Source organism: Rattus norvegicus, chromosome 17 (assembly GCF_036323735.1).
Source record: "Rattus norvegicus strain BN/NHsdMcwi chromosome 17, GRCr8, whole genome shotgun sequence".
In the NCBI taxonomy this organism is placed as follows: domain Eukaryota; kingdom Metazoa; phylum Chordata; class Mammalia; order Rodentia; family Muridae; genus Rattus; species Rattus norvegicus.
In genome coordinates this window covers 14596755-14739412 of record NC_086035.1, presented here as the reverse complement: position 1 = coordinate 14739412, position 142658 = coordinate 14596755, and the positions used below count along the sequence as shown (strand labels likewise).

The 142658-nt window shown below is 43.4% G+C and overlaps 4 protein-coding genes and 1 long non-coding RNA gene across 7 annotated transcripts; 1 reads left to right on the top strand and 4 right to left on the bottom strand.

Annotated features, from left to right (window-relative positions):
* Window positions 1-10359: 10359 nt before the first annotated feature.
* LOC134482689 (spermatogenesis-associated protein 31-like) lies at window positions 10360-15843 on the bottom strand. The gene is made up of 4 exons (XM_063276943.1): window positions 15612-15843; window positions 14371-14422; window positions 13774-13834; window positions 10360-13522 (listed from the first exon to the last, which is right to left on the bottom strand). Exons 1-4 carry the CDS (start codon window positions 15792-15794, stop codon window positions 13084-13086), a joined length of 735 nt encoding a protein of 244 aa, XP_063133013.1. The 5' UTR covers window positions 15795-15843; the 3' UTR covers window positions 10360-13083.
* Window positions 15844-42400: 26557 nt separating this feature from the next.
* Window positions 42401-48661, bottom strand: LOC134482688 (spermatogenesis-associated protein 31-like). Of its 2 annotated transcripts, none has more exons than XM_063276941.1 (4): window positions 47619-48661; window positions 46382-46433; window positions 45785-45845; window positions 42401-45535 (listed from the first exon to the last, which is right to left on the bottom strand). In XM_063276941.1, exons 1-4 carry the CDS (start codon window positions 47850-47852, stop codon window positions 44953-44955), a joined length of 930 nt encoding a protein of 309 aa, XP_063133011.1. In that variant the 5' UTR covers window positions 47853-48661; the 3' UTR covers window positions 42401-44952. The 2 variants fall into 2 exon arrangements, with proteins under 2 accessions (XP_063133011.1, XP_063133012.1); XM_063276942.1 differs by having other exon boundaries at window positions 46382-46513; window positions 47619-48659.
* A 19998-nt stretch (window positions 48662-68659) lies between these two features.
* LOC134482691 (uncharacterized) lies at window positions 68660-142361 on the top strand. Of its 2 annotated transcripts, XR_010059101.1 has the most exons (10): window positions 68660-70045; window positions 70945-75284; window positions 86595-86879; window positions 87212-99209; window positions 99292-99440; window positions 101327-101423; window positions 115126-115304; window positions 130175-130358; window positions 132417-134354; window positions 136390-142361. It is a non-coding gene; the product is annotated as an uncharacterized LOC134482691 (long non-coding RNA). The 2 variants fall into 2 exon arrangements; XR_010059102.1 differs by lacking the exons at window positions 68660-70045; window positions 70945-75284 and adding an exon at window positions 78479-85261.
* Window positions 71601-78250, bottom strand: Spata31c2l4 (SPATA31 subfamily C member 2 like 4). Its single transcript, XM_039096336.2, has 4 exons — window positions 76851-78250; window positions 75613-75664; window positions 75015-75075; window positions 71601-74764 (listed from the first exon to the last, which is right to left on the bottom strand). Exons 1-4 carry the CDS (start codon window positions 77082-77084, stop codon window positions 74182-74184), a joined length of 930 nt encoding a protein of 309 aa, XP_038952264.1. The 5' UTR covers window positions 77085-78250; the 3' UTR covers window positions 71601-74181.
* Spata31c2l3 (SPATA31 subfamily C member 2 like 3) lies at window positions 115854-121523 on the bottom strand. The gene is made up of 4 exons (XM_017600763.3): window positions 121291-121523; window positions 120052-120103; window positions 119454-119514; window positions 115854-119084 (listed from the first exon to the last, which is right to left on the bottom strand). Exons 1-4 carry the CDS (start codon window positions 121471-121473, stop codon window positions 115982-115984), a joined length of 3399 nt encoding a protein of 1132 aa, XP_017456252.3. The 5' UTR covers window positions 121474-121523; the 3' UTR covers window positions 115854-115981.
* Window positions 142362-142658: the final 297 nt, after the last annotated feature.

Below are 142658 nucleotides of genomic sequence, written 5' to 3'. Positions count from 1 at the left end.
CTTTCTAGGGAACGTGAGAGTAAAGTTTGTGCACAACAGGTCTTTGCTCCAAGTGTGTGAACCATGTATTTGCAAACCTTTGGGATGACCCCTTTGTTCCCAGCTCTTGGTGATGGTGGGTAATCCTTGAAGAATAGGATTAGTAGGAAAAGACTCCCCTGTTCACACACATCCCAGTTCTTATTGCTGTATCCACAGAGCTGGGGCTCATTCACGAATCTCTAACAATATTCATCAGAAGGAGAGAGTTCTCAATCTTCTGAATTGCAGTGCAGCTCTCAGGTAAGCTCAGTTTGACATGTGTCAGAAGAGCTGAGGGCATATAACACTGAGCCGGCCTCCTCATCACCAAGGGATCCTGGCAGTAGAGAGGTTGTCACAGCCCTTTTCCAGTCTGCAGCACAGCCAGCCCCTCCTGTATTCTTTTCCTGTTTGCTACTTCCAAATGCTGTTGCCAGATCGGTCAGAAATGCATTCTGTCCATGTTTTGTTCCTTCTTTCTGAGCCCCAGAACTTCTCTGTCTGCGCACTTATTTTTTGCAATATACTTTAATCCCGTTCAACCTTCCCTCTGGCTTACAACACACAAGAGGTAGTGGAAAAGCAAGGGTATTGGGATATGGGGAAGTGCGGAAGTGGACCTGTTCAGATACAGTTCTTTAGGTCAATTCCAGTTCTTGTTGTTCTCAGTCCATTCCTCTAGTGAACACCAAACATGAGCATGCAGCTGCGTCTGGAGCCCGGAGCAGACACCACACAGGAATCAGGAAGGGCAGTTCAAGCCAGAACAAACAAGGTCAACCAGTATTCTGTAAGGGTGAGTTGACATTAGAATGAAACATGCAAATGTTTCATGACTGGAACATGGATATATCCTCCTATCACCAAAGACAGGCAGTTCTTCACAAAGCAAAAAGGCCAAGGGATTCACGGACTCAGTGTCTGATTTTACAAAAAAAAATTAATGCAAATTCAAAAGGTTAGCCCGAGTGATCGATCACACACAGATAAACGCAGAGACTGGACAATGCATAGATGGAAGGACAGTACCGAAACTGGATAAACAGAGTCAGGGCAAAAACTGTTACTAGCAGCTTTTATTCAGACTAATCATTTCTTTGTGGGTTGTGGGGTTCTAACAACATACAATACAGAGATTACATAAACCCAGAGACTAGGCAATAAATGCTAGACCTAGTTTTTTTCAGACTAACAATTTTTTCCTCTTGGGGCTCAAGCAGGAATTCTTTGGCCCAATACAGAAGACTCGTCACAATCCCTTAAGTTGGCTGGGTAGTTTTAGTCACTGCATGTGTTATGGTTGTTATCATCTAGGGTTGTAGATGGTTTTGTTTGAATTTTTGTATATTAAGTGAAATTTAACATGTTTGATTTTTGTGTTCTATATTGAAAGAAATATGTTTTTTATTAAGTCATTCTATATTCTTTGAAATTTAAACTTGTTCTGTCAGCCTATTTTTGACTATTGTAATAAGGCCTTTATTGAAAATGTGGTGGTTTTTCAGTTGTATCTATTGTGAGTAAATAGTTAATGTCAGAGGAAAGGACAGTTCTTGAACAGAAAGGGGGACATGATGAGGAAGCTTAAGCATTCTTTGTAAAGTCATTTGCGTGGAATGGTGATTTGCTGGCGCGAAGACGTGAAGGAACATTTCCCTGAAGTAGATGAGGTGGAAAAGATGTTTTACCTAAGCAAGCTTGTGTGAGGGCACATGATGAATGACTCTTTGCTAACAACTCACATGTATTGATCCACCTTCCATACTTGAGGTTCATTTGTCAGGATGTCCTAGAGAGAAACTCACAATAAATTTTCTGCTGTGTACTTTGTTTCATGATATTTTTGAGATCTCAATCCAAAGGGCAGAGTGATGTCAGCTGAGGCAGGCTCACATCCCGAGGTAAGACACCTGGTGAGCTAAAACCCCGGGAGGTCATGTGATGTTTGGAGGGTGTATAAATAGGATTCAACAGCTGTGAGAAGAGATTGCATTGCTCGCACAGCTAACCTCTTCTTGGCCTTGTGTCTTCACTGATGTTCACTCAGTCCAGAGAGACACAGCTGCTCCTGGCATCCCCGCTGGTCCGAATACCTCCTGCTGCCTCGTGTTATTTCAAGTGAGGCCTAGTTATACCTCTAAGGTCTGTTACCACTGCTGCTATCCTGACAATACCAAACTGGTCTCCTCATGTATCCGTAAAGTGTTTTTGAGAGTCAGTCCAGTTTCCACTGCTGACCTGTGAACTGCTGATTTCCTGAGAAGGTAGATTGGATTTGCTCCCAAGAACCATTTCTACACAGTTCCACTTCCCCTGTATCATTTCTTTTCACTACCTCTGTTGTAGTGGGCTAAATGGTGATTAAAGCATTTATGATCATAATTAAAGTTAAGCTTTGAAAAAATTAAAGTTATGACTACTGATTTTCTGAGTTAATTTTGTCCACCCACTTTGTTGATGTGTTCGTTACATGCACTCTGCTGCAGGAGTTCTTGGGTAGAATTTTGTGGCCACTGATGTGTACTATCATATCATCTGCAAATAAGGGTACTTTGGCTTCTTCCTTTGCATTTTGTATCTCCTTCATCTCATTTAATTGTCTTATTGCTCTAGCTAGAACTTCAAGTAATATGTTGAGTAGATAGGGAGACTGGGCAACCTTGTCTCCGATATTAGTGGAATTGCTTACGTTCTCCTCCATTTAATTTGATGTTTGCCATTACCTTGCTATGTATTGACTTCATTATATTTAAGTATGCACTTTGTATCCTTGATGTCTCCATGACTTTTTAACATGAAGTGTTGCTGGATTTTGTCAAAGGATTCGTCAGCCTCAAATGATCCTGTGGGGTGTTTTTCCTTTCAGTGTTTTAGACGGTGGATTCCCATGGTGGAATTCCATTTAGTGAGTCATCCTTGCATCCCTGGGATCAAGTCTACTTGATCATGGTGGATGCTATCTAAGATACATAGTTAGATCGAGGTTGCATGTGTTTTCTGATTGTTTCTACATCAACGTTCATAAAGGTAATTCATCTGAAATTCTCTTTGTTGTGTCTTCTTATGGATTAGGTATCATTATGACTGTGGCCTCATAGAAGTTTGGCAGTGTTTCTTCTCTTTCTATTTTGTCAAGTAGTTTAAGGAGTCTTGGTATAAGTCTTCTTTTTAAAGTCTGGTGGAATTGTGTATGAAAATCATCTGACCTGAGTTTGTTTTGTTTGAGAGACTTTCGGTGACTTTCAATTTCTTCAGGGGTTTATAGGACTGTTTGAATTGTTTACCTGATATTGATTTACCTTTGGTAAATGGTGTCTATAGAAAACTGTCCATAACCTGCAGATTTTTTAATTTTGTGGCATTCAGGGTTTTGAAGTAAGACCTCATGACACTTTGTAGTTCTTCAGTGTCCTTTGCTCTAGCTTTCTTGTAATTTCTGATTTCCTTGATTTGAGTGTTCTCTTTCTGTCTCTATTTTGCTAAGGTTCTGTCTGTCTTCTTGATTTTCTGAAATAAACAGCCCTTGGTTACATTGGGTCTTGATGTGCTTCTCTTTCTATCTCGTTTGTTGACTTAAGGATTGAGTTTGATCATTTTTTATTGAGTGCTTGTTTCATTTTGCTTCTGTTTGTTGTAGAGCTTTCAGGCCTGCTTTGACATTGCTAGGAGGAAATCTCTCCAAACCCTTTGTGAAGGCATTTAGTGCTATGGACTTTCTTCTTAGCATTACTTTCATTATGCACTATGAATTTACTTGTGTTGGGCTTTCATTATTCTTGAATTCTTGAAAGTTCTAGAGACTTGTGCATATGGAGACTGCATGATTCCTATACCTTCTGCCCTGGTTTGCCTTCTGTAAAGAACATGATTTTTGTGAGTGGAATGTTGAAGTGACAGTATATTTACTAAAGGGTCATGGAAATTTTGATGAATATTTTCTATGATGCAATACATTATAACTAGGGAGTAATTTATATGTAGGAAATAAGGGTATGTGCATCTGATATATAGGTGAGATTGTGCATGTGCATAGAGAAGTGTGGGAACCATATTTACTACATTATGGTTTAAGATATGCTTAACTTTAAGTATCTGTGATATGGGAAGTGGATTCTATCACATATCTCTATATTAACAGTTGATTTTTATTGTATTTTATTTTTTTCCATCTTTATTAACTTGGGTATTTCTTATTTACATTTTGATTGTTATTCCCTTTCCGGGTATCCGGGCCAACATCCCCCTAACCCCCCTCCCCTTCTCAATGGGTGTTCCCCTGCCCATCCTCCCCCCATTACTGCCCTCTGTCCAACAATCAGGTTCATTAGGGGTTCAGTCTTGGCAGAACCAAGGGCTTCCCCTTCCACTGGTGCTCTTACTAGGATATTCATTGCTACCTATGAGGTCAGAGTCCAGGGTCAGTCCATGTATAGTCTTTGGGTAGTGGCTTAGTCCCTGGAAGCTCTGGTTGCTTGGCATTGTTGTACAAATGGGGTCTCAAGCCCCTTCGAGCTCTTCCAGTCCTTTCTCTGATTCCTTCAACAGGGGTCCCGATCTCAGTTCAGTGGTTTGCTGCTGGCATTCGCCTATGTATTTGCTGTATTCTGGGTGTGTCTCTCAGGAGACATCTACATCCAGTTCCTGTCAGCCTGCACTTCTTTGCTTCATCCATCTGATCTAGTTTCGTGGCTGTATATGTATGAGCCACATGTGGGGCAGGCTCTGAATGGGTGTTCCTTCTGCCTCTGTTCTAAACTTTCCCTCCCTATTCCCTCTGAAGGGTATTCATGTTCCCCTTTTAAAGAAAGAGTGAATCATTCCAATTTTGGTAATCCTTCTTGAGTTTCATGTGTTCTGTGCCTCTAGGAACATTCGAGCTTTTGGACTAATATCCAATTATTAATGAGTGCATACCATGTTTGTTTTTCTGTAATTGGGTTACCTCACTCAGGAGGATAGTTTCCAGTTCCCTCCATTTGCCTATGAATTTCATAAAGCCATTGTTTTTGATAGCTGAGTAGTATTCCATTGTGTAAATGCACCACATTTCTGTATCCATTCCTCTGTTGAATGGCATCTGGTTTCTTTCCAGCTTCTGGCTATTATAACTAAGGCTGCTAATGATCATAGTGGAACATGTGTCTTTGTTGTATTTTGGGGCATCTTTTAGGTATATGCCCAAGAGAGGTATAGCTGAATCCTCGGGTGGTTCAATGTCCAATTTTCTGAGGAACCTCCAGTCTGATTCCCAGAATGTTTGTACCCGTCTGCAATCCCACCAACAATGGAGGAGTTTTCTTCTTTCTCCATGTCCTCGCCAGCATTGGCTGTCACATGAGTTTTTGATCTTAGCAATCATGAATGGTGTGAGGTGGAATCTCAGGTTTGTTTTGATTTGCATTTCCCTTATGACTAAAGATGTTGAACATTTCTTTAGGTGCTTCTCTGTCATTCAGCATTCCTCAGCTGTGAATTCTTTGTTTAGCTCTGAACCCTATTTTTTATTAGGGCTATTTGTTTTCCTGCCATCTAAGTTCGTGAGTTCTTTGTGTATTTTGGATATGAGCCCTCTATCAGTTGTAGTATTGGTAAAGATCTTTTCCCAATCTGTTGGTTGCCATTTTGTCCTAACAGCAGTGTCCTTTGCCTTACAGAAGTTTGACAGTTTTATGAGATCCCATTTCTTTATTCTTGATCTTAGAGCCTAAGCCATTGGTATTTTGTTCAGGACATTTTCTCCAGTGCCCATGTGTTCGAGACTCTTCCCCACTTTTTCTTCTATTAGTTTGAGTGTATCTGGTTTGATGTGGAGTTCCTTGATTCACTTGTACTTTAGCTTTGTACAGGGTGCTAAGAATGGATCGATCTGCATTCTTCTACGTGCTGACCTCCAGTTGAACCAGCACCATTTCCTGAAAATGCTATCTTCTTTCCATTGGATGGTTTCCATTGGATGGCTCTGTAATACTGCTTGAGTTCAGGGATAGTGATTCCCCTTGAAGTCCTTTTATTGTTGAGGGTAGTTTGGTCTATCCTGGTTTTTTTGTTATTCCAGAGGAATTTGCAAATTGTTCTGTCTCTTTCTCTGAAAATTGGATTGGTATTTTCATGGAGATTGCATTGAATCTGTAGATCGCTTTTTGTAAAATGACCATTTTTACTATATTAATCCTGCCAATCCATGAGCGTGGATGATCTTTCCATCTTCTGAGATCTTCTTCAATTTCTTTCTTCAGAGGCTCGAAGTTCTTATAGTACAGATCTTTCACTTGCTTGGTTAGATTCACAACAATGTATTTTTATACTATTTGGGACTATTATGAAGTGTGTCGTTCCCCTAATTTCTTTCTTGGCTTGTTTTTCTCTCTTGTGTAGAGGAAGGCTACTGATTTATTGGAGTTAATTTTATACCCAGCCAGTTTGCTGATAGTGTTCCTCAGGTTTAGTAGTTCTCTGTTGGAACTTTAGGGATCACTTAAATATACTATCATATCATCTGCAAACAGTGATATTTTCACTTCTTCCTTTCCAATCTCTATCCCTTTGATTGCCTTTTTGTTTTCTGATTGCTTTGGCTAGAACTTTGAGAACTATATCGAATATGTAGGGAGTGAATGCACAGCCTTGTGTAGTCCCTGATTTTAGTGGAATTGCTTCAAGTTTCTCTCCATTTAGTTTAATATTAGCTACTGGTTTGCTGTATATGGCTTTTCCTATGCTTAGGTATGGGCCTTGAATTCCTATTCTTTCCAGGACTTTTATCATGAAGGGGTGTTGAATTTTGTCAAATGTTTTCTCAGCATCTAATGAAATTGATCATGTGGGTTTGATGTTTCAGTTTGTTTATAGAGTGGATTACATTGATGGTTTTCCGTATATTAAACCTTCCCTGCATGCCTGGGATGAAGCCTACTTGATCATGGTGGATGATTGTTTTGATGTGCTCTTGGATTCGGTTTGCAGAATTTTATTGAGTATTTTTGTGTCGATATTCATACGGGAAATTGGTGTGAAGTTCTCTTTCTTTTTTGTGTCCTTCCTTGTGTGGATTAGGTATAAGAGTAATTGTGGCTTCATAGAAGGAATTTGGTAGCACTCCATCAGCTTCAATTTTGTGGAAAAGTTTGGATAATATCGATATGAGCTCTTAAAGGTCTGATAGAATTCTGCACGGAACATATTTGGACCTGGTAAGCCCCATTTTTAAGGAACCCAGAGCCCCTGCATTGCATTTCTACTGATGTGGCTTTTCATTTAGTTCACAAACATCCAGGGACCAGGGGGAAGCTTAAAGCTTGCCAGACAGAACAAACGAGAACCATGTCCTGCGACAGCAAAGAGGACACTTAGGAGCACTTGGACACCTCTGTTTTCTGCAATCGTGGAAACCTCCATAGGAAGTGGCATGCATCGCCACTTTTGAGCAGGGCGGTGGCTTTGGCCAGGGGATCACTCCTGGCATCCCTCAGTGTTTCCTGCACGGCAAGAACTAGGCCATAAAGGGCAAAAGGGGATTCTGGGGCCATGCCCCGAATCCCTGCAAATAAAAAAGTTAGACCAAGTGTGAAGGCTAGCATGGGGAAAAATAAGACCTTTAATATTATTTTTTATAAAATTGTTCTTCTTGCCACGTCTTGGCTACATTGTACTTCCAGTTTCACTGAGTGGTATGGGCCACTTGTGGGTGTGTCGTCTGGGACATGCTTTCATGGTCTTTGTTGAAAAGTCTGGTGTAATTTTGATAGGTCTGCCTTAATATGTTACTTGACCTTTTTCCCTTATTGCTTTTAATGTTCTTTCTTTGTTTTCTGCATTTGATGTTTTCACTATTATGTGTCGGAAGGAATTTTTTTTTTCTGTTCTAATCTATCGAGTTCTATGGGCTTCTTGGGTGTTCATGGGCATCTCATTTTTTGTTGTTGTTGCTTTGTTTTAGTTTGAGGAAGTTTCCGCCTATAATTAGTTGAAGATATTTAAGTTGGGAATCTTCGCTATCTTATATACATATTATCCTTAAGGTTGGTCTTCTCACTGTGTCCCTGATTTCCTGGATGGTTTGGGTTAGGACCTTTTTTCACTTTGCATGTTCTTTGATTGTTGTGTCTATGTTTTCTATGGTATCTTCTGCTCCTGAGATTTTCCCTTGTATCTCTTGTATTCTATTGGCGATGCTTGCATCTATGATTCCTGATCTCTTTCCTAGGTGTTCTATCTTGAGGGCTCTTGTCTTTTGATATTTCTTTATTGTTTCTGTTTCGGTTTTTAAATCTAGGCTGTTTTTGTTCAATTCCTTTACCTGTTTGGTTGTATTTTCCTGTATTTCTTCAGGGGAGTTATGGTCTTCTCAAAGGACGCCATCATTATCTTGGGATATGATTTTACCTTCGAATCTTGCTTTATAGGTGTGATGGCAAGTCCAGAACTTACTGTAGGGGGAGAACTTGTTTCTGATGATAAGTAGCCTTGGTTTCTACGGCTTATGTTCTTCTGCTTGCCATTTGCCATCTGCTTTCCTCTAGTGCCTGCCTGACCTGTCTCTGACTGGAGCGTGTAATTCTTGTGATCTTGGTTGTGTCAGAACTCTCAGAGTCCAGGTGTCTTTCTGATCCTGGGATCCTACGTTTGCAAAGCTTCTGGAGGTCAAGTTGCCTCTGAGATACTGAACTCCTAGTGACCAAGCTCCTGAGTTTCTGTTTTGTCACAGCTCCTGTGATTCAAAATTTGTCTGCATGTTGAACAAGTGGATTGGAGGGAATTGAGAAGCCTGAGATTCCTTGGAGCATAGATAAAATCTGGGACAAACCTGGGCCTCTGTGTGGGTGGGGTTTTTGTTTTCCTGCTTTCTGTGTGGGTACCAGTTATGCTGTGTTTTGGGAAGGAAGTCGTTTCCTCAACTGTGACCTTGAGTGTGTCAGTTCTGCAGGGCTCCTGCCTGTGTCAATCTCCTGGTTGTTGAGCTTCCTCTGTGATCCTGTGTTCCTGAGATCCTGAGCATGTTCGAGAACCTGGGTGATGGGCTTCCTTTGGGTGTTGTGGGAATGGGTATGGGACCAGTGTCCAATGACTGCTCAGGGCACCAGTTCAGACCATAAGGTACCTCCAACAGATGGCTGGGCAAAGGATCCTGCATCCCTGGTTCCCAGGAGAGCCAGTCATTCCCAGTGTTGTAACAGATGTTGTGTCCTCCTCACCTGTGACCCTAGGTGTGTTACAGCACCTGGCTGAGGGTCTGGGTGTTGTGTATATTCTTTATTGTACACTAAAAACCAATAGCTGAAGAAAGTACAAAAGAAGGAGAGATGAGATCTGGTGAAACAGTGGGGGATGAAAATGGATCGTTTCATTCCGGGCTTGCAGGAGCGTTGCAGAATCAAAAAGACCATTATGGAAGGAGAGGGGAGAATGAACTATTGTAGAAAATAGATGCAGATGGGATCTTGGGTCTTGACAGATCCAGAAGTACCATAAACTACAAATGCAGGTTTCCAAATTCTTATACCAGGAATTCTTCTACCAGGAAACAATCTACAAGTGACAGACATTATCTACACCAGGTTGGCACTGGTGCAGCACCATATGACATGAATGTCCACATGTCAGCAAGGTGATGGCCTGGGCAGGATGATTCTAGGTCTCCAGGGAGGGCACTGAGGGGACTGACTGGGATGTCTCTGGTTTCTCTGCAGGTTTTCCTGTTTTGCTGGGCAGGCCTCTGTGACATGGCCATCAGTAACCACCTATGGTACAGACTGCACGTTCTACTATGGCTCTGGCTCTAGTCACAGAGGAAGGCAGACTGTGGACAGTTACTGACCTATTGAACAGGCTGTTATAAGTACTGATATGGGCTCAGCCTACATCAATGTGAGTAAGGTCTCCTGGGATAGGTATTCTCTATGTCTGTCCTGGGAATGTAGGGAGAGCTTTTACCTTTGTAGGAAGGAGGAAATGTTTGTGGTTACTGTATGTGCACATTGTGTGTACAGTGACACAATCATCAAGGTGAGAAAATGAAGGGAACACATTGGGACATAGACCTGGGTGGGGTCTTTACATGGTTGGCTCATCCTAAAAAATGTAGTGTTTTGTTATCTTTACAGTGACAGAAAATTATAACTGGCTGTAGAATGATGTATTGTGTGACAAAGACACCTCAAAGTGACTGTGCCTTCCCACCTGCCCTGTCTTCTCCATGAACTGCACTGAGGCAGAAAAATGCTGCTCCGTCACTATACGACAGAATCCACTGTGGTGAAAGGCAGGAGTGTTTACAAGGAAGCAGCTCCTATCTGGGAAGGAGCCATGAGTGCAGGAGGAAGAGCTCCGAAAAGAAAACCCTTTCTTTGCAGGGACAAAACCAAGTTTATTACCAGGAAGCATGGGGGACACAATGGATGGGCAGATGGGACATATTCTTGAAAAATGATGGCCAGAGCCTCCTCCTCCTTGCCCTGTCCTGATGAGGTCTACCTGGTGTGAGAGGCTTGCTGGGCAGCAACTGAAGTCTTTAAGCAGTCATTTCCCCCGTGCTTGATTGGAAATTTCTCTATGGGACTCAGAGAACGGCAACAGCCCGTTCCTTTCTTCGTAGTTTGATGTGGGAAAAGGGGTTTATGGACAATTTCTGGCTGGTGTTTGTTTCTGATTTCTCTATATCCGAAGGAATGGTTGTGCCCCATGAAGCTGCTATGTGGCCAGCAGACCATTCCAACATTTGTTGTGATTTTATTTGGGTCACAGAATCTCTGGTGAGCAAGACCTGACTCCTGCTTTTCTCCAATTCCCCTGTACTCAGAAGGAAAGTCACTTCCCTTGGGGACAGGGAGCTGGTCAAACCCGATATCTGTCTCACCTTGGTTCAGATCTTGATCACAGGCTCTCTGGGGTTCGATCCCTGACTGTAGTTGGACTTCAATATCCGTATATGTGAAGGGATATTTATTGATCTCAGGGCTGACATGGCCACAGCTCAATCTGTTTACTGTTCTGTTATGGATTGTTTCATGCAGAGTCATAGAAGAGTGGGATGATCGGTACTCTTCAGTGTTTTCTAGGATCTGGGCCAGAGCATTCACAAGTGATTATATTTCAGCTACTATATTGTAGAGGACCTTGTTTCTTGTTACCATCTCCTGTACTTGCTCCGTACCTGTTGTGGGGAGAACATTCTCTAAGGCATCACCTTGCCCTAAGTATTTTGTGCTGGAACCTCCATATTTTGAAGCATTCCTTGTGATTTTATTCCAAGAGCTCTTCGAAGTAACTTCCCCTTTCCCTGGTATCCAAGTCTTGGTTCTATCCCTGATCTGGGTGGAGCTTGGGATGGAAGGACTTGCTCCTCGAAGCCTTTCTCCCTGGCTTATGGCTCTAGATCTTATAGTAATCTGCTTCCCTTCATGGGGATGGGACCCCTTGAAATCTTTCACTTCGAGTTTTTCCTCTGGGACACATATCTCTCCAGTTTCTACCCTCTCATGTCTCCTCCTGGAGACATCACCTAAACCCAGGGTATTTACGGGGTTTTGGCATGTATTCTGGAAGCTATGCATCCAGGGTTTTGAAAGCAAGCTGACCTTGGCAGGGTGTACTGTACTAGGGACATCTGGATCGTGTCTCACAGGCCAATGCTGTGCCTGCTCCTTTGATTTCAGGTCTATCTTACTGTGTGATTGTGGATTTTGGACCGAGTCCTCTGAGGGCTGTAGGGTAGGTGTTTGCAGATGACCAGGATGTTTGTTGGGGTGTAAAGATCCAATGTCCCTGGCACTGATACCGATAGCTTGGCCATTGTGACTCTCACTGGGTCCCAGACTCACTGTCCATGCAGATGGCTCTTCTTTCACCTCCATTATGTTGCTTGGTTTGGCTGCTGAGGGTGGGACAGTTTCATCCTGACCAAGCACTATTACAGGACAGCAGGGATGAGCTGAGTCCTCATACTGAAATCTTCCTTGGTGGATGCTTGTCAATTTTTGTATTGGTATTTATTTGGAGACTGCATGTTTCACTTCATTCCACAGTTGTGCTCTGCTGGGTTTTTGCCTGGAGGTAAAAATCAAGTTGCTGAATACTCAGATATGTCTGAAATGGATCTGGTCAGACTTTTGAGGGCCAATGACTTGCATCAGGTTAAGGGCCTCTTTGGTTCTCCTGCACCTCTGCAGCTGAGTGCTTCCACAGAGGACTCTCTAGCCTGGCAGTTGAGGCACTTTCTACACTTGTCCCTCCTGGGTCCTGGTGATGCAAATGTTCCAGGATCATGGCAGCCTTGGAATAGTACTCCTCCTTGAAATCACAGATGGTTGAGGAGGGAAACACAACCTGGGGAAGGTTTGAGGCTGGAACTCCAGGTGTGGCGAGATCGCTTGCCTCAAGGAAATGCAGATATGGTTTCCTTCTGGGTTTGACTGGAAGTTCTATACAATTTGACTGTGGCTTCCTTTCATTTTTTGAATCGAGGCAGGTATGATCGTTAGCAGCCTTTACAAAAAAGCTGCTTTTCTGTCCTTAGTGTGGTATTCCTAAATTTCAGCCCCTTCTCAAGGTTGCTGATGGAAGGGCAAGGCAGGTGTTTGCCCCCTAAACCAGTGCCCTTCTTGATGGTGGTATATTTTTCATTCTTTTCTGTGACCTCCTGTAAGGGTACTCCCATGGGCACAGTCCCCTTCATTTTGTTCCACATGTAACTTTTGTGGTTGAGGATGGAGTGCTGGGCAGGTTGGGAGAGTTGAGCCCTGCTCTTGCAATAATTATCAGTTTTTGCTACAAAATTTCCCTGTAGCTGGGTCAACTTTCAGGATGAGAGGAATGTGATGGGGGTTCCTTGTTCTTGTCCCACATTAGTTTCCTTTCCTTCATTCTGTGGCCCCTCATTCTTATGGGCCATCTGCCAATGCTCCCAAGGGACGGAGCCTGACCTGACAGACTCATTGTTTAGGGTCAAGTTTTGAGTGGGTTTCGTAAAGACTGCCTGATGTTCTTGAATCACCTTTGGTGTGTTTCCAATACTGTCCATGTTGACAAGCATGGTTTTCCATTAATAGTGATACAGGTATACCTTTGTCAGTGGTAGGACGTATTTTTCCAAAGGCCTGTCTCTTGAAATAAGGAGGTGTTTTGATTGGTGTAGAGCTTGGGATGATTTGCATTAGTTGGGGCTTTGTCACAGCTTGGTGTCACAAGTTGTGCAGGCAATGGCTGTTCTTGGGAACACTCTGGAAGTCCTTGCTCCCTGGAAGGAACTTGGGCAGCAGGGCGACAGGCATCATGAAACCTGAGGGTTTTGTGTTGTGCTAAGGAAGGGTTTCTGAGGATGTTGGGAGCAGCCAAAACTGACTCAGAGAAAAGAGTGGATATGCCCCAGAAAATGTGACTAAATTCCTTGTGTATAAGATACTCCAAGCAATTGAGATGAGACAATGGCTGAAATATCAGAAGGTGTTCCATTTTCTGAAGACGGTTCAACCAGGGATGTGGTGTGGAGTCCTGGAGAAGTTGCTCGCTAGAAGTGCAAAAGATAGGACGCAAAAGCATCAGCCCCCATCAGAAGTACAAGAGGTCCACAACTCTGTGTATCTATGGCACAAATAGCCATATAGGGCCTCATCGCCTCCATAAGCCCCGTCTCTTAGTGTGATATCCAAGAGGCCTGTCTTCCCATCCCAACCTGCAATAGCATCTTCACTATGAGGATGCCCAGAACTTCCTCTCACATTTTGGCGTGAAAAATTCCACAGGACAAATATTTCTTACATTTTCATAGGTTGTGATGGAGTCCTGGTCTCTTCCACATTCTTTGCAGCATCTCTGCAACCTGGAGATGGTCATGTAAAAAATATGAGGAATGAGAACACCCAGGACTGAGGCGTCTCTCTCTTGACTCCCCATGCTAAGAATGGAATGCTCAACTCCCATAGTGCAAGGACAGAACACTGAGTGTGCACAAGGGGAATGGATGGAGTGTATCTATCCATTAAAAATTTCCTTCCCCCCTCCACTCCTGTCATTCCTCTTACAATAAGGTAAGGGTCACAGGTTCAGTTATCTGAAAGAGAATTGCAACTTAGAGAACTGAAGCTCCCTGCTTTCAGGCGGATATGTGATTCCCCCATAAGGGGCACAGAATCACTCCAGTGCCTTGAACAACATTCCCATGTGCAGCACCCATCCCAGGCCAACCACAGCTCCTTTCTATCACAAAACCTGGGTGTTTTCTGAATCTATGTTCCTTCCCTGCAGCCACTCTTCTGTGCTGCACGTCATGTCTTTGGGAGCATGTCTCTCATCATGACCCTGGTCACTCAGGGGCAGGTAGATTTAATATCTCAACCCTGAGAAACAGTAGCCTACCTTTTAGAGTAGCGATTTTCTTCCTGGTTTGTCTCTGCCTCATCTTCACATCCTGTCATTTATAAACCACACAAATTAACTGGGGTCCTTTCTTCCTCACTCCCATTAACAAGCTGCCTGCTGTCTTCAGTCCTTTTGTACATGAAATTTTAATTTCCCAGGGAGATCTCTCTCATCCCTACTTGCCTCTTCAACACTGTACATAAATCCATCTCCTTATTAGCCTGTTGCAAAGACAGGAAAAGGGGCTTCCTATGCCACAGTTACCACAGATGTCCTCAGTCAGGGTTCCTCAGACTATGCAGCTGGCTCTGGTCTGTCAGGTGATATCTGCTTCCTCAGAGGAGAGGAGACTCAAGCCCTGATCTGTGGCCGTGGTCTTATCACCTGCTTCACATCAGCTCAACACAATTGAAACCAAGCACCTGACTAGAGGACAGATTTCCTTGCGCTGAGCTTGTTCTGCTTCCTCAGCAACTCAGAAATGCAGTCTGCCCAAGTAGCAAGAGTCCTACTTAGTGACCTACTGCATCCTCTTACCAATGGTGTGAAAGCTTCAGGCAGAAACCTCAGAGCAACACTCAAGTATGTCCTTCCGCCTATCCCATTCAGAGTATTTCTGGAGATTTCCCTTTACCTGTCTGTTGCTAGATTTTAGCTAATTTGTTGATTCTTCTTACTTCCATCCTTCTCTAGCTTTTTTCTCCCACCCATTCTACCCCCTAACACTAGATAAATGAGAAGGAACGAGGGGTAAGGGGGAGACATTATTCTTAGACTATTTTCTGCTGATTATGGGGGATGATGTTCTTGGTGAAGGTTTGATCTTTACTGTCAGGATATCCAGGAAACCTTCTTCTTTCTTCTGTTTGCACAACTAGTAAGCAAACCACAACCACCAGAAAGGTATAGCAATGCCCAACAAACGAGTACCCCCAAGCCTCACAAGGATCTAGCTTTTATATACACTCCAAAAATTTCCCAGAATTCCAAAAGTCACAAGAACAATGAAACTATCTGCTGTTGACAAATTCATGCTCCTCCTTGATCATGTGACAATACTGTTACTGTGGACAATCTGAAGGAGCCCCTTAAAGCCCACCAGAATTTTAAAAATAAATTCTTATATTTATGTTTTTTAATACCAGAATTGTCACTACACCTCCATGTCTATGAAAACTTAGAGGAGCAGTTGTGACCAGACTGCCTTTCTATTCCATGTGAAAAAAGGTTCTCCTCACCTCTGTGATGTCCTTTTCACTTTCACATGGTGACACAGGGAGGTTTTTCAGGAAGGGAGTCAGTAGGAAAAAGAGCCCAGCTCCACACAGAATGGCAATGCTCATGTCCATTGCTGTGTCTATAGTGCTGGGGCTCACCCATGAGTAAATAATGCTATTCATCAGATTGAGAAATCTTTCCATCTTCTGAATCACAGTGCAGCTCACAGGCCACTGACCTGTGCTGTAATGCATGTGACTTTTCAAGGGGGCTCAGGCCACATCACACAGCTGTGGTCTCCATATCACAAAGGGCCCCTGTCAGGGGAGAGGGTGCCACTGCCCCTCCCCAGCCTTCATGCCAGGGTTACCTGCTGTGTCTTTTCCCTTTCCCTTCTTCCTAATCCTGTTGCTGTATCAGGCACAAATAGACCTCTGTCCATATTTTGTTCCTTCTTTCTGAGCACCAGTATTTCTCGGTGTAGGCATATATTTTGCTCAACCTACTTTTATAAGATTTCACCCTCCCCTCTGACCCTCCACCCACCAGTGAAAGAGGAATGTTATTAGGATATGGGGGACAGGGAGCTGATTGGAAATAGTGTTTTTGGGACATTTCAATCTTCCTTGTACTCAGTCCAGTTCCCTAGTAAACAACAAACATGTGTTAGCAGCTTCAGTCCCCTTTACTCACAGGTGCCACACATGAGTCAACAGGGTTAGTTCTATTCAGAAGAATCTGGGGGTATCACAAATGGGGTCCAAGTCAAATGACAGAGCAAGAATCCTCCAGGTTCTTTGGTGAGTCTTCTCAGAAGGATCCACAGGAGGAAATCAGCAATGCAATGTAAGGCAGACCAAAGTCAGAGATCCCATTGTCTCTAGGGTCATATTAATGTTCCTTCTAAACATCACGTGTCCTTTCATGGGTTTAGTATAGAAAAACAACCTTTTACCTGTGTTTGGTTTACCCAAATACTCTTTTATGTGTGTGCTGAAGCTAAGCATTCTTCATGGTCAGTCCCAGAAAACATTATCACCTTCCTGGGTCTCTGAAGAAACCACAAATTTACGCTTTACCTTTTCTTCTGGAAGGATATCTCCCTGAGTCCATCAGGTTCTTGGTTTTTGAGAAAATGCACTTCTGTGTGGAACTCGTGTTTTTCTCTTAGGGATTATTTTTGGGGTTCTGCTTTTCTGTAGACTAATATTTGTCCATTATGTGATCACAGCTCTACTCCTGTCAGACAGTAAACTTTCATTTTTCTCCTAGTTTTAGCTTTGTCATTTTTTAATATAATCACATACAATGTAGTTTGATTGTCTTCAGGAATAGAACGCTAAGGATAATAAAATTCATGTCCTAATCATTAGAATGCATGTGGGTATGAACAAAAATGCCAACGAACCAGAGCTTCCAGGGACTAAGCCTCTACCCAAAGACTATACCTGGACTGACCCTGGGCTCCAGCTCCATAGGTAGCAATGAATAGCCCAGTAAGAGCAGCAGTTGAAGGGGAAGTCCTTGGTCCTGCCGAGGCTGGACCCCCCAGTGAATGGGACTCTTGGGGGAAGGGCAGTAATGGGGGGAGTATAGGGAAGGGAACACCATATAGAAGGGGAGATGGAGGGCTTAGGGGGTTGTTGGCTGGAAACCGGGAAAGGGAATAACATTTGAAATGTAAATAATAAATATCGAATTTAATAAAGATGGGAACAAAGATTGAATGTGGGAAAATCAGAACTAAAATTTCTATCATAGGAGTGCCTAGTAATGTTTTGCTTCTTTTCTTTAAACGTGCAATCTTTTAAGTTAGCAAACTCTAATAGCACCTTTAATGGGTAATATTATGTATTTTAACTACCCAATTGTCTTGTTGTTGTTGGTAGAACCACAATCAACATGGATGTGCAGGTGTTTCCTTGTCAGGGTGTAGGTCACATCCTTTGAGTCCATTCTCAGAAACGGTATCCCCGAGCCTGTGGCACTTCTGATTTTAGGAACTTCTGTCATTGTAAAAATATAAAAATAAAAAAGTTTCGGTGTCTTTTATTCCGCTTGGTCCATACCGCGATGCCCCAAGATATATGCTAGATATCTTGGCATAAACACATCCCATCTCCTCGGCCACCAAGTGTCTTTTGCAGTCACACACTTTCCTACACTCAAACCGTCCCATAAAAGACAATAACCTTTGACCGAATGGTAACATATGATTGCCCACTTTAACATACAAAGCCCGGTACCATCCATCCCTTGAGAACATTAATAAGAACCTGTGAATCCACAGAGCGAGGGCTTCATATCAGCATCCATCGTCCTGCCACCACTTGTTTCTCTCTCTCCCTCCTGCCTCTTCCTTTCTGTTCTCGTCTCCTCCTCTTCCTCCAAACTTCTCTGCAGCCCATCTTTCCTTCTCCTCCAATGACAGGACTCCTTCTATCCTGTACCTGCCCCTCACATGTACTTTACAAATTCAATGGGGAGAAGGTTCTGGTGAAGTCACCTGATTCCTGAGTGTGTGACTAGGCAGCTGTCCTTGGGGCAGTGGAATTAGCATGAAAATACAGATAACTCAGGGCAAACCACAACAAACTTCTATACTGATTTCTCTCACCATTATTGTGTGAGGTTCAATGTGTATTTTGGTCAAGTTTCCTTTACAACAGTGGGTAAGCACATGGGCACACTCACCTGTAAGAGGTGCTGTGTGCCTGTACTGTGTTTGGAGATGGTGTAAGTGAGCAGCAGTAGCTCTGTCTTAGTACAAAAGCAAAATAACAGAGATGGGGCATAGAGAGTGAAGACTCTGTGTTTTGTTCAGGAAATTTTTTCCAGTGCCCATGTGTTCCAGATGCTTCCCTAGCTTTTCTTCTATTAGTTTGAGTGTGTCTGGTTTGATGTGGAGGTCCCTGATCCACGTGGACTTAAGCTTTGTTTAGGGTGATAAGCATGGATCGATCTGCATTCTTCTACATGTTGACGTCCAGTTGAACCAGCACCATTTGGTGAAAATGCTATCTTTTTTCCATTTGATGGTTTTGGCTCCTTTGTCAAAAATCAAGTGACCATAGGTGTGTGGGTTCATTTCTGGGTCTTCAATTCTGTTCCATTGGTCTATCTGTCTGTCTCTGTACCAATACCATGCAGTTTTTTATCGCTATTGCTCTGTAATACTGCTTGAGTTCAGGGATAGTGATTCCCCCTGAAGTGCTTTTATTGTTGAGGATAGTTTTAGCTATCCTCGGTTTTTTGTTATTCCAGATGAATTTGCAAATTGTTCTGTCTAACTCTTTGAAGAATTGGATTGGTATTTTGATGGGGATTGCATTGAAACTGTAGATCGCTTTTGGTAAAATGGCCATTTTTACTATATTAATCCTGCCAATCCATGAGCATGGGAGATCTTTCCATCTTCTGAGGTCTTCTTCAATTTCTTTCTTCAGTGTCTTGAAGTTCTTATTGTACAGATCTTTTACTTGCTTGGTTAAAGTCACACTGAGGTACTTTATATTATTTGGGTCTATTATGAAGGGTGTCGTTTCCCTAATTTCTTTCTCGGCTTGTTTCTCTTTTGTGTAGAGGAAGGCTACTGATTTATTTGAGTTAATTTTATACCCAGCCACTTTGCTGAAGTTGTTTATCAGCTTTAGTAGTTCTCTGGTAGAACTTTTGGGATCACTTAAATATACTATCATATCATCTGCAAATAGTGATATTTTCACTTCTTCTTTTCTGATCTGTATCCCCTTGACCTCCTTTTGTTGTCTGATTGCTCTGGCTAGAACTTCAAGAACTATATTGAATAAGTAGGGAGAGAGTGGGCAGCCTTGTCTAGTCCCTGATTTTAGTGGGATTGCTTCAAGTGTCTCTCCATTTAGTTTCATGTTAGCAACTGGTTTGCTGTATATGGCTTTTACTATGCTTAGGTATGGGCCTTGAATTCCTATTCTTTCCAGGACTTTTATCATGAAGGGCTGTTGAATTTTGTCAAATGCTTTCTCAGCGTCTAATGAAATGATCATGTGGTTTTGTTCTTTCAGTTTGTTTATATAATGGATCACGTTGATGGTTTTCCGTATATTAAACCATCCCTGCATGCCTGGGATGAAGCCTACTTGATCATGGTGGATGATTGTTTTGATGTGCTCTTGGAATTCGGTTTGCCAGAATTTTATTGAGTATTTTTGCGTCGATATTCATAAGGGAAATTGGTCTGAAGTTCTCTTTCTTTGTTGGGTCTTTGTGTAGTTTAGGTATAAGAGTAATTGTGGCTTCATAGAAGGAATTCAGTAGTGATCCATCTGTTTCAATTTTGTGGAATAGTTTGGATAATATTGGTATGGGGTCTTCTATGAAGGTCTGATAGAATTCTGCACTAAACCCGTTTGGACCTGGGCTCTTTTTGGTTGCGAGACCTTTAATGACTGCTTCTATTTCCTTAGGAGTTATGGGGTTGTTTAACTGGTTTATCTGTTCCTGATTTAACTTCGGTACCTGGTATCTGTCTAGGAAATTGTCCATTTCCTGCAGTTTTTCAAGTTTTGTTGAATACAGGCTTTTATAGTAAGATCTGATGATTTTTTGTATTTCCTCTGAATCTGTAGTTATGTCTCCCTTTTCATTTCTGATTTTGTTAATTTGGACGCACTCTCTGTGTCCTCTCATTAGTCTGGCTACTGGTTTATCTATCTTCTTGATTTTCTCAAAGAACCAACTTTTGGTTCTGTTGATTCTTTCTATGGTCCTTTTTGTTTCTACTTGGTTGATTTCAGCTCTGAGTTTGATTATTTCCTGCCTTCTACTCCTCCTGGGTGTCTTTGCTTCTTTTTGTTCTAGAGCTTTTAGGTGTGCTGTCAAGCTGCTGACATATGCTCTTTCCTGTTTGTTTCTGCAGGCACTCAGCGCTATGAGTTTTCCTCTCACCACAGCTTTCATTGTGTCCCATAAGTTTGTGTGTGTTGTACCTTCATTTTCATTAAATTCTAAAAAGTTTTTAATTTCTTTCTTTATTTCTTCCTTGTCCAGGTTATCATTGAGTAGAGCATTGTTCAATTTCCACGTATATGTCGGCATTCTTCCCTTATTGTTATTGAAGACCAGTTTTAGGCCGTGGTGGTCCCATAGCATGCATGGGATTATTTCTATCTTTCTGTACCTTTTGAGGCCCGTTTTTTGACCAATTATATGGTCAATTTTGGAGAAAGTACCATGAGGAGCTGAGAAGAAGGTATATCCTTTTGCTTTAGGATAGAATGTTCTATAAATATCTGTTAAGTCCATTTGGCTCATGACTTCTCTTAGTCTATCTCTGTTTAATTTCTGTTTCCATGATCTGTCCATTGATGAGAGTGGGGTGTTGAAATCTCCTACTATTATTGAGTGAGGTGGCAATGTGTGTTCTGAGCTTTAGTAAGGTTTCTTTTACGTATTTAGGTGCCCTTGTATTTGGGGCATAGATATTTAGAATTGAGAGTTCATCTTGGTGGATTTTTTCTTTGATGAATATGAAGTGTCCTTCCTTATCTTTTTTGATGACTTTTAGTTGAAAATTGATTTTATTTGATATTAGAATGGCTACTCCAGCTTGCTTCTTCTGACCATTTGCTTGGAAAGTTGTTTTCCAGCCTTTCACTCTGAGGTAGTGTCTGTCTTTGTCTCTGAGGTGTGTTTCCTGTAGGCAGCAGAATGCAGGGTCCTCGTTGCATATCCAGTTTGTTAATGTATGTCTTTTTATTGGGGAGTTGAGGCCATTGATGTTGAGAGATATTAAGGAATAGTGATTATTGCTTCCTGATATATTCATATTTGGATGTGAGGTTATGTTTGTGTGCTTTTCTTCTCTTTGTTTTGTTGCCAAGACGATTAGTTTCTTGCTTCTTCTAGGGTATAGCTTGCCTCCTTATGTTGGGCTTTACCATTTATTATCCTTTGTAGTGCTGGATTTGTAGAAAGATATTGTGTAAATTTGGTTTTGTCATGGAATATCTTGGTTTCTCCATCTATGTTAATTGAGAGTTTTGCAGGATACAGTAACCTGGGCTGGCATTTGTGTTCTCTTAGGGTCTGTATGACATCTGTCCAGGATCTTCTGGCCTTCATAGTTTCTGGCGAAAAGTCTGGTGTGATTCTGATAGGTCTGCCGTTATATGTTACTTGACCTTTTTCCCTTACTGCTTTTAATATTTCTTTATTTTGTGCGTTTGGTGTTTTGACTATTATGTGACGGGAGGTGTTTCTTTTCTGGTCCAATCTATTTGGAGTTCTGTAGGCTTCTTGTATGCCTATGGGTATCTCTTATTTTAGGTTAGGGAAGTTTTCTTTATGATTTTGTTGAAGATATTTACTGGTCCTTTGAGCTGGGAGTCTTCACTCTCTTCTATCCCTATTATCCTTAGGTTTGATCTTCTCATTGAGTCCTGGACTTCCTGTATGTTTTTCTGCTTTACATTATCTTTGACAGTTGAGTCAATGATTTCTATGGAATCTTCTGCTCCTGAGATTCTCTCTTCCATCTCTTGTATTCTGTTGGTGAAGCTTGTATCTACAGCTCCTTGTCTCTTCTTTTGGTTTTCTATATCCAGCGTTGTTTCCATGTGTTCTTTCTTGATTGCTTCTATTTCCATTTTTAATTCCTTCAACTGTTTGATTGTGTTTTCCTGGAATTCTTTCAGGGATTTTTGTGACTCTCTCTATGGGCTTCTACTTGTTTATTTATGGTTTCCTGGAATTCTTTAAGGGATTTTTGTGACTCTCTCTATGGGCTTCTACTTGTTTGTTTATGATTTCCTGGAATTCTTTCAGGGATTTTTGTGATTCCTCTATGTAGGCTTCTACTTGTTCTCTAAGAAAGTTCTGCAAGTCTTTCTTGAAGTCCTCCAGCATCATGATCAAATATGATTTTGAAACTAGATCTTGCTTTTCTCGTGTGTTGGGATATTCCGTGTTTGCTTTGGTGGGAGAATTGGGCTCCGATGATGCCATGTAGTCTTGGTTTCTGTTGCTTGGGTTCCTGCTCTTGCCTCTCGCCATCAGATTATCTCTAGTGTTACTTTGTACTGCTATTTCTGACAGTGGCTAGACTGTCCTATAAGCCTGTGTGTCAGGTGTGCTGTAGACGTGTTTTCCTGTTTTCTTTCAGCCAGTTATGGGGACAGAGTGTTCTGCTTTTGGGCGTGTAGTTTTTCCTATCTACAGGCCTTCAGCTATTCCTGTGGGCCTGTGTCTGGTGTTCACCAGGCAGGTCACTTGCAGCAGAAAAGTTGGTCTTACCTGTGGTCCCGAGGCTCAAGTTTGCTCGTGGGGTGCTGCCTCTGAGCTCTCCGTGGCGGCACCAACCAGAAAGATCTGCACCGCCGTTTCCGGGAGCCTCCGTGCACCAGGGTTCTAGATGGCGTTTGTTGTTTTCCTCTGGCCTCAGAGATGTGTGCAGAGTGCAGTCTCTTCTGGTTTCCCAGGCGTGTCTGCCTCTCTGTAGGTTTAGCTCTCCCTCCCACGGGATTTGGGTGCAGAGAACTGTTTATCTGGTCTGTCCCTTCAGGTTCCGGCGGTGTCTCAGGCCCAGGGGTCCTGCCGCTCCTGGGCCCTCCCCCACGGGAACCCAGAGGCCGTATACAGTTTCCTCTTGGGCCAGGGATGTGGGCAGGGGTGGGCAGTGTTGGTGGTCTCTTCCGCTCTGCAGCCTCAGTAGTGACCATCTGACCAGGCGTTGAGGTCTCTCTCCCACGGGATTTGGGAGCAGAGAGCTGCTGTGGGCCGGGATCCGCGGGTTTGGGACTCCCGGTAAACACTGGAAGTGCGCGGTCCTAGAGGAATTTTGCCTCTGTGTGTCCTGAGTTCACCAGGCAGGTCTCTTGCAGCAGAAAAGTTGGTCTTACCTGCGGTCCCGAGGCTCAAGTTTGCTCGTGGGGTGCTGCCTACGAGCTCTCCGTGGCGGCAGCAACCATGAATGAATCTTGGATCTTGAAATATGTGATGTGTGTGTTTTTTGCATGTGTGTGAATATGAATGTTCGTACATGTGAGTGTCTTTGTGGCTGTGTGTGTGTGTGTGTGTGTGTGTGTGTGTGTTTGTGTTTCTGTGCATGAGTGTGTGAGTGTGGAGCACTTTTGCTCCTCTCTAACACTCTTCTTAGAGAACAATGTATCTGCCATCTTCAGTGACCCTTGTGTTAAGGCGTTGTGGCCAGCTCTTTCCACAAAGTTTTGTTTTAATTTTGTCCTCTTATTCCTCCTCTTCTTTCTCCTCCTGTTCCCTCCTCCTCTTCCTCCCCTTCCTCGTCTTCTTCTTCCTTCTCCTGGTTTCTATGCATGCTAACCAGTGCTCTTCCACAATCCATAGTTCCCTATTTAGATATAAAATTAAAATTGCATGTGAAGTATGGAAGCCAGTGCTATATTTCCAGTTAGAAATGTGGCCAACTTATCACTATGATTATTAAATTTGCAGGGTTTACACACGCTCATTGTAAATGATAACCATTGCTTGATGATATCCTTTTAATAATAATATAAGTATATTTAATGGATATTGTATGCATGGTGTTGAGTCTACCCACAGCCATCACCATATGGAGGCTCCACTTTATGGGTTCCTATCCTCCCAGTGCTCTCTCTTAGACTTTGAAAAATCTAGGCTGACATGCCATGGGTGACAGGCAGGAGCTGTGCCACTGAGTCATCCTCTGTACCTCAAATAAGAGTGCTTAGTCATCGTCAGTGTTTTTATATGCTGGAACAAGGACATTTATTCAAAGATGGGGCTTCATGTGTATGGAAAGATGACCATAAAGTATCGGAAGATGACCTTGAAAACTTGGACGTTGGATCCTCCTGTCTCCTCTGCGAGCTGGGTTCACAGGCTTGTGCCACAAGCATGGCATGTGTGGTGCACAGAATGGAATACAGTGGCTCCAAACTCTCGCTTCATCCTGTTGAGGACTGTCAAAGCTTAGCTTTTTATCATCAATCACCAGCCTGCCGAGGTCCTCATCTCTGGAACAACTGAAAAACTCACATTTATTGGCCAGTGGTAGCTGTTGTTAATAGCTCTTGCCACTCTTGAATATCTGACCACATGAGAGGTGGAGGCAGGATGATCAGCAGTTCAAGGCCAGCTTCAGCCATATAGCAAAATAGAGGCAAGCTTGGTCTATATTAAATCCTTCTTGAACAAAACCATATAGACACCAAGGTGTAACCACCCTGAAAATCAGTATGGAGAACTCTCCGGAAGCAGAGAACACAGGCAGATGTGACAGAGCCATACCACCCACTGATTTACTCCCCCAAAGAATGGGCATCCTACTTCCCTGAGTCTTTCCCTGGCAGGTGCATTGTGCACTCCCCCCTCTCTTGTGGAATCACCCCAGAAAACAGGGAAGTACAAAGGGTGTTGGAGGTGGAGGGTAGTGGAGGAGGGGATAGTAAGATACAGTTGCCTAAAACGGGAAACAGCAAGAACTATGAAAAGGGATTGTGACAGTCTCTGAGGATGAGCGAGGGAGGGATAGAAACACCAAGAGAATGGCATCAAGGATGATAGGAAAAGCCAGAGGAACATTATTTTCTGTTTATGTAAAGATACATAAAGGACTATGGGGACACACAGACAGCACCCATCCCTGCACACTGCACACACATTCTGAACACTCCCACATTTCATGGTCCTTATTGCTGTTCAGTGTGCAGGATTCAGGCCATGTGCTCCTACTAGCATCCTGCCTCCACGTTGGCCAAAACAACAGAATCCCCGAGATTTGCAGCAAACTCCCGCTGCATGAGGTTTCAGTATATAAGGGTGAAGATGAATTTTGTGTGCTTGAGAGCAAAGAAATCCTTTTTACTAGAGCAATGGAGAACCACAGACAGAGGCAGCAGCTTGTCTGCCCAATGAGTGAGCATTGGCATTAGTGACGTCAATTCTCCTTCCAGCACTCTCTGTCCTCACCTTGAGCATTCTCCAGGATATACAGTGCACTGCAGTTGCAGAGGTGTTGAGGGGAATTGAGGGACTGCTTGTCACCCAGATAAGTTGAAGACTTCTCTTGTGCACAGGCAAGTAATCCTGGTTGACACCACAATTCTCTGAATCCTGGTGTGGCTCCATGACAGTTCGTGGCCCTCTTGATTTCCAGGTCTTCCATAAAGAACCAAATTCTGTTTCCTCATCTGCATTAAGCAACCTCATTTTAGGAATGTATTGAAATAAATCAGTGATTTGCTGGTAGGAACCTTGCAGAGAAGCAGTCTACAGTGGACCCCGAGGAAAGAGGCTGATTCAAAGGAGAAGAAGCAGAATCCCCAGGCTGAGTGGAAAGTGGCAAAATGGCCAACTTCCCAGCTTCTGAGGAGTTGGGGAAATGTGAGTCTGCATTGCATGTTCGGCCCTAGATTTACTCTCCTTCGCACGTTTAGCTTTGTGGTGGATGAATTTAAATTTAAGCACTCCCATGAGGTCATCCTCTCTGAGGCACTGCCATATTTTGGCAACACCTTGGTAAGGATGCTTGTGGAAGCTCAATACTGTTTCCCTGATGGGATTTCCACATCTTCCTGACTTGCCAGCTCATTACTGGAATATTCCTGCAACTGGAGAATCTGAGGAAGAATGTCTTTGCCAGTATTCTCCTCTGTGCAACCAACAACAGCTGCTCCACTTCTGGGTGTGGGTCTTCCTGGGGTGAGAGACCCCCTTGCCACTGAGTCTAGATTAACATGTACACCATGAATCATACTCATGGCAGAATATGGAGTCCAAAAGCCAAGTCTGGTTTGCAAATGTTTTTCCTGGGAAGGGGACTTCCAAATTGAGGGTAGAGCCTTTAATCAAGGCAACATCATCAAGAGAACCTGTCTGTGAATTGCAGGCTGTCTACACTCACTGTGGTGCTTTGAATAGGTTTTCCCCCTTAGACACTTGTGTTTGAATGCTTGGCCTACAGGGAGTTACATTACTAGGAAGCGTGACCTTTCTGGATTAGGTGGCCTTGTTAGAAGAGGTATGACACTTTATCAATTGGCTTTGAGACCCTCTCCCTACTTCCACCAGTCTTCTCCCAGCTGCCTTCTGATCCAGACACGAAACTCTCAGCAACATTTCCAGTACCATGCCTTGTGGAAGATGCCTTGCTTCTGTCCTTGATGATAATGGACCTCTAAACATGTAAGCCAGCCCCCTTGGTCATTGACACCCCACACATACACACACAAACACACACACACACACACACACACACACAGAGCGTGAGAGAGACAGGGAGAGAGCGAGACAGACAGACTGACAGACAGACATGCACACACAATTTGTGTGTCCAAGTGTATATATAATCTAAAAAGAGTTTTGCCAATTTGGTTGATACTAATTCTGCCAAGAGACACGATAAAAACAGTTCTGATGCCTGGGAACTCTTCCTTTGTATGACACATAAGAGTTTGAAAATTTTCCCAAACAAGATTCAATGCTACCATCGCTCCTCCGTGTGTACCAGAGTTTGAAGGTCAAACCCTGTAGTTATTATGTAGACACACAAATGCAAAAATAAAGAAATAATGCGTTGGGTAGAGGATGGGAGAACCCGAGGGCCATGACTAAAGTAGATGCAGTTGTCCTGTATGAAATTGTCAAAAATATATGAAATCATTAAACTAGATGAAACCAAAAATGGAAAGTTTGGAAGAAACATAAATAGTGCACAGGACCATGAGGACGAGTTAGCAAGTGATTGAAACTATTTTCCAAAACTAATTGAGAAATCCTGAAAAAACTTGGGGAAATTGCTACAGCAGAAAAAAAATCTGGATTAAAATTATCCATCACAAAAGTATTGCAAAGAATGACGGGAAAAGGCAGAGGAAAAGCCATTTAATTTTAAGATATTTTGAGAGGAAAATCAAGTATGAGAAGCCTTGACTATTTTATGATGGAGTTCACTTTGGAGTTCACTAACTAATGGTGTTAGCACACAGGGAAGCACAGGCATTAAGGAAGAGCCCCTCTCTGAGGTAAAGGCTGTACACACTCCAGACGTAGACACTGCTTGAAAGAGACTCACTCATTATTTTAGACCGTGTGCTTCCTGAAGACAGGAATTCCTTCAGTCTTGTTGCCCTCTGAACCCAAAGGTGATCCCTAGTGAAAACTGAACAATCATGGACTGAATACCTAACTGAAGACCCTTGTACTAGGGAGGACACACAGCTGGGAGCAAACCCAAAATCTGACCTTAGGAAATAAATCAGTATTTCAGGACCTGGGAAAGGAAGTGCAATCCTGACTTGTCCTGCTGAATTAGGAGGTGGGATTGGGGGAGGTGCACCCTAGCTGTCACATCTCTGGAAAGGAAGCACAGAGCAGGCTAATGACTTTCCTTACCCCTGCTGTAATACTATTGCCCACCCTATGGTCTGAATGTGAGTCTTCTCACTAGAGAGTAGGAGTCACGTGATTTCAATATGACCATTCAGGAGAGTCCTGGTTGGCTAGCCAGTCTGATTGGCCAAGTTGTGGACATGTGACCAATTAAGTCATAGTTACAGTTGGTGCAGGGTGGCTGAGACAGTTGGTAACTGGCCTGCTATCATTGAGGTTAAGGTTTCACTCTGGGACTCCAGAGGCAGAGACAGTATGCTGAGGCAGTGTGTGACACCATGATTAGAGGACAGCGGCTCTTGTCTACTCCTCAAACACCAAGGTACAGCCTGCTCTTCCTAGTCTTGCTAATGAAGTGGGTCCCTCACCCTGACTTCTCTACTTGTCAGATCCACTTTGGTTGGGTTGTAGGCACTGACCCTCTCTTCCCACCGCCTGGCTAACTGAGGTGTTAAGGCTGCAGGAGTCTATGACTCTCCTAGGACTCTGTGCAGCCCTCACTGTACAGTCAGTGCTGACTGAGACACCCAGGCCCCTGCCCAGGACATGTCCTGTGGGCCACCCCAGGGAAACAGAGCCCTGCCCTCTTTGATGTCCCCTTTTTATGTTCAGGATCCTGCAAATGTGCACATTCTATATAGGGGAGAAAACACCACAATTCTCTTTAGCAACTTCTCTTATCTTGTGTAACATTATCCTTAGTTCCACCTATTTTCTAGAAAATGACACAATGTCATTTTTTTAGATATATTTCTTCTTTACCTACATTTCAAAGGTTATTCCCTTTCCTGGTTTCCTGTCCATAAACCACCATCTCCTCCCCCTCCCCCATACGAGTGTCCCTCCATCCACCCCCCTTAGCAGCCCCCTTCTGCACTGGGGGTCCAACGTGGGCATGACCAATGGCTTCTCCTTCCATTGTTGCATTGTTGCCCCACAAGTCTATTCTCTGCTCCATGTGCTGTCGGGGTCCTGGGTCAGTCCATGTAGTATAGTCTTTGTGTAGTGGTTTAGTCTTTGGAAGCTCTGGTTGGTTGGCTTTGTTTTATTTATGGTGTTGCAAAATGTCATTCTTAAAGCTAGGCACTTTCTTTTGTCTCATATATGCTTCTTGTGTTTTTAATGTATGGATCTGTGTATTTCAATCTCACCTTTTATTCCTTAGTAAACTGATCTTGGTCATGAATGTGAGTTTTAAATGTGTCTGAACTAGTGTGAAGTAACATGTACTCTCATTAAGGTTTGTCACATCTTTTATATGAAAATACTGGCATAGTATTTCGTTTATTGTCGTTTTTCTGAAATCTAGTTTATTTTCCCCGTGTAAATAGTAGGCTATGCCTTTAGAGGTTTATTGTAGTGTTAAGTGTATGTGTGCATCTGCACACTGTGAAAGTCAAAAGACAAATGTGGGGCCAGTTCTTTCCTTCTACCGTGTGTGCATGAGGGATGAGTCTTGGATCATCATGTCTGGTGGTAAGCAGCACTGGTTTTGGGTACAGGGTTACATTGGATTTTTGGAACATATTGGAAAGTGTCCCTTTAATTTCATTTTATGGAATTATTTTAGGACCATTGGTGTTCTTTAAAAATCTAGTAGAATTCATTTTGAATACATCTGACCTTGGACTTTATTGTTGATTTTTTGGTTATTAATCTTTTAAATTCATTGCTTGTTATTGACCTATTCAGGCAATTTATATGTATTTGGAAGTTTGCACATTTCTCCCTCTCAGTTGATTGCAATATAGGTTTCCTATTCTTACCCATAGGTTCTTAGGTCTGTTTTAATGGTTGTTTTTCTTGGATCTGTTTATTTATTTTATGTAAGTTAGTATAGTGTTGTTCTCTTTAGACACACCAGCAGAGGACATTAGATCCCAATACACATGGTTGTGAGCTACCAGATAAATTACTGGTAATTGAACTGAGGACCTCTGGAAGAATAGTCAATGCTCTTAACCACTGAGCCATCTCCACCCTTGTTCTAATGGTTCTTAGAGCCTAGCATATGTACTAGTGTACAACATACATTTGTTTCTCTCATTTTACTCTGTATATTTTAATTTTGTTATATTTGGGAATGCTGCCTCAGTTTCCTCTCTCCTTTCCAAGGACCATGTTTTCTTTTTCATTGTTCATTATGGTCTGTTTGGTTAGGTTCAGCTCTCACCTTCAGTGTGTTTTGTCACCTATTGCTTTGGGGTTTGTTTGTTATTTTTCCGACAGAGACTCTTTCCTGTGTCTCTCAAATGATGAAGGAGAAGAGGCTCATCTCCGTGGTTGTTGAACCATGGGAGCAGGGAATATCCTGATAAGGACTGAGAGGTTCTGGAAGGAGCCAGGTTCTAGCTTCCTGGGGATGTGTGTCTGTACACCATCAGACAGCAATGAAACACTGGGTATGTGTGCTTATAGGCTTCCTCCAGTGGCTGGAATTTACCTACTAGCTCTATGCTCTGTCAGCTTACAGCAGCACCAGCCATGATGTCATGGTCAAACTGGTCAAGCCTGGCACCCTATGCCAGCTCCTGACTTTGTATTTGCAACATGTCCTGGATCCTTGACCACCAGCAGCAGGTGAGTTACCCATGGGAAATGGGACCCTTTGGTTCCTTTTGCACATTTACTAGGCTGAACAGTCATGTCCTCTCTCTCCCAGCAAATGGTGCAACGACCTTTCTGAACAAGATGTGAAAGTGTTTCCCGCTGAGCCTTGAGAGGTGAACATATATTGTGCCTGTCATCTGGACTGAAAAACTTGAGGAAGGGCCATCCATATTCCCGCTCCCTAACCAGGACACTGCTAAGGTGAATATGAGGAGTAAGTCCATCTCTGACTCCTTTTCCCTGAAGGGCTTCACTGCCCTGAAGTCGGCACACCTGTGTATGTCCTGCCTGTGACGTCAGTGATGCAGACCAAATGGAGAGAGCAGTATGGCCGATGCCTGCCCTGTGGGCTACATAGATAGTCTAAGAGCAAGAAAAACACCAAGGGCTGTCATGGCAGTGAGTCAAAGCCAAAGTAAGCAGTGATGAGGAGGAGGAAAGGAGAAACTTGAGGGAGTGAGGAGAGCATTGGTATCCATTTTGGAAGGCCATGCCCACTGCAATAGGTAAAGCAGAGTAGCTTCTCTACAGGATCCTGGACCTAACGGCAGAAGTTTTGGGCAATCCCTGAGCAGGCTCCATGGAGGCAGAGCGTCATGCCGTGAGTCTGCTCAGTAAAGGAGTTCACTAATATAAGCTTAAGAACTGTTTATGTACTCCAGGGCATGCTCAATGCGTGTTGATGCAGCACATACCTAAATAATTTAAATGACACACAGAGAAGAGGACATCATCTTTTAGCAGACTCCACAGGTGCCTGCCTCACAGTGTGACAAAGAATACTACCGAGTATGGCTTAGACACCACAGTGGACACTGACTTGTTGCCAGACCTTGGGCACAGGGCACACATGCAACTGTGTGAGGGTCAAAGCTCCTTCATGTTGACTGTATATCGAAGTACTGCTGGGAAGCTATGTACAGTTCAGTCAGTGTTAGCAGGGGTCACGTGTGGAAAGAATATAGAATAACAGAGTTGCTTTTCCTTCCAGCCTACGTGCCCGGTCTCCTTCATATGAGCCGGTGCTTCTTAACCTTCCTAACTCTGCAGCCATTTAATGCAGGTATTCATGTTGTGGTGACCTCCACACCCCTACACACAACCATAAAATTACCTTACTGCTACTTCCAAGCTTCCTAGTTTTCTACTGCTATGAATAATATTGTAACTATCTGAGATGCAGGATATCTGATATATAAGCCCCAAAGTGGTTGTGATCCTCATTGAGGACCAACTCTCAGAGCAGCTCGTGCAGGGCTGTCAGCTTGGCTGATCCCCTGACACCTGAGAGGGCCTGGTGTCCGAGGGTGGCTCACAGCTCCCTGCCACAATGTTCTCTCCTCTGTGATGAGACAGCTATACTGCGGAAGTGTGATGGTGCAGGGATATTTTTAGGTCCATTTCCTTCTTTTCCCTGAGTCTTGGAGCTTCAATGATTGTGGTACACAGATCAAGTGTAGAGGACATTAGCCAGCCTGTGCACTCCAGGCTTTGGTTATCTAAGATTCACTATTCTTGTGTGAGACCAGAGGCAAATTCCCGGGAGGAGCCATAAACAGGTCTCTCAAAAAGCACCTAAACGGTAATAGTTGGGCCTCCTTAGGGCCCTCAAACAGGCTGTGAGCTAAGGGTTTCTGTCCACTGGTGGTCAAGGCAGATCGGCTGTGCAGTGTTAGACTCCAGTCAGGTCAGCTCATGTCCAAACAGGATGCAAAGAAGGTGGCAGAAACCTCAAGACCCTTCAGGTACTTTCTGGTTCCCCTTTCCTCCAATAAAGTTTTTATCTATGGGTGTATTTAGACCCCTGCATATTTAAATAATATATATTATATGCCATAATTATATATATAAACATTTAGACTTAATTCATGGAAAAATGGGCTTTTAAGAAAAGGACACCTCTGTCATTCATGTGCTCTCTCTGAGGGAGGCATAGGTTACAGAGACAGGAGAGATGTGAATCTATTGTGCTAGGTTCACTTGTGTTTTAAGTGTGAATCAGTTTTCCTTGCTCACTCCCTAAATTCTGGGTGGTTGATCTTACACTGTGTCTCGTCTGGGTTCTTCTCTTTCAGAAACACAATGCGTGAACCTGCTGCAGGGTGGAGAAGAGACAACTTGAGCCTTTTCCCGCACACTTGTGCACTCCTTCTAGATGTGATCTTGGATGAGGTTTGCAAGAATTTTATTGAGCATTTTTGTGTTGATATTCGTAGGGGAAATTGGTCTGAAGTTCTCTTTCTTTGTTGGGTCTTGGTGTGTTTTTAGGTATAAGAGTAATTGTGCCATCATAGAAGGAATTTGGTAGTGCTCTGTCTGTTTCTATTTTGTGGAATAGTTTGGACAGTATTGGTGTGAGGTCTTCTATGAAGGTCTGATAGAATTCTGCACAAACCCCATCTGGTTCTGGGCTGTTTTCGATTTCGAGAATTTTAATAACTGCTTCTATTTCTTTAGGAGTTAAAGGGTTGTTTAGATGGTTTATCTGTTCCTGCTTTAACTTTGGTACCTGGTATTTTTCTAGAAAAATTGTGCATTTCCTCCAGATTTTCAAGTTTTATTGATTATGTGCTCTTGTAGTAGGATCTGATGATTTTTTTAAATTTCCTCAGATTCGGTTCTTATGTCTCCCTTTTCATTTTTAATTTTTTTAATTTGAACACACTCTCTGTGGACTCTTATTAGTCTGTCTAAGGGTTTAGCCTTTCGTGTTGATTTTCTCAGAGAACCAGCTCTTGGCTAGTTGATTCTTTGTACAGTCCTTTTTGTTTCTTCTTGGTTGATCTCTTCACTGAGTTTGACTATTTCTTGCCTTCTACTCCTCTTGGGTGTGTTTGCCTCTTTTTGTTTTAGAGCTTCTAGGTGTGCTGTCAAGCTGCTGATTTAAGCTCTCTCTAGTATGTTTTGGAGGCACTCAGATCTATGAGTTTTCCTGTTGGCACAACTTTCATTGTGTCCCATAAGTTTGGGTATGTGGTACCTCCTTTGTCATTAAATTCTGAGAAGTCCTTTATTTGTTTGTTTGTTTGTTTGTTTGTTTATTTATTTATTTATTTATTTATTTATTTATTTTTGACCAAGTTATCATTGAGTAGGGTGTTGTTCAGCTTTCATGTTTATGTGCACGTTCTGTCATTATTTTTGTTATTGAAGATCAGCTATAGTCCATGGTGATCTGATAGGATGCATGGGAATATTTCTATCTTTCTGTTGAGGACTGTTTTGTGACTGATTGTACTATCCGTTTTGGACAAGGTACCATGAGGTGCTGCGAAGAAGGTCTATATTTCTGGTTCAGGATGGAATGGACTGAGTAGCTGTTCAATCCATTTGGTTCAGAACTTCTGTTAGTTTCTCTATGTCTCTGTTTAGTTTCTGTTTCCACAATCTGTCCATTGATGAGATTGGGGTGTTGAACTCTCCTGCTATTACTGGGTAAGGTACAATGTGTGGTTTGAGCTTTAGTAAGGTTTCTTTTATGTATGTAGGTGCCCTTGTATTTGGTGCATAGATGTTTAGGATTGAGAGTTCATCGTGGCGGATTTTACCATTGATGAATATGAAGTGTCCTACCTTATCTTCTTTGATGATGTTTAGTTGAAAGTTGAGTTTATTCAATTTTAGAATGGCTACTCCAGCTTGCTTCTTCAGACCATTTGCTTTGAAATTTGTTTTCTAGTCTTTTCGTCTGAGGTAGTGCCTGTCGTCTCTGAGGTGGGTTTCCTACATGCAGAAATATGCTGGGTCCTTTTTACGTGTCCAGTCTATTAGTCTATTTATTTTTATTGGGGAATCGAGTCCATTGATGTTGAGAGATATTAAGGACAAGTGATTGTTGCTTTCTGTTATTTTCATATTTAGAGGTGGGATTATGTCTGCGTGTCTCTCTTCTTTTGGTATTTTTGCAAGGAGATTACTGTCTTGCCTTTTCTAGGATGTGGTTTCCATCCTTGTTTTGGTCTTTTCGATCTATTATCCTTTGTAGGGATGGATTTGTAGAAAGATATTGTGTAAATTTGGTGTTGTCATGGAATATCTTGTTTTCTCCATGTTAATTGAGAGTTTTGCTGGATATAGTAGCCTAGACTGGCATTTGTATTCTCTTAGGGTCTCTGACATCTGTCCAGGATCTTCTGGTTTTCAAAGTCTCTGGTGAGAAGTCTGGTATAATTCCTAAAGGTCTACCTTTATATGTTACTTGACCTTTTTCCCTTACTGCTTTTAAAATTCTTTCTTTGTTTTGTGCATTTGGTGTTTTGACTATTATGTGACAGGAGGGATTACTTTTCTGGTCCTATCTATTTGGAGTTCTGTAGGCTTCTTGTACTTTATGGGCATGTCTTTCTTTAGGTTAGGGAAGTTTTCTTCTATAATTTTGTTGAAGAAATTTACTGGTCCTTTAAGTTGGGAGTCTTCACTCCCTTCTATACCTATTATCCTTAGGTTTGATCTTCACATTGTGTCCTGGATTTTCTGGGTGTTTTGGGCTAGGAGGTTTTTTTTCTGTTTTATATTATCTTTGACAGTTGTGTCAATGTTTTCTATGGTATGTTTGGCTCCTGAGATTCTCTCTTCTATCTCCTGTATTCTGTTGGTGATGCTGGCATCTGTGACTCCTGATCTCTTCCCTAGGTTTTCTATCACCAGGGTTGTCTCCCTTTGTGCTTTCTTTCTTGTTTCTATTTCCATTTTTATCTCCTGGATTGTTTTGTTCAATTCCTTCACCTATTTATTTGCGTTTTCCTGAAAATCTTTTAGGGATTTTTGTATTTCCTCTAAGGGCTTCAACTTGTTTACTTGTGTTGCCCAGTATTTCTTTAAAGGAGTTATATATGTCCTTCTTAAATTCCTCCATCATCAAGATACAATGTGATTTTAAATCTAAATCTTGCTTTTCTTATGTGTTTGAATATCCAGTATTTGCTTTGGTGGGGGAACTGATGGTGCCAAGTAATCTTGGTTTCTGTTGCTTGGGTTCCTGAGCTTGCTTCTCACCATCAGTTGTCTCTGGCATTAGCTTGTCTTGATATTTCTGAGAATGGCTTTGACCCTACTGTAGGCTGTGTGTCAGCACTCCTGTATACCTGTTTTCCTGTTTTCTTTCAGCCGTTTCTGGGAACGGAGTGCTCTGCCCTCAGGCATGTAGGTGGTGCTAGTGATTGTCTTTCTGCTCTCAGCACAGGAAGGAATCAGAAGGGTCCTGCCACTGACTACTCCTAGGTTCCTGTGTGCAGAGGGCAGATCTGGCACTAGGTGATTCCCTCTTTGGTCAGGAATGTGGACAGGGGTAGTCTTCTCTGATTTCTCCAGAGCGTCCAGACTTCTGAGGGTCCACACCCACGTCAAGGGATTTGGGTGCAGGGGAATGTTGAAGTGACAGTATATTTACTAAAGGGTCATGGAAATTTTGATGAATATTTTCTATGATGCAATACATTATAACTAGGGAGTAATTTGTATGTAGGAAATAAGGGTATGTGCATCTGATGGATAGGTGAGATTGTGCATGTGCATAGAGAAGTGTGGGAACCATATTTACTACATTATGGTTTCGATATTCTTAACTTTAAGTATCTGTGATATGGGAAGTGGATTCTATCACATATTTCTATATTAACAGTTGATTTTTATTGTATTTTATTTTTTTCCATCTTCATTAACTTGGGTATTTCTTATTTACATTTTGATTGTTATTCCCTTTCCGGGTTTCCGGGACAACATCCCCATAACCACTTCCCCTCCTCTTCTATATGGGTATTCCCCTGCCCATCCTTCCCCCATTACTGCCCTCTGTCCAACAATCAGGTTCACTAGGGGTTCAGTCTTGGCAGGACCTAGGGCTTCCCCTTCCACTGGTGCTCTTACTAGGATATTTATTGTTACCTATGGGGTTGGAGCCCAGGGTCAGTCCATGTATAGACTTTGGGTAGTGGCTTAGTCCCTGGAAGCTCTGGTTATTTGGCATTGTTGTTTATATGGGGTCTCAAGTCCCTTCAAGCTCTTTCAGTCCTTTCTCTGATTCCTTCAACAGGGGTCCTGTTCTCAGTTCAGTGGTTTGCTGATGGCATTCACCTATGGATTTGCTGTATTCTGGCTGTGTCTCTCATGGGAGATCTACATCCAGTTCCTATCGGCCTGCACTTCTTTGCTTCATTCATCTGATCTAGTTTGGTGGCTGTATATGAATGAGCCACGTGGGGCAGGCTCATACATATACAGAGGGGGTGTTCCTTCTGCCTCTGTTCTAAACTTTCCCTCCTTATTCCCTCCGAAGGGTATTCATGTTCCCCTTTTAAAGAAAGGGTGAATCATTCGAATTTTGGTCATCCTTCTTGAGTTTCATGTGTTCTGTGCATCTAGGGAAATTTGAGCTTTTGGGCTAATATCCAATTATCAGTGAGTGCATACCATGTTTGTTTTTCTGTAATTGGGTTACCTCACTCAGGATGATAGTTTCCAGATCCCTCCATTTGCCTATGAATTTCATGAAGCCATTGTTTTTGATAGCTGAGTAGTATTCCATTGTGGAAATGCACCATATTTCTGTATCCATTCCTCTGTTGAAGGGCATCTGGGTTCTTTCCAGCTTCTGGCTATTATAACTAAGGCTGCTAATGATCATAGTGGAACATGTGTCTTTGTTGTATTTTGGGGCATCTTTTAGGTATATGCCCAAGAGAGGTATAGCTGAGTCCTCGGATGTTCAATGTCCAATTTTCTGAGGAACCTCCAGTCTGATTCCCAGAATGTTTGTACCCGTCTGCAATCCCACCAACAATGGAGGAGTTTTCTTCTTTCTCCATGTCCTCGCCAGCATCAGCTGTCACATGAGTTTTTGATCTTAGCCATTACGAATGGTGTGAGGTGGAATCTCAGGGTTGTTTTGATTTGCATTTCCCTTATGACTAAAGATGTTGAACATTTCTTTAGGTGCTTCTCTGTCATTCAGCATTCCTCAGCTGTGAATTCTTTGTTTAGCTCTGAACCCTATTTTTTATTAGGGCTATTTGTTTTCCTGCCATCTAAGTTCCTGAGTTCTTTGTGTATTTTGGATATGATCCCTCTATCAGTTGTAGTATTGGTAAAGATCTTTCCCCAATCTGTTGGTTGCCATTTTGTCCTAACAGCAGTGTCCTTTGCCTTACAGAAGTTTGACAGTTTTATGAGATCCCCTTTCTCGATTCTTGATCTTAGAGCCTAAGCCATTGGTATTTTGTTCAGGACATTTTCTCTAGTGCCCATGTGTTCGAGACTCTTCCCAACTTTTTCTTCTATTAGTTTGAGTGTATCTGGTTTGATGTGGAGTTCCTTGATTCAGTTGTACTTTAGCTTTGTACAGGGTGCTAAGAATGGATCGATCTACATTCTTCTACGTGCTGACCTCCAGTTGAACCAGCACCATTTCCTGAAAATGCTATCTTCTTTCCATTGGATGGTCTCCATTGGATGGCTCTGTAATAGTGCTTGAGTTCAGGGATAATGATTCACCTTGAAGTCCTTTTATTGTTGAGGGTAGTTTGGACTATCCTGGTTTTTTTGCTATTCCAGATGAATTTGGAAATTGTTCTGTCTCATTCTCTGAAAATTAGATTGGTATTTTCATGAGGATTGCATTTTATCTGTAGATCGCTTTTGGTAAAATGGCCGTTTTTACTATATTAATCCTGCCAATCCATGAGCGTGGGAGATCTTTCCATCTTCTGAGATCTTCTTCAATGTCTTTCTTCAGAGGCTTGAAGTTCTTATAGTACAGATCTTTCACTTGCTTGGTTAGATTCACAACGATGTGTTTTATACTATTTGGGACTATTATGAAGGGTGTAGATCCCCTAATTTCTTTCTTGGCTTGTTTTTCTCTCTTGTGTAGAGGAAGGCTACTGATTAATCTGAGTTAATTTTATACCCAGCCAGTTTGCTGATGGTGTTCCTCAGGTTTAGTAGTTCTCTGTTGGAACTTTAGGGATCACTTAAATATACTATCATATCATCTACAAATAGTGATATTTTCACTTCTTCCTTTCCAATCTCTATCCCCTTGACCTCCTTTTGTTGTCTGATTGCTCTGGCTAGAACTTTGAGAACTATATCGAATATGTAGGGAGAGAGTGCACAGCCTTTTCTTGTCCCTGATTTTAGTGGAATTGCTTCAAGTTTCTCTCCATTTAGTTTAATATTAGCTACTGGTTTGCTGTATATGGATTTTGCTATGCTTAGGTATGGACCTTGAATTCCTATTCTTTCCAGGACTTTTATCATGAAGGGGTGTTGAATTTTGTCAAATGTTTTCTCAGCATCTAATGAAATTGATCATGTGGGTTTGATGTTTCAGTTTGTTTATATAGTGGATTACATTGATGGTTTTCCGTATATTAAACCTTCCCTGCATGCCTGGGATGAAGCCTACTTGATCATGGTGGATGATTGTTTTGATGTGCTCTTGGATTCGGTGTGCAGAATTTTATTGAGTATTTTTGTGTCGATATTCATAAGGGAAATTCGTCTGAAGTTCTCTTTCTTTTTTGGGTCCTTCCTTGTGTGGTTTAGGTATAAGAGTAATTGTGGCTTCATAGAAGGAATTTGGTAGCGCTCCATCAGCTTCAATTTTGTGGAATAGTTTGGATAATATCGGTATGAGCTCTTAAAGGTCTGATAGAATTCTGCACGGAACATATCTGGACCTGGTAAGCCCCATTTTTAAGGAACTCAGAGCCCCTGTATAGCATTTCTACTGATGTGGCTTTTCATTTAGTTCACAAACATCCAGGGGCCAGGGGGAAGCTTAAAGCTTGCCAGACAGAACAAAGGAGAACCGTGTCCTGGGACAGCGTAGAGGACACTTAGGAACACTTGGACACCTCTGTTTTCTGCAATCGTGGAAACCTCCATAGGAAGCAGCATGCATCGCCACTTTTGAGCAGGGCGGTGGCTTTGTCCAGGGGATCACTCCTGGCATCCCCCAGTGTTTCCTGCATGGCAAGAACTAGGCCATAAAGGGCAAAAGGGGATTCTGGGGCCATGCCCTGAATCCCTGCAAATAAAAAAGTTAGACCAAGTGTGAAGGCTAGCATGGGGAAAAATGAGGCCTTTTATAATATTTTTTATGAAATTGTTCTTCTTGCCACGTCTTGGCTACATTGTACTTCCAGTTTCAATGAGTGGTATGGGCCACTTGTGGGTGTGTCGTCTGGGACAGGCTTTCATGGTCTTTGTTGAAAAGTCTGGTGTAATTTTGATAGGTCTGCCTTAATATGTTACTTGACCTGTTTCCCTTATTGCTTTTAATGTTCTTTCTTTGTTTTCTGCATTTGGTGTTTTCACTATTATGTGTCGGTAGGAATTTTTTTTCTGTTCTTAACTATCGAGTTCTGTGGGCTACTTGGGTGTTCATGGGCATCTCATTTTTTGTTGTTGTTGCTTTGTTTTAGTTTGAGATGTTTCCATCTATGATTAGTTGAAGATATTTAAGTTGGGAATCTTCACTCTTCTATACCTGTTATCCTTAAGGTTGGTCTTCTCACTGTGTCCCTGATTTCCTGGATGGTTTGGGTTAGGACCTTTTTTCACTTTGCATGTTCGTTGATTGTTGTGTCTATGTTTTCTATGGTATCTTCTGCTCCTGAGATTTTCTCTTGTATCTCTTGTATTCTATTGGCGATGCTTGCATCTATGATTCCTGATCTCTTTCCTAGGTTATCTATCTTGAGGGCTCTTGCCTTTTGATATTTCTTTATTGTTTCTGTTTCTGTTTTTAAATCTAGGCTGGTTTTGTTCAATTCCTTTACCTGTTTGGTTGTATTTTCCTGTATTTCTTCCGGGGAATTATGGCCTTCTCAAAGGACTCTATCATTATCATGGGATATCATTTTACCTTCGAATCTTGCTTTATAGGTGTGATGGCAAGTCCAGGACTTATTGTAGGGGGAGAACTGGTTTCTGATGATAACTAGCCTTGGTTTCTATGGCTTATTTATCTTCTGCTTGCCATTTGCCATCTGCTTTCCTCTAGTGCCTGCCCGACCTGTCTCTGACTGGAGCCTGTCCTTCTTGTGATCTTGGTTGTGTCAGAACTCTCAGAGTCCAGGTGTCTTTCTGATCCTAGGATCCTATATTTCAAAGCTTCTGGAGGTCAAGTTGCCTCTGAGATACTGAAGTCCTAGTGACCAAGCTCCTGAGGACCTGTTTTGTCACAGCTCCTGTGATTCAAAATTTGTCTGCATGTTGAACAAGTGGATTGGAGGGAATTGAGAAGCCTGAGATTCCTTGGAGCATAGGTAAAATCTGGGACAAACCTGGGCCTCTGCGTGGGTGGGGTTTGTGTTTTGCTGGTTTCTATGTGGGTCCCAGTTATACTGTGTGTTGGGAAGGAAGTTGTTTCCTCAACTGTGACCTTGAGTGTGTCAGTTCTCCAGGGCTCCTGCCTGTGTCAATCTCCTGGATGTTGAGCTTCCTCTGTGATCCTGTGTTCCTGAGATCCTGGACATGTTCTAGAACCTGGGTGATGGGCTTCATTTCGGTGATGTGGGAATGGATATGGGACCAGTGTCCAATGACTGCTCAGGGCACAAGTTCAGACCATAAGGGACCTCCAACAGATGGCTGGGCAAAGGTTCCTGCATCCCTGGTTCCCAGGAGAGCCAGTCACTCCCAGTGTCGTAACAGATGTTGTGTCCTCCTCACCTGGGACCCTAGGCGTGTTACAGCACCTGGCTGATAGTCTGGGTGCTGTGTATATTCTTTATTGTACACTAAAAACCAATAGATGAAGAAAGTACAAAAGAAGGAGAGATGAGATCTGGTGAAACAGTGGGGGATGACAATGGATTGTTTCATTCAGGGCTTGCAGGAGGGATTCAGAATCAAAAAGACCATTATGGAAGGAGAGAGGAGATCGAACTATGCTAGAAAATGGATGCAGATAGGACCTTGGGTCTTGATAGATCCAGAAGCACCATAAGCTACGAATGCAGGTTTCCAAATTCTTCTACCAGGACTTCTTCTACCAGGAAACAATCTACAAGTGACAGACATTGTCTACACCAGGTTGGCACTGGTGCAGCACCATATTACCTGAATGTCCACATGTCAGCAAGGTGATGGCCTGGGCAGGATGATTCCAGGTCTACAGGGAGGGCACTGAGGGGACTGACTCTGATGTCTCTGGTTTCTCTGCAGGTTTTCCTGTTTTGCTGGGCAGGCCTCTGTGACATGGCCCTCAGTAACCACCTATGGTACAGACTGCACGTTCTACTATGGCTCTGGCTCTAGTCACATTGGAAGGAAGACTGTGGACAGTTACTGACCTATTGAACAGGCTGTAATAAGTACTGATATGGGCTCAGCCTACATCAATGTGAGTAAGGACTCCTGGGATAGGTATTCCCTATGTCTGTCCTGGGAATGCAGGGAGAGCTTTTCCTACCTTTGTAGGAAGGACGAAATGTTTGTGGTTGCTGTATCTGCACATTGTGTGTACAGTGACTCAATCATCAAGGTGAGAAAATGAAGGGAACACATTGGGACCTAGACCTGGGTGGGGTCTTCACATGGTTGGCGTGTCCTAAAAAAAAATGTAGTGTTTTGTTGTCTTTGCAGTGACAGAAAATTATTACTGACTGTAGAGTGATGTATTGTGTGACAAAGACACCTCAAAGTGACTGTGCCTTCCCACCTGCCCTGTCTTCTCCATGAACTGCACTGAGGCAGAAACATGCTGCTCCATCAATGTAAGACAGAAACCACTGTGGTGAAAGGCAGGAGTGTTTACCAGGAAGCAGCTCCTATCTGGGAAGGAGCCATGAGTGCAGGAGGAAGAGCTCCGAAAAGAAAACCCTTTCTTTGCAGGGACAAAACCAAGTTTATTACCAGGAAGCATGGGGGACACAATGGATGGGCAGATGGGACATCTTGAACAATGATGGCCAGAGCCTCCTGCTCCTTGCCTGGTGAGATCTACCTGGTGTGAGAGGCTTGGTGGGCAGCAACTGAAGTCCTTAAGCAGTCATTTCCCCCGTGCTTGATTGGAAAATTCTCCATGGGACTCAGAGAACGGCAACAGCCCGTTCCTTTCTTTGTAGTTTGATGTGGTAAAAGGGGTTCATGGACAATTTCTAGCTGGTGTTTGTTTCTGTTTTCTCTGTATCCGAAGGAATGGATGTGCCCAGCAGACCATTCCAACATTTGTTGTGATTTTATTTGGGTCACAGAATCTCTGGTCAGCAAGACCTGACTCCTGCTTGTCTCCACTTCCCCTGTACTCAGAAGGAAAATCACTTCCCTTGGGGATGGGGAGCTGATCAAAGCTGATATCTGTCTCACCTTGGTTCAGATCACACACTCTCTGGGCTTCAATCCCTGACTGTAGTTGGTCTTCAATCTCCGTATATGTGAAGGGATAATTATTGATCTCAGGGCTGACATGGCCACAGCTCAATCTGTTCACTGTTCTGCTATGGATTGTTTCATGCAGACCCATAGAAGAGTGGGATGATCGGTACTCTTCAGTGTTTTCAGGATCTGAGCCAGAGCATTCACAAGTGATTGTATTTCAGCTACTGTATTATAGAGGACCTTGTTTCTTGTTACCACCTCCTGTACTTGCTCAGTACCTGGTGTGGAGAGAACATTCTCTAAGGAATCCCCTTGCCCTAAGTATTTTGTGCTGGAGCCTCCATATTTTGAAGCATTCTTTGTGATTTTATTCCAAGAGCTCTTCGAAGTAACTTCCCCTTTCCCTGGTATCCAAGTCTTGGTTGTGTCCCTGATCTGGGTGCAGCTTGGGATGCAAGGACTTACTCTTCGAAGCCTTTCTCCCTGGCTTATAGCTCTATATCTTATAGTGATTTGCTTCCCTTCATTGGGATGGGACCCCTTGAAATCTTTCACTTCGTGTTTTTCCTTTGGGACACATATCTCTCCAGTTTCTACGCTCTCATCTCTCATGTCTCCTCCTGGAGTCATCACCTAAACCCAGGGTATTTACGGGGTTTTGGCATGTATTCTGGAAGGTATGCATCCAGTGTTTTGAAGGCAAGCTGACCTTGGCAGGGTGTACTTTACTGGGGACACCTGGATCATTTCTCACAGGCCAGGGCTATGCCTGCTCCTTTGATTTCAGGTCTATCATACTGTGTGTTTGTATATTTTGGATGGAGTGAACTGAGGGCTGTAGGGTAGGTGTTTGCAGATGACCAGGATGTTTGTTGGGCTGTAAAGACCCATAGTCCCTGGGACTGATACCGATAGCTTGGCCATTGTGACTCTCACTGGATCCCAGACTCACTGTCCATGCAGATGGCTCTTCTTTCACCTCCACTATGTTGGTTTGGCTGATGAGGGTGGGACAGTTTCATCCTGACCAAGCACTATTAAAGGACAGCAGTGATGAGCTGAGTCCACATCCTGAAATCTTCCTTTGTGGATGCTTGTCAATTTTTGTATTGGTATTTATTTGGAGACTGCCTGTTTCACTTCATTCCAGTCGTGCTCTGCTGGGGTTTTGCGTGGAGGCAAAAGTCAGGTTGCTGAATACTCAGGTATGTCTGAAAGGGATCTGGTCAGACTTGTGAGGGCCCATGACTGGCATCAGGTTGAGGGGCTCTTTGGTTCTCCTGCACCTCTGCAGCTGAGTGCTTCCACAGAGCACTCTCTAGCCTGGCAGTTGAGGCATTTTCTACCCTTGCCCCTCCTGGGTCCTGGTGATGCAAATTTTCCAGGATCATGGCAGCCTTTGAATAGTACTCCTCCTTGGAATCACAAATGGAGGAGTAGGGAAACACAACCTGGGGAAGGTTTGAGGCTGGAACTCCAGGTGTGGCGAGATCGCTTGCCTCAAGGAAATGCAGATATGGTTTCCTTCTGGGTTTGACTGGAAGTTCTGTACAATTTGACTGTGGCTTCCTTTCGTTTTTTGAATCAAGGCAGGTATGATCATTAGCAGCCTTTACAAAAAGCTGCTTGTCTGTCCTTAGTGTGGTGTTCCTGAATTTCAGCCCCTTCTCAAGGTTGCTGATGGAAGGGCAAGGCAGGTGTTTGCCCCCTAAACCAGTGCCCTTCTTGATGGTGGTATATTTTTCATTCTTTTCTGTGACCTCCTGTAAGGGTACCTCCATGGGCACAGTCCCCTTCATTTTGTTCCACATGTAGCTTTTGTGGTTGAGGATGGAGTGCTGGGCAGGTTGGGAGAGTTGAGCCCTGCTCTTGCAATAATTATCAGTTTTTGCTACAAAATTTCCCTGTAGCTGGGTCCACTTTCAGGATGAGAGGAATGTGATGGGGGTTCCTTGTTCTTGTCCCACATTAGTTTCCTTTCCTTCATTCTGTGGCCCCTCATTCTTATGGGCCATCTGCCAATGCTCCCAAGGGATGGAGCCTGACCTGACAGACTCATTGTTTTGGGTCAAGTTTTGAGTGGGTTTCGTAAAGACTGCCTGATGTTCTTGGATCACCTTTGGTGTGTTTCCAATACTGTCCATGTGGACAAGCATGGTTTTCCATTAATAGTGATACAGGTATACCTTTGTCAGTGGTAGGACGTACTTTTCCAAAGGCCTGCCTCTTAAAACAAGGAGGTGTTTTAATTGGTGCAGAGCTTGGGAAGATTTGCATTAGTTGGGCCTTTGTCACAGCTAACGTGCTTGGTGTCACAAGTTGTGCAGGCAATGGCTGTTCTTGGGAACACTCTGGAGGTCCTTGCTCCCTGGAAGGAACTTGGGCAGCAGGGCGACAGGCATCATGAAACCTGAGGGTTTTGTGTTGTGCTAAGGAAGGGTTTCTGAGGATGTTGGGAGCAGCCACAACTGATTCAGAGAAAAGAGTGGATATGCCCCAGAAAATGTGACTAAATTCCTTGTGTATAAGATACTCCAAGCAATTGAGATGAGACAATGGCTGAAATATCAGAAGGTGGTCCATTTTCTGAAGACGGTTCAACCAGGGATGTGGTGTGGTGTCCTGGAGAAGTTGCTCCCTAGAAGTGCAAAAGATAGGACAAAAAAGCATCAGCCCCCATCAGAAGTACAAGAGGTCCACAACTTGTGTAACTATGGCACCAATAGCCATATAGGGCCTCATCGCCTCCATAAGCCCTGTCTCTTAGTGTGATATCCAAGAGGCTTGTCTTCCCATCCCACCCTGCAATAGCATCTTCAGTAGGAGGATGCCCAGAACTTCCTCTCACATTTTGGCATGAAAAATTCCACAGGACAAATATTCTTACATTTTCATAGGTTGTGATAGAGTCTTGGTCTCATCCACAATCTTTGCAGCATCTCTGCAACCTGGAGATGGTCATGTAAAAAATATGAGGATTGAGAACACCAAGGACTGAGGCGTCTCTCTCTTGACTCCCCATGCTAAGAATGGAATGCTCCACTCCCATAGTGCAAGGACAGAACACTGAGTGTGCACAAGAGGAATGGATGGAGTTTATCTGCCCATTAAAAATTTCCTTCCCCCCTCCACTCCTGTCATTCCTCTTACAATAAGGTAAGGGTCACAGGTTCAGTTATCTGAAAGAGAATTGCAACTTAGAGAACTGAAGCTCCCTGCTTTCAGGTGGAAGTGGGATTCCCCCATAAGGGGCACAGAATCACTCCAGTGCCTTGAACAACATTCCCATGTGCAGCACCCATCCCAGGCCAACCACAGCTCCTTTCTATCACAAAACCTGGGTGTTTTCTGAATCTATGTTCCTTCCCTGCAGCCACTCTTCTGTGCTGCATATCATGTCTTTGGGAGCATGTCTCTCATCATGACCCTGGTCACTCAGGGGCAGGTAGATTTAATATCTCAACCCTGAGAAACAGTAGCCTACCTTTTAGAGTAGCGATTTTCTTCCTGGTTTGTCTCTGCCTCATCCTCACATCCTGTCATTTATAAACCACACAAATTAGCTGGGGTCCTTTCTTCCTCACTCCCATTAACAAGCTGCCTTCTCTCTTCAGTCCTTTAGTACATGAAATTTTAATTAGCCAGGGAGATCTCTCTCATCCCTACTTGCCTCTTCAACACTGTACATAAATCCATCTCCTTATTACTCTGTTGCAAAGACAGCAAAAGGGGCTTCCTATGCCACAGTTACCAGTGATGTCCTCAGTCAGGGTTCCTCAGACTATGCAGCTGGCTCTGGTCTGTCAGGTGATATCTGCTTCCTCAGAGGAGAGGAGACTCAAGCCCTGATCTGTGGCCATGGTCTTGTCACCTGCTTCACATCAGCTCAACACAATTGAAACCAAGCACCTGAGCAGAGGACAGATTGTCTTGTGCTGAGCTTGTTCTGCGTCCTCAGCAACTCAGAAATGCAGTCTTCCCAAGTAGCCAGAGTCCTACTTAGTGACCTACTGCATCCTCTTACCAATGGTGTGAAAGCTTCAGGCAGACACCTCAGGGCAACACTCAAGTATGCCCTTCGCCTATCCCATTCAGACTCTTTCTGGCGATTTCCCATTACGTGTCTGTAGCTAGATTTTAGCTAATTTGTTGGTTCTTCTTACTTCCATCCTTCTCCAGCTTTTTTGTCCCACCCATTCTATCCCCTAACACTAGATAAATGAGAAGGAACGACGGGTAAGGGGGAGACATTATTCTTAGACTATTTTATGCTGATTATGGGGGATGTTCTTGGTGAAGGTTTGATCTTTACTGTCAGGATATCCAGGAAACCTTCTTCTTTCTTCTGTTTGCACAACTAGTTACCAAACCACAACCACCAGAAAGGTATAGCAATGCCCAACAAACGAGTACCCCCACGCCTCACAAGGATCTAGCTTTTATATACACTCCAAAGATTTCCCAGAATTCCAAAAGTCACAAGAATAATGAAACTATCTGCTGTTGACAAATTCATGCTCCTCCTTGATCATGTGACAATACTGTTACTTGGACAATCTGAAGCAGCCCCTTAAAACCCACCAGAGTTTAAAAAATAAATTCTTATATTTATGTTTTTTTAATACCAGAATTGTCACTACACCTCTATGTCTATGAAAACTTAGAGGAGCAGTTGTGACCAGACTGCCTTTCTATTCCATGTGAAAAAAGGTTCTCCTCACCTCTGTGATGTCCTTTTCACTTTCACACGGTGACACAGGGAGGTTCTTCAGGAAGGGGGTCAGTAGAAGAAAGAGCCGAGCTCCACACAGAATGGCAATGATCATGTCCATTGCTGTGTCTATCGTGCTGGGGCTCACCCATGAGTAAATAATGCTATTCATCAGATTGAGAAATCTTTCCATCTTCTGAATCGCAGTGCAGCTCACAGGCCACTGACCTGTGCTGTAATGCATGTGACTTTTCAATGGGGCTCAGGCCACATCACACAGCTGTGGTCTCCATATCACAAAGGGCCCCTGTCAGGGGAGAGGGTGCCACTGCCCCTCCCCATCCTTCATGCCAGGGTTACCTGCTGTGTCTTTTCCCTTTCCCTTCTTCCTAATCCTGTTGCTGTATCAGGCACAAATAGACCTCTGTCCATATTTTGTTCCTGTGACTGTGATGGTCTGGGGATCTGGCAGGCAGGGCCCCTGGCTAAGAGTTAGACCTGTTAGATGGTCTTTCTTCAGAGTTTGTAGGCTCCACTCTCCCTGGGAAGGAGTTGTATGTATGGATCTTGCTTTGTTCCCAAAACATGAGCAGCAAGCCTACCCAATGCTGAATTTTATTACCTGTGTGAACCCAGGCTTATAAGCAGGTCTCAGAGAATCCTGGGTACATAGTGACAGTCCCTGATTCTTCAACAGTGCACACACATTACCTCTACTGTGAGGCTAGGCCTAAGAGTCATACAGGAAGAGACAGCACCCTGAAGTGAGCTCCAGGTGCCTCCAAGAACAGGAATGAAATGTTTATGCTCTTTCCTTGTTATTGTCATTCATCTTGGATATTGAAATATGTGATGTATGTGTTTTTTGTGGGTGTGTGAGTATGAATGTTTGTACGTGACTGAGTGTCTTTGTGGCTGTGTGTGTGTGTGTGTGTGTGTGTGTGTGTGTGTGTGTGTGTGTGTCTGTGCATGAGTGTGTGTGTGTTGAGCATTTTGCTACTATCTAACACTCTTCTTAGAGAACAATGTATCTGCCATCTTCAGTGACCCTGGTGTTAAGGTGTTGTGGCCAGCTCTTTCCATAAAGTTTTGTTTTAATTTTGTCCTCTTATTCCTCCCCTTTTTTCTCTTCCTGTTCTCTCCTCCTCTTCCTCCTCATCTTCTTCTTCTTTTCTTCTTCCTTCTCCTGAGTTCTAAGCACTAAGCAGTGCTCTTCCTCAAGCCATAGACCCCTATTTAGATATAAAATTAAAATTGCATGTGAAGTATAGAAGCCAGTGCTATATTTCCAGTTAGAAATGTGACCAACTTATCATTATGATTATAAAATTTGCAGGGTTTTCACAAGCTCATTGTAAATGATAACCATTGCTTAATGATATACTTTTAATAATCATATAAGTATATTTAATGGATATTGTATGCATGGTGTTGAGTCTACCCACAGCCATCACCATATGGAGGCTCCACTTTATGGGTCACTATCCTCCCAGTGCTCTCTCTCAGACTTTGAAAAATCTAGGCTGACATGCCATGGGTGACAGGCAGGAGCTTTGCCACTGAGTCTTCCTCTGTACCTCAGATAAGAGTGCTTAGTCATCGTCAGTGTTTTTATATGCTGGAACAAGGACATTTATTCAAAGACAGGGTTTCATGTGTCACAAACTGACCTAACCTCTAAAGTATGGGAAGATGACCTTGAAAACTTGGACGTCGGATCCTCCTGTCTCCTCTCTGAGCTGGGATCACAGGCTTGTGCCACAAGCATGGCATGTGTGGTGCACAGAATGGAATACAGTGGCTCCAAACTCTCGCTTCATCCTGTTGAGGACTGTCAAAGCTTAGCTTTTTATCATCCATCATCTGCCTGCTGAGGTCCTCATCTCTGGAACTATTGAAAAACTCACGTTTATTGGCCAGTGGTAGCTGTTGTTAATACCTCTCCCCAGTCCTGAATATCTGACCACATGAGAGGTGGAGGCAGGATGCTCAGGAGTTCAAGGCCAGCTTCAGCCATATAGCAAAATAGAGGCAAGCTTGGTCTACATTAAATCCTCCTTGAAGAAACCATATAGATACCAAGGTGTAACCACCCTGCAAATCAGTATGGGGAACTCTTGGGAAGCAGAGAACACAGGCAGATGTGACAAAGCCATACCACCCACAGATTTACTACCCCAAAGAATGGGCATCCTACTTCCCTGAGTCTTTCCCTGGCAAGTGCATTGTGCCCTCCCCCCTCTCTAGTGGAGTCATGCCAGAAAACAGGAAATTACAAAGGGTATTGGAGGTGGAGGGTAGTGGAGGGGGGATAGTAAGATACAGTTGCCTAAAACTGGAAACAGCAAGAAATATGAAAGGGATTATGACCGTCTCTGGGGATGAGGGAGGGAGAGAAACACTGAGAGAGAATGGCATCAAGGATGATAGGAAAACCAGAGGAACATTATTTTCTGTTTATGTAAAGATACATAAAGGACTATGGGGACACACAGACAGCACCTGTCCCTGCACACTGCACATACATTCTGAACACTCCCAGATTTCATGGTCCTCATTGCTGTTCAGTGTGCAGGATTCAGGCCATGTGCTCCTACTAGCATCTCGCCTCGAATTGGCCAAAACAACAGAATCCCCGAGTTTTGCAGCAAACTCCCTCTGCATGAGGTTTCAGTATTTAAGGGTGAGGATGAATTTTGTGTGCTTGAGAGCAAAGCAATCCCTTTTGCCAGAGCAATGGAGAACCACAGACAGAGGCAGCAGCTTGTCTGCCCAATGAGGGAGCATTGGCGTTAGTGACATCAATTCTCCATCCAGCACTCGCTGTCCTCACCTTGAGCATCCTCCAGGGTATACAGTGCACTGCAGTTGCAGAGGTGTTGAGGGGAATTGCAGGACTGCTTGTCACCCAGATAAGTTGAAGATTTCTCTTGTGCACAGGCAAGTAATCCTGGTTGACACCACAATTCTCTGAATCCTCGTGTGGCTCCATGACAGTTCGTGACCCTCTTGATTTCCAGGTCTTCCATAAAGAACCAAATTCTGTTTCCTCATCTGCATTAAGCAACCTCATTTTAGGAATGTATTGAAATGAATCAGTGATTTGCTGGTAGGAAGTTTGCAGAGAAGCAGTCTACAGTGGACCCCGAGGAAAGAGGCTGATTCAAAGGAGAAGAAGCAGAATCCCCAGGCTGAGTGGAAAGTGGCAAATGGCCAACTTCCCAGCTTCTGAGGAGTTGGGGAAATGTGAGTCTGCACTGCATGCTCGGCCCTAGATTTACTCTCCTTCCCACGATTAACTTTGTGGTGGATTAATTTAAATTTAAGCACTCCCATGAGGTCATCCTCTCTGTGGCATGGCCATATTTTGGCAACACCTTGATAAGGATGCTTGTGGAAGCTCAATACTGTTTCCCTGATGGGATTTCCACATCTTCCTGACTTGCCACCTCATTACTGGAATATTCCTGCAACTGGAGAATCTGAGGAAGAATGTCTTTGCCAGTATTCTCCTCTGTGCAACCAACAACAGCTGCTCCACTTCTAGGTGTGGGTCTTCGTGGGGTGATAGACCCCCTTGCTGCTGAGTCTAGATCAACATGTGCACCATGAATCATACTCATGGCAGAATATGGAGTCTGAAAGCCAAGTCTGGTTTGCAAATGTTTTTCCTGGGAAGGGGACTTCCAAATTGAGGGTAGAGCCTTTAATCAAGGCAACATCATCAAGTGAACCTCTCTGGGAATTGTAGGGCTGTCTACACTCACTGTGGTGCTTTGAATAGGTTTTCCCCCTTAGACACTTGTGTTTGAATGCTTGGCCTACAGGGAGTTACATTACTAGGAAGCGTGACTTTTTTGAATTAGGTGGCCTTGTTGGAAGAGGTATGACACTTTACCAATTGGCTTTGAGACCCTCTCCCTACCTGCACCAGTCTTCTCCCGGCTGCCTGCTGATCCAGACACGAAACTCTCAGCAACATTTCCAGTACCATGCCTTCTGGAAGATGCCTTGCTTCTGTCCTTGATGATAATGGACCTCTGAACATGTAAGCCAGCCCCCTTGGTCATTGACACCCCACACATACACACATACACACACAAACACACACACACACACACACACACAGCGTGAGAGAGACAGGGAGAGAGCGAGACAGACAGACTGACAGACAGACAGACATGCACACACAATTTGTGTGTCCAAGTGTATATATAATCTAAAAAGAGTTTTGCCAATTTGGTTGATACTGATTCTGCCAAGAGACACGATAAACACAGTCCTGATGCCTGGGAAATCTTCCTTTGTATGACACATAAGAGTTTGAAGATTTCCCCAAACAAGATGCAATGACATCATCGCTCCTCCGTGTGTACCAGAGTTTGAAGGTCAAACCCTGTAGTTATTATGTAGACACACAAATGCAAAAATAAAGAAATAATGCGTTGGGTAGAGGATGGGAGAACCCGAGGGCCATGACTGAAGTAGATGCAGTTGTCCTGTAGGAGGTTGTCAAAAATATATGAAATCATTAAACTAGATGAAACCAAAAATTGAAAGTTTAGAAGAAATATAAATAGTGCACAGTACCATGAGGACTTGTTAGCAAGTGATTGAAACTATTTTCCAAAACTAATTGAGAAATCATGAAAAAACTTGGGGAAGTTGCTACAGCGGAAAAAAAAATCTGGATTAAAATTATCCATCACAAAAGCATTGCAAAGAATGATGGGAAAAGGCAAAGGAAAAGCCATTTAATTTTAAGATTTTTTGAGAGGAAAATCAAGTATGAGAAGCCTCGACTATTTTACGATGGAGTTCACTTTGGAGTTCACTAACTAATGGTGTTAGCACACAGGGAAGCACAGGCATTAAGGAAGAGCCCCTCTCTGAGGTAAAGGCTGTACACACTCCAGACGTAGACACTGCTTGAAAGAGACTCACTCATTATTTTAGACCGTGTGCTTCCTGAAGACAGGAATTCCTTCAGTCTTGTTGCCCTCTGAACCCAAAGGTGATCCCTAGTGAAAACTGAACAATCATGGACTGAATACCTAACTGAAGTCCCTCTTACTATGGAGGACACACAGCTGGGAGCAAACCCAAAATCTGACCTTAGGAAATAAATCAGTATTTCAGGACCTGGGATAGGAAGTGCAATCCTGACTTGTCCTGCTGAGGTAGGAGGTGGGATTGGGGGAGGTGCACCCTAGCTGTCACATCTCTGGAAAGGAAGCTCAAAGCAGGCTAATGACTTTCCTTACCCCTGCTGTAATACTATTGCCCACCCTATGGTCTGAATGTGAGTCTTCTCACTAGAGAGCAGGAGTCACGTGATTTCAATATGACCATTCAGGAGAGTCCTGGTTGGCTAGCCAGTCTGATTGGCCAAGTTGTGGACATGTGACCAATTAAGTCATAGTTACAGTTGGTGCAGGGTGGCTGAGACAGTTGGTAACTGGCCTGCTATCACTGAGGTTAAGGTTTCACTCTGGCACTCCAGAGGCAGAGACAGTATGCTGAGGCAGTGTGTGACACCATGATTAGAGGACAGCGGCTCTTGTCTATTCCTCAAAAACCCAGGTACAGCCTGCTCTTCCTAGTCTTGCTACAGAAGTGGGTCCCTCACCCTGACTTCTCTGCTTGTCAGATCCACTTTGGTTGGGTTGTAGGCACTGACCCTCTCTTCCCACCGCCTGGCTAACTGAGGTGTTAAGGCTACAGGAGTCTATGACTCTCCTAGGACTCTGTGCAGCCCTCACTGTACAGTGAGTGGTGACTGAGACACCCAGGTCCCTGCCCAGGACATGTCCGTTTGGCCTCCCCAGGGAAGCAGAGCCCTGCCCTCTTTGATGTCCCCTTTTTATGTTCAGGATCCTGCAAATGTGCACATTCTGCTTAGGGGAGAAAACACCACATTTGTCTTTAGCAACTTCTCTTATCTTGTGTAACATTATCCTTAGTTCCACCTATTTTCTAGAAAATGACAAAATGTCATTTTTTTAGATATATTTCTTCTTTACTTACATTTCAAATGTTATTCCCTTTCCTGGTTTCCTGTCCATAAGCCACTGTCTCCTCCCCCTTCCCCATACGAGTTTTCCCCCCCGTCCACCGCCCTTAGCAGCCCCCTTCTGCACTGGGGGTCCAACTTTGGCAGGACCAATGGCTTCTCCTTCCATTGTTACCCAACATGTCTATTCTCTGCTACATATGCCATTGGATCCCTGGGTCAGTCCATGTATAGACTTTGGGTAATGGTTTAGTCCTTGGACGCTCTGGTTGGTTGGCATTGTTGTTCTTATGTGGTTGCAAAATCTCATTCTTAAAGCAAGGCACTATCTTTTCTATATATATGCTTCACGTGTTTTTAATGTATGGATCTGTGTATTTCAATCTCACCTTCTATTCCTTAGTAAACTGATCTTGATCATGAATGTGACTTTTAAATGTGTCTGAAATAGTGTGAAGTAACATGTACCCTCATTAAGGTTTGTCACATCTTTTATATGAAAATACTGGCATAGTTTTTAGTTTATTGTAGTTTTTCTGAAGTCTAGTTTTATTTTTCCCGCGTAAATGGTAGGCTATGCCTTTAGAGGTTTATTGTAGTTTTAAGTGTATGTGTGCATCTGCACACCGTGAAAGTCAAAAGACAAATGTGGGGCCAGTTCTTTCCTTCTACCGTGTGTGCTTGAGGGATGAGTCTTGGATCATCATGTCTGGTGGTAAGCAGCACTGGTTTTGGGTACAGGGTAACATTGGATTTTTGGAACATATTGGAAAGTTTCCCTTTATTTTCATTTTATGGAATTATTTTACGAACATTGGTGTTGTTTAAAATCTAGTAGAATTCATTTTGAATACATCTTGCCTTGGATTTATTGTTGATTTTTTGGTTATTAATCTTTTAAATTCATTGCTTGTTATTGACCTATTCAGGCATTTTATATGCATATTGAAGTTTGCACATTTCTCCCTCTCCATTGATTACAATATAGGTTTCCTATTCTTACCCATAGATTCTCAGGTCTGTTTTAATGGTTGTTTTGTTGGATCTGTTTATTTATTTGATGCAAGTTAGTATAGCGTTGTTCTCTTTAGACACACCAGCAGAGGACATTAGATCCCATTACACATGGTTGTGAGCCACCAGATAAATTACTGGTAATTGAACTTAGGACCTCTGGAAGAATAGTCAATGCTCTTAACCACTGAGCCATCTCCACCCTTGTTCTGATGGTTCTTAGAGCCTAGCATATGTACTAGTGTACAACATTCATTTGTTTCTCTCATTTTACTCTGTATCTTTTAATTTTGTTAGATTTGGGGATGCTGCCTCAGTTTCCTCTCTCCTTTCCAAGGACCATGCTTTCTTTTTTCATTGTTCATTATGGTCTGTTTGGTTAGGGTCAGCTCTCACCTTCAGTGTGTTTTGTCAGCTACTGCTTTGGGTTTTGTTTGTTATTTTTCTGACAGAGAATCTTTCCTGTGTCTCTCAAATGATGAAGGAGAAGAGGCTCATCTCTCTGGTTGTTGAACCATGGGAGCAGGGAGTATCCTGATAAGGACTGAGAGGTTATGGAAGGAGCCAGGTTCTAGCTTCCTGGGGATGTGTGTCTGTACACCATCAGACAGCAATGAGACTCTGGGTCTGTGTGCTTATAGGCTTCCTCCAGTGACTGTAATTTACCTACTAGCTCTACGCTCTGTCAGCATACTGCAGCACCAGCCATGATGTCATGGTCAAACTGGTCAAGCATGGCACCCTATCCCAGATCCTGACTTTGTATTTGCAACATGTCCTGGATCCTTGACCACCAGCAGCAGGTGAGTTACCCATGGGAAATGGGACCCTTTGGTTCCTTTTGCACATTTACTAGGCTGAACCGTCATGTCCTCTCTCTCCCAGCAGATGGTGCAACGAACTTTCTGACCAAGATGTGAAAGTGTTTCCGCTGAGCCTTGAGATGTGAACATATATTGCGCCTGTCATCTCGACTGAAAAACTTGAGGAAGGGCCATCCATATTCCCGCTCCCTAACCAGGACACTGCTAAGGTGAATATGAGGAGTAAGTCCATCTCTGACTCCTTTTCCCTGAAGGGCTTCACTGCCCTGAAGGCAGCACACCTGTGTATGCCCTGCCTGTGACGTTACTGATACAGACCAAATGGAGAGAGCAGCATGACCGATGCCTGCCCTGTGGACTACACTGATAGTCTAAGATCAAGAAAAGCACCAAGGGCTGTCATGGCAGTGAGTCAAAGCCAAAGTAAGCAGAGATGAGGACGAGGAAAGGAGAAACTTGATGGAGTGAGGAGAGCATTGGCATCCATTTTGGAAGGCCATGCCCACTGCAATAGGTAAAGCAGAGTAGCTTCTCTCCAGGATCCTGGACCTAACGGCAGAAGTTTCGGGCGATCCCTGACCAGGCTCCATGGAGGCAGAGCATCATGCCGTGAGTTAGCTCGGTACAGGAGTTCACTAATCTAAGCTTAGGAACAGATTATGTACTCCAGGGCATGCTAAATGCCGGTTGATGCCGCACATACCTTAATAATTTAAATGACACACAGAGGAGAGGACATTATCTTTTAGCAGACTCCACAGGTGCCTGCCTCACAGTGTGACAAAGAATACTACCGAGTATGGCTTAGACACCACAGTGGACACTGACTTGTTGCCAGACCTTGGGCACAGGGCACACATGCAACTGTGTGAGGTTCAAAGCTCCTTCATGTAGACTGTATATCGAAGTACTGCTGGGAAGCTATGTACAGTTCAGTCAGTGTTAGCAGGAGTCACGTATGGAAAGAATATAGAATAACAGAGTTGCTTTTCCTTCCAGCCTGCGTGCCTGGTCTCCTTCATATGAGCCGGTGCGTCTTAACCTTCGTAACTCTGCAGCCATTTAATGCAGGTATTCATGTTGTGGTGACCTCCACACCCCTACACACAACCATAAAATTACCTTACTGCTACTTCCAAGCTTCCTAGTTTTCTACTGCTATGAATAATATTGTAACTATCTGAGATGCAGGATATCTGATATATAAGCCCCAAAGTGGTTGTGATCCTCATTGAGGACCAACTCTCAGAGCAGCTCGTGCAGGGTTGTCAGCTTGGCTGATCCCCTGACACCTGAGAGGGCCTGGTGTCCAAGGGTGGCTCACAGCTCCCTGCCACAATGCTCTCTCCTCTGTGATGAGACAGCTATACTGCAGAAGTGTGATGGTGCAGGGATATTTTTAGGTCCATTTCCTTCTTTTCCCTGAGTCTTGGAGCCTCAATGCTTGTGGTGCACAGATCATGTGTAGAGGTCATTAGCCAGCCTGTGCACTCCAGGCTTTGGCTATCTAAGATTCACTATTCTTGTGTGAGACCAGAGGCAAATTCCCGGGAGGAGCCATAAACAGGTCTCTCAAAAAGCACCTAAACGGTAATAGTTGGGCCTCCTTAGGGCCCTCTAAGAGGATTTGAGCTAAGGGTTTCAGTCCACTGGTGGTCAAGACAGATCGACAGTGCAGTGTTAGACTCCAGTCAGGTCAGCTCATGTCCAAACAGGATGCAAAGAAGGTGGCAGAAGCCTCAAGACCCTTCAGTTATTTTCTGCTTCCCCTTTCCTCCAATAAAGTTTTTATCTATGGGTATATTTAGACCCCTGTGCATATTTCAATAATATATATTATATACCATAACTATATATATAAACATTTAGACTTAATTCATGGAAAAATGGGCTTTTAATAAAGGGACACCTCTGTCATTCATGTGCTCTCTCTGAGGGAGGCATAGGTTACAGAGACAGGAGAGATGTGGGCCTATTGTGCTAGGTCCACTTGTGTTTTAAGTGTGAATCAGTTTTCCTTGCTCACTCCCTAAATTCTGGGTGTTTGATCTTACACCGTGTCTCGTCTGGGTTCTTCCCTTTCAGAAACACAATGCGTGAACCTGCTGCAGGGTGGAGAAGAGACAACTTGAGCCTTTTCCCAAACACTTATGGACTCCTTCTAGATGTATTCTTGGATGAGGTTTGCAAGAATTTTCTTGAGTATTATTGTGTTGATATTCATAAGGGAAATTGGTCTGAAGTTCTCTTTCTTTGTTGGGTCTTTGTGTGTTTTAGGTATAAGAGTAATTGTGGCTTCATAGAAGGAATTTGGTAGTGCTCTGTCTGTTTCTATTTTGTGGAATAGTTTGGACAGTATTGGTATGAGGTCTTCTATGAAGGTCTGATAGAATTCTGCACTATCCCTATCTGTTTCTGGGCTGTTTTTAATTTTGAGAATTTGAATAACTGCTTCTATTTCTTTAGGAGTTAAAGGGTTGTTTAGATGGTTTATCTGTTCCTGCTTTAACTTTGGTACCTGGTATTTTTCTAGATAATTGTGCATTTCCTCCAGATTTTCAAGTTTTATTGAGTATAGGCTCTTGTAGTAGGATCTGATGATTTTTTTTTTAAATTTCCTCCGATTCTGTTCTTATGTCTCCCTTTTCATTTCTAATTTTGTTAATTTTAACACGCTCTCTGTGGACTCTTGTTAGTCTGTCTAAGGGCTTAGCCTTCGTGTTGATTTTCTCAAAGAACCAGCTCTTGGCTTAGTTGATTCTTTGTACAGTCCTTTTTGTTTCTACTTGGTTGATCTCATCCCTGAGTTTGATTATTTCTTGCCTTCTACTCCTCTTGAGTGTGTTTGCCTCTTTTTTTTTTGTTTAGAGCTTCTAGGTGTTCTGTCAAGCTGCTGATGTAAGCTCTCTCAAATTTCTTTTTGGAGGCACTCAGAGCTATGAGTTTTCCTGTTGGCACAGCTTTCATTGTGTCCCATAAGTTTCGGTATGTTGTACCTCCTTTGTCATAAACTTCTAACAAGTCCTTAATTTCTTTCTTTCTTTTTTTTTTGACCAAGATATCATTGAGTAGGGTGTTGTTCAGCTTACATGTTTATGTGCGTGTTCTATCATTATTATTGTTATTGAAGATCAGCTATAGTCCATGGTGATCTGATAGGATGCATGGGAATATTTCTATCTTCCTGTTGAGGTCTGTTGTGTGACTGATTGTACTATCCGTTTTGGACAAGGTACCATGAGGTGCTGCGAAGAAGGTCTATCTTTCTGGTTCAGGATGGAATGGACTATGAGTAGCTGTTCAATCCATTTGGTTCATAACTTCTGTTAGTTTCTCTATGTCTCTGTTTAGTTTCTGTTTCCACAATCTGTCCATTGATGAGATTGGGGTGTTGAACTCTCCTGCTCTTATTGGGTAAGGTACAATGTGTGGTTTGAGCTTTAGTAAGGTTTCTTTTATGTATGTAGGTGCCCTTGTATTTGGTGCATAGATGTTTAGGATTGAGAGTTCATCGTGGTGATTTTACCTTTGATGAATATGAAGTGTCCTACCTTATCTTCTTTGATGATGTTTAGTTGAAAGTTGAGTTTATTCAATTTTAGAATGGCTACTCCAGCTTGCTTCTTCAGACCATTTGCTTTGAAATTTGTTTTCTAGCCTTTTAGTCTGAGGTAGTGCCTGTCGTCTCTGAGGTGGGTTTCCTACATGCAGAAATATGCTGGGTCGTTTTTACGTATCCAGTCTATTAGTCTGTTTATTTTTATTGGGGAATTGAGTCCATTGATGTTGAGAGATATTAAGGACAAGTGATTGTTGCTTTCTGTTATTTTCATATTTAGAGGTGGGATTATGTCTGCGTGTCTCTCTTCTTTTGGTATTTTTGCAAGGAGAATACTGTTTGCCTTTTCTAGGATGTGGTTTCCATCCTTGTTTTAGTCTTTTCGATTTTTATCCTTTGTAGGGATGGATTTGTAGAAAGATATTGTGTAAATTTGGTTTTGTCGTGGAATATCTTGGTTTCTCCATGTTAATTGAGAGTTTTGCTGGATATAGTAGCCTAGACCGGCATTTGTATTCTCTTAGGGTCTCTGACATCGGTCCAGGATCTTCTGGTTTTCAAAGTCTCTTGTGAGAAGTCTGGTATAATTCCTAAAGGTCTACCTTTATATGTTACTTGACCTTTTTCCCTTACTGCTTTTAAAATTCTTTGTTTGTTTTGTGCATTTGGTGTTCTGACTATTATGTGACAGGAGGGATTACTTTCTGGTCCTATCTATTTGGAGTTCTGTAGGCTTCTTGTACTTTATGGGCATCTCTTTCTTTAGGTTCGGGAAGTTTTCTTCTATAATTTTGTTGAAGATATTTACTGGTCCTTTAAGTTGGGAGTCTTCACTCCCTTCTATACCTATTATCCTTAGGTTTGATCTTCACATTGTGTCCTGGATTTTCTGGGTGTTTTGGGCTAGGAGGTTTTTTTTCTGTTTTATATTATCTTTGACAGTTGTGTCAATGTTTTCTATGGTATCTTTGGCTCCTGAGATTCTCTCTTCTATCTCCTGTATTCTGTTGGTGATGCTGGCATCTGTGACTCCTGATCTCTTCCCTAGGTTTTCTATCACCAGGGTTGTCTCCCTTTGTGCTTTCTTTCTTGTTTCTATTTCCATTTTTATCTCCTGGATTGTTTTGTTCAATTCCTTCACCTATTTATTTGCGTTTTCCTGAAAATCTTTTAGGGGTTTTTGTATTTCCTCTAAGGGCTTCAACTTGTTTACTTGTGTTGCCCAGTATTTCTTTAAAGGAGTTATATATGTCCTTCTTAAATTCCTCCATCATCAAGATACAATGTGATTTTAAATCTAAATCTTGCTTTTCTTATGTGTTTGAATATCCAGTATTTGCTTTGGTGGGGGAACTGATGGTGCCAAGTAATCTTGGTTTCTGTTGCTTGGGTTCCTGAGCTTGCTTCTCACCATCAGTTGTCTCTGGTGTTAGTTTGTCTTGATATTTCTGAGAATGGCTTGACCCTACTGTAGGCTGTGTGTCAGCACTCCTGTATACCTGTTTTCCTGTTTTCTTTCAGCCGTTTCTAGGAACAGAGTGCTCTGCCCTCAGGCATGTAGGTGGTGCTAGTGATTGTCTTTCTGCTCTCAGCACAGGAAGGAATCAGAAGGGTCCTGCCACTGACTACTCCTAGGTTCCTGTGTGCAGAGGGCAGATCTGGCACTAGGTGATTCCCTCTTTGGTCAGGAATGTGGACAGGGGTAGTCTTCTCTAATTTCTCCAGAGCGTCCAGACTTCTGAGGGTCCACACCCACGTCAAGGGATTTGGGTGCAGGGAGCTGTTTGACCGGTTCACTTCAGTTCAGGGCAATGAATGGGACCACAGGTACCTGCCGCTGACTGCTCCTATAATCCCTGTGTCCAGAGGCATCATGCAGTTGGGCCAGCAATGTGGGCAAAGGTGTGCAGAAGGGTGGTCTGTCCTGAAGTCTGAGGATGGTCCGTACTTCTGAGTGTTCAGTTCTGTCTTCCACAGTATTTGGGTGAAGAGAGCTGTGGGATAGCATCAATTCTGTCAGACCTCAGAATTCTAAGAGTCACAGAAACAAGGAAACTATCTGCTGCTCCCAATACCACGCACCTGCTAGAGCATGAGGCAAATCATAGTCAGCTGATGTGGAAAATAGGAAATAGCGCCATATTCCCCACCTGGGATTAAAATAAAAATACTCATATATTTGTGGTTTTAAAAGAAGAAAAATGCTAAAATTTGTCAGTACACCTGTCTTTCTAGGGAACGTGAGAGTAAAGTTTGTGAACAACAGGCCTTTGCTCCAAGTGTGTGAACCATGTATTTGCAAACCTTTGGGATGACCCCTTTGTTCCCAGCTCTTGGTGATGGTGGGTAATCCTTGAAGAATAGGATTAGTAGGAAAAGACTCCCCTGTTCACACACATCCCAGTGCTTATTGCTGTGTCCACAGAGCTGGGGCTCATTCACGAATCTCTAACAATATTCATCAGGACAGAATTCTCAATCTTCTGAATTGCAGTGCAGCTCTCAGGAAAGCTCAGTTTGACATGTGTCAGAAGAGCTGAGGGCATATAACACTGAGCCGGCCTCCTCATCACCAAGGGATCCTGGCAGTAGAGAGGTTGTCACAGCCCTTTTCCAGTCTGCAGCCCAGCCAGCCCCTCCTGTATCCTTTTCCTGTTTGCTACTTCCAAATGCTGTTGCCAGATCGGTCAGAAATGCATTCTGTCCATGTTTTCTTCCTTCTTTCTGAGCCCCAGAACTTCTCTGTCTGCGCACTTATTTTTCACAATGTACTTTAATCTCGTTCAACCTCCCCTCTGGCTTACAACACACATGAGGTAGTTAAAAAGCAAGGGTATTGGGATATGAGGAAGTGTGGAAGTGGACCTGTTCAGAATCAGTTCTTTAGGTCAATTCCAGTTCTTGTTGTTCTCAGTCCATTCCTCTAGCGAACACCAAACATGAGCATGCAGCTGCCGTCTGGAGCACGGAGCAGACACCACACAGGAATCAGGAAGGGCAGTTCAAGCCAGAACAAACAAGGTCAACCAGTATTCTGTAAGGGTGAGTTGACATTAGAATGAAATATGCAAATGTTTCATGACTGGAACATGGATATATCCTCCTGTCACCAAAGACATGGAGTTCTTCACAAAGCAAAAAGCCCAAGGGATTCACGGACTCAGTGTCTGATTTTACAAAAAAAAATTAATGCAAATTCAAAAGGTTAGCCCAAGTGATCGATCACACACAGATAAACACAGAGATTGGACAATATATAGATGGAAGGACAGTACAGAAACTGGATAAACAGAATCAGGGCAAAAACTGTTACTAGCAGCTTTTTTTCAGACAAGTCATTTCTTGTGGGGGGAGGGTTGTGGGGTTCTAACAACATACAATACAGAGAATACATAAACCCAGAGACTAGGCAATAAATGCTAGACCTAGTTTTTTTCAGACTAACAATTTTTTCCTCTTGGGGCTCAAGCAGGAATTCTTTGGCCCAATACAGAAGACTCGTCACAATCCCTTAAGTTGGCTGGGTAGTTTTAGTCGCTGCATGTGTTATCTAGGGTTGTAGATGGTTTTGTTTGAATTTTTGTATATTAAGTGAAATTTAACGTGTTTGTTTGATTTTTGTGTTCTATATTGAAAGAAATATGTTTTTTATTAAGTCATTCTATATTCTTTGAAATTTAAACTTGTTCTGTCAGCCTATTTTTGACTATTGTAATAAGGCCTTTATTGAAAATGTGGTGGTTTTTCAGTTGTATCTATTGTGAGTAAATAGTTAATGTCAGAGGAAAGGACAGTTCTTGAACAGAAAGGGGGACATGATGAGGGAACTTAAGCATTCTTTGGAAAGTCATTTGCGTTGAATGGTGATTTGCTGGCGCGAAGACGTGAAGGAACATTTCCCTGAAGTAGATGAGGTTGAAAAGATGTTTTACCTCAGCAAGCTTGTGCGAGGGCACATGATGAATGACTCTTTGCTAACAACTCACATGTATTGATCCACCTTCCATACTTGAGGTTCATTTGTCAGGATGGCCTAGAGAGAAACTCACCATAAAGTTTCTGCTGTGTACTGCGTTTCATGATATTTTTGAGATCTCAAGCCAAATGGCAGAGTAATGTCAGCTGAGGTAGGCTCACATCCCGATGTAAGACACCTGGTGAGGTAAACACCCCGGGAGGTCATGTGATGTTTGGAGGGCATATAAATAGGATTCAACAGCTGTGAGAAAAGATTGCATTGCTCGCACAGTTAACCTCTTCTTGGCCTTGTGTCTTCACTGATGTTCCCTCAGTCCAGAGAGACACAGCTGCTCCTGGCATCGCTGCTGGTCCGAATCCCTTCTGCTGCCTGCCTCATGTTAATTCAAGTGAGGCCTAGTTATACCTGCTAAGGTCTGTTACCACTGCTGCTATCCTGACAATACTGAACTGGTCTCCTCATGTATCCGTAAAGTGTTTTTGAGAGTCAGTCCAGCTTCCACTGCTGACCTGTGAACTGCTGATTTCCTGAGAAGGTAGATTGGATTTGCTCCCAAGAACCATTTCTACACAGGTCCACTTCCCCTGTATCGTTTTTTTTCCACTACCTCTGGTGTGTAGTGTGCTAAAATGGTGAATAAAGCATTTATGGTTGTAATTAAAAGTAAGCTTTGAAAAAATTAAAGTTATGACTACTGATTTTTTGAGTGAATTTTGTCCACCCACTTTGTTGATGTGTTCGTTACATGCACTCTGCTGTAGGAGTTCTTGGGTAGAATTTTTGTGGTCACCGATGTGTACTATCATATCATCTGCAAATAAGGGTACTTTTGGCTGCCTCATCTCCTTTAGTTGTCTTATTGCTCTAGCGAGAACGTCAAGTACTATGTTGAGTAGTTAGGGAGAGAGTGGGCAACCTTCTCTCCGATATTAGTGGAATTGCTTACATTCCCCTCCATTCAATTTGATGTTTGCCATTGGTTTGCTATATATTACCTTCAGTATGTTTAAGTATGCACTTTGTATTCTTGATGTCTCCATGACTTTTTAACATGAAGTGTTGCTGGATTTTGTCAAAGGATTCGTCAGCCTCAAATGATCCTGTGGGGTGTTTTTCCTTTCAGTGTTTTTATACGGTGGATTCCCATGGTGGAATTCCATTTAATGAGTCATCCTTGCATCCCTGGGATCAAGTCTACTTGATCATGGTGGATGCTATCTAAGATATGTAGTTAGATCGAGTTTGGATGTGTTTTCTGATTGTTTCTACATCAACGTTCATAAAGGTAATTCATCTGAAATTCTCTTTGTTGTGTCTTCTTATGGATTAGGTATCATTATGACTGTAGCCTCATAGAAGAAGTTTGGCAGTGTTTCTTCTCTTTCTATTTTGTCAAGTAGTTTAAGGAGTGTTGGTATAAGTCTTCTTTTTAAACTCTGGTGGAATTGTGTATGAAAATCATCTGCCCTGAGTTTGTTGTTTTTGAAAGACTTTCAGTGACTTTCTATTTCTTAAGGGGTTTATAGGACTGTTTGAATTGTGTACCTGATCTTGATTTACCTTTGGTAAATGGTGTCTATAGAAAACTGTCCATTACATGCAGATTTTTTAATTTTGTGGCATTCAGGGTTTTGAAGTAAGACCTCATGACACTTTGTAGTTCTTCAGTGTCCTTTGCTCTAGCTTTCTTGTAATTTCTGATTTCCTTGAATTGAGTGTTGTCCTTCTGTCTCTAGTTTGCTAAGGTTCTGTCTCTCTTCTTGATTTTCTGAAATAAGCCCTTGGTTACATTGGGTCTTGATGTGCTTCTCTTTCTTTCTCATTTGTTGATTTAAGGATTGAGTCTGATCATTTTTTATGGACTGCTTGTTTTATTTTACTTCTGTTTGTTGTAGAGCTTTCAGGCCTGCTTTGACATTGCTAGGAGGAAATCTCTCCAAACCCTTTGTGAAGGCATTTAGTGCTATGAACTTTCTTGTTACCATTACTTTCATTATGCACCATGAATTTACTTGTGTTGGGCTTTCATTTTTCTTGAATTCTTGAAAGTCCTAGAGAATCTTGTGCATATGGAGACTGCATGATTCCTATACCTTTTGCCCTGGTTTGCCTTCTGTAAAGAACATGATTTTTGTGAGGGGAATGTTGAAGTGACAGTATATTTATTAAAGGGTCATGGAAATTTTGATGAATATTTTCTATGACACAATACATTATAACTAGGGAGTAATTTGTATGTAGGAAATAAGGGTATGTGCATCTGATCGATAGGTGAGATTGTGCATGTGCATAGAGAAGTGTGGGAAACATATTTACTACATTATGGTTTAAGATGCTTAACTTTAAGTATCTGTGATATGGGAAGTGGATTCTATCACATATTTCTATATTAACAGTTGATTTTTATTGTATTTTATTTTTTTTCCATCTTTATTAACTTGGGTATTTCTTATTTACATTTCGATTGTTATTCCCTTTCCGGGTTTCCGGGACAACATCCCCATAACCACTTCCCCTCCTCTTCTATATGGGTATTCCCCTGCCCATCCTTCCCCCATTACTGCCCTCTGTCCAACAATCAGGTTCACTAGGGGTTCAGTCTTGGCAGGACCAAGGGCTTCCCCTTCCACTGGTGCTCTTACTAGGCTCTTCATTGTTACCTATGGGGTTGGAGCCCAGGGTCAGTCCATGTATAGTCTTTGGGGAGTGGCTTAGTCCCTGGAAGCTCTGGTTGGTTGGCATTGTTGTTTATATGGGGTCTCGAGCCCCTTCAAGCTCTTTCAGTCCTTTCTCTGATTCCTTCAACAGGGGTCCTGTTCTCAGTTCAGTGGTTTGCTGATGGCATTCGCCTATGTATTTGCTGTATTCTGGCTGTGTCTCTCAGGAAACATGTACATCTAGTTCCTGTCAGCCTGCACTTCTTTGCTTCATCCATCTGATCTAGTTTGGTGGTTGTATATGTATGAGCCACATGTGGGGTCAGGCTCTGAATGGGTGTTCCTTCTGCCTCTGTTCTAAACTTTCCCTCCCTATTTCCTCCGAAGGGTATTCATGTTCCCCTTTTAAAGAAAGAGTGAATCATTCGAATTTTGTTCATCCTTCTTGAGTTTCATGTGTTCTGTGCATCTAGGGAAATTCGAGCATTTGGGCTAATATCCAATTATCAATGAGTGCATACTATGTGTGTTTTTCTGCGATTGGGTTACCTCACTCAGGAGGATAGTTTCCAGATCCCTCCATTTGCCTATGAATTTCATAAAGCCATTGTTTTTGATAGCTGAGTAGTATTCCATTGTGGAAATGCACCACATTTCTGTATCCATTCCTCTGTTGAAGGGCATCTGGTTTCTTTCCAGCTTCTGGCTATTATAACTAAGGCTGCTATGATCATAGTGGAACATGTGTCTTTGTTGTATTTTGGGGCATCTTTTAGGTATATGCCCAAGAGAGGTATAGCTGAGTCCTCGGGTAATTCAATGTCCAATTTTCTGAGGAACCTCCAGTCTGATTCCCAGAATGTTCGTTCCTGTCTGCAATCCCACCAACAATGGAGGAGTTTTCTTCTTTCTCCATATCCTCACCAGCATCGGCTGTCATGTGAGTTTTTGATCTTAGCCATTACGAATGGTGTGAGGTGGAATCTCAGGGTTGATTTGATTTGCATTTCCCTTATGACTAAAGATGTTGAACATTTCTTTAGGTTCTTCTCTGTCATTCAGCATTCCTCAGCTGTGAATTCTTTGTTTAGCTCTGAACCCTATTTTTTATTAGGGCTATTTGTTTTCCTGCCATCTAAGTTCGTGAGTTCTTTGTATATTTTGGATGTGAGCCCTCTATCAGTTGTAGTATTGGTAAAGATCTTTTCCCAATCTGTTGGTTGCCATTTTGTCCTAACAGCAGTGTCCTTTGCCTTACAGAAGTTTGACAGTTTTATGAGATCCCCTTTCTTGATTCTTGATCTTAGAGCCTAAGCCATTGGTATTTTGTTCAGGAAATTTTCTCCAGTGCCCAAGTGTTCGAGACTCTTCCCCACTTTTTCTTCTATTAGTTTGAGTGTATCTGGTTTGATGTGGATTTCCTTAATTCAGTTGGACTTAAGCTTTGTACAGGGTGCTAAGAATGGATCGATCTGCATTCTTCTACGTACTGACCTCCAGTTGAAGCAGCACCATTTCCTGAAAATGCTATCTTCTTTCCATTGGATGGTTTCCATTGGATGGCTCTGTAATACTGCTTGAGTTCAGGGATAGTGATTCCCCTTGAAGTCCTTTTATTGTTGAGGGTAGTTTGGTCTATCCTGGTTTTTTTGTTATTCCAGAGGAATTTGCAAATTGTTCGGTCTCATTCTCTGAAAACTGGATTGGTATTTTCATGGGGATTGCATTGACTCTGTAGATCGCTTTTGGTAAAATGGCCATTTTTACTATATTAATCCTGCCAATCCATGAGCGTGGGAGATCTTTCCATCTTTTGAGATCTTCTTCAATGTCTTTCTTCAGAGGCTTGAAGTTCTTATAGTACAGATATTTCACTAGCTTGGTCAGATTCACAACGATGTATTTTTATACTATTTGGGAGTATTATGAAGGGTGTCGTTCCCCTAATTTCTTTCTTGCCTTGTTTTTCTCTCTTGTGTAGAGGAAGGCTACTGATTAATATGAGTTAATTTTATACCCAGCCACTTTGCTGATGGTGTTCATCAGGTTTAGTAGTTCTCTGTTGGAACTTTAGGGATCACTTAAATATACTATCATATCATCTAGAAATAGTGATATTTTTACTTCTTCCTTTCCAATCTCTATCCCTTTGATCTCCTTTTGTTGTCTGATTGCTCTGGCTAGAACTTTGAGCACTATATCGAATATGTAGGGAGAGAGTGCACAGCCTTGTCTAGTCCCTGATTTTAGTGGAATTGCTTCAAGTTTCTCTCCATTTAGTTTAATATTAGCTACTGGTTTGCTGTATATGGTTTTTCCTATGCTTAGGTGTGGGCCTTGAATTCCTATTCTTTCCAGGACTTTTATCATGAAGGGGTGTTGAATTTTGTCAAATGTTTTCTCAGCATCTAATGTAATTGATCATGTGGGTTTGATGTTTCAGTTTGTTGATATAGTGGATTACATTGATGGTTTTCCGTATATTAAACCTTCCCTGCATGCCTGGGATGAAGCTACTTGATCATGGTGGATGATTGTTTTGATATTATCTTGGATTCGGTGTGCAGAATTTTATTGAGTATTTTTGTGTCGATATTCATAAGGGAAATTGGTATGAAGTTCTCTTCCTTTGTTGGGTCCTTGTGTGGTTTAGGTATAAGAGTAATTGTGGCTTCATAGAAGGAATTTGGTAGCACTCCCATCAGCTACAATTATGCGGAATAGTTTGGATACTATCGGTATGAGCTCTTCTATGAAGGTCTGATAGAATTCTGCACGGAACATATCTGGACCTGGTAAGTCCCATTTTTAAGGAACCCAGAGACCCTGCATAGCATTTCTACTGATGTGGCTTTTCATTTTGTTCACAAACATCCAGGGGCCAAGGGGAAGCTTAAAGCTTGCCAGACAGAACAAAGGAGAACCGTGTCCTGGGACAGCGTAGAGGACTCTGAGGAGCACTTGGACACCTCTGTTTTCTGCAATCGTGGAAACATCGGTAGGAAGTGGCATGCATCGCCACTTTTGAGCAGGGCGGTGGCTTTGGCGAGGGGATCACTGCTGGCATCACTCAGTGTTTCCTGCACGGCAAGAACTAGGCCATAAAGGGAAAAAGGGGATTCTGAGGCCATGCCCCCAATCCCTGCAAATAAAAAAGGTAGACCAAGTGTGAAGGCTAGCATGGGGAAAAATGAGGCCTTTTATATTATTTTTTATAAAATTGTTCTTCTTGCCACGTCTTGGCTACATTGTACTTCCAGTTTCACTGAGTGGTAAGGGCCACTTGTGGGTGTGTCGTCTGGGACAGGCTTTCATGGTCTTTGTTGAAAAGTCTGGTGTAATTCTGATAGGTCTGTCTTAATATGTTACTTGACCTGTTTCCCTTATTGCTTTTAATGTTCTTTCTTTGTTTTCTGCATTTGGTGTTTTCACTATTCTGTGTCGGTAGGATTTTTTTTTTTTTCTGTTCTAATCTATCGAGTTCTGTGGGCTTCTTGGGTGTTCATGGGCATCTCATTTTTTGTTGTTGTTGCTTTGTTTTAGTTTGAGGAAGTTTCCGTCTAAAATTACTTGAAGATATTTAAGTTGGGAATCTTCGCTATCTTATATACATATTATCCTTAAGGTTGGTTTTCTCACTGTGTCCCTGATTTCCTGGATGGTTTGGCTTAGGACCTTTTTTCACTTTGCATGTTCGTTGATTGTTGTGTCTATGTTTTCTATGGTATTTCTGCTCCTGAGATTTTCTCTTATATTTCTTGTATTCTATTGGCGATGCTTGCATCTATGATTCCTGATCTCTTTCCTAGGTTTTCTATCTTGAGGGCTCTTGCCTTTTGATATTTCTTTATTGTTTCTGTTTCTGTTTTTAAATCTAGGCTGTTTTTGTTCAATTCCTTTACCTGTTTGGTTGTATTTTCCTGTATTTCTTCTGGGGAGTTATGGCCTTCTCAAAGGACTCTATCATTATCATGGGATATGATTTTACCTTCGAATCTTGCTTTATAGGTGTGATGGCAAGGCCAGGACTTACTGTAGGGGGATAACTGGTTTTTGATGATAACTAGCCTTGGTTTCTATGGCTTATTTATCTTCTGCTTGCCATTTGGCATCTGCTTTCCTCTAGTGCCTGCCCGACCTGTCTCTGACTGGAGCCTGTACTTCTTGTGATCTTGGTTGTATCAGAACTCTCAGAGTCCAGGTGTCTTTCTGATCCTAAGATCCTATGTTTGCAAAGCTTCTGGAGGTCAAGTTGCCTCTGAGATAGTGAAGTCCTAGTGACCAAGCTCCTGAGTTTCTGTTTGTCACAGCTCCTGTGATTCAAAATTTGTCTGCATGTTGAACAAGTGGATTGGAGGGAATTGAGAAGCCTGAGATTCCTTGGAGCATAGGTAAAATCTGGGACAAACCTGGGCCTCTGCGTGGGTGGGGTTTGTGTTTTGCTGGTTTCTATGTGGGTATCAGTTATGCTGTGTGTTGGGAAGGAAATTTTTTCCTCAACTGTAACCTTGAGTGTGTCAGTTCTGCAGGGCTCCTGCCTGTGTCAATCTCCTGGACGTTGAGCTTCCTCTGTGATCCTGTGTTCCTGAGATCCTGGGCATGTTCTAGAACCTGGGTGATGGGTTTCCTTTGGGTGTTGTGGGAATGGGTATGGGACCAGTGTCCAATGACTGCTCAGGGCACAAGTTCAGACCATAAGGGACCTCCAACAGATGGCTGCCAAAGGTTCCTGCATCCCTGGTTCCCAGGAGAGCCAGTAACTCCCAGTGTCCTAACAGATGTTGTGTCCTCACCTGTGACCCTAGGCGTGTTACAGCACCTGACTGATAGTCTGGGTGTTGTGTATATTCTTTATTGTACACTAAAAACCAATAGATGAAGAAAGTGCAAAAGAAGGAGACATGAGATCTGCTGAAACAGTGGGGGATGAAAGTGGATTGTTTCATTCAGGGCTTGCAGGAGGGATGCAGAATCAAAAAGAACATTATGTGAGGAGAGAGGGGAGATCGAAATATGCTAGAAAATAGATGCAGATAGGACCTTGGGTCTTGACAGATCCAGAAGTACCATAAACTATGAATGCAGGTTTCCAAATTCTTCTACCAGGAATTCTTCTACCAGGAAACAATCTACAAGTGACAGACATTGTCTACACCAGGTTGGCACTGGTGCAGCATCATATGACCTGAATGTCCACATGTCAGCAAGGTGATGGCCTGGGCAGGATGATTCCAGGTCTCCAGGGAGGGCACTGAGGGGACTGACTGTGATGTCTCTGATTTCTCTGCAGGTTTACCTGTTTTGTTGGGCAGGCCTCTGTGACATGGCCCTCAGTAACCACCTATGGTACAGACTGCACGTTCTACTCTGGCTCTGGCTCTAGTCACAGAGGAAGGCAGACTGTGGACAGTTACTGACCTATTTAACTGGCTTTAATAAGTACCGATATGGGCTCAGCCTACATCAATGTGAGTAAGGACTCCTGGGATAGGTATTCTCTATGTCTATCCTGGGAATGTAGGGAGAGCTTTTCCTACCTTTGTAGGAAGGATGAAATGTTTGTGTTTGCTGTCTTTGCACATTGTGTGTACAGTGATACAATCATCAAGGTGAGAAAATGAAGGGAACACATTGTGACCTAGACCTGGGTGGGGTCTTTACATGGTTGGCTCGTCCTAAAAAATTGTAGTGTTTTGTTGTCTTTGCAGTGACAGAAAATTATTACTGACTGTAGAATGATGTATTGTGTGACAAAGACAACTCAAAGTGACTTTGCCTTCCCACCTGCCCTGTCTTCTCCATGAACTGCACTGAGGCAGAAAAATGCTGCTCCGTCACTATAAGACAGAATCCACTGTGGTGAAAGGCAGGAGTGTTTACAAGGAAGCAGCTCCTATCTGGGAAGGAGCCATGAGTGCAGGAGGAAGAGCTCCGAAAAGAAAATCCTTTCTTTGCAGGGACAAAACCAAGTTTATTACCAGGAAGCATGGGGGACACAATGGATGGGCAGATGGGACATCTTGAAAAATGATGGCCAGAGCCTCCTCCTCCTTGCCCATCCTGGTGAGGTCTACCTGGTGTGAGAGGCTTGGTGGACAGCAACTGAAGTCTTTAAGCAGTCATTTCCCCCGTGCTTTATTGGAAAATTCTCTATGAACTCAGGGAACGGCCACAGCCCGTTCCTTTCTTCGTAGTTTGATGTGGGAAAAGGGGTTTATGGACAATTTCTGGCTGGTGTTTGCTTCTGATTGCTCTGTATCCGAAGGAATTTTGTGCCCCATGAAGCTGCTATGTGGTCAGCAGACCATTCCAACATTTGTTGTGATTTTATTTGGGTCACAGAATCTCTGGTCAGGAAGACCTGACGACTGCTTGTCTCCAATTCCCCTGTACTAAGAAGGAAAGTCACTTCCCTTGGGGACGGGGAGCTGGTCTAAACCGATATCTGTCTCACCTTGGTTCAGTTCTTGATCACACGCTCTCTGGGCTTCGATCCCTGACTGTAGTTGGTCTTCAATCCCCGTATATGTAAAGGGATAATTATTGATCTCAGGGCTGACATGGCCACAGCTCAATCTGTTCACTGTTCTGCTATGGATTGTTTCATGCAGACCCATAGAAGAGTGGGATGATCGGTACTCTTCAGTGTTTTCTAGGATCTGGGCCAGAGCATTCACAATTGATTATATTTCAGCTACTGTATTGTAGAGGACCTTGTTTCTTGTTACCACCTCCTGTACTTGCTCAGTACCTGTTGTGGGGAGAACATTCTCTACGGAATCACGTTGACCTAAGTATTTTGTGCTGGAGCCTCCATATTTTGAAGCATTCCTTGTGAATTTATTCCAAGAGCTCTTCGACGTAACCTTCCTTTCCCCTGGTATCCAAGTCTTGGTTGTAGCCCTGATCTGTGTGGAGCTTGGGATGGAAGGACTTACTCTTCGAAGCCTTTCTCCCTGGCTTATGGCTCTAGATCCTATAGTAATCTGCTTCCCTTCATGGGGATGGGACCCCTTGAAATCTTTCACTTCATGTTTTCCCTCTGGGACACATATCTCTCCAGTTTCTACCCTCTCATGTCTCCTCATGGAGACATCATCTAAACCCAGGGTATTTATGGGGTTTTGGCATGTATTCTGGAAGCTATGCATCCAGGGTTTTGAAGGCAGGCTGACCTTGGCAGGGTGTACTGTACTAGGGACATCTGGATCGTGTCTCACAGGCCAATGCTGTGCCTGCTCCTTTGATTTCAGGTCTATCTTACTGTGTGATTGTGTTTTTGGACCGAGTCCTCTGAGGGCTGTAGGGTAGGTGTTTGCGGATGACCAGGATGTTTGTTAGGTTGTAAAGATCCAATGTCCCTGGCACTGATATCGATAGCTTGGCCATTGTGACTCTCACTGGATCCCAGACTCACTGTCCATGCAGATGGCTCTTCTTTCACCTCCACTATGTTGCTTGGTTTGGCTGCTGAGGGTGGAACAGTTTCATCCTGACCAAGCACTATTACAGGACAGCAGGGATGAGCTGAGTCCTCATACTGAAATCTTCCTTGATGGATGCTTGTCAATTTTCGTATTGGTATTTATTTGGAGACTGCCTGTTTCACTTCCTTCCACAGTCGTGCTCTGCTGGGTTTTTGCCTGAAGGCAAAAATCAAGTTGCTGAATACTCAGATATGTCTGAAATGGATCTGCTCAGACTTTTGAGGGCCCATGACTTGCATCAGGTTCAGGGCCTCTTTGGTTCTCCTGCACCTCTGCAGCTGAGTGCTTCCACAGAGGACTCTCTAGCCTGGCATTTGAGGCATTTTCTACACTTGTCCCTCCTGGGTCCTGGTGATGCAAATGTTCCAGGATCATGGCAGCCTTGGAATAGTACTCCTCCTTGGAATCACAGATGGTTGAGGAGGGAAACACAACCTGGGGAAGGTTTGAGGCTGGAACTCCAGGTGTGGTGAGATCGCTTGCCTCAAGGAAATACAGATATGGTTTCCTTCTGGGTTTGACTGGAAGTTCTGTACAATTTGACTGTGGCTTCCTTTTCATTTTTTGAATCAAGGCAGGTATGATTGTTAGCAGCCTTTACAAAAAAGCTGCTTTTCTGTCCTTAGTGTGGTATTCCTAAATTTCAGCCCCTTCTCAAGGTTGCTGATGGAAGGACAAGGCAGGTGTTTCCCCCTAAACCAGTGCCCTTCTTGATGGTGGTATATTTTTCATTCTTTTCTGTGACCTCCTGTAAGGGTACTCCCATGGGCACAGTCCCCTTCATTTTGTTCCACATGTAGCTTTTGTGGTTGAGGATGGAGTGCTGGGCAGGTTGGGAGAGTTGAGCCCTGCTCTTGCAATAATTATCAGTTTTTGCTACAAAATTTCCCTGTAGCTGGGTCAACTTTCAGGATGAGAGGAATGTGATGGGGGTTCCTTGTTCTTGTCCCATATTAGTATCCTTAACTTCATTCTGTGGCCCCTCATTCCTATGGGCCATCTGCCAATGCTCCCAAGGGATGGAGCCTGACCTGACAGACTCATTGTTTAGGGTCAAGTTTTGAGTGGGTTTCGTAAAGACTGCCTGATGTTCTTGGATCACCTTTGGTGTGTTTCCAATACTGTCCATGTTGACAAGCATGGTTTTCCATTAATAGTGATACAGGTATACCTTTGTCACTGGTAGGACGTGGTTTTCCAAAGGCCTGCCTCTTGAAACAAGGAGGTGTTTTGATTGGTGTAGAGCTTGGGAAGATTTGTATTAGTTGGGCCTTTGTCACAGCTAATGAGCTTGGTGTCACAAGTTGTGCAGGCAATGGCTGTTCTTGGGAACACTCTGGAGGTCTTTGCTCCCTGGAAGGATCTTGGGCAGCAGGGCGACAGGCATCATGAAACCTGAGGGTTTTGTGTTGTGCTAAGGAAGGGTTTCTGAGGATGTTGGGAGCAGCCAAAACTGACTCAGAGAAAAGAGTGGATATGCCCCAGAAAATGTGACTAAATTCCTTCTGTATAAGATACTCCAAGCAATTGAGATGAGACAATGGCTGAAATATCAGAAGGTGTTCCATTTTCTGAAGACGGTTCAACCAGGGATGTGGTGTGGAGTCCTGGAGAAGTTGCTCCCTAGAAGTGCAAAAGAAAGGACGCAAAAGCATCAGCCCCCATCAGAAGTACAAGAGGTCCACAACTCTGTGTATCTATGGCACAAATAGCCATATAGGGCCTCATCGCCTCCATAAGCCCTGTCTCTTAGTGTGATATCCAAGAGGCCTGTCTTCCCATCCCAACCTGCAATTGCATCTTCACTATGAGGATGCCTAGAAATTCCTCTCACATTTTGGCATGAAAAATTCCGCAGGACAAATATTCTTACATTTTCATAGGTTGTGATGGAGTCTTGGTTTCTTCCACATTCTTTGCAGCATCTCTGCAACCTGGAGATGGTCATGTAAAAAAATATGAGGAATGAGAACACCCAGGACTGAGGCGTCTCTCTCTTGACTCCCCATGCTAAGAATGGAATGCTCAACTCCCATAGTGGAAGGACAGAACACTGAGTGTGCACAAGAGGAATGGATGGAGTTTATCTGCCCATTAAAAATTTCCTTCCCCCCTCCACTCCTGTCATTCCTCTTACAATAAGGTAAGGGTCACAGGTTCAGTTATCTGAAAGAGAATTGCAACTTAGAGAACTGAAGCTCCCTGCTTTCAGGTGGAAGTGGGATTCCCCCATAAGGGGCACAGAATCACTCCAGTGCCTTGAACAACATTCCCATGTGCAGCACCCATCCCAGGCCAACCACAGCTTCTTTCTATCACAAAACCTGGGTGTTTTCTGAATCTATGTTCCTTCCCTGCAGCCACTCTTCTGTACTGCATATCATGACCTTGGGAGCATGTCTCTCATCAAGACCCTGGTCACTCAGGGGCAGGTAGATTTAATATCTCAACCCTGAGAAACAGTAGCCTACCTTTTAGAGTAGCGATTTTCTTCCTGGTTTGTCTCTGCCTCATCTTCACATCCTGTCATTTATAAACCACACAAATTACCTGGGGTCCTTTCTTCCTCACTCCCATTAACAAGCTGCCTGCTGTCTTCAGTCCTTTAGTACATGAAATTATAATTTCCCAGGGAGATCTCTCTCATCCCTACTTGCCTCTTCAACACTGTACATAAATCCATCTCCTTATTAGCCTGTTGCAAAGACAACAAAAGGGGCTTCCTATGCCACAGTTACCAGTGATGTCCTCAGTCAGGGTTCCTCAGACTATGCAGCTGGCTCTGGTCTGTCAGGTGATATCTGCTTCCTCAGAGGAGAGGAGACTCAAGCCCTGATCTGTGGCTATGGTCTTATCACCTGCTTCACATCAGCTCAACACAATTGAAACCAAGCACCTGAGCAGAGGACAGATTTCCTTGCGCTGAGCTTGTTCCGCGTCCTCAGCAACTCAGAAATGCAGTCTGCCCAAGTAGCCAGAGTCCTACTTAGTGACCTAACTGCATCCTCTTACCAATGGTGTGAAAGCTTCAGGCAGAAACCTCAGAGCAACACTCAAGTATGTCCTTCCGCCTATCCCATTCAGAGTATTTCTGGAGATTTCCCATTACCTGTCTGTACCTAGATTTTAGCTAATTTGTTGATTCTTCTTACTTCCACCCTTCTCCAGCTTTTTTCTCCCACCCATTCTATCCCCTAACACTAGATAAATGAGAAGGAACGAGGGGTAAGAGGGAGACATTATTCTTAGACTATTTTCTGCTGATTATGGGGGATGATGTTCTTTGTGAAGGTTTGATCTTTACTGTCAGGATATCCAGTAAACCTTCTTTCTTCTGTTTGTACAACTAGTTAGCAAACCACAACCACCAGAAAGGTATAGCAATGCTCAATAAACGAGTACCCCCACGCCTCACAAGGATCTAGCTTTTATATACACTCCAAAAAGTTCCCAGAATTCCAAAAGTCACAAGAACAATGAAACTATCTGCCATTGACAAATTCATGCTCCTCCTTGACCATGTGACAACACAGTTACTGTGGACAATCTGAAGCAGCCCCTTATCACCCACCAGAGTTTAAAAATAAATTCTTATATTTATGTTTTTTAATACCAGAATTGTCACCACACTTCTATGTCTATGAAAACTTAGAGGAGCAGTTGTGACCAGACTGCCTTTCTATTCCATGTGAAAAAAGGCTCTCCTCACCTCTGTGATGTCCTTTTCACTTTCACATGGCGACACAGGGAGGTCCGTCAGGAAGGGGGTCAGTAGGAAATAGAGCCCAGCTCCACAAATAATGGCAATGATCATGTCCATTGCTGTGTCTATCGTGCTGGGGCTCACCCATGAGTAAATAATGCTATTCATCAGATTGAAAAATCTTTCCATCTTCTTAATCGCAGTGCAGCTCACAGCCCACTGACCTGTGCTGTATAGCATGTGACTTTTCAAGGGGGCTCAGGCCACATCACACAGCTGTGGTCTCCATATCACAAAGGGCTCCTGCCAGGGGAGAGGGTGCCAGTGCCCCTCCCCAGCCTTCATGCCAGAGTTACCTGCTGTGTCTTTTCCCTTTCCCTTCTTCCTAATCCTGTTGCTGTATCAGGCACAAATAGACCTCTGTCCATATTTTGTTCCTTCTTTTTGAGCATCAGTCTTTCTTGGTGTAGGCATATATTTTGCTCAACCTACTTTTATAGGATTTCACCCTCCCCTCTGACCCTCCACCCACCAGTGAAAGAGGAATTTTATTAGGATATGGGGGACAGGGAGCTGATTGGAAATAGTGCTTTTGGGACATTCCAATCTTCCTTGTACTCAGTCCAGTTCCCTAATAAACAACAAACCTGTGTTAGCAGCTTCAGTCCCATCTACTCACAGGTGCCACACATGAATCAACAGGGTTAGTTCTATTCAGAAGAATCTGGGGGTATCACAAATGGGGTCCAAGTCTAATGACAGAGCAAGAATCCTCCAGGTTCTTTGGTGAGTCTTCTCAGAAGGATCCACAGGAGGAAATCAGCAATGCAATGTAAGGTGGACCAAATTCAGAGATCCCATTGTGTCTAGGGTCATATTAATGTTCCTTCTAAACATCACGTGTCCTTTCATGGGTTTAGTATAGAAAAACAACCTTTTACCTGTGTTTGCTTTAGCCAAATACTGTTTTATGTGTCTGCTGAAGCAAAGCATTCTTCATGGTCAGCCCAGCAAAACATTATTATTACCTTCCTGGATCTCTGAAGAAACCACAAATTTACGCTTTACCTTTTCTTCTGGAAGGATATCTCCCTGAGTCCATCAGGTTCTTGGTTTTTGAGAAAATGCAATTCTGTGTGGAACTCGTGTTTTTCTCTTAGGGATTCTTTTTGGGGTTCTGCTTCTCTGTAGACTAATATTTGTCCATTATGTGATCACAGCTCTACTCCTGTAAACTTCCATTTTTCTCCTAGTTTTAGCTTTGTCATTTTTTAATATAATCACATACAATGTAGTTTGATGGTCTTCAGGAATAGAACGCTAAGGATAATGAAATTCATGTCCTAATAATTAGAATGCATGTGGGTATGAACAAAAATGCCAACCAACCAGAGCTTCCAGGGACTAAGCCACTACCCAAAGACTATACCTGGACTGACCCGGGGCTCCAACTGAATAGGTAGCAATGTATAGCCCAGTAAGAGCAGCAGTTGAAGGGGAAGCCCTTGGTCCTGCCAAGGCTGGACCCCCCAGTGAATGGGATTGTTGGGGGAAGGGCAGTAATAGGGGGAGGATGGGGAAGGGAACACCATATAGAAGGGGAGAGGGAGGGCTTAGGGGGTTGTTGGCCTGGAAACCGGGAAAGGGAATAACATTTGAAATGTAAATAATAAATATCCAATTTAATAAAGATGGGAACAAAGATTGAATGTGGGAAAATCAGAACTAAAATTTCTATCATAGCAGTGCCTAGTAATGTTTTGCTTCTTTAAACGTGCAATCTTTTAAGTTAGCAAACTCTAATAGCACCTTTGATGGGTAATATTGCGTATTTTAACTGCCCAATTAATTGTCTTGTTGTTGGGAGTAGAACCACAATTAACATGGATGTGCAGGTATCTCCTTGTCAGGGTGTAGATCACATCCTTTGAGTCCATTCTCAGAAACGGTATCCCCGAGCCTGTGGCACTTCTGATTTTAGGAACTTCTGTCGTTGTAAAAATACAAAGATAAAAAGAGTTTCAGTGTCTTTTATCCCGCTTGGTCCATACCGCGATGCCCCACGACATATGCTAGATATCTTGGCAGAAACACATCCCATCTCCTCGGCCACCAAGTGTCTTTTGATGTCACACACTTTCCTTCACTCAAACTGTCACCTAAATACAACAACCTTTGACCGAATGGTAACATATAATTGCCCACTTATACATACAAAGCCCGGTACCATCCATCCCTTGAGAACATTAATAAGAACCTGTAAATCCACAGAGTGAGGTCTTCACATCAGCATCCATCGTCCTACCACCACTTGTTTCTCTCTCTCCCTTCTGCCTCTTCCTTTCTGTTCTCGTCTCCTCCTCTTCCTCCAAACTTCTCTGCAGCCCATCTTTCCTTCTCCTCCAATGACAGGCCTCCTTCTATCCAGTACCTGCCCTTCACATGTACTTTGCAAATACAATGGGGAGAAGGTGTGGTGAAGTCACCTGATTCCTGAGTGTGTGACTAGGCAACTGTCCTTGGGGCAGTGGAATTAGCATCAAAATACAGATAACTCAGGGCAAACCACAACAAACTTCTACACTGATTTCTCTCACTAGTATTGTGTGAGGTTCAATTTGTATTTTGGTCAAGTTTCCTTTACAACAGTGGGTGAGCACATGGGCACCCACACCTGTAAGAGGTGCTGTGTGCCTGTACTGTGTTTGGAGATGGTGTAAGTGAGCAGCAGTAGCTCTCTCTTAGTACAAAAGCAAAATAACTGAGATGGTGCATAGAGAGTGTAGACTCTGTATCCGTCACAGGTATGAAGAGTACGCACATACTTTGTAAGGCACCATCTTCCCTGAACACAGAAGCATGTGATGTCATCCAGTGGTAGATGGTACAGTCTGACCTTGAGCATGCTCAGCTAAGGAGGGCCTTGTCATCCTGAGTTTTCTCAGCTTAAGGCCGTGGCACCGAAGCACAGAGATTTCTGGTATGGGGCAGATGTTGAGAGTTGTTCAGAGCAGGAAAAGCACCCCCTCTGTAACCTCACAACCCCAATAGGCCGCAGATTCAAATGATAAAAGAAGAGCACTGATACCTCAAGTTGTCTCAACAGTCACACTTGTGCCCACAAATTACAGTAAACAGACAGACAGACACACACACACACAGTCACACACACTCACACACACACATTTGAAACCTATTCTCTGCTCTGACAGAAGTCAGTCTGAGACTGGAGACTGTGATGGTCTGGAGATGTGGCACTCAGGGCCCCTGGCTAAGAGTTAGACCTGTTAGATGGTCTTTCTTCAGAGTTTGGAGGCTCCACTCTCCCTGGGAAGGAGTTGTATATATGGATCTTGCTTGGTAACCAAAACATGAGCAACAAACCTACCCAATGCTGAATTGGATTACCTGTGTGAACCCAGGCTTATAAGCAGGTCTCAGAGAATCCTGGGTACATAGTGACAGTCCCTGATTCTTCAACAGTGCATACACATTACCTCTACTGTGAGGCTAGGCCTAAGGGTCATACAGGAAGAGACAGCAGCCTGAAGTGACTCCAGGTGCCTCCAAGAACAGGAATGAAATGTTTATGCACTTTCCTTGTTATTGTCATTGCATCTTGGATATTGAAATATGTGATGTGTGTGATTTTTGGGGGTACGTGAGTATGAATGTTCCTATGTGACTGTCTGAGTGTCTTTGTGGCTGTGTGTGTGTGACTGTGTGTGTGTGTGTGTGTGTGTGTGTGTGTCTGTGTCTGTGTCTGTGTCTGTGTCTGTGTCTGTGTCTGTGCATGAGTGTGCGTGTGTTGAGCATTTTGCTAATATCTAATACTCTTCTTAGAGAACATTGTATCTGCCATCTTCAGTGACCCTGGTGTTAAGGTGTTGTGGCCTGCTCTTTCCATAAAGTTTTGTTTTAATTTTGTCCTCTTATTCCTCCTCTTCTTTCTCCTCCTGTTCCCTCCTCCTATTCCTCCTTGTCTTCTTATTCTTTTCTTCTTCCTTCTCCTGGAGATCTAAGCACTAAGCAGTGCTCTTCCACAAGCCATAGACCCCTATTTAGATATAAAATTAAAATTGAATGTGAAGTATAGAAGCCAGTGCTATATTTCCAGTTAGAAATGTGACCAACTTATCACTGTGTTTATTAAATTTGCAGGGTTTTCACAAGCTCATTTTAAATGATAACCATTGCTTGATGATATACTTTTAATAATCATATAAGTATATTTAATGGATATTGTATGCATGGTGTTGAGTCTACCCACAGCCCTCACCATATGGAGGCTCCACTTTATGGGTCCCTATCCTCCCAGTGCTCTCTCTTAGACTTTGAAAAATCTAGGCTGACATGCCATGGGTGACAGGCAGGAGCTGTGCCACTTAGTCATCCTCTATAGCTCAGATAAGAGTGCTTAGTCATCGTCAGTGTTTTTATATGCTGGAACAAGGACATTTATTCAAAGACAGGGCTTCATGTGTATGGAAAGATGACCATAAAGTATGGGAAGATGACCTTGAAAACTTGGACGTCGGATCCTCCTGTCTCCTCTGGGAGCTGGGATCACAGGCTTGTGCCACAAGCATGGCATGTGTGGTGCACAGAATGGAATACAGTGGCTCCAAACTCTCGCTTCATCCTGTTGAGGACTGTCAAAGCTTAGCTTTTTATCATTAATCACCTGCCTGCTGAGGTCCTCATCTCTGGAACAATTGAAAAACTCACATTTATTGGCCAGTGGTAGCTGTTGTTAATAGCTCTTGCCAGTCCTGAATATCTGACCACATGAGAGGTGAAGGCAGGATGATCAGGAGTTCAAGGCCAGCTTCAGCCATATAGCAAAATAGAGGCAAGCTTGGTCTCTATTAAATCCTCTTGAACAAAACCATATAGATACCAAGGTGTAACCACTCTGAAAATCAGTATGGAGAACTCTCCGGAAGCAGAGAACACAGGCAGATGTGACAAAGCCATACCACCCACTGATTTACTCCCAAAAGAATGGGCATCCTATTTCCCTGAGTCTTTCCCTGGCAAGTGCATTGTGCCCTCCCCCCTCTCTAGTGGAATCACCCCAGAAAACAGGGAAGTACAAAGGGTGTTGGAGGTGGAGGGAAGTGGAGGTGGGATAGTAAGATACAGTTGCCTAAAACAGGAAACAGCAAGAAATATGAAAGGGATTGTGACAGTCTCTGGGGATGAGGGAGGGAGAGAAACACTGAGAGAGAATGGCATCAAGGATGATAGGAAAAGCCAGCGGAACATTATTTTCTGTTTATGTAAAGATACATAAAGGACTATGGGGACACACAGACAGCACCCATCCCTGCACACTGCACACACATTCTGAACACTCCCAGATTTCATGGTCCTTATTGCTGTTCAGTGTGCAGGATTCAGGCCATGTGCTCCTACTAGCATCCCGCATCCACGTTGTCCAAAACAACAGAATCCGAGTTTTGCAGCAAACTCCCTCTGCATGAGGTTTCAGTATATAAGGGTGAAGATGAATTTTGTGTGCTTGAGAGCAAAGCAATCCCTTTTGCCAGAGCAATGGAGAACCACAGACAGAGGCAGCAGCTTGTCTGCCCAATGAGTGAGCATTGGCATTAGTGACATCAATTCTCCTTCCAGCACTCGCTGTCCTTACCTTGAGCATCCTCCAGGATATACAGTGCACTGCAGTTGCAGAGGTGTTGAGGGGAATTGTGGGACTGCTTGTCACCCAGATAAGTTGAAGACTTCTCTTGTGCACAGGCAAGTAATCCTGGTTGACACCACACTTCTCTGAATCCTGGTGTGGCTCCATGACAGTGCGTGGCCCTCTTGATTTCCAGGTCTTCCATAAAGAACCAAATTCTGTTTCCTCATCTGCATTAAGCAACCTCATTTCAGGAATGTATTGAAATGAATCAGTGATTTGCTGGTAGGAAGCTTGCAGAGAAGCAGTCTACAGTGGACCCCGAGGAAAGAGGCTGATTCAAAGAAGAAGCAGAATCCCCAGGCTGAGTGGAAAGTGGCAAAATGGCCAACTTCCCAGCCTCTGAGGCGTTGGGGAAATGTGAGTCTGCATTGCATGTTCGGCCTTAGATTTACTCTCCTTCCCACATTTAACTTTGTGGTGGATGAATTTAAATTTAAGCACTCCCATGAGGTCATCCCCTCCGTGGCACTGCCATATTTTGGCAACACCTTGATAAGGATGCTTGTGGAAGCTCAATACTGTTTCCCTGATGGGATTTCCACATCTTCCTGACTTGCCACCTCATTCTGGAATATTCCTGCAACTGGAGAATCTGAGGAAGAATATCTTTGCCAGTATTCTCCTCTGTGCAACCAACAACAGCTGCTCCACTTCTGGGTGTGGGTCTTCCTGGGGTGAGAGACCCCCTTTTGCCACTGGTTCTAGATTAACATGTACACCGTGAATCATACTCATGGCAGAATATGGAGTCCAAAAGCCAAGTCTGGTTTGCAAATGTTTTTCCTGGGAAGGGGACTTCCTAATTGAGGGTAGAGCCTTTAATCAAGGCAACATCACCAAGAGAACCTGTCTGTGAATTGCAGGGCTGTCTACCCTCACTGTGCTGCTTTGAATAGGTTTTCCCCCCTTAGACACTTGTGTTTGAATGCTTGGCCTACAGGGAGTTACATTACTAGGAAGCGTGACCTTTTTGGATTAGGTGGCCTTGTTGGAAGAGGTATGACACTTTACCAATTGGCTTTGAGTCCCTCTCCCTACCAGCACCAGTCTTCTCCCGGCTGCCTTCTGACCCAGACACGAAACTCTCAGCAACTTTTCCAGTACCATGCCTTCTGGAAGATGCTTTGCTTCTAGCCTTGATAATGGACTGAACCTCTGAAACTGTAAGCCAGCCCCCTTGGTCATTGACACCCCACACATACACACACAAACACACACACACAAACACACACACACAAACACACACACACACAGAGCGTGAGAGAGACAGGGAGAGAGGGAGACAGACAGACTGAGAGACAGACAGACATGCACACACAATTTGTGTGTCCAAGTGTATATATAATCTAAAAAGAGTTTTGCCAATTTGGTTGATACTGATTCTGCCAAGAGACACGATAAACACAGTCCTGATGCCTGGGAAATCTTCCTTTGTATGACACATAAGAGTTTGAAGATTTCCCCAAACAAGATGCAATGCTACCATCGCTCCTCCGTGTGTACCAGAGTTTGAAGGTCAAACCCTGTAGTTATTATGTAGACACACAAATGCAAAAATAAAGAAATAATGCGTTGGGTAGAGGATGGGAGAACCCGAGGGCCATGACTGAAGTAGATGCAGTTGTCCTGTATGAAGTTGTCAAAAATATATGAAATCATTAAACTAGATGAAACCAAAAATGGAAAGTTTGGAAGAAATATAAATAGTGCACAGGACCATGAGGACGAGTTAGCAAGTGATTGAAACTATTTTCCAAAACTAATTGAGAAATCCTGAAAAAACTTGGGGAAATTGCTACAGCAGAAAAAAAAATCTGGATTAAAATTATCCATCACAAAAGTATTGCAAAGAATGACGGGAAAAGGCAGAGGAAAAGCCATTTAATTTTAAGATTTTTTGAGAGGAAAATCAAGTATGAGCAGCCTCGACTATTTTACGATGGAGTTCACTTTGGAGTTCACTAACTAATGGTGTTAGCACACAGGGAAGCACAGGCATTAAGGAAGAGCCCCTCTCTGAGGTAAAGGCTGTACACACTCCAGACATAGACACTGCTTGAAAGAGACTCACACATTATTTTAGGCCGTGTGCTTCCTGAAGACAGGAATTCCTTCAGTCTTGTTGCCCTCTGAACCCAAAGGTGATCCCTAGTGAAAACTGAACAATCATGGACTGAATACCTAACTGAAGTCCCTTGTGCTAGGGAGGACACACAGCTGGGAGCAAACCCAAAATCTGACCTTAGGAAACAAATCAGTATTTCAGGACCTGGGAAAGGAAGTGCAATCCTGACTTGTCCTGCTGAGGTAGGAGGTGGGATTGGGGGAGGTGCACCCTAGCTGTCACATCTCTGGAAAGGAAGCACAGAGCAGGCTAATGACTTTCCTTACCCCTGCTGTAATACTATTGCCCACCCTATGGTCTGAATGTGAGTCTTCTCACTAGAGAGCAGGAGTCACGTGATTTCAATATGACCATTCAGGAGAGTCCTGGTTGGCTAGCCAGTCTGATTGGCCAAGTTGTGGACATGTGACCAATTAAGTCATAGTTACAGTTGGTGCAGGGTGGCTGAGACAGTTGGTAACTGGTCTGCTATCATTGAGGTTAAGGTTTCACTCTGGGACTCCAGAGGCAGAGACAGTAATATGAGGCAGTGTGTGACACCATGATTAGAGGACAGCAGCTCTTGTCTACTCCTCAAACACCCAGGTACAGCCTGCTCTCCCTAGTCTTGCTAATGAAGTGGGTCCCTCACCCTGACTTCTCTGCTTGTCAGATCCACTTTGGTTGGGTTGTAGGCACTGACCCTCTCTTCCCACTGCCTGGCTAACGGAGGTGTTAAGGCTGCAGGAGTCTACGACTCTCCTAGGACTCTGTGCAGCCCTCACTGTACAGTCACTGGTGACTGAGACACCCAGGCCCCTGCCCAGGACATGTCCTGTGGTCCACCCCAGGGAAGCAGAGCCCTGCCCTCTTTGATGTCCCCTTTTTATGTCCAGGATCCTGCAAATGTGCACATTCTGCTTAGGGGAGAAAACACCACATTTGTCTTTAGCAACTTCTCTTGTGTAACATTATCCTTAGTTCCACCTATTTTCTAGAAAATGACAAAATGTCATTTTTTTAGATATATTTCTTCTTTACTTACATTTCAAAGGTTATTCCCTTTCCTGGTTTCCTGTCCATAAACCACCATCTCCTCCCCCTCCCCCATACGGGTGTCCCCCCCATCCACCCCCCTTAGAAGCCCCCTTCTGCCAACTTTGGCAGGACCAATGGCTTCGCCTTCCATTGTTGCCTCACAAGTCTATTCTCTGCTCCATGTGCTGTCGGGGTCCTGGGTCAGTCCATGTATAGTCTTTGTGTAGTGGTTTAGTCTTTGGAAGCTCTGGTTGGTTGGCATTGTTTTATTGATGGGGTTGCAAAATGTCATTCTTAAAGCTAGGCAATTTCTTTTGTCTCATATATGCTTCGCGTGTTTTTAATGTATGGATCTGTGTATTTCAATCTCACCTTTTATTCCTTACTAATCTGATCTTGGTCATGAATGTGAGTTTTAAGTGTGTCTGAACTAGTGTGGAGTAACATGTACTCTCATTAAGGTTTGTCACATCTTTTATATGAAAATACTGGCATAGGATTTAGTTTATTGTAGTTTTTCTGAAATCTAGTTTTATTTTCCCCGTGTAAATAGTAGGGCATGCCTTTAGAGGTTTATTGTAGTGTTAAATGTATGTGTGCATCTGCACACTGTGAAAGTGAAAAGACAAATGTGGGGCCAGTTCTTTCCTTCTACCGTGTGTGCTTGAGGGATGAGTCTTGGATCATCATGTCTGGTGGTAAGCAGCACTGGTTTTGGGTACAGGGTTACATTGGATTTTTGGAAAATATTGGAAAGTGTCCCTTTAATTTCATTTTATGGAATTATTTTAGGAACATTGGTGTTCTTTAAAAATCTAGTAGAATTCATTATGAATGCATCTTGCCTTGGATTTATTGTTGATTTTTTGGTTATTAATCTTTTAAATTCATTGCTTGTTAGGTCGGCAGTGTGGTGTTAGACTCCAGTCAGATCAGCTTATGCGCAAACAGGATGCAAAGAAGGTGGCAGAGGCCTGGAGAGATGGCTCAGCAGTTAAGAGCACCCAACTGCTCTTCCAGAGGTCATGAGTTCAATTCCCAGCAACCACATGGTGGCTCACAACCATCTGTAAAGAGATCTGATGCCCTCTTCTGGTGTGTCTGAAGACAGCTACAGTGTACTTATATATAATAAATAAATAAATCTTTAAAAAAAGAAGGTGGCAGAAATCTCAAGACCCTTCAGGTACTTTCTGGTTCCCCTTTCCTCCAATAAAGTTTTTACCTATGGGTATATTTAGACCCCTGTTCATATTTTAATAATATATATTATATGCCATAATTATATATATAAATATTTAGACTTAATTCATGGGAAAATGGGCTTTTAAGAAAAGGACTCCTCTGTCATTCATGTGCTTGCTCTGAGGGAGGCATAGGTTACAGAGACAGGAGAGATGTGAGTCTATTGTGCTAGGTCCACTTGTGTTTTAAGTGTGAATCAGTTTTCCTTGCTCACTCCCTAAATTCTGGGTGTTTGATCTTACACTGTGTCTCGTCTGGGTTCTTCTCTTTCAGAAACACAATGCGTGAACCTGCTGCAGGGTGGAGAAGAGACAACTTGAGCCTTTTCCCCGCACACTTGTGCACTCCTTCTAGATGTGATCTTGGATGAGGTTTGCAAGAATTTTATTGAGTATTTTTGTGTTGATATTCGTAGGGGAAATTGGTCTGAAGCTCTTTTTCTTTGTTGGGTCTTGGTGTGTTTTTAGGTATAAGAGTAATTGTGGCATCATAGAAGGAATTTGGTAGTGCTCTGTCTGTTTCTATTTTGTGGAATAGTTTGGACAGTATTGGTATGAGGTCTTCTATGAAGGTCTGATAGAATTCTGCACAAACCCCATCTGGTTGTGGGCTGTTTTTAATTTTGAGAATTTTAATAACTGCTTCTATTTCTTTAGGAGTTAAAGGGTTGTTTAGATGGTTTATCTGTTCCTGCTTTAACTTTGGTACCTGGTATTTTTCTAGAAAATTGTGCATTTCCTCCAGATTTTCAAGTTTTATTGATTATATGATCTTGTAGTAGGATCTGATGATTTTTTTAAATTTCCTCAGATTCGGTTCTTATGTCTCCCTTTTCATTTTTAATTTTTTTAATTTGAAAACATTCTCTGTGGACTCTTGTTAGTCTGTCTAAGGGTTTAGCCTTCGTGTTGATTTCATCAATGAACCAGCTCTTGGCTTTGTTGATTCTTTGTACAGTCCTTTTTGTTTCTTCTTGGTTGATCTCTTCACTGAGTTTGACTATTTCTTGCCTTCTACTCCTCTTGGGTGTGTTTTCCTCTTTTTGTTTTAGAGCTTCTAGGTGTGCTGTCAAGCTGCTGATGTAAGCTCTCTCTAGTTTCTTTTTGGAGGCACTGAGAGCTGTGAGTTTTCCTCTTGGCACAGCTTTCATTGTGTCCCATAAGTTTGGGTGTAAGCGACAGGTCCGGGGGTCACCTGGAAGAGAATGGGGGACAAGGGATGCGAAGGACACCAAGACAAGAGTCTGATCAAGGTGACAACTTTACTTTTCCACAAGGTTGAATTTATACCATAACATGGTTAACAGAGGGAGGGGGGAGTAAAAAACATTTACACAGGCCAAGGACACAATATTCGGGTGGTCAGGGAGTAGGCTGATGTTGACAGGTTGTCATATCTATTAGTCAGCAGGATGTCTTTATTATTATTATTGTTCTTGACCACCAAATTTGTATTAGTCTTCTGCAGCTGGTGGGGGATTTTCCATGGACCTAATCATACTTAATTCTAATAACCATAATAATAACATCAACAATGGAGGGCTTTGAGGGCATCGCTACCACCATTTTGGTATGATGTACCTCCATGGTCATTAAATTCTAAGATGTCCTTAATTTCTTTCTTTATTTCTTCCTTTGCCAAGTTATCATTGAGTAGAGTGTTGTTCAGAGTACATGTTTATGTGGGCGTTCTGTCGTTATTGTTGTTATTGAAGATCGACTATAGTCCATGGTGGTCTGATAGGATGCATGGGAATATTATCTTTCTCTTGAGGACTGTTTTGTGACTGATTATATGGTCAGTTTTGGACAAGGTACTATGAGGTACTGAGAAGAAGGTATATCCTTTTGTTTTAGGATAGAATGTTCTATAAATATCTGTTAAATCCATTTGGTTCATAACTTCTGTTAGTTTCTCTATATCTCTGTTTAATTTCTGTTTCCACAGTCTGTCCATTGATGAGATTGGGGTGTTGATCTTAGAGCATAAGCTATTGGTGTTTTGTGTTTTTAATAGGGTTATTTGTCTCCCTGCGGTCTAACTTCTTGAGTTCTTTGTATATTTTGGATATAAGGCCTCTATCTGTTGTAGGATTGGTAAAGATCTTTTCCCAATCTGTTGGTTGCTGTTTTGTCCTAACCACAGTGTCTTTTGCCTTACAGAAGCTTTGCAGTTTTATGAGATCCCATTTGTCGATTCTTGATCTTAGAGCATAAGCCATTGGTGTTTTGTTCAGGAAATTTTTTCCAGTGCCCATGTGTTCCAGATGCTTCCCTAGCTTTTCTTCTATTAGTTTGAGTGTGTCTGGTTTGATGTGGAGGTCCCTGATCCACGTGGACTTAAGCTTTGTACAGGGTGATAAGCATGGATCGATCTGCATTCTTCTACACGTTGACCTCCAGTTGAACCAGCACCATTTGCTGAAAATGCTATCTTTTTTCCTTTGGATGGTTTTGGCTCCTTTGTCAAAAATCAAGTGCCCATAGGTGTGTGGGTTCATTTCTGGGTCTTCAATTCTGTTCCATTGGTCTACCTGTCTGTCTCTGTACCAATACCATGCAGTTTTTATCACTATTGCTCTGTAATACTGCTTGAGTTCAGGGATAGTGATTCCCGCTGATGTGCTTTTATTGTTGAGGATAGTTTTAGCTATCCTGGGTTTTTTTTTATTCCAGATGAATTTGCAAATTGTTCTGTCTAACTCTATGAAGAATTGGAATGGTATTTTGATGGGGATTGCATTGAATCTGTAGATCGCTTTTGGTAAAATGGCCATTTTTACTATATTAATCCTGCCAATCCATGAGCATGGGAGATCTTTCCATCTTCTGAGGTCTTCTTCAATTTCTTTCCTCAGTGTCTTAAAGTTCTTATTGTACAGATCTTTTACTTGCTTGGTTAAAGTCACACCGAGGTACTTTATATTATTTGGGTCTATTATGAAGGGTGTCGTTTCCCTAATTTCTTTCTCGGCTTGTTTCTCTTTTGTGTAGAGGAAGGCTACTGATTTATTTGAGTTAATTTTATACCCAGCCACTTTGCTGAAGTTGTTTATCAGCTTTAGTAGTTCTCTGGTGGAATTTTTGGGATCACTTAAATAAACTATCATATCATCTACAAATAGTGATATTTTGACTTCTTCTTTTCTGATCTGTATCCCCTTGACCTCCTTTTGTTGTCTGATTGCTCTGGCTAGAACTTCAAGAACTATATTGAATAAGTAGGGAGAGAGTGGGCAGCCTTGTCTAGTCCCTGATTTTAGTGGGATTGCTTCAAGGTTCTCTCCATTTACTTTAATGTTAGCAACTGGTTTGCTGTATATGGCTTTTACTATGTTTAGGTATGGGCCTTGAATTCCTATTCTTTCCAGGACTTTTATCATGAAGGGGTGTTGAATTTTGTCAAATGCTTCTCAGCATCTAATGAAATGATCATGTGGTTTTGTTCTTTCAGTTTGTTTATATAATGGATCACGTTGATGGTTTTCCTTATATTAAACCATCCGTGCATGCCTGGGATGAAGCCTACTTGGTCATGGTGGATGATTGTTTTGATGTGCTCTTGGATTCGGTTTGCCAGAATTTTATTGAGTATGTTTGCGTCGATATTCATAAGGGAAATTGGTCTGAAGTTCTCTTTCTTTGTTGGGTCTTTGTGTGGTTTAGGTATAAGAGTAATTGTGGCTTCATAGAAGGAATTCGGTAGTGCTCCATCTGTTTCAATTTTGTGGAATAGTTTGGATAGTATTGGTATGAGGTCTTCTATGAAGGTCTGATAGAATTCTGCACTAAACCCGTCTGGACCTGGGCTCTGTTTGGTTGGGAGACCTTTAATGACTGCTTCTATTTCCTTAGGAGTTATGGGGTTGTTTAACTGGTTTATCTGTTCCTGATTTAACTTTGGTACCTGGTATTTGTCTAGGAAATTGTCCATTTCCTGTAGATTTTCAAGTGTTGTTGAATATAGGCTTTGATAGTAAGATCTGATGATTTTTTGAATTTCCTCTGAATCTGCAGTTCTGTCTCCCTTTTCATTTCTGATTTTGTTAATTTGGACACACTCTCTGTGTCCTCTCGTTAGTCTGGCTAAGGGTTTATCTATCTTGTTGATTTTCTCAAAGAACCAACTTTTGGTTCTGTTGATTCTTTCTATGGTCCTTTTTGTTTCTACTTGGTTGATTTCAGCTCTGAGTTTGATTATTTCCTGCCTTCTACTCCTCCTGGGTGTATTTGCTTCTTTTTGTTCTAGAGCTTTTAGGTGTGCTATCAAGCTGCTGACATATGCTCTTTCCTGTTTCTTTCTGCAGGCACTCAGCGCTATGAGTTTTCCTCTCAGCACAGCTTTCATTGTGTCCCATAAGTTTGGGTATGTTGTACCTTCATTTTCATTAAATTCTAAAAAGTCTTTAATTTCTTTCTTTATTTCTTCCTTGACCAGGTTATCATTGAGTAGAGCATTGTTCAATTTCCACGTATATGTGGGCATTCTTCCCTTATTGTTATTGAAGACCACTTTTAGGCCGTGGTGGTCCGATAGCATGCATGGAATTATTTCTATCTTTCTGTACCTGTTGAGGCCTGTTTTTTGACCAATTATATGGTCAATTTTGGAGAAAGTACGATGAGGAGCTGAGAAGAAGGTATATCCTTTTGCTTTAGAATAGAATGTTCTATAAATATCCGTTAAGTCCATTTGGCTCATGACTTCTCTTAGTCTGTCTACGTCTCTGTTTAATTTCTGTTTCCATGATCTGTCCATTGATGAGAGTGGGGTGTTGAAATCTCCCACTATTATTGTGTGAGGTGCAATGTGTGTTTTGAGCTTTAGTAAGGTTTCTTTTACGTATGTAGGTGCCCTTGTATTTGGGGCATAGATATTTAGGATTGAGAGTTCATCTTGGTGGATTTTTCCTTTGATGAATATGAAGTGTCCTTCCTTATCTTTTTTGATGACTTTTAGTTGAAAATTGATTTTATTTGATATTAGAATGGCTACTCCAGCTTGCTTCTTCTGACCATTTGCTTGGAAAGTTGTTTTCCAGCCTTTCACTCTGAGGTAGTGTCTGTCTTTGTCTCTGAGGTGTGTTTCCTGTAGGCAGCAGAATGCAGGGTCCTTGTTGCGTATCCAGCTTGTTAATCTATGTCTTTTTATTGGGGAGTTGAGGCCATTGATGTTGAGAGATATTAAGGTATAGTGATTATTGCTTCCTGTTATATTCATATTTGGATGTGAGGTTATGTTTGTGTGCTTTTCTTCTCTTTGTTTTGTTGCCAAGACGATTAGTTTCTTGCTTCTTCTAGGGTATAGCTTGCCTCCTTATGTTGGGCTTTACCATTTATTATCCTTTGTAGTGCTGGATTTGTAGAAAGATATTGTGTAAATTTGGTTTTGTCATGGAATATCTTGGTTTCTCCATCTATGTTAATTGAGAGTTTTGCAGGATACAGTAACCTGGGCTGGCATTTGTGTTCTCTTAGGGTCTGTATGACATCTGTCCAGGATCTTCTGGCTTTTCATAGTCTCTGGTGAGAAGTCTGGTGTAATTCTGATAGGTCTGCCTTTATATGTTACTTGACCTTTTTCCCTTACTGCTTTTAATATTCTTTCTTTATTTTGTGCGTTTGGTGTTTTGACTATTATGTGACGGGAGGTGTTTCTTTTCTGGTCCAATCTATTTGGAGTTCTGTAGGCTTCTTGTATGCCTATGGGTATCTCTTTTTTTAGGTTAGGGAAGTTTTCTTCTATGATTTTGTTGAAGATATTTACTGGTCCTTTGAGCTGGGAGTCTTCACTCTCTTCTATACCTATTATCCTTAGGATTGATCTTCTCATTGAGTCCTGGACTTCCTGTATGTTTTGGACCAGAAGAAATATGTTTTTTATTAAGTCATTCTATATTCTTCGAAATTTAAATTTGTTCTGTTAGCCTATTTTTGACTATTGTAATAAGGCCTTTATTGAAAATGTGGTGGTTTTTCAGTTGTATCTATTGTGAGTAAATAGTTAATGTCAGAGGAAAGGACAGTTCTTGAACAGAAAGGGGGATATGATGAGGAAGCTTAAGCATTCTTTGGAAAGTCATTTGCGTTGAATGGTGATTTGCTGGCACGAAGACGTGAAGGAACATTTCCCTGAAGTAGATGAGGTTGAAAAGATGTTTTACCTAAGCAAGCTTGTGCAAGGGCACATGATGAATGACTCTTTGCTAACAACTCACATGTATTGATCCACCTTCCATACTTGAGGTTCATTGTCTAGGATGGCCTAGAGAGAAACTCACATAAAGTTTCTGCTGTGTACTTTGTTTCATGATATTTTTGAGATCTCAAGCCAAAGGGCAGAGTAGGCAGGCTCACATCCCAATGTAAGACACCTGGTTAGCTAAAACCCTGGGAGGTCATGTGATGTTTGGAGGGCATATAAATAGGATTCAACAGCTGTGAGAAGAGTTTGCATTGCTCACACAGCTAACCTCTTCTTGGCCTTGTGTCTTCACTGATGTTCACTCAGTCCAGAGAGACACAGCTGCTCCTGGCATCCCTGCTGATCCGAATCCCTCCTGCTTGAAGTCCTCCAGCATCATGATCAAATATGATTTTGAAACTAGATCTTGCTTTTCTGGTGTGTTTGAGTATTCCGTGTTTGCTTTGGTGGGCGAATTGGGCTCCGATGATGCCATGTAGTCTTGGTTTCTGTTGCTTGGGTTCCTGCTCTTGCCTCTCCCCATCAGAATATCTCTAGTGTTACTTTGTACTGCTATTTCTGACAGTGGCTAGACTGTCCTATAAGCCTGTGTGTCAGGAGTGCTGTAGACCTGTTTTCCTGTTTTCTTTCAGCCAGTTATGGGGACAGAGTGTTCTGCTTTCGGGCGTGTAGTTTTTCCTATCTACAGGCCTTCAGCTGTTTCTGTGGGCCTGTGTCTGGTGTTCAACAGGCAGGTCACTTGCAGCAGAAAAGTTGGTCTTACCTGTGGTCCCGAGGCTCAAGTTTGCTCGTGGGGTGCTGCCTATGAGCTCTTCGTGGCGGCAGCAACCAGGAAGATCTGTGCCGCCGTTTCCGGGAGCCTCCGTGCATCAGGGTTCTAGATGGCGTTTGTTGTTTTCCTCTGGCATCAGAGATGTGTGCAGAGTGCAGTCTCTTCTGGTTTCCCAGGCGTGTCTGCCTCTCTGTAGGTTTAGCGCTCCCTCCCACGGGATTTGGGTGCAGAGAACTGTTTATCTGGTCTGTCCCTTCAGGTTCCGGCGGTGTCTCAGGCCCAGGGATCCTGCCGCTCCTGGACCCTCCCCCACGGGAACCCAGAGGCCATATACAGTTTCCTCTTGGGCCAGGGATGTGGGCAGGGGTGGGCAGTGTTGGTGGTCTCTTCCGCTCTGCAGCCTCAGGAGTGCCCACCTGACCAGGCGGTGAGGTCTCTCTCCCACGGGATTTGGGAGCAGAGAGCTGCTGCGGGCCGGGATCCGCAGGTTTGGGACTACCGGTAAACACTGGAAGTGCCCGGTCCTAGAGTAATTTTGCCTCTGTGTGTCCTGAGTTCACCAGGCAGGTCTCTTGCAGCAGAAAAGTTGGTCTTACCTGTAGTCCCGAGGGTCAAGTTTGCTCGTGGGGTGCTGCCTAGGAGCTCTCCGCGGCGGCAGCAACCATGAACGCATCTTGGATCTTGAAATATGTGATGTGTGTATTTTTTGTGGGTGTGTGAATATGAATGTTCGTACATGACTGTGTGAGTGTCTTTGTGACTGTGTGTTTGTGTGTGTGTGTGTGTGTGTGTGTGTGTTTCTGTGCATGAGTGTGCGTGTGTGGAGCACTTTTGCTCCTCTCTAACACTCTTCTTAGAGAACAATGTATCTGCCATCTTCAGTGACCCTTGTGTTAAGGCGTTGTGGCCAGCTCTTTCCACAAAGTTTTGTTTTAATTTTGTCTTCTTATTCCTCCTCTTCTTTCTCCTCCTGTTCCCTCCTCCTCTTCCTCCCCTTCCTGGTCTTCTTCTTCCTTCTCCTGGAGTTCTATGCATGCTAACCAGTGCTCTTCCACAATCCATAGTTCCCTATTTAGATATAAAATTAAAATTGCATGTGAAGTATCAAAGCCAGTGCTATATTTCCAGTAAGAAATGTGACCAACTTATCACTATGATTATTAAATTTGTAGGGTTTTCACACGCTCATTGTAAATGATAACCATTGCTTGATGATATCTTTTTAATAATCATATAAGTATATTTAATGGATATTGTATGCATGGTGTTGAGTCTACCCTTAGCCATCACCATATGGAGGCTACACTTTATGGGTCACTATCCTCCCAGTGCTCTCTCTTAGACTTTGAAAAATCTAGGCTGACATGCCATGGGTGACAGGCAGGAGCTTTGCCACTGAGTCTTCCTCTGTACCTCAGATAAGAGTGCTTAGTCATCGTCAGTGTTTTTATATGGTGGAACAAGGACATTTATTCAAAGACGGGGCTTCATGTGTCACAGGCTGACCTAAAGTCTCTAAAGTATGGGAAGATGACCTTGAAAACTTGGATGTCGGATCCTCCTGTCTCCTCTGGAAGCTGGGATCACAGGCTTGTGCCACAAGCATGGCATGTGTGGTGCACAGAATGGAATACAGTGGCTCCAAACTCTCGCTTCATCCTGTTGAGGACTGTCAAAGCTTAGCTTTTTATCATCAATCACCTGCCTGTTGAGGTCCTCATCTCTGGAACAATTGAAAAACTCACATTTATTGGCCAGTGGTAGCTGTTGTTAATAGCTCTTGCCAGTCCTGAATATCTGACCACATGAGAGGTGGAGGCAGGATGATCAGGAGTTCAAGGCCAGCTTCAGCCATATAGCAAAATAGAGGCAATCTTGGTCTATATTAAATCCTTCTTGAACAAAACCATATAGACACCAAGGTGTAACCACTCTGAAAATCAGTATGGAGAACTCTCCAGAAGCAGAGAACACAGGCAGATGTGACAAAGCCATACCACCCACTGATTTACTCCCCCAAAGAATGGGCATCCTACTTCCCTGAGTCTTTCCCTGGCAAGTGTATTGTGCACCCCCCCTCTCTAGTGGAATCACCCCAGAAAACAGGGAAGTACAAAGGGTGTTGGAGGTGGAGGGTAGTGGAGGAGGGGATAGTAAGATACAGTTGCCTAAAACTGGAAACAGCAAGAACTATGAAAGGGATTGTGACAGTCTCTGAGGATGAGCGAGGGAGGGATAGAAGCACCAAGAGAGAATGGCATCAAGGATGATAGGAAAAGCCAGAGGAACATTATTTTCTGTTTATGTAAAGATACATAAAGGACTATGGGGACACACAGACAGCACCCATCCCTGCACACTGCACACACATTCTGAACACTCCCAGATTTCATGGTCCTTATTGCTGTTCAGTGTGCAGGATTCAGGCCATGTGCTCCTACTAGCATCCTGCCTCCACGTTGGCCAAAACAACAGAATCCCTGAGTTTTTCAGCAAAATCCCCCTGCATGAGGTTTCAGTATTTAAGGGTGAAGATGAATTTTGTGTGCTTGAGAGCAAAGCAATCCCTTTTGCCAGAGCAATGGAGAACCACAGACAGAGGCAGCAGCTTGTCTGCCCAATGAGTGAGCATTGGCATTAGTGACATCAGTTCTCCTTCCAGCACTCACTGTCCTCACCTTGAGCATTCTCCAGGATATACAGTGCACTGCAGTTGCAGAAGTGTTGAGGAGAATTGTGGGACTGCTTGTCACCCAGATAAGTTGAAGATTTCTCTTGTGCACAGGCAAGTAATCCTGGTTGACACCACACTTCTCTGAATCCTGGTGTGGCTCCATGACAGTGCGTGGCCCTCTTGATTTCCAGGTCTTCCATAAAGAACCAAATTCTGTTTCCTCATCTGCATTAAGCAACCTCATTTTAGGAATGTATTGAAAAGAATCAGTGATTTGCTAGTAGGAAGCTTGCAGAGAAGCAGTCTACAGTGGACCCCGAGGAAAGAGGCAGATTCAAAGGAGAAGAAGCAGAATCCCCAGGCTGAGTGGAAAGTGGCAAAATGGCCAACTTCCCAGCTTCTGAGGAGTTGGGGAAATGTGAGTCTGCATTGCATGTTCAGCCCTAGATTTACTCTCCTTCCCACATTTAACTTTGTGATGGATGAATTTAAATTTAAGCACTCCCATGAGGTCATCCTCTCTGTGGCATGGCCATATTTTGGCAACACCTTGGTAAGGATGCTTGTGGAAGCTCAATACTGTTTCCCTGATGAGATTTCCACATCTTCCTGACTTGCCACCTCATTCTAGAATATTCCTGCAACTGGAGAATCTGAGGAAGAATGTCTTTGCCAGTATTCTCCTCTGTGCAACCAACAACAGCTGCTCCACTTCTGGGTGTGGGTCTCCCTGGGGTGAGAGACCCCCTTGCCACTGAGTCTAGATTAACATGTGCACCATGAATCATACTCATGGCAGAATATGGAGTCTGAAAGCCAAGTCGGGTTTGCAAATTTTTTTCTTGGGAAGGGGACTTGAAAATTGAGAGTAGAGCATTTAATCAAGGCAACATCATCAAGAGAACCTGTCTGGGAATTGCAGGGCTGTCTACACTCACTGTGGTGCTTTGAATAGGTTTTCCCCCTTAGACACTTGTGTTTGAATGCTTGGGTACAGGGAGTTACATTACTAGGAAGCGTGACCTTTCTGGATTAGGTGGCCTTGTTAGAAGAGGTATGACACTTTATCAATTGGCTTTGAGACCCTCTCCCTACTTGCACCAGTCTTCTCCCGGCTGCCTTCTGATCCAGACACGAAACTCTCAGCAACTTTTCCAGTACCATGCCTTCTGGAAGATGCCTTGCTTCTGGCCTTGATGATAATGGACTGAACCTCTGAACCTGTAAGCCAGCCCCCTTGGTCATTGACACCCCACACATACACACACAAACACACACACAAACACAAACACACACACACACAGAGCGTGAGAGAGACAGGGAGAGAGCGAGACAGACAGATTGACAGACAGACAGACATGCACACACAATTTGTGTGTCCAAGTGTATATATAATCTAAAAAGAGTTTTGTCAATTTGGTTGATACTGATTATCCCAACAGACACGATAAACACAGTCCTGATGCCTGGGAAATCTTCCTTTGTATGACACATAAGAGTTTGAATTTTCCCCAAACAAGATGCAATGCTACCATCGCTCCTCCATGTGTACCAGAGTTTGAAGGTCAAACCCTGTAGTTATTATATAGACACACAAATGCAAAAATAAAGAAATAATGCGTTGGGTAGAGGATGGGAGAACCTGAGGGCCATGACTGAAGTAGATGCAGTTGTCCTTTATTGTTGATTTTTTGGTTATTAATCTTTTAAATTCATTGCTTGTTATTGACCTAATCAGGCAATTTATGTGTATTTAGGAGTTTGCACATTTCTCCCTCTCAGTTGATTGCAATATAGGTTTCCTATTCTTACCCATAGGTTCTCAGGTCTGTTTTAATGGCTGTTTTGTTGGATCTGTTTATTTATTTTATGTAAGTTAGTATAGTGTTGTTCTCTTTAGACACACCAGCAGAGGACATTAGATCCCATTACACATGGTTGTGAGCCACCAGATAAATTACTGGTAATTGAACTGAGGACCTCTGGAAGAATAGTCAATGCTCTTAACCACTGAGCCATCTCCACCCTTGCTCTAATGGTTCTTAGAGCCTAGCATATGTACTAGTGTACAACATTCATTTGTTTCTCTCATTTTACTCTGTATCTTTTAATTTTGTTGGATTTGGGAATGCTGCCTCAGTTTCCTCTCTCCTTTCCAAGGACCATGCTTTCTTTTTTCATTGTTCATTATGGTCTGTTTCGTTAGGTTCAGCTCTCACCTTCAGTGTGTTTTGTCACCTATTGCTTTGGGGTTTGTTTGTTATTTTTCCAACAGAGACTCTGTCCTGTGTCTCTCAAATGATGAAGGAGAAGAGGCTCATCTCTGTGGTTGTTGAACCATGGGAGCAGGGAGTATCCTGACAAGGACTGAGAGGTTCTGGAAGGAGCCAGGTTCTAGCTTCCTGGAGATGTGTGTCTGTACACCATCAGACAGCAATGAAACACTGGGTATGTGTGCTTATAGGCTTCCTCCAGTGGCTAGAATTTTCCTACTAGCTCTATGCTCTGTCAGCTTACAGCAGCACCAGCCATGATGTCATGGTCAAACTGGTCAAGCACCCTATCCCAGCTCCTGACTTTGTATTTGCAACATGTCCTGGATCCATGACCATCAGCAGCAGGTGAGTTACCCATGGGAAATGTGACCCTTTGGTTCCTTTTGCACATTTACTAGGCTGAACAGTCATGTCCTCTCTCTCCCAGCTGATGGTGCAATGAACTTCCTGAACAAGATGTGAAAGTGTTTCCCGCTGAGCCTTGAGAGGTGAACATATATTGTCCCTGTCATCTGGACGGAACAACTTGAGGAAGGGCCATCCATATTCCTGCTCCCTAACCAGGACACTGCTAAGGTGAATATGAGGAGTAAGTCCATCTCTGACTCCTTTTCCCTGAAGGGCTTCACTGCCCTGATGTCGGCACACCTGTGTATGCCCTGCCTGTGACGTCAGTGATGCAGACCAAATGGAGAGAGCAGCATGGCCGATGCCTGCCCTGTGGGCTACACTGATAGTCTAAGAACAATTAAAGCACCAAGGACTGTCATGGCAGTGAGTCAAAGCCAAAGTAAGCAGAGATGAGGAGGAGGAAAGGAGAAACTTGACGGAGAGAGGAGAGCATTGGCATCTATTATGGAAGGCCATGCCCACTGCAATAGTTAAAGCAGAGTAGCTTCTCTCCAGGAGCCTGGACCTAATGGCAGAAGTTTCGGGCGATCCCTGACCAGGCTTCATGGAGGCAGAGCGTCATGCCGTGAGTGGGCTCAGTACAGGAGTTCACTAATCTAAGCTTAGGAACCGATTATGTACTCCTGGGCATGCTCAATGCCTGTTGATGCAGCACATACCTTAATAATTTAAATGACACACAGAGAAGAGGACATTATCTTTTAGCAGACTCCACAGGTGCCTGCCTCACAGTGTGACAAAGAACACTACAGAGTATGGCTTAGACACCACAGTGGACACTGACTTGTTGCCAGACCTTGGGCACAGGGCACACATGCAACTGTGTGAGGGTCAAAGCTCCTTCATGTCGACTGTATATCGAAGTACTGCTGGGAAGCTATGTACAGTTCAGTCAGTGTTAGCAGGGGTTATGTGTGGAAAGAATATAGAATAACAGAGTTGCTTTTCCTTCCAGCCTGCGTGCCCGGTCTCCTTCATATGAGCCGGTGCGTCTTAACCTTCCTAACTCTGCAGCCATTTAATGCAGGTATTCATGTTGTGGTGACCTCCACACCCCTACACACAACCATAAAATTACCTTACTGCTACTTCCAAGCTTCCTAGTTTTCTACTGCTATGAATAATATTCCAACTATCTGAGATGCAGGATATCTGATATATAAGCCCCAAAGTGGTTGTGATCCTCATTGAGGACCAACTCTCAGAGCAGCTCCTGCAGGGCTGTCAGCTTGGCTGATCCCCTGACACCTGAGAGGGCCTGGTGTCCAAGGGTGGCTCACAGCTCCCTGCCACAATGCTCTCTCCTCTGTGATGAGACAGCTGTACTGCGGATGTGTGATGGTGCAGGGATATTTTTAGGTCCATTTCCTTCTTTTCCCTGAGTCTTGGAGCTTCAATGCTTGTGGTGCACAGATCATGTGTAGAGGTCATTAGCCAGCCTGTGCACTCCAGGCTTTGGTTATCTAAGATTCACTATTCTTGTTGGAGACCAGAGGCATATTCCCGGGAGGAGCCATAATCAAGTCTCCCAAAAATCACCTAAACTGTAATAGTTGGGCCTCCCTAGGGGCCTGAAACAGGATGTGAGCTAAGGGTTTCTGTCCACTGGTGGTCAAGACAGATCGGCAGTGCAATGTTAGACTCCAGTCAGGTCAGCTCATGTGCAAACAGGATGCAAAGAAGGTGGCAGAAACCTCAAGACCCTTCAGGTACTTTCTAGATCCCCTTTCCTCCAACAAAGTTTTTATCTATGGGTGTATTTAGACCCCTGTGCATATTTTAATAATATATAATATATGCCATAAATATATATATATATATATATAGACATTTAGACTTAATTCATGGTAAAATGGGCTTTTAAGAAAAGGACACCTCTGTCATTCATGTGCTCTCTCTGAGGGAGGCATAGGTTACAGAGACAGGAGAGATGTGAGTCTATTGTGCTAGGTCCACTTGTGTTTTAAGTGTGAATCAGTTTTCCTTGCTCACTCCCTAAATTCTGGGTGGTTGATCTTACACCGTGTCTCGTCTGGGTTCTTCTCTTTCAGAAACACAATGCGTGAACCTGCTGCAGCGTGGAGAAGAGACAACTTGAGCCTTTTCCCGCACACTTGTGCACTCCTTCTAGATGTGATCTTGGATGAGGTTTGCAAGAATTTTATTGAGTATTTTTGTGTTGATATTCGTAGGGGAAATTGGTCTGAAGTTCTCTTTCTTTGTTGGGTCTTGGTGTGTTTTTAGGTATAAGAGTAATTGTGGCTTCATAGAAGGAATTTGGTAGTGCTCTGTCTGTTTCTATTTTGTGGAATAGTTTGGACAGTATTGGTATGAGGTCCTCTATGAAGGTCTGATAGAATTCTGCACTAACCCCATCTGGTTCTGGGCTGTTTTCGATTTCGAGAATTTTAATAACTGCTTCTATTTCTTTAGGAGTTAAAGGGTTGTTTAGATGGTTTATCTGTTCCTGCTTTAACTTTGGTACCTGGTATTTTTCTAGAAAATTGTGCATTTCCTCCAGATTTTCAAGTTTTATCGATTATGTGCTCTTGTAGTAGGATCTGATGATTTTTTTAAATTTCCTCAGATTCGGTTCTTATGTCTCCCTTTTCATTTTTAATTTTTTTTAATTTGAACACACTCTCTGTGGACTCTTATTAGTCTGTCTAAGGGTTTATCCTTTTGTGTTGATTTTCTCAAAGAACCAGCTCTTGGCTAGTTGATTCTTTGTACAGTCCTTTTTGTTTCTTCTTGGTTGATCTCTTCACTGAGTTTGACTATTTCTTGCCTTCTACTCCTCTTGGGTGTGTTTTCCTCTTTTTGTTTTAGAGCTTCTAGGTGTGCTGTCAAGCTGCTGGTTTAAGCTCTCACTAGTATCTTTTGGAGGCACTCAGATCTATGAGTTTTCCTGTTGGCACAACTTTCATTGTGTCCCATAAGTTTGGGTATGTGGTACCTCCTTTGTCATTAAATTCTGAGAAGTCCTTTATTTATTTATTTATTTATTTATTTATTTATTTATTTATTTTTGACCAAGTTATCATTGAGTAGGGTGTTGTTCAGCTTTCATGTTTATGTGCACGTTCTGTCATTATTGAAGATCAGCTATAGTCCATGGTGATCTGATAGGATGCATGGGAATATTTCTATCTTTCTGTTGAGGACTGTTGTGTGACTGATTGTACTATCCATTTTGGACAAGGTACCATGAGGTGCTGCGAAGAAGGTCTATCTTTCTGGTTTAGGATGGAATGGACTATGAGTAGCTGTTCAATCCATTTGGTTCAGAACTTCTGTTAGTTTCTCTATGTCTCTGTTTAGTTTCTGTTTCCACAATCTGTCCATTGATGAGATTGGGGTGTTGAACTCTCCTGCTCTTATTGGGTAAGGTACAATGTGTGCTTTGAGCTTTAGTAAGGTTTCTTTTATGTATGTAGGTGCCCTTGTATTTGGTGCATAGATGTTTAGGATTGAGAGTTCATCGTGGCGGATTTTACCATTGACGAATATGAAGTGTCCTACCTTATCTTCTTTGATGATGTTTAGTTGAAAGTTGAGTTTATTCAATTTTAGAATGGATACTCCAGCTTGCTTCTTCAGACCATTTGCTTTGAAATTTGTTTTCTAGTCTTTTAGTCTGAGGTAGTGCCTGTCGTCTCTGAGGTGGGTTTCCTACATGCAGAAATATGCTGGGTCCTTTTTACGTGTCCAGTCTATTAGTCTATTTATTTTTATTGGGGAATCGAGTCCATTGATGTTGAGAGATATTAAGGACAAGTGAGGGCTGGAGAGATGGCTCAGCCGTTAAAGGCTAGGCTCACAACCAAAAATATAAGGACAAGTGATTGTTGCTTTCTGTTATTTTCATATTTAGAGGTGGGATTATGTCTGCGTGTCTCTCTTCTTTTGGTATTTTTGAAAGGAGATTACTGTCTTGCCTTTTCTAGGATGTGGTTTCCATCCTTGTTTTGGTCTTTTCGATCTATTATCCTTTGTAGGGATGGATTTGTAGAAAGATATTGTGTAAATTTGGTTTTGTCATGGAATATCTTGGTTTCTCCATGTTAATTGAGAGTTTTGCTGGATATAGTAGCCTAGACTGGCATTTGTATTCTCTTAGGGTCTCTGACATCTGTCCAGGATCTTCTGGTTTTCAAAGTCTCTGGTGAGAAGTCTGGTATAATTCCTAAAGGTCTACCTTTATATGTTACTTGACCTTTTTCCCTTACTGCTTTTAAAATTCTTTCTTTGTTTTGTGCATTTGGTGTTTTGACTATTATGTGACAGGAGGGATTACTTTTCTGGTCCTATCTATTTGGAGTTCTGTAGGCTTCTTGTACTTTATGGGCATGTCTTTCTTTAGGTTAGGGAAGTTTTCTTCTATAATTTTGTTGAAGAAATTTACTGGTCCTTTAAGTTGGGAGTCTTCACTCCCTTCTATACCTATTATCCTTAGGTTTGATCTTCACATTGTGTCCTGGATTTTCTGGGTGTTTTGGGCTAGGAGGTTTTTTTTTCTGTTTTATATTATCTTTGACAGTTGTGTCAATGTTTTCTATGGTATCTTTGGCTCCTGAGATTCTCTCTTCTATCTCCTGTATTCTGTTGGTGATGCTGGCATCTGTGACTCCTGATCTCTTCCCTAGGTTTTCTATCACCAGGGTTGTCTCCCTTTGTGCTTTCTTTCTTGTTTCTATTTCCATTTTTATCTCCTGGATTGTTTTGTTCAATTCCTTCACCTATTTATTTGCGTTTTCCTGAAAATCTTTTAGGGATTTTTGTATTTCCTCTAAGGGCTTCAACTTGTTTACTTGTGTTGCCCAGTATTTCTTTAAAGGAGTTATATATGTCCTTCTTAAATTCCTCCATCATCAAGATACAATGTGATTTTAAATCTAAATCTTGCTTTTCTTATGTGTTTGAATATCCAGTATTTGCTTTGGTGGGGGAACTGATGGTGCCAAGTAATCTTGGTTTCTGTTGCTTGGGTTCCTGAGCTTGCTTCTCACCATCAGTTGTCTCTGGTGTTAGCTTGTCTTGATATTTCTGAGAATGGCTTGACCCTACTGTAGGCTGTGTGTCAGCACTCCTGTATACCTGTTTTCCTGTTTTCTTTCAGCCTTTTCTAGGAACAGAGTGCTCTGCCCTCAGGCATGTAGGTGGTGCTAGTGATTGTCTTTCTGCTCTCAGCACAGGAAGGAATCAGAAGGGTCCTGCCACTGATTACTCCTAGGTTCCTGTGTGCAGAGGGCAGATCTGGCACTAGGTGATTCCCTCTTTGGTCAGGAATGTGGACAGGGGTAGTCTTCTCTGATTTCTCCAGAGCGTCCAGACTTCTGAGGGTCCACACCCACGTCAAGGGATTTGGGTGCAGGGAGCTGTTTGACCGGTTCACTTCAGTTCAGGGCACTGAATGCTACCACAGGTACCTGCCGCTGACTGCTCCTATATTCCCTGTGTCCAGAGGCATCATGCAGTTTCCTCTTGGGCCAGCAATGTGGGCAAAGGTGTGCAGAAGGGTGGTCTGTCCTGAAGTCTGAGGATGGTCCGTACTTCTGGGTGTTCAGTTCTCTCTTCCACAGTATTTGGGTGAAGAGAGCTGTGGGATAGCATCAATTCTGTCAGATCTCAGAATTCTAAGAGTCACAGAAACAAGGAAACTATCTGCTGCTCCCAATACCACGCACCTGCTAGAGCATGAGGCAAATCATAGTCAGCTGATGTGGAAAATATGAAATAGCGCCATATTCCCCACCCGTGATTAAAATAAAAATACTCATATATTTGTGGTTTTAAAAGAAGAAAAATGCTAAAATTTGTCAGTACACCTCTCTTTCTAGGGAACGTGAGAGTAAATTTTGTGAACAACAGGTCTTTGCTCCAAGTGTGTGAACCATGTATTTGCTCACCTTTGGGATGACCCCTTTGTTCCCAGCTCTTGGTGATGGTGGTTAATCCTTGAAGAATAAGATTAGTAGGAAAAGACTCCCCTGTTCACACACATCCCAGTTCTTATTGCCGTGTCCACAGAGCTGGGGCTCATTCACGAATCTCTAACAATATTCATCAGAAGGAGAGAATTCTCAATCTTCTGAATTGCAGTGCAGATCTCAGGAAAGCTCACTTTGGCATGTGTCAGAAGAGCTGAGGGCATATAACACTGAGCCGGCCTCCTCATCACCAAGGGATCCTGGCAGTAGAGAGGTTGTCACAGCCCTTTTCCAGTCTGCAGCCCAGCCAGCCCCTCCTGTATCCTTTTCCTGTTTGCTACTTCCAAATGCTGTTGCCAGATCGGTCACAAATGCATTCTGTCCATGTTTTCTTCCTTCTTTCTGAGCCCCAGAACTTCTCTGTCTGCGCACTTATTTTTCACAATATACTTTAATCCCGTTCAACCTCCCCTCTGGCTTACAACACACAAGAGGTAGTTAAAAAGCAAGGGTATTGGGATATGGGGAAGTGCGGAAGTGGACCTGTTCAGAAACAGTTCTTTAGGGCAATTCCAGTTCTTGTTCTCAGTCCATTCCTCTAGCGAACACCAAACATGAGCATGCAGCTGCGTCTGGAGCCCGGAGCAGACACCACACAGGAATCAGGAAGGGCAGTTCAAGCCAGAACAAACAAGGTCAACCAGTATTCTGTAAGGGTGAGTTGACATTAGAATGAAACATGCAAATGTTTCATGACTGGAGCATGGATATATCCTCCTGTCACCAAAGACATGCAGTTCTTCACAAAGCAAAAAGCCCAAGGGATTCACGGACACAGTGTCTGATTTTACAAAAAAAAAAAAAAATTAATGCAAATTCAAAAGGTTAGCCCAAGTGATCGATCACACACAGATAAACACAGAGACTGGACAATATATAGATGGAAGGACAGTACAGAAACTGGATAAACAGAGTCAGGGCAAAAACTGTTACTAGCAGCTTTTTTTCAGACTAGTCATTTCTTGGGGGTGGTTGTGGGGTTCTAACAACATACAATACAGAGATTACATAAGCCGAGAGACTAGGCAATAAATGCTAGACCTAGTTTTTTTCACACACAGATAAACACAGAGACTGGACAATATATAGATGGAAGGACAGTACAGAAACTGGATAAACAGAATCAGGGCAAAAACTGTTACTAGCAGCTTTTTTTCAGACTAGTCATTTCTTGGGGGTGGTTGTGGGGTTCTAACAACATACAATACAGAGATTACATAAGCCGAGAGACTAGGCAATAAATGCTAGACCTAGTTTTTTTCAGACTAACAATTTTTCCCTCTTGGAGCTCAAGCAGGAATTCTTTGGCCCAATACAGAAGACTCGTCACAATCCCTTAAGTTGGCTGGGTAGTTTTAGTCGCTGCATGTGTTATGGTTGTTATCATCCAGGGTTGTAGATAGTTTTGTTTGAATTTTTGTATATTAAGTGAAATTTAACGTGTTTGTTTGATTTTTGTGTTCTATATTGAAAGAAATATGTTTTTCATTAAGTCATTCTATATTCTTCGAAATTTAAACTTGTTCTGTTAGCCTATTTTTGACTATTGTAATAAGGCCTTTATTGAAAATGTGGTGGTTTTTCAGTTGTATCTATTGTGAGTAAATAGTTAATGTCAGAGGAAAGGTCAGTTCTTGAACAGAAAGGGGGACATGATGAGGAAGCTTAAGCATTCTTTGGAAAGTCATTTGCGTTGAATGGTGATTTGCTGGCGCGAAGACATGAAGGAACATTTCCCTGAAGTAGATGAGGTTGAAAAGATGTTTACCTAAGCAAACTTGTGCCAGGGCACATGATGAATGACTCTTTGCTAACAACTCACATGTATTGATCTACCTTCGATACTTGAGGTTCATTTGTCAGGATGTCCTAGAGAGAAACTCATCAAAATTTTCTGGTTGTGTGCTGTGTTTCATGATATTTTTGAGATCACAAGCCAAATGGCAGAGTGATGTCAGCTGAGGCAGGCTCACATCCTGAGGTAAGACACCTGGTGAGCTAAAACCCAGGGAGGTCATGTGATGTTTGTAGGGTGTATAAATAGGATTCAACAGCTGTGAGAAGAGATTGCATTGCTCGCACTCTAACCTCTTCTTGGCCTTGTGTCTTCACTGATGTTCCCTCAGTCCAGAGAGACACAGCTGCTCCTGGCATCCCTGCTGGTCCGAATCCCTCCTGCTGCCTGCCTCATGTTAATTCAAGTGAGGCCTAGTTATACCTACTAAGGTCTGTTATCACTGCTGCTATCCTGACAATACCAAACTTGTCTCCTCATGTATCTGTAAATTGTTTTTGAGAGTCAGTCCAGCTTCCACTGCTGACCTGTGAACTGATGATTTCCTGAGAAGGTAGATTGGATTTGCTCCCAAGAACCATTTCTACACAGGTCCACTTCCCCTGTATCATTTCTTTTCCACTACTTCTGGTGTGTAGTGTGCTAAAATGGTGATTAAAGCATCTATGATCATAATTAAAAGTAAGCTTTGAAAAAATTAATGTTATGACTACTGATTTTTTGAGTGAATATTGTCTACCCACTTTGTTGATGTGTTCGTTACATGCACTCTGCTGTAGGAGTTCTTGGGTAGAATTTTTGTGGTCACTGATGTGTACTATCATATCATCTGCAAATAAGGGTACTTTTGGCTGCCTCATCTCCTTTAGTTGTCTTATTGCTCTAGCGAGAACGTCAAGTACTTTGTTGAGTGGGCAACCTTCTCTCCAATATTAGTGGAATTGCTTACATTCCCCTCCATTCAATTTGATGTTTGCCATTGGTTTGCTATATATTGCCTTCAGTATGTTTAAGTATGCACTTTGTATCCTTGATGTCTCCATGACTTTTTAACATGAAGTGTTGCTGGATTTTGTCAAAGGATTCGTCAGCCTCAAATGATCCTGTGGGGTGTTTTTCCTTTCAGTGTTTTTATACAGTGGATTCCCATGGTGGAATTCCATTTAATGAGTCATCCTTGCATCCCTGGGATCAAGTCTACTTGATCATGGTGGATGCTATCTAAGATATGTAGTTAGATCGAGGTTGCATGTGTTTTCTGATTGTTTCTATATCAACGTTCATAAAGGTAATTCATCTGAAATTCTCTTTATTGTGTCTTCTTGTGGATTAGGTATCATTATGACTGTAGCCTCATAGAAGAAGTTTGGCAGTGTTTCTTCTCTTTCTATTTTGTCAAGTAGTTTAAGGAGTGTTGGTATAAGTCTTCTTTTTAAAGTCTGGTGGAATTGTGTATGAAAATCATCTGCCCTGAGTTTGTTTTGTTTGAGAGACTTTCATTGACTTTCTATTTCTTAAGGGGTTTATAGGACTGTTTGAATTGTTTACTTGATCTTGATTTGCCTTTGGAAAATATTTTCTATAGAAAACTGTCCATTACATGCAGATTTTTTAATTCTGTGGCATTCAGGGTTTTGAAGTAAGACGTCATGACACTTTGTAGTTCTTCAGTGTCCTTTGCTCTAGCTTTCTTGTAATTTCTGATTTCCTTGCTTTGGGTGTTCTCTTTCTTTCTTTAGTTTGCTAAGGTTCTGTCTGTCTTCTTGATTTTCTGAAATAAGCAGACCTTGGTTACATTGGGTCTTGATGTGCTTCTCTTTATTTCTCATTTGTTGAATAAGGATTGAGTTTGATTATTTTTTATTGACTGCTTGTTTTATTTTGCTTCTGTTTATTCTAGATCTTTCAGGCCTGCTTTGACATTGCTAGGAGGAAATCTCTCCAAACCCTTTGTGAAGGCATTTAGTGCTATGGACTTTCTTAGCACTATTTCTTGTTTGTTTGTTTGTTTGTTTGTTTGTTTGTTTGTTTTTTGGAGCTGAGGACCGAACCCAGGGCCTTGAGCTACCCACTGAGCTAAATCCCCAACTTAGCATTACTTTCCTCATGTACTGTGAATTTACGTATGTTGGGCTTTCATTTTCCTTGAATTCTAGAAAGTCCTATTGAATCTTGTGCTTATGGAGACTGCATGATTTCTATACCGTCTGCCTGTGTATTCTTTCTGTAAAGAACATGATTTTTTCTGAAGGGAATGTTGAAGTGACAATATATTTACTAAAGGGTCATGGAAATTTTGATGAATATTTTCTATGAAACTTTACGTTATAACTAGGGAGTAATTTATATGTAGGAAATAAGGGTATGTGCATCTGATGGATAGGTGAGATTGTGCATGTGCCCAGAGAAGTGTGGGAACTGTACTAACTGCATTATGGTTTAAGATATGCTTAACTTCAAGTATCTGTGATATGAGAAGTGGGTTCTATCACATATTTCTATATTAACAGTTGATTTTTATTTTAATTTTTTTATCTTTAATTACTTGGGTATTTCTTATTTACATTTTGATTGTTATTCCCTTTCCGGGTATCCGGGCCAACATCCCCCTAACCCCCCTCCCCTTCTCAATGGGTGTTCCCCTGCCCATCCTCCCCCCATTACTGCCCTCTGTCCAACAATCAGGTTCATTAGGGGTTCAGTCTTGGCAGGACCAAGGGCTTCCCCTTACACTGGTGCTCTTACTAGGCTATTCATTGCTACCTATGAGGTCAGAGTCCAGGGTCAGTCCATGTATAGACTTTGGGTAGTGGCTTAGTCCCTGGAAACTCAAGTTGGTTGGCATTGTTGTTCATATGGGGTCTCAAGTCAGCTTCAAGCTCTTTCAGTCCTTTCTCTGATTCCTTCAATGGGGGTCCTGTTCTCAGTTCAGTGGTGTGCTGCTGGCATTCGCCTCTGTATTTGCTGTATTCTCGCTGTGTCTCTCAGGAAACATGTACATCTAGTTCCTGTCAGCCTGCACTTCTTTGCTTCATCCATCTTATCTAGTTTGGTGGTTGTATATGTATGAGCCACATGTGGGGCAGGCTCTGAATGGGTGTTCCTTCTGCCTCTGTTCTAAACTTTCCCTCCCTATTCACTCCGAAGGGTATTCATGTTCCCCTTTTAAGAAAGAGTGAATCATTTGAATTTTGGTCATCCTTCTTGAGTTTCATGTGTTCTGTGCATCTAGGGAAATTCGAGCATTTGGGCTAATATCCACTTATCAATGAGTGCATACCATGTGTGCTTTTCTGTGATTGGGTTACCTCACTCAGGAGGATAGTTTCCAGTTTCCTCCATTTGCCTATGAATTTCATAAAGTCATTCTTTTTGATAGCTGAGTAGTATTCCATTGTGTAAATGCACCACATTTTCCCTATCCATTCCTCTGTTGAAGGGCATCTGGGTTCTTTCCAGCTTCTGGCTATTATAACTAAGGCTGCTATGATCATAGTGGAACATGTGTCTTTGTTATATTTTGGGGCATCTTTTAGGTATATGCCCAAGAGAGGTATAGCTGAGTCCTCGGGTAGTTCAATGTCCAATTTTCTGAGGAACCTCCAGTCTGATTCCCAGAATGTTCGTACCCGTCTGCAATCCCACCAACAATGGAGGAGTTTTCTTCTTTCTCCATGTCCTCGCCAGCATCGGCTGTCACATGAGTTTTTGATCTTAGCCATTACGAATGGTGTGAGGTGAAATCTCAGGGTTGTTTTGATTTACATTTCCCTTATGACTAAAGATGTTGAACATTTCTTTAGGTGCTTCTCTGTCATTCAGCATTCCTCAGCTGTGAATTCTTTGTTTAGCTCTGAACCCTATTTTTTATTAGGGCTATTTGTTTTCCTGCCATCTAAGTTCGTGAGTTCTTTGGGTATTTTGGATATGAGCCCTCTATCAGTTGTAGTATTGGTAAAGATCTTTTCCCAATCTGTTGGTTGCCATTTTGTCCTAACAGCAGTGTCCTTTGCCTTACAGAAGTTTGACAGTTTTATGAGATCCCCTTTCTTGATTCTTTTTTTTTTTTTTTTTTTTTTTTTTTTTGCGGGCCGGGATCCGCGGGTGTGGCTTGATTCTTGATCTTAGAGCCTAAGCCATTGGTATTTTCTTCAGGACATTTTCTCTAGTGCCCATGTGTTCGAGACTCTTCCCCACTTTTTCTTCTATTAGTTTGAGTGTATCTGGTTTGATGTGGAGTTCCTTAATTCAGTTGGACTTAAGCTTTGTACAGGGTGCTAAAAATGGATTGATCTGCATTCTTCCATGTGCTGACCTCCAGTTGAACCAGCACCATTTCCTGAAAATGCTATCTTCTTTCCATTGGATGGTTTCCATTGGATGGCTCTGTAATACTGCTTGAGTTCAGGGATAATGATTCCCCTTGAAGTCCTTTTATTGTTGAGGTTAGTTTTGGCTATCCTGGGTTTTTTTTATTCCAGATGAATTTGCAAATTGTTCTCTCTCATTCTCTGAAAATTGGATAGGTAGTTTCATGGAGATTGCATTGAATCTGTAGATCGCCTTTGGTAAAATGGCCATTTTTACTATATTAATCCTGCCAATCCATGAGCATGGGAGATCTTTCCATCTTCTGAGATCTTCTTCAATTTCTTTCTTCAGAGGCTTGAAGTTCTTATAGTACAGATCTTTCACTTGCTTGGTTAGATTCACAACGATGTATTTTATACTATTTGGGACTATTATGAAGGGTGTCGTTCCCCTAATTTCTTTCTTGGCTTGTTTTTATCTCTTGTGTAGAGGAAGGCTACTGATTTATTTGAGTTAATTTTATACCCAGCCACTTTGCTGATGGTGTTTATCACGTTTAGTAGTTCTCTGTTGGAACTTTAGGGATCACTTAAATATACTATCATATCATCTGCAAATAGTGATATTTTCACTTCTTCCTTTCTAATCTGTATCCCTTTGATCTCCTTTTGTTGTCTGATTGCCGTGGCTACAACTTTGAGAATTATATTGAATACATAGGGAGAGAGTGTGCAGCCTTGTAGAGTCCCTGATTTTAGTGGGATTGCTTCAATTTCTCTCCATTTAGTTTAATATTAGCTACTGGTTTGCTGTATATGTCTTTTACTATGTTTACTTGAATTCTTATTCTTTCCAGGACTTTTCTCATGAAGGGGTGTTGAATTTTGTTAAATGCTTTCTCAGCATCTAATGAAATGATCATGTGGTTTTTATCTTTCAGTTTGTTTATATAGTGGATTACGTTGATGGTTTTCTGTATATGAAACCATCCCTGCATGCCTGGGATGAAGCCTACTTGATCATGGTGGATGATTGTTTTGATGTGCTCTTGGATTTGGTTTGCAGAATTCTATTGAGTATTTTTACATCGATATTCATAAGGGAAATTGTTGTGAAGTTCTCTTTCTTTGTTGTGTCCTTGTGTGGTTTAGGTATAAGAGTAATTGTGGATTCATAAAGGAATTCGGTAGCGCTCCATCTGTTTCAATTTTGTGGAATAGTTTGGATAATATCGATATGAGCTCTTCTATGAAGGTCTGATAGAATTATGCACTTTACCTGTTAAGCCTCATTTTTAAGGAACCCAGAACCCTGCACCACATTTCTACTGATGTGGCTTTTCATTTAGTTCACCAACATCCAGGGGCCAGGGAAAAGCTTGAAATTTGCCAGACAGAACAAATGAGAGCCTTGTCCTGGGACAGCATAGAGGACACTTAGGAGCACTTGGACACCTCTGTTTTCTGCAAGCGTGGAAACCTCTGTAGGAAGCGGCATGCATCACCACTTTTGAGCAGGGTGGGGGCCTTGGCCAGGGGATCACTCCTGGCATCACTCAGTGTTTCCTGCACGGCAAGAACAAGGCCATAAATGGCAAAAGGGGATTCTGGGGCCATGCCCCGTATCCCTGAAAATAAAAAAGGTAGACCAAGTGTAAAGGCTAGCATCGGGAAAAATGAGGCCTTTTATATTCTTTTTTATGAAATTGTTCTTCTTGCCACGTCTTGGCTACATTGTACTTCCAGTTTCAGTGAGTGGTATGGGCCACTTGTGGGTGTGTCGTCTGGGACAGGCTTTCATGGTCTTTGTTGAAAAGTCTGGTGTAATTCTGATAGGTCTGCCTTAATATGTTACTTGACCTGTTTCCCTTATTGCTTTTAATGTTCTTTCTTTGTTTTCTGCATTTGGTGTTTTCACTATTCTGTGTTGGTAGGATTTTTTTTTTTCTGTTCTAATCTATCGAGTTCTGTGGGCTTCTTGGGTGTTCATGGGCATCTCATTTTTTGTTGTTGTTGTTTTAGTTTGAGGAAGTTCCCGTCTATAATTAGTTGAAGACATTTAAGTTAGGAATCTTCACTCTCTTCTATACCTATTATCCTTAAGGTTGGTCTTCTCACTGTGTCCCTGATTTCCTGGATGGTTTGGGTTAGGACCTTTTTTTCACTTTGCATGTTCTTTGATTGTTGTGTCTATGTTTTCTATGGTATCTTCTGCTCCTGAGATTCTATCTCTTGTATTCGATTGGTGATGCTTGCATCTATGATTCCTGATCTCTTTCCTAGGTTTTCTATCTTGAGGGCTCTTGCCTTTTGATATTTCATCAGTTTCTGTTTCCGTTTTTAAATCTAGGCTGTTTTTGTTCAATTCCTTTACCTGTTTGGTTGTATTTTCCTGTATTTCTTTAGGGGAGTTATGGCCTTCTCAAAGGCCTCTATCATTATCATGGGATATGATTTTACCTTCAAATCTTGCTTTATATGTGTGATGGCAAATCCAGGACTTACTGTAGGGGGAGAACTGGTTTCTGAGGATAAGTAGCCTTGGTTTCTATGGCTTACGATCTTCTGCTTGCCATTTGCCATCTGCTTTTCTCTAGTGCCTGCCCTACCTGACTCTGACTGGAGCCTGTCCTTCTTGTGATCTTGTGTCAGAACTCTCAGAGTCCAGGTGTCTTTCTGATCCTAAGATCCTATGTTTGTCAAAGCTTCTGGAGGTCAAGTTGCCTCTGAGATACTGAAGTCCTAGTGACCAAGCTCCTGAGTTTCTCTTTTCTCAGAGCTCCTGTGAGTCAAACTTTGTATGTTGCACGAGTCGATTGGGGGAATTGAGAAGCCTGAGATTCCTTGGAGCATAGATAAAATCTGGGACAAACCTGGGCCTCTGCATGGGTGGGGTTTGAGTATTCCTGGTTTCTATGTAGTTCCCAGTTATACTGTGTGCTGGGAAGGAAGTTGTTTCTTCAACTGTGACCTTGAGTGTGTCAATTCTCCAGGGTTCCTGCATGTGTTTATCTCCTGGGAGTTTAACTTCCTCTGTGATCCTGTCTTCCTAGGATCGTGGGATTGTTAGAGCACCTGGGTGATGGGGTTCCTTTGGGTGTCATGGGATTGGGTATGGGACCAAGGTCTGCTCAGGGCACAAGTTCAGACCATAAGGGACCTCCAACAGATGGCTGGGCAAAGGTTCCTGCATCCCTGGTTCTCAGGGACCCGGTCACTCCCAGTGTTGTAACAGATGTTGTATCCTCCTTACCTGTGACCCTAGGCGTGTTACAGCACCTGGCTGATACCCTTGCTCTGGGTATTGTGTATATTCTTTATTGTACACTAAAAACCAATATATGAAGAAAGTGCAAAAGAAGGAGAGATGAGATCTGGTGAAACAGTGGGGAATGAAAATGGATTGTTTCATTCAGGGCTTGCAGGAGGGATGCAGAATCAAAAAGACCATTATGGGAGGAGAGAGGAGAGATCAAACTATGCTAAAAAATGGATGCAGATAGGACCTTGGGTCTTGATAGATCCAGAAGCACCATAAACTACAAATGCAGGTTTCCCAATTATTCACATAGAATTCTTCTACCAGGAAACAATCTACAAGTCATAGACATTGTCTACACCAGGTTGGCACTGCTGCAGCATCATATGACCTGAATGTCCACATGTCAGCAAGGTGATGGCCTGGGCAAGATGATTCCAGGTCTCCAGGGAGGGCACTGAGGGGACTGACTGGGATGTCTCTGGATTTTCTGCAGGTTTTCCTGTGTTGCTGAGCAGGCCTCTGTGGCATGACCTTCAGTACCCACCAGTTGTCACAGACTGCACGTTCTATTTTGGCTCTGGCTCTAGTCACAGAGGAAGGAAGACTGTGGACAGTTACTGACCTATTGAACAGGCTATAATAAATACTAATATGGGCTCAGCCTACATCAAGGTGAGAACGCACTCCTGGAATAGGTATTCTCTATGTCTGTCCTGGGAATGCAGGGAGGGCTTTTCCTATGTTTGTAACAAGGATGAAATGTTTGTAGTTGCTGTCTCTGCACATTGTGTGTACAGTGACATAAATATGAAGGTGAGAAAATGAAGGGAACACATTGGGACCTAGACCTGGGTGAGTTCTTTACAGGGTTGGCTCATCCTACAAAAAATGTAGTATTTTGTTCTCTTTGCAGTGATAGAAAAATTATTACTAACTGTACAATGATGTATTGTGTGACAAAGACACCTCAAAGTGTTCTCTTTGCAATGATAGAAAAATTATTACTAACTGTACAATGATGTATTGTGTGACAAAGATACCTCAAAGACAGGGCACCACCTGCCCTGTCTTCTCCATGAACTGCACTGAGGCAGAAAAATGCTGCTCCATCAATGTAAGACAGAAACCACTGTGGTGAAAGGCAGGGGTGTTTACAAGGAAGCAGCTCCTATCTGGGAAGGAGCCATGAGTGCAGGAGGAAGAGCTCCGAAAAGAAAACCCTTTCTTTGCAGGGACAAAACCAAGTTTATTACCAGGAAGCATGGGGGACACAATGGATGGGCAGATGGGACATCTTCTTGAAAAAGGATGACCAGAGCCTCCTGCTCCCTGCCCTGTCCTGGTGAGGTCTACCTGGTGTGAGAGGCTTGGTGGGCAGCAACTGAAGTCCTTAAGCAGTCATTTCCCTTATGCTTGACTGCACAGTTCTCTATGGGACTGAGAGAGCGGCCACAGCCTGTTCCTTTCTTCGTACATTGACATGGGAAAGGGGGTTTATGGACAATTTCTGGCTGCTGTTTGGCTCTGTTTTCTTTGTATTCGAAGGAATGGTTGTGCCCCTCGAAGCTGCTATGTGGCCAGCAGACCATTCCAACATTTCTTGTGATTTTATTTGGGTCACAGAATCTCTGGTCAGCAAGACCTGACTCCTGCTTGTCTCCAATTCCCCTGTACTCAGAAAGAAGGTCACTTCCCTTGGGGAAGGGGAGCTGATCAAACCAGATATCTGTCCCTCCTTGGTTCAGATCTTCATCACAGGCTCTATGGGCTTCAATCCCTGACTGTAGTTGGTCTTCAGTCCCCATATATGTGAAGGAATAATTATTGATCTCAGGGCTGACATGGCCACAGCTCAATCTGTTTACTGTTCTGCTATGGATTGTTTCATGCAGACCCACAGGAGTGTGGGATGGGTCATCTAGCTGGGATGTAAGTGAGTCCACTTTACACCCTAGTACCTTTGATCGGTACTCTTCAGTATTTTCTAGGATCTGGCCCAGAGCATTCACAAGTGATTTTATTTCAGCTACTGTATTGTAGATGACCTTGTTTCTTGTTATCACCTCCTGTATTTGCTCAGTACCTGATGTGTGGAGAACATTCTCTAAGGAATCCCCTTGCCCTAAATATTTTGTGCTGTCCTTTCCATATTGTGAAGCAGTCCTTGTGATGTTATTCAAAGAACTCTTCGAAGTAACCTCCCCTTTCCCTGGTATCCAAGTCTTGGTTGTATCCTTGATCTGGATGGAGCTTGGGATGGAAGGACTTATTCTCCCGAGCCTTTCTCCCTGGCTTATGGCTCTAGATCTTATAGTAATCTGCTTCTCTTCATGGGGTTGGGACCCCTTGAAATCCTTCACTTCAAGATTTTCCTCTGGGACACATATCTCTCCAGTTTCTACCCTCTCATGTCTCCTCATGGAGACATCACCTAAACCCAGGGTATTTACATGGTTTTGGCATGTATTCTGGAAGCTATGCATCCAGTGTTTTGAAGGCAAGCTGACCAAGGCAGGGTGTACTGTACTGGGGACATCTGGATCGTCACTCACAGGCCAGGGCTGTGCCTGGTCCTTTGATTTCAGGTCTATCATACTGTGTGTTTGTATGTTTTGGATGGAGTCCACTGAGGGCTGTAGGGTAGGTGTTTGCAGATGACCAGGATGTTTGTTGGGCTGTAAAGATCCAATGTCCCTGGCACTGATACCGAAAGCTTGGCAACTGTGACTCTCACTGGATCCCAGACTCACTGTCCATGCAGATGGCTCTTCTTTCACCTCCACAATGTTGCTTGGTTTGGCTGCTGAGGGTGGGACGGTTTCATTCTGACCAAGCACTATCACACGACACCAGGGATGAGCTGAGTCCTCATACTGAAATATCTTCCTGGGTGGATGCTTGTCAATTTTTGTGTTGGTATTTATTTGGAGACTGCCTGTTTCACTTCCTTCCATAGTCGTGGTCTGCTGGGGTTTTGCCTGGACGCAAAAATCAGGTTGCTGAAAACTCAGGTATGTCTGAAAGGGATCTGGTTGGACTTGTGAGGGCCCATGACTGACATCAGGTTGAGGGGCTCTTTGGTTCTCCTGCACCTCTGCAGCTGAGTGCATCCACAGAGCACTCTCTAGCCTGGCAGTTGAGGCATTTTCTACCCTTATCCCTCCTGGGTCCCGGTGATGCAAATTTTCCAGGATCATGGCAGCCTTGGAATAGTACTCCTCCTTGGAATCACAGATGCGGGAGAAGGGAAACGCAACCTGGGGAAGGTTTGAGGCTGGAACTCCAGGTGTGGCAAGATGGCTTGCCTCAAGGAAATGCAGATATGGTTTCCCTCTGGGTTTGACTGGAGGTTCTGTAAAATTGGATTGCAACTTCCTTTCAGTTTTTGAATCAAGGTAAGAATGATCGTCAGCAGTGTTCATATAAAACTGCTTTTCTGCCCTTAGTGTGGTGTTCCTGAATTTCAGCCCCTTCTCAAGGTTGCTGATGGAAGGGCAAGGCAGGTGTTTGCCCCCTAAACAAGTGCCCTTCTTGATGGTGGTATGTGTATCATTCTTTTCTGTGACCTCCTGTAAGGGTACCTCCATGGGCACAGTCCCCATCATGTTGTTCCACATGTAGCTTTTGTGGTTGAGGATGGAGTGCTGGGCAGGTTGGGAGAGTTGAGCCCTGCTCTTGCAATAATTTTCATTTTCATTTATTGCAGGAAAATTTCCCTTAAGCTGGGTCAGCTTCCAGGATGGGAGGAATGTGATGGGGGTCCCTTGTCCTTGTCCCACGTTAGTTTCCTTCCCTTCATTCTGTGGCCCCTCATTCTTGTGGGCCATCTGCCCATGCTCAGGAAGGATGGAGCCTGACCTGACAGCCTCACTGTGTAAGGTCAAGTTTTGAGTCGGTCTCATAAAGGCTGCCTGATGTTTTTGGATATCATCACCTTCGGTGGGGTTCCAATACTGTCCATGTTGCCAGGCATGGTTTTCCATTGATAGGGATACCTGTATACCTTTGTCACAGGTAGGACGTGGTTTTCCAAAGGCCTGCCTCTTGAAACAAGGAGGTGTTTTGATTGGTGTAGAGCTTGGGAAGATTTGCATTAGTTGAGCCTTTGTCACAGCTAACAAGCTTGGTGTCAAAAGTTGTGCAAGCAATGGCTGTTCTTGGGAACACTCTGGAGGTCCTTTATCATGGGAAGGAGCTTGGCCAGGGAGACAGGCATCACGAAACCTCACGGTTTTATGTTCTGCTGAGGAACGGTTTCTGAGGACATGGGCAGTAGCAACGACAGACTCAGAGAAAAGAGTGGATATGCCCCAGAAAATGTGACTAAATTCCTTCTGTATAAGATACTCCAAGCAATTGAGATGAGACAATGGCTGAAATATCAGAAGGTGGTCCATTTTCTGAAGAGGGTTCCACCAGGGATGTGGTGTGGAGTCCTGGAGAAGTTGCTCCCTAGAAGTGCAAAAGAAAGGACGCAAAAGCATCAGCCCCCATCAGAAGTACAAGAGGTCCACAGCTCTGTGTAACTATGGCACCAATAGCCATATAGGGCCTCATCGCCTCCATAAGCCCTGTCTCTTTTTTTTTTTTTTTTTTGGTTCTTTTTTTTTCGGAGCTGGGGACCTAACCCAGGGCCTTGCGCTTCCTAGGTAAGCGCTCTACCACTGAGCTAAATCCCCAGCCCCAAGCCCTGTCTCTTAGTGTGATATCCAAGAGGCCTGTCTTCCCATCCCACCCTGCAATAGCATCTTCACTATGAGGATGCCCAGAACTTCCTCTCACATTTTGGCATGAAAAATTCCACAGGACAAATATTCTTACATTTTCATAAGTTGTGATGGAGTCTTGGTCTCTTCCACATTCTTTGCAGCATCTCTGCAACCTGGAGATGGTCATGTAAAAAATATGAGGAATGAGAACACCCAGGACTGAGGCGTCTCTCTCTTGACTCCCCATGCTAAGAATGGAATGCTCAACTCCCATAGTGCAAGGACAGAACACTGAGAGTGCACAAGAGGAATGGAGGGAGTTTATCTGCCCATTAAAAATTTCCTTCCCCCCCTCCACTCCTGTCATTCCTCTTACAATAAGGTAAGGGTCACAGGTTCAGTTATCTGAAAGAGAATTGCAACTTAGAGAACTGAAGCTCCCTGCTTTCAGGTGGAAGTGGGATTCCCCCATAAGGGGCACAGAATCACTCCAGTGCCTTGAACAACATTCCCATGTGCAGCACCCATCCCAGGCCAACCACAGCTTCTTTCTATCACAAAACCTCGGTGTTTTCTGAATCTATGTTCCTTCCCTGCAGCCACTCTTCTGTGCTGCATATCATGACTTTGGGAGCATGTCTCTCATCATGACCCTGGTCACTCAGGGGCAGGTCGATTTAATATCTCAACCCTGAGAAACAGTAGCCTACCTTTTCGAGTAGCGATTTTCTTCCTGGTCTTTGTCTGCCTCCTCTTCACATCCTGCCATTTGGAAACCACACAAATTAGCTGGGGTCCCTTCTTCCTCACTCCCGTTAACAAGCTGCCTTCTCTCTTCAGTCCTTTAGTATATGAAATTTTAATTTCCCAGGGAGATCTCTCATCCCTCCTTGCCTCTTCAACACTGTACATAAATCCATCTCCTTATTGCCTTGTTGCAAAGGCAGCAAAAGGGGCTTCCTATGCCACAGTTACCAGGGATGTCCTCAGTCAGTGTTCCTCAGACTATGCAGCTGCCCCTGTCTCAGGTGATATCTGCTTCCTCAAACGAGAGGAGACTCAAGTTCTGATCTGTGGCCTTGGTCTTATCACTTGCTTCACATCAGCTCAACACAATTGAAACCAAGTGCCTCAGAAGAGGACAGATTGCCTTGCACTGAGCCTGTTCTGCGTCCTCAGCAACTCAGAAATGCCTTCTGTCTAAGTAGCCAGAGTCCTACTTAGTGCCCTAACTGCATCATTGTGCCAATGGTGTGAAAGCTTCAGGCAGAAACCTCAGAGCAACACTCAAGTATGCCCTTCACCTATCCCATTCATACTGTTTCTGGAGATTTCCCTTTACCTGTCTGTAGCTAGACTTTAGCTAATTTGTTGGTTCTTCTTACTTCCACCCTTCTCCACCCTTTTTCTCCCACCCATTCTATCCCCTACCACTAGATAATGGAGAAGGATAAATATGGGAGTGGGGACATTATTCTTAGACTATTTTCTGCTTGATGAAGGGGGATGATGTCCTTGGTGAAGGTTTGACCTTTACTGTCAGGATATCCAGGAAAACTTCTTCTTTCTTCTGTTTGCACAACTAGTTACCAAACCACAACCACCAGAAAGGTATAGCAATGCCCAACAAACGAGTACCCCCATGCCTCACAAGGATCTAGCTTTTATATACACTCCGAAAAGTTCCCAGAATTCCAAAATCACAACTACAATGAAACTATCTGCCGTTGACAAATTCGTGCTCCTCCTTGATCATGTGACAATACAGTTACTGTGAACAATCTGAAGCAGCCCCTTATCACCCACCTGAGTTTATAAAATAAATTCTCATATTCATGTTTTTTTAATACCAGAATTGTCAATGTACCTGTATCTCTATGAAAAGTTAGAGTAGCAGTAGTGAACAACAGACAGCTTCTCTATTCCATGTGAACCAAGGCTCTCCTCACCTCTGTGATGTCCATTTCACTTTCACATGGTGACACAGGGAGGTTCTTCAGGAAGGGGGTCAGTAGGAAAAAGAGCCCAGCTCCACACAGAATGGCAATGATCATGTCCATTGCTGTGTCTATAGTGCTGGGGCTCACCCATGAGTAAATAATGCTATTCATCAGATTGAGAAGTCTCTCCATCTTCTGAATCGCAGTGCAGCTCACAGGCCACTGACCTGTGCTGTAATGCATGTGACTTTTCAAGGGGGCTCAGGCCACATCACACAGCTGTGGTCTCCATATCACAAAGGGCTCCTGCCAGGGGAGAGGGTGCCACTGCCCCTCCCCAGCCTTCATGCCAGAGTTACCTGCTGTGTCTTTTCCCTTTCCCTTCTTCCTAATCCTGTTGCTGTATCAGGCACAAATAGACCTCTGTCCATATTTTGTTCCTTCTTTCTGAGCACCAGTATTTCGCGGTGTAGGCATATATTTTGCTCAACCTACTTTTATAAGATTTCACCCTCCCCTCTGACCCTCCACCCACCAGTGAAAGAGGAATGTTATTAGGATATGGGGGACAGGGAGCTGATTGGAAATAGTGCTTTTGGGACATTCCAATCTTCCTTGTACCTGGTCCAGTTCCCTAGCAAACAACAAACATGAGTTAGCAACTTCAGTCCCGTCTACTCACAGATACCACACATGAATCAACAGGGTTAGTTCTATTCAGAAGAATCTGGGGGTATCACAAATGGGGTCCAAGAGCAAGAATCCTCCAGGTTCTTTGGTGAGTCTTCTCAGAAGGATCCACAGGAGGAAATCAGCAATGCAATGTAAGGCAGACCAAAGTCAGAGATCCCATTGTCTCTTGGGTCATATTAATGTTCCTTCTAAACATCACGTGTCCTTTCATGGGTTTAGTATAGAAAAACAACCTTTTACCTGTGTTTGCTTTAGCCAAATACTCTTTCATGTGTCTGCTGAAGCAAAGCATTCTTCATGGTCAGCCCCAGCAAAACATTATCACCTTCCTGGGTCTCTGAAGAAACCAAAACTTTATACTTTCCCTTTTCTTCTGGAAGGCTATTTCCCTGAGTCCTTCAGGATCTTGGTTTTTGAGAAAATGCACTTCTGTGTGGAACTCGTGTTTTTCTCTTATGGATTCTTTTTGGGGTTCTGCTTCTCTGTAGACTAATATTTTTCCATTATATGATCACACCTCAACTCCTTACTAAACTTCCATTTCTCTCCTATTTTTAGCTTTGTCATTATTTAATTTAATCGAATACCATGTAGTTTGATAGTCTTAAGGGATAGAATGCTAAGGATAATGAAATTCATGTCCTAATCATAAGAATGCAAATGGGTATGAACAACAATGCCAAACAACCAGAGCTTCCAGGGACTAAGCCACTACCCAAAGACTATACCTGGACTGACCCTGGACTCTGACCTCATACGTAGCAATGAATATCCTAGTAAGAGCACCAGTGGAAGGGGAAGCCCTTGGTCCTGCCAAGACTGAACCCCCAGTGAAAGTGATTGTTGGACAGAGGGCAGTAATGGGGAGAGGGTGAGGAGGGAACACCATATAGAAGTTGATACGGAGGGCTTAGGGGGTTGTTGGCCTGGAAACTGGGAAAGGGAATACCATTTGAAATGTAAATAAGAAATATCCAATTTAATAAAGATGGGAAAAAAGAATGCATGTGTGTAATTCTGAATTAAAATTTCTATAATTGGAATGCCTAGTACTCTTTTGCTTCTTTTCTGTAAATGTGCATTTTTTAAGTTAGCAAACTCTAATAGAATCTATTTACATATTTTAACTACCCAATTGTCTTGTTGTTGGGAGTAGAACCACAATAAACATGGATGTGCAGGTGTTTCCTCGTCAGGGTATAGATCACATCCTTTGAGTCCATTCTCAGAAACGGTATCCCCAGGCCTTTGGCACTTCTGATTTTAGGAACTTCTGTTGTTGTAAAAATATGAAAACAAAAAAAGTATCATTGTTAATTATCCCGCTTGGTCCGTACCGCGGTGCCCCAAGATATCTACTAGATATCTTGACAGAAACACATCCCAACTTCTCGGTGGCCCAGTGTCCTTGCCACCGCACACTTTCCAACCCTCAAACCGTCACATAAACAATACACAACACATTAACCTTTGACCTAGTTGGTACGATAAAATTGCCCACTTTAACATACAAAGCCCGGTACCATCCATCCCTTGAGAACATTAATAAGAACCTGTAAATCCACAGAGCGAGGCCTTCACATCAGCATCCATCGTCCTGCCACCACTTGTTTCTCTCTCTCCCTCCCGCCTCTTCCTTTCTGTTCTCATCTCCTCCTCTTCCTCCAAACTTCTCTGCAGCCCATCTTTCCTTCTCCTCCAATGACAGGACTCCTTCTATCCTGTACCTGCCCCTCACATGTACTTTACAAATTCAATGGGGAGAAGGTTCTGGTGAAGTCATCTGATTCCTGAGTGTGTAACTAGGCAGCTGTCCTTGGGGCAGTGGAATTAGCATGAAAATACAGATAACTCAGGGCAAACCACAACAAACTTCTATACTGATTTCTCTCACCATTATTGTGTGAAGTTCAATGTGTACTTTGGTCAAGTTTCCTTTACAACAGTGGGTGAGCACATGGGCACCCTCACCTGTAAGAGGTGCTGTGTGCCTGTACTGTGTTTGGAGATGGTGTAAGTGAGCAGCAGTAGCTCTCTCTTAGTACAAAAGCAAAATAACTGAGATGGGGCATAGAGAGTGAAGACTCTGTATCCGTCACAGGCATGAAGAGTACGCACATACTTTGTAAGGCACCATCTTCCCTGAACACAGAAGCATGTGATGTCATCCAGTGGTAGGTGGTACAGTCTGATCTTGAGCAGGCTCAGTGAAGGATGGCCTTGTCATCCTGAGTTTTCTCAGCTTAAGGCCGTGGCACCGAAGCACAGAGATTTCTGGTATGGGGCAGATGTTGAGTTGTTTGAGCAGGAAAAGCACCCCCTCTGTAACCTCAGAACCCCAATAGGCCCCAGATTCAAATGATAAAAGAAGAGCACTGATACCTCAAGTTGTCTCAACAGTCACACGTGTGCCCACAAGTTACACTAAAACACACACACACACACACAGACACACACACACACAGAAAGACATACACACACACAGTCACACACACTCACACACACACACATTTGACACCTAGTCTCTGCTCTGACAGAAGTCAGTCTGAGACTGGAGACTGTGATGGTCTGGAGATGCGGCACTCAGAGCCCCTGGCTAAGAGTTAGACCTGTTAGATGGTCTTTCTTCAGAGTTTGTAGGCTCCACTCTCCCTGGGAAGGAGTTGTATATATGGATCTTGCTTGGTTCCCAAAACATGAGCAGCAAACCTACTTAATGCTGAATTGGATTACCTGTGTGAACCCAGGCTTATAAGCAGGTCTCAGAGAATCCTGGGTACATAGTGACAGTCCCTGCTTCTTCTGATAGTACACCCACATTACCTCTACTGTGAGGCTGGGCCTAAGGGTCATACAGGAAGGGACACCAGCCTGAAGTGAGCTCCAGGTGCATCCTAGAACAGGAATGAAATGTTTATGCTCTTTCCTTGTTATAGTCATTGTGTCTTGGATCTTGAAACATGCGGTGTGTGTGTGGTTTTTGTGAGTGTGTGAATATAAATGTTCATATGTAATTGTGTGAATGTCTGTGTCTGTGTTTGTGTCTGTGTGTGTGTTGTGTGTGTGTGAGTGTGTGTGTGTGTGTGTAGAGCACTTTTGCTCCTATCTAGCTCACTTCTCAGAGAACAATGTATCTGCCATCTTCAGGGACCCTCGTGTTAATGCATTCTGGCCAGTTCTTTGCATAAAATTTTGTTTTGTTTTTGTCCTCTTATTCCTCCTCTTCTTTCTCCTTCTGTGCCTCCTCCTCTTCCTCCTCTTCTCCTTCATTTCCTATTCCTTCTCCTGGAGTTGTATGCATGGTAAGCAGTGCTCTCCCACAAGCCATAGTCACCTATTCAGATATAAATGGCGGGGTTTGTGCTTTCCTGGTTTCTATGTGGGTCCCAGTTATGCTGTGTGTTGGGAAGGAAGTTGTACCCTCAACTGTGACCTTGAGTGTGTCAGTTCTCCAGGGCTCCTGGCTGTGTCAATCTCCTAGTTGTTGAACTTCCTCTGTGATCCTGTGTGTGTTAGAGCACCTGGGTGATGGGCTTCCTTTGGGTGTCATGGAATTGGGTATGGGACCAAGGTCTGCTCAGGGCACAAGTTTAGACCATAAGGGACGCCCCATGGGTGGCTGGGCAAAGGTTCCTGCATCCCTGGTTCTCAGGGACCCAGTCACTCCCAGTGTTGTAACAGATGTTATATCCTCCTCACCTGTGACCCTAGGCGTGTTACAGCACCTGGCTGATACCCTTGCTCTGGGTGTTGTGTATATTCTTTATTGTACACTAAAAACCAATATATGAAGAAAGTGCAAAAGAAGGAGAGATGAGATCTGGTGAAACAGTGGGGAATGAAAATGGATTGTTTCATTCAGGGCTTGCAGGAGGAATGCAGAATCAAAAGACCATTATGGAAGGAGAGAGGGGATGTCGAACTCTGCTAGAAAATGGATGCAGATAGGACCTTGGGTCTTGATAGATCCAGAAGCACCATAAACTATGAATGTAGGTTTCCAAATTATTCACATAGAATTCTTCTACCAGGAAACAATCTACAAGTCACAGACATTGTCTACATCAGGTTGGCACTGGTGCAGCATCATATGACCTTAATGTCCACATGTCAGAAAGGTGATGGCCTGGGCAGGATGAGTCCAGATCTCCAGGGAGGGCACTGAGGGGACTGCCCGGGATGTCTCTGGTTTCTCTGCAGGTTTTCCTGTGTTGCTGTCCTTCAGTAACAACCTGTGGTCACAGACTGCAGGTTCTATTCTGCCTCTGGCTCTAGTCACAGAGGAAGGCAGACTGTGGACAGTTACTGACTTATTGAACAGGCTGTAATAAGTACTGATATGGGCTCGGCCTACATCAAGGTTAAGTACGGACTCCTGGGATAGGAATTCTCTATTTAGGTCCTGGGAATGCAGGAAGAGCTTTTTGTACCTTTGTGGCAAGGATAAAATGTTTGTGGTTGCTGTCTCTGCACATTGTGTGTACAGTCACATAAATATGAAAGTGAGAAAATGAAGAGAACACATTGCGACCTAGACCTGGGTGTGGTCTTTACATGGTTGGCTCATCCTAAAAAAATGTACTGTTTTGTTGTCTTTACATTGACAGAAAATTATTACGGACTGTACAATGGTGTATTGTTGGACAAAGACACCTCAAAGTGACTGTGCCTTCCCACCTGCCCTTTCTTCTCCATGAACTGCACTGAGGCAGAAAAATGCTGCTCCATCACTATAAAACAGAATCCACTGTGGTGAAAGGCAGGAGTGTTTACAAGGAAGCAGCTCCTATCTGGGAAGGAGCCATGAGTGCAGGGGGAAGAGCTCCGAAAAGAAAACCCTTTCTTTGCAGAGACAAAACCAAGTTTATTACCAGGAAGCATGGGGGACACAATGGATGGGTAGATGGGACATCTTCTTGAAAAAGGATGGCCAGAGCCTCCTGCTCCTTGCCCTGTCCTGGTGAGGTCAACCTGGTGTGAGAGGCTTGGTGGGCAGCAACTGAAGTCCTTAAGCAGACATTTCCCCTGTGCTTGACTGGACAGTTCTCTATGGGACTCAGAGAACGGCCACAGCCCGTTCCTTTCTTCATAGTTTGATGTGGGAAAAGGGGTTTATGGACAATTTCTGACTGCTGTTTGTCTCTGTTTTCTTTGTATTCGAAGGAATGGTTGTGCCCCTCGAAGCTGCTATGTGGCCAGCAGACCATTCCAACATTTCTTGTGATTTTATCTGGGTCACAGAATCTCTGGTCGGCAAGACCTGATTCCTGCTTGTCTCCAATTCCCCTATACTCAGAAAGAAGGTCACTTCCCTTGGGGATGGGGAACTGATCAAACCAGATATCTGTCCCTCCTTGGTTCAGATCTTCATCACAGGCTCTATGGGCTTCAATCCCTGACTGTAGTTGGTCTTCAGTCCCCATATATGTGAAGGAAAAATTATTGATCTCAGGGATGACATGGCCACAGCTCAATCTGTTTACTGTTCTGCTGTGGATTGTTTCATGCAGACTCATAGCAGAGTGGGAGGATCAGTACTCTTCAGTGTTTTCTAGGATCTGGGCCAGAGCATTCACAAGTGATTGTATTTCAGCTACTATATTGTAGAGGACCTTGTTTCTTGTTATCACCTCCTGTATTTGCTCAGTACCTGTTGTGGGGAGAAATTCTCTAAGGAATCCCCTTGCCCTCAGTATTTTGTGCTGGAGCCTCCATTTTTGAAGCATTCCTTGTGATTTTATTCCAAGAGCTCTTTGAAGTAACCTCCACTTTCCCTGGTATCCAAGTCTTGGTTGTATCCCTGATCTGGGTGGAGCTTGGGATGGAAGGACTTACTCTCCCAAGCCTTTCTCCCTGGCTTATGGCTCTAGATCTTATAGTAATCTGCTTCTCTTCATGGGGTTGGGACCCCTTGAAATCTTTCACTTCGAGTTTTTCCTTTGGGACACATATCTCTCCAGTTTCTACCCTCTCATGTCTCCTCATGGGGACATCACCTAAATTCATGGCATTTACGGGGTTTTGGCATGTATTCTGGAAGCTATGCATCCAGTGTTTTGAAGGCAAGCTGACCTTGGCAGGGTGTACTGTACTGGGGACATCTGGATCGTGTCTCACAAGCCAGGGCTGTGCCTGCTCCTTTGATTTCAGGTCTATCTTACTGTGTGATTGTGGTTTTTGGACTGAGTCCTCTGAGGGCTGTAGGGTAGGTGTTTGCAGATGACCAGGATGTTTGTTGGGCTGTAAAGATCCAATGTCCCAGGCACTGATACCGAAAGCTTGGCGACTGTGACTCTCACTGGATCCCAGACTCACTGTCCATGCAGATGGCTCTTCTTTCACCTCCACTATGTTGCTTGGTTTGGCTGCTGAGGGTGGGACAGTTTCATCCTGACCAAGCACTATTACAGGACAGCAGGGAAGAGCTGAGTCCACATACTGAAATCTCTTCCTTGGTGGATGCTTGTCAATTTTTGTGTTGGTATTTATTTGGAGACTGCCTGTTTCACTTCCTTCCACAGTCGTGCTCTGCTGGGGTTTTGCCTGGAGGCAAAAATCAAGTAGCTGAATACTCAGATATGTCTGAAGTGGATCTGGTCAGACTTGTGAGGGCCCATGACTTGCATCAGGTTAAGGTCCTCTTTGGTTCTCCTGCACCTCTGCAGCTGAGTGCTTCCACAGAGGACTCTCTAGCCTGGCAGTTGAGGCACTTTCTACACTTGTCCCTCCTGGGTCCTGGTGATGCAAATTTTCCAGGATCATGGCAGCCTTGGAATAGTACTCCTCCTTGGAATCACAGATGGTTGAGGAGGGAAACACAACCTGGGGAAGGTTTGAGGCTGGAACTCCAGGTGTGGCGAGATCGCTTGCCTCAAGGAAATGCAGATATGGTTTCCTTCTGGGTTTGACTGGAAGTTCTGTACAACTGCAGCTTCCTTTCATTTTTTGAATCAAGGCAGGTATGATCGTTAGCAGCCTTTACATAAAGCTGCTTGTCTGTCCTTAGTGTGGCGTTCCTGAATTTCAGCCCCTTCTCAAGGGTGCTGATGGAAGAAGGGCAAGGCAGGTGTACACCAGTACCCCCTAAACCAGTAATATTTTTGAAGATTTTCTTTGTATGTATATGCCCAGTGTTTGTGTTTGGTCCTGTATGTTAGATAAGTGTATGTTCATTTTATCTGTGGATGAATTTGAGTTCTCAGGGCTGATGTAGGGTCTTTTATGGTACATGTGGGACCTTCTTGTCTGTGACTGGAAGCAGAGAGGCTATGGAACTTGTGTGTACATTCAGGAACTGTGGGTGTGTTTAATGGGTACTATTACGCATACTATGGATGCTTTTCAGGGTGATACATGAGAGAGTGTGTGCCCAGTGGTTTGTACAGTCTGTGCCTATTGTATCCTTATTGTGTTCACATGAGCCACTGGGAAGCATATGTGGCTTATTTTCAGTAACACATGGTGTGTTGGGGTATTTAGGATGTAAATGGCAGATCTATGCGTGTGTTCACAAACTATGAAGTGTGTTATGTTATGAAATATGTATGGTGGCTTGGGGGTTGGAGAGGAGGCTCTTAATGGAAAGCAGGTGGCCTGTGGGCCATATTTACACAGCAGGATGTGATGTGCAGGAGCTGACTTCGGGATCATATGAGGTTCACCTCTTCTCAGCTCGGTGTTCAGTGGCATCAAGTTGGTATGGAATATGTCCCGCTGGTATTGTTACATGATGCAAAAGTCAAGGCTTGTCTCCCTCCCCTGAGGATATCTTGCTGTTTACTGACATATTCTCCCCATACATGCACTCATGTATATGATATATATGATCAGATGTTTTTGTGGAGAGTGTGCAGGCAACAAAGAATTGGCATGTATCCGAGGGCTATGTGAATTGTTACTGGTCCTTTAGGCTGTTGACCATAGTGGTTCTTAGCTGTTACAATCTTCTCTCTACTCTGCTGGTTAATTCTTCAGGGCCAAAGAGCTCTCTTCAGTGTTGACTTTGGATTATTCTTTATGCAGATGGATTCAGAATTGTCTGAACACAGATGCTCTTTTAACCTCTATGCATTCCTGATACAAACATGTCAAAATGGTTGGGTCTGGTGAAGAGATAGCTGTGAAGAATGTATCTTTGATAATGTGTTGTCTGTGTTTGATGGGTGGCAGCAGTCACAGTATTGTGGTATTGCTTTGACAGGCAATCAGATGTGCTGGGTCTTCTTCACTGATATCAATCTCCCTGAGAATCATTTGGCTGCCAAAGATACTGCTGACTTCTGTATAGGACAGCTGGTGGGCTAGAATTCCCTCCCCATCAGAGTGTAGCTATTGAAAGCCTACAGGTCCTGTGCTCTTTCTGCTGTGTACCCCTTTCGTGTTAGGTGAGTACTTCTGGGTATTAGGTAAGTTTCTGTTTTACTAGTTGTGAACAGACATGCCTCTAAGTCAAGCCTGAAACTTTGGGGATTAGGTAATACCTTCATGGGCTCCTTCTATTGAGTTTGACACGAGTAGGGATGTTGGGACATGTACATGTCACAGGACACATTCAGAGGCAAGAGAACAACTTTGTAGAGTTACTTTATTTCTTCCACATTTTCGTGGATTCCAGAATTGTCACTTGTGCCCAGCTCTTTACCTGATAAGCCATTTTGCCTGATGTTACATTAGAACCAATCTTCAATATCCATTTGGAGGAGGAAGCCTAAACACAAGCCATAAGAGACCACCATGCCATTTCTTGGAAATCATGGAATTATCTCATTTATGGGGTAAAGGCAATAAGGTAACAAATAAGGCACTGAAAGTGCCAGAGAGACAGTGTTAGAAAGTGAATGGCACTGGAGACCTCAGGTAGGTAACATCAAAGTTGTAGCTGATTTGCAGGGAGATGGACCTTGAGCTGAAGTTGTGGCAAGATCACAGAGTACTTATCGGTGTCTCAGAGCAAGGAAAGACTGGGATGTGCCAAACTATCAGAAGGTCAGGCCAGCAACCTGATCAGAGATGAGACTCTTCAGACAACAGAGACAGGTCCTTGGAAGCTCTGAGCAGGATCTGTAGCTTTAGTGGATTGGCTGAGAGGTCATTTGGAGGAAGCAACATGGCTCAATTGTCTCTTGAAAAGATGTGTTTGTCAGGGGACCACACATGTAGGTGTAGACCTGGAGGAGGACAGGAGTAAATGTCAGCAAGGATTGTGGGGATTGTTCTTAAGATGGGGGCAGGGAAACGGGAAGAGAATGGAGTCAATACTGTGTGGACGAGGACTGAGGACTGATGCACAGGACATGACAAATTGGGAAAGAGAGTGAAATGATCCTGGACCATCACTGGTCTGATGTACTTTATTCCTGGCACTAATAGAAAGTTGTGCTACTGGATGCTTCCACTGAGGAATTTGCTGAGATAAGACCAACAAGCTAGAGCTAGAGTATTCTCAGACTGGGAACTATACTCATCAGCATCCTTATATGATCCAGTGTCAGGGCTTCCACATCCCAGAGTGGCCCCTTCTACAAGGTGCCTCTTTTGTGATGTGGGGCCCTTTAAGCATGGGCACCCCTTTCTGTGTGGGGTTCCTTCCACTTAGGTGTACCTTTCATGTGGGAGCTCCTTTTGTATAAGCATGCCACCTGAATGGGCCTTCTTGTTTCTGTGTAGTTGTGTGGTTTTCTTTTGTTGTTTCTTGTTTTGTTTGTTCTTTTATTGAAAAGTTTTCTTCATACACTATGTTCTGATTAGAGTTTCCCTTCCCCCACATCTTTCTTCAGTTCTTCGGCCTCCTCTGCCTTCCCAGCCCACAACCTTTATGTCTTCCCTTAGAAAGCAAATGGGTGTCTAAGAAATAAGATAAAACAAAAACAAACCATCAGAATAGAACAAAAACAAACAAAAGGATCGAAAGAGAAGGCATGAGGAACACATATAGACACAGAGACACACACATTTGCACACACAGGAACCCTCCAAAAATATAAAATCCAAGAACCTATAAAGACAGAAAAAGAAAAAGAAAAAGGCTCCAAGGAGAATACCCTGGTTCAACACCATGAGACAAAGAATACCCAAAGATACTACTGAGTTTGAATTGAGTTTCCATCTACTGCTGGTCATGGGGCCTACCTTTAGGAGTGGTTTGTTTCCCTAGAGAAAAAACTAACTTTGTTTTATTTGCAAGTGGTTAGCAATTGGATATTGCTTCAGAGTTAAGAACGTCAGGGCGTGGTGGGGGGAGCTGAGGGTGGAGAAATAGGGAACTGCATGGGACAGAGTATGTTCACCTCTTTTGGCTCTAGGACTTTATCTAGTGCAGACTGGTGTATGTTCTGTGCGTTGTGCTGTAGTCTGAGTTTATATGTGTCAGTTGTGCTATGTTTAGATGGCCTCGTTCCTCCATGTCCTCTGGTTCTTACACTTTTTCTCCTCCTCTTCAACAGAAGTCCCTGAGCCCTAAAGGGAAGGGATTGATAGCAACACTCCATTTAAGGAAGAGTGTGCCAAGGTTTCTCACTCACTGTGCGATTACTGGCTGTGGGAAACTAGAAAAAAATCATCCTGATTGAGGTGAGGCAAAGACTACTACCACAATTTTAAGCCAGATTTGAAGCAAGTTTTAATTCAATCCTGACCAGGTTGATGAACTCTGACCAGGTCCATTCCCAATCCATTGCAGAGGCTTAAAAAGGCATCACCATATTTCTCTTCAGGTCCAATCAGGGGCAAGCATACACCCTGATGTGTTTCTTCCCACATAACCTCCTGCTTACCTGTGATGAAGCACTTCTGACATAGTTGGATTGAGCAAACTTGCTAGGGGTAGCAAAACCATATTGTGGTTTGTTATTTTCCTTAAAGAAACACCTCCAGTATTTCAGAAAGTTATCTGTCCTTGGGCAGGTGGGGCTTACTGGTTGACCTTGGCCCACAAAGACAAGTATGATCAATGTCTTGCTCAGCCATTATCGGAGAAGCCTCCTCCTGCAGCAGATGGTTCTTGGGTTTGGGAAGCATCTTCATGTCCAAATATTTTTCTGCTTCCAGATGAGGTGATGCCCTGGAATGACTAGTGAAGAGGGAGATGGGGTCTCCTCTGCAGTGCAGAGTGCTGGATTTCCTCAGGTCCCATGATGGTTTTGTTTATGTGGGATCTCCCTGTCTGCCTCTACATTTGATGGATAAGGTGATGTTTATTCTTCATCAAGGATATCCCTGCTAGCCAGCAGATGGTACCTGAGGCACAAACAGTATTACCAGTGTTACCTGTGGATTAGTGAAGATCCTGTGATTCACCATGGCCCCGGCAAAAACAAGACTCCAGCTAATGCCTCTGCCTAGTTACCCATTTAATCTACAAATAGTAGATTAGTGTTCTATTTAGCATCATTTTCAAATTCTGTGTTCTGTTTGTTTTCTATTAACATGTAGGGTATAAGGTTTTGTTGTAGAAGTTTCAAACAAAGTTTGTTTCCCTTAACTGTCCTCCATCCCCCAACCCCATTGCATCCTTCTGTCTCTAGAAGTCTCCTCTCAGAGTTCAGGGCATAGGCATTCTATTGCCTTCTCTTTCTCTTCCCCAACATCTTTGTTGCATTTTGTTTTAAAAATCACTACCACCTTTGCCCTAGAGCTGTGACTCTACCAGCCCCTCTGGGTTCCCCTCTTGTTCTATCCTGCTTAGCCTCAGGAGATGACTGTGTTACCAGCCCCTTCTGGCTTCAATCACTACTGCTTTTGTCCAGGGCCAGCCACCACAAACTCTAACCCAGCTTCCCTTTCTACCTGCTTTTGCACAGGACCAGTTGAGCTACCAGCCTCTCCTGAGACCCTTAAATCCTCGGATAAAACACACACACACACACACACACACACACACACACACACAGCTTGTTGTTACTTTACAACTTGCCTACTAGGCACTATTGCTGTGTGCAGATATCTCTGCCTCTACTTATTCTAGGGCAGTGGGTCCCAACCTTCCTAATGCTGACATCCTTTAAAACAGTTCCTTGGGTCGTGGTGACGCCCAAACATAAAATTATTTTCATTGCTATTTTATAACTTTGATGTGTTACTCTTATGAATCATAATGTGAATATCTGTGATTTCCAATAGTCTTAGGTGACCCCTATGAAAGGGGTTGTGAGGTGAGAGACTGCCGTTCTACACTCAGGCAAGTTTACCCACAAGGCCCTGCTTTGTCTTCTTCCTCTAGAGTTTTCTGCATGCTGGTAGGCTTGCTTGAACAGCTATCTTTGCTCCTGTACAAAGCTAAATCCTGTGTGTGTGTTCCTCTTCTCAGGTGAACTGAAAGAACTGGATCCAAGGGACCCTTTGGAATAATTCCATGGACAGACAACCTACTCCCCCCTAGAATGGTAAGCCTGAGGAGCACTGCTTCTGTGGTGTTTCCAGAATATCATAGGTAGGCTGCTTTGCCCTTGACTCTGGAGGTTGTATCTGCCTGACACTTTGAGAACAGGGTGACATGGCCTGGTGCTGCCCCATTGTTGGGTAGATGAGATGTCTACCTGGAATTTCTGTTTCTTGCCCAGAATAACCCCCACCCCTTGCATTCTTTAAATCACACACTTTGGGTGGGGGTAGGGTGCCTATACTGATAATCATTTTTGTCTGCATTTTTAAAAGCACATGTGTTCTATGAACTGCTGCTGGATGTCAGAGCCTTCAGAGGCTCACTACCACAGCTCCTGACATTCTGTTAACTGTTTCCTTAGGAGCTACCTACTGTAGTTCTGGCCGCATTTGCCTTTCACTGACCTGGACAGACCCCTTTGTCCTTCTCTCCTTCATTCTTCACTGTTTTTTCACTTCTCAAAACCAATGTCTATATAAAGATCACTTTCCACCACAGAGTTCAGCAAAGCCACCAAAGCCCCACCATAGTCCTAAGATCTCCATTGAATCAACCTCTCATAACTCTCTGGTGAGCACAGTCTTATTCGGCCTAGTGACCGAACATCCTAAGCTGCCTTTCTCACCACTGTTTCTGTCAATGATGGCTGTCTTTTCTTTGTCTTCTAGTTCCTGAAAATTATGGGGACCTCGGTCTATGACAACCAAGTGTCTTTAGTAGCTCCCATGAGCTAGTCCTACAGAGCCTGACTGACTAACCCCTTTTTGCCTCAGGCATTGTAGCCTTTCTAGTGAGGAAGAATGAGCAGTTTGGTTATTCATTTCTCTGCATTTATGGTAGTCAGCCTGGTCCTTCCATGCTATGTCTAACCTCAGGGCCAGGCTGTGAGAAGCTTTCAGGGCTTGCTTAAAAGTCTTTCCCAAACCAAGCAGCTGAGACAGAGCACCTCCTTCCCATTAGGGTTCTCTGCACTGGTCCATTACCAGTCTTACGTTGGCACAGGATCACCTGGGAACGTAGGTTTTCGAGAGAGCATGAATCTAGACTGAGCAAATTTCAGGTTTGATTCCTAGCACTGCAAAGAAAGAAAGAGAAAAGAAAAATTCTGCAGGGCAAATTAAAAGATGATGTAGTTCCAGAAATGAGGTTCATTATAAAATTTCTGTTAAAAAGAAGAGCTGTTGCCTGAGAGTCATGGTATGTGGGTGGTCCCAGCCTCTCGGGAAGATGAGGCAGGAGGATTGCTTGAGTCTGGGAATTCAAGACCCAGCTTAGGCAGAACATCTCCAAACAAACCATAGAATGTGGAATGGAGTCTAGGTTAAGGGCAGAATGTGTACTTAGTGCATGAAAGGCTTCACATTTGATCACCAACACCAAAGAAGAAGCAACAAAATAATCCTCTGATGACTCTCAGGATGCTGTAACTCTTCGTTCCCCACCCTTAGGTCACCTCCAGATGTGTGCTTGGTGCTAGGGACTGAGCATGCTCAGTATGTGCTCTCCCTCCCTCCCTCTTTTCTGCTCTCTCATGCATCATATTTCATCCCTGAGAACAGGACAGCATCTTGACTACTGTAGTCTTCCTAGGATCCCACGCTGTGCCAGGCATAGCACACAATGGGTATCCACTCAGGTCTGTCGAATGAGTCAATGTCTCTCATGCACTGTAGAACTGACCTAGAGGCCCAACCTGTAGCCATTTCTCATGGGCTGTTGGAAAGGCACACTGAAACAGAAGAGGGTCTCAAGGGGTGGGTAAATAGTGTCATAGACTGTGAGGACAGAAGCAATTCAGACAGAGGGACATGGTGACTCACAGAACAGTTGACGGGAGACTCATATAAGACCTCTCCCCACTTCCACTCCATTTTTTTATTCTTTAGGGCAAAGAACATTTTTGTAAGTAAGTAAATGTTTACTCAACATATGGGAGCCATTACCCCAAGAGAAGATACTGGGTGTGTTATGCACTAAATTTGCCATGAGCCTAACACACAGCATTTATTTTGATTACTGTTATTTTTTTTATTTAGTTTATACAAATGTGGGTGCCAGGGAGAAGCTTAAAGCCGGTCAAATGGAGCCAACAAGGACACAGTGTCCTGCCACAGCCAGAAGAAGCCTGGAGAACACAGGGGACAGGAACTGTCCTCTCTGAGCATGGAGGTTGTTCCTTGCAGAGGAAGAAGCCTGACATGGCGATAAGAATGTACTCTTACAGTCTGGCAGCATAAATGGCCTGTCACTGAAGAGGAGGGCTCTGTCTGGAGCCTGTGGCCATGGCTGGGGACCAGCTTTACATCAGACCCTCTTCTCACAGGTTAAAAACAAAGGCATAGGGAGACTATTGCAAAGGAGGTTGGGGTAAGGTGTGCAGCCCATGCTTCTCTCCCTGGAAGATGTGTTTAAAGGACTGAAGAGACCTGATGTGAAGACCAGAAGGGACACGAACTGTGTCACTATATATTAGCCAGTGCTTCCTGGTATATCATAATTGCATTTTGAGTCTTCTTCCAGTGGGTAGCATTGATACAGCTCACCAGCACGTTTTAAGTGTGAGGTCTAGAAGTGGCAGCTCCATGGGAGCCTTGTGCCCCACAGATGACAACTTGAGGCCCGTGTCCACTGTGCTGCTCTCAGGGGCGATGTGAAACAGGCCCCTCCCAGGAGAGACACCTGGAATGGTGCCTTCAAAGTGTCCCCTCTGCCATTTTCAGCTTCAGTACAAACTAACGATGTCCACAGGCATTTCTGTCCATCACTTAAGTTTTTAAAGATGAACTCTGTGACCTTGAACTGAGCAAGCTCAGGAATGTGAATTCCTTTTCTGAGCATGAACGTCTTCACCAAGGATGTTCAACAGTGTAGTGCTTTCCTTTACAGACGACAGCCAGGAGGGCATCTCCTCATCTAATAACATCTCCAAAGGTCCCGAGTAAAGTCCCCAAGTTTTCTTTGAGAGGGACATTGCATTTGAAATGTCACTCTTGTTCCTCTAGCCCACTGCAAATAGTTAATTCCTTCCCCCCTTCTTGATGTCTTGACTCTGCATATTTTGGCTTTGCAGTCACCAAAATGAGAGCCTTGGGGTTTAACCCAGGGCTCTTGTAACCTGTCAGAGTCGCTGCACACAGCAGCAGCAATCCTGATGTTTCCATTGGTGTAGAATCTGATCCCAGTTGTAACCTAACTGGGTTGTGGCTCTGACTGCGAATGAGAAAGAGATGGTCCACCTGGAGGACCTCAAGTTCCTCATCTTCATGTTAATGGTGACCTGGGATGTTTGCAGGGATAGTTGATCCTCCGCACATGGTGAACACTGTGCATCATGCAGTTAAAAAACAATCCAGCAAAAAAGGGGTGCGGGGATGCTCAACGGTTGGCCTCTGAAACATGGTAGCTCCCAAGGTATTTGCCTTTTCCGCGCCTAGACCTCAGAAGGCCTTATCGAACACCAGCCCCTGAAGGAAAGATTGTTCCCTGTCACATAGGTCCTTTCTGAGCCCCTGGACTGAGTTCCAGAGCCCCAGAAAATCACAATTAGCTTCTTCAATAAGAAACCAGGATGGGTTTCTGTGTCATCACCGCCATGGCTTGTCAATGCTGGCATCCTGGTGGAAGAACCCCTAGCTACATGGTACAAGATGTAGATAAGCAGATACAAAAGAGGAAGAACATTCCAGGAAAATAGATATGCTGATACAAAACCCCACGTCCCCCAAGCTAAGGCCTATAGCTCCTGCAGAAAACACGTTTATTTTTGCTGGTGTTCAGAAACTGAAGGGATAGGTAAGCTCTTATCGCCTTCCTTTGTGGCTTCCCCGGAGGAGATGCTAGAAGGACCTGCTCAGGGCCCTCAGTCCTCAGGAATGAGCTTAGTCTGGTTGGTCCTGGTACCATCTTGGCAATAGGGTCTGGAATCCTACAGCCACAAACATACCCACACCAGCGGTACCTGTACCTCAGTTCTCTTCCCTCTCATACTCATCGTCTCTTCCACTTGTCCAGCAGAGACACAGTGAAGAGAATCAAAATAAACTTCCACACTAGCCCAGCCTGTAGCCATGCAAGGAAAAAGACCTGACTCAGAAGTTACGCAGTAACCTGACCAAACTTGTTCTGTCCCCTCAGCATCCATGAATCTGCCCACGCTCCCCTTTATGAAGTGGACATCTACTGGGTGTTCCCCGTTCCCTTCACCACTTCAAAGCAGACACATATGGAAGGGGCTCTGTTAGTGACTTTCAACACAGACAGGACTCAGCGCTTATCTAGTCTCATAGTACCTACCTAATTCTTCCCTTCTGAGCCTGTGCTTCTTGGCCATCCCCCAACCCCCAACTTCTGGTCCCATCTTCTGCTGTCTACTTTTAGCTCACTTTTTCTGGTTAATATGGGTGATTTTTGTCCCTCCTGTGGTGACAAATGTCCAGTGGCATTCTCCATAATGAGTTAGAATTCTTCATCTGCAAAGGGCATTCGAGAAGCAAAGATAGAAGGCAGGAGTTCATCTAGTGTGCCTACAAGGTGGCTACCTCTGTTCCCTCCATTCTAGCCTCTTACCTTTGGGATTCCTGGCTTCTATTTGGAGCCGAGAGGAAGCAGCACGGTGTTCTCAGGGTGTTAACAGTTTGATTCCTTGCCTCCGTCTACTCCCTGCATTTCTTGGTCTTGAAAGTCGTGGGCGCAACATGGGTTTGCCTGCTGGTGCTGTTTGATTCAGCTGGTGTTTGCTACAAGGACAAGCTGACTGTATTTTCATTTGGCTCTGTGGTTGTCAGTTCATGGGGTGACTCCAAGGAGGATAGATTTTCAGGTGGGGTGTCACAGGATGTCATGCTGATCTCAGTGTTTCCCAAAAGCACGGCTGCCTAAGTTGGCCCCCACAACCCCATGCCATGTGAATGGGATGCAAGGGGCAGGGCATTTTCTACAGGTGACAAAGCATGGTGTTCATGACCCAACCCTAAACCCAACCCCCACCTTCACCTTTTGTTTCTGGCTGTCCAGCAGCTGTGGCTTCTTAAGCAATGCAAAAATGGAAAGGTCAACTTCATTCCTACTCCTCGTTCTGAGGGATGATGGGGCAGGGGTACAGCAAGGCTTTTTTTCTTTCCCCCATGGTTTTTGTCAAACCAGGGTTACCTGGGCTTTGCTGTCTGCTAACAGCTGTCCCTCTAACTTAGTGACTTAATATGATGTATGTTGCTGTGACCTCATTGAATGGTTGTATCCCATGATGAACATGGCCTCGACAATCTTGGAGATTGAGACACAGAGGACTGTTTCTCCATGGGAAGGTGTGAACCTTCTTCACTGAAGCTGTTCTGAGTTCCCTATGAGCTGGTCTATAGTCTTCTGGTACCCAGGGTTGACACTGAGTATGTATACAGTGATGTTTTCCGTGTTTTGTTTTTTCAAGAAGTTAAGTGAAGTATCCCTTTGTGGTAGTGGTTTGCTGTGGGATTTCCAAAAAGGTTGGTGCTTAGTATGATAAGCACTCTGTTACCATTTCATAAAGCACTAAACCAAGGCCCCACATGGCATTGGCAAGTCTATCCTAGCATCTGCCCCAAAGACCCTGTGGGATTATATAGCAAAGGTACCGCAGGTCTTTTGTGGCTTCTGCTCAGGGATGACTTTTGTGGCCAGCCTGAATCATAGAATCTGGTGTGTCTCTCATCTGTGAGGATGTTCCGTCAGCTTAATGCTTTTTGTGTGCTATTTTGCTTTGGTGGAGGTAATAACTGTCAGCACCATTTGCCAGAAAATGCAAACTGTCTCCTCTTTGTGAATACAGCCCAGCATGCTTGAGTGAGGCCCACTAGCCACATGTCCCATGATGACAAACATGCTTGATGGTGTATCAGTTCTGTGGTAAAGGTTGATAATGTTTGGGTGATCTAATGGATTTATGTATTCTACCTCAACGATGATGGTGGCATTGTCCTCCTCTTGTCCAGTTGGATATCTGTGGAGGTGTGGCATGGCCAGCTGCATCTCCACAAAGGTACCACAGCCCAGGGTCATTAAAATATTGTAGTAGTTTGTGATTATGTCTTCATTAGAGGTGCTGGGCGTTAAGGCCTGCCCCATTGCTACCTTATCTTCTGTAACACCACCACACAGTGCCACATTAGAAAAAATTAATAGTAAGTTCACCTCTAGGACTTGTGGCCTCCCTACCCTCGGGTTCTTAACCAGATATACAGTATCGAGTATGAATTTATTCCTATGTAAAAAGGCCTTGAGTCTAAGAAGGAAGTGGTTTGTTAGTTCCCTTATATTTATTCTGCTATTGTACTTATGGTCCTGTATTGTCAGCCTGATCATTGCTAGAGCTCATAGGGTTCATAAGCTGGGTAGCACTTTTTATGACTTTTTTCCTGTTCTGGTTTGCTCCTCTTGCTGTGATAACACACAGACCAAAAGCAACTCAGAGGAGAGAAGGGTTTATGTCACCTGGGAGGTGACAGTGCACTATCAGTGGAAGCTAAGGCGGGAACTTGGGACAGAAACTGAACCAGGGATCTGGAGAGCTACTGCTTACTGGCTTTCTTCCTGCTCAAGGTCAGCTCCCTTTCTCACACAGCCCAGCCCAGGCCCTGCTGCCTGTGAGTAGTACATGCACAGTGAGACAGGTACTGTCCACAGCAGCGAGCAATTGAGCAGTGGCCACTCCTGGATTTAGGCCCCCCCCCGCCCCTTCTCAGGTGACTCTAGGTTTGTGTTAAGTTGACACTGGTAGCTGACTATGACACTGCCTCGCTGGCCTCAGAGCACCGTTCTGCACTGTGAGCCGTAGCCTTCGGGGAGTGAGCTTCCAGTTTAGTACCAGCTGGATTCCTTCAGGCTCTGTGTCCAAAGTGTGTGATGCCTTCAGCATTGGGGGGGGTCTTACTATCAAGTTCTGGTGTGGGGTTGGGGATTTAGCTCAGTGGTAGAGTGCTTGCCTAGCAAGCGAAAGGCCCTGGGTTCAGTCCTCAGCTCAAAAAAAAAAAAAAAAAAAAAAAAAAAAAAAAAAAGTTCTGGTGGGCAACCAATAGTAATAGCCTGAATTCGGGAGGTACACCTCTGGGACCTCTGGATTAACAGCTTGAGGGGAGGTATCTCAAACCTGGCACTGGGCTGGCTTTTATATGGCAACTTGTGGCTCGAGGAAGTAGTAGTATCCCCCACGTAAGGCAACTCCATTCCGACTGTTTATATATAATTTAAGAAGTTAATAATAGTTTTTCTATATGGGTCTTTCAAGAATCCTGAGTGTCATCTTTCCCCCCAACCTTTCCTTTTCTTATCCCTCCTTTCCTCCTCCCTGTTTAAACCTCCCCAACCAGTTCCCATCCCCCACTACTAATGCATTGCTAAATGGATGGATGTAATATCAAGCTGCCTTCTAAATCTCTCTCTGTGTGCCCAGTTCAGTTCTTAGTACTCACCAAAGAGGATCCTTGCGTTATGGTTGATGGCTAATATACAGAGTCATAATTAGTTGGGTGGACAGAGCAGGAAGAACAAGTGTCAGTGGAGTGGTCAGTCATAAATGCGACTCCCGTATCACACCCACTCCTGTCAAGGCTCAGGGAACATTGCGGAAGAGGGGGCGGAAAGACTGTAAGAGCCAGAGGTCAGGGAGACCTGGGTGAAATTGTATCTCCTGAACTTGGGAAGAATCACTGTGCTCACAGCAGCTCTGGTTATCTACAAAGGCCTGAACAGGATGAAGCCAGTCAACATTTCACCATAGGCACACAGGAGCCAATCTTAGCTGAGGTGCTACACACAGCTGATGACTGCTGCAGGTGGGGAGGCCGGAGATGGACTCCAGAAACAGATCGGTTTACATTAGGGGGCATGGCCAAGGGTAAGATGACCTCCTCCAGTTGGGAGGAGGACTTGAGTTGGGATCAGTCCACCAGGAATTGGAGGGGAAAGGAATAAATATAATCAGAAAACAGTGTATGCATGTATTAAATTTCTTCTAAATAAACATTTAAATTAAAAACAGGTCTTAAAAGTTTATAGCTATAAATTCCAATATCGAAAAATAAACAGAAGCGTAATTATACACTTCAAGAGAAACAAGAACAAACCAGACTCCAGAAGGACTGGTGTCCAAACTGAAGCAACACAGCTAGAATGAGAGGTGGGGAAGGCAGCTCAGCAGCAGAGGGAGGGTGTGTGTGTGTGTGTGTGTGAGAGAGAGAGAGAGAGAGAGAGAGAGAGAGAGAGAGAGAGAGATGAAAAAGCACAGCACAGGGTCAAAGAACAGCGTTGGCATTGAACAAAGTAAGAAAGGTTG

Bases quoted from the DNA above. Each gene is read 5' to 3' on its own strand.
- LOC134482689 (XM_063276943.1), bottom strand. From the start codon at position 15,794: ATGGAAAGATTTCTCAATCTGATGAATAGCATTATTTACTCATGGGTG. The intron at 13,835-14,370 runs GTAGGCTACTGT...GACCATCTCCAG, and splicing joins GAAAATCGCTACTCTAAAAG to GTTGCAGAGATGCTGCAAAG. The intron at 13,523-13,773 runs GTAAGAAATATT...TTGCACTTCTAG, and splicing joins CCATCACAACCTATGAAAAT to CGAGCAACTTCTCCAGGACT.
- LOC134482688 (XM_063276941.1), bottom strand. From the start codon at position 47,852: ATGCATTACAGCACAGGTCAGTGGCCTGTGAGCTGCACTGCGATTCAG. The intron at 46,434-47,618 runs GTGAGGAGAACC...TATAAATGACAG, and splicing joins GTGAAAAGGACATCACAGAG to GATGTGAGGATGAGGCAGAG. The intron at 45,536-45,784 runs GTAAGAATATTT...TTGCACTTCTAG, and splicing joins CTATCACAACCTATGAAAAT to GGAGCAACTTCTCCAGGACA.
- Spata31c2l4 (XM_039096336.2), bottom strand. From the start codon at position 77,084: ATGCTATACAGCACAGGTCAGTGGGCTGTGAGCTGCACTGCGATTAAG. The intron at 75,076-75,612 runs GTAGGCTACTGT...GACCATCTCCAG, and splicing joins GAAAATCGCTACTCTAAAAG to GTTGCAGAGATGCTGCAAAG. The intron at 74,765-75,014 runs GTAAGAATATTT...TTGCACTTCTAG, and splicing joins CCATCACAACCTATGAAAAT to GGAGCAACTTCTCCAGGACT.
- Spata31c2l3 (XM_017600763.3), bottom strand. From the start codon at position 121,473: ATGGAGAGACTTCTCAATCTGATGAATAGCATTATTTACTCATGGGTG. The intron at 120,104-121,290 runs GTGAGGAGAGCC...TCCAAATGGCAG, and splicing joins GTGAAATGGACATCACAGAG to GATGTGAAGAGGAGGCAGAC. The intron at 119,515-120,051 runs GTAGGCTACTGT...GACCATCTCCAG, and splicing joins GAAAATCGCTACTCGAAAAG to GTTGCAGAGATGCTGCAAAG.